The following is a 144,179-nucleotide window of genomic DNA, read 5'->3' on the forward strand; positions in this document are numbered from 1 at the left end:
AGCTGATCGGGAGGGAATGTGGATTTTGCAGTATCCTTCCCCTGGCACGCCCGCCAAGCCACACCATGCCCACCGAGCCATGCCCACAGAACTGGTAGTAAAAAAAAAAAAAATTGAATCCCACCACTGATTAATTCAGCAACCAAATTAAACAAACAAGTAAAACAGGAAAATTATTCTTAGCCCAGTAGGTTTTTTAAAATTAAATATACCTTTCAAGATTTGTTGCTAAGAATAACGATTAGAGAGAAATATCTATATACCTCTAAGCATGCAAGGTAAATTGGTCATCTCCATGGTTGACCCTGTAAGAGAACTAAATTTAAACTAGAAGGTTAGTTTATTCTTCTCCAGAGCTCAACAGCTAGTTGATTGGAATGTCTACTATCATATATTACAAAGAAAAGAATGGCTTGATCATGGAAAAGATAAAAAAATTAATAACAGGGTTTTGTACTGTATGGTGAGCATTGGTGCATGTTTCCTAAACTGGCTGTTTTATCTGTGTTGAAAAATTCATTGTTTTATTTATTTTTGTTTTATTTATGTCATCAAGCATGAATTAGATAACAGTTATAAGTATGAACATGATTATGAATACAAGGGAATATTAGGACAGGGACTGCACGCCCCTTAAAAACCTCTTAGGAATGGGGTGAGGTCCATCCTAGACAGTCTAAGGTTAAAGTTTGGAGGTTTAGGGAAGAAACCATAGTCTCAGTGGATTCTTCACAGTGCATTCCAGGCATTGACCACTGTTACTAAAGTTGTATTTTCTGCAATCGAGTTTGGAACGGTGTTTTTTGTTATTGTTGCAAACAAAAGTTGGGATCATTCCATAGAGCTCATGTTTTCACTGACTATTTTGGATGAAGAGTTTGTTTTCTTAGTCTAATCTAGTATTGCTCAATCTTGGCAACTTTTAAGAGATGTGGACTTAAACTCCTAGAATTTGCCAGGCAGCAAGCTGGGAGAAATCCAGAGTTCTGGAACAAGCTGGGAGAATTCCGGGAGTTGACGTCCACACTTTTTAAAATTGCCAAGGTTTAGAAAAACTGATCTAATCTATCATCTAAGCTCTAGTAAGAATAAAATAAGAAATGAGAGGACAGAATAACCCATATTGTCTTAATAGAATACTAGAATTGGAAGAGACCTTGGAGGTCTTCTAGTCTAACCTCCTATACCATTTCAGACAAATGGCTATTCAATCTTTTCTTTAAAATCTCCTGTGTTGGAGCACCCATAATATCTAGCGGCAATTTATTTCACTGATTAACTGTTCTAACTGTCAAAAAAATTCTCCTTAGTTCTAGGTCTTGTTGGTTTCCTGGCAAGAGGTTTGGTTATCTCTAATGTTTCACCCACTAGCATTATCTTCTTAGTACAATTATAATAATAACTTTTCATATTCCACTGAAAGAATTGGCAATAACCATACTGGCAGAGAATCGTGGGATTTAAATCCAACTTATCTGAACAGATCTAGGTTGAAAACGCTGCTCTATGTTACAATCACCCTTTGCATGCCTTTGATTATAGATAACACTTTTTCTGGCATAGTCTATATATATCTTAGCAGCTGGTGCATAGTAGTGAAGCGATACATTTATGGTGTAGGCATGAGTGCAAACTTAAGGTTTGCGATGAAAAAATGCGAATTTTCTGTTACGTTTTAAAAAGTACAGGTCAATAGCAAATTGAGGAGCAAAAAAAGGGGGGGCTCTACTTAAGGAAAACGCCTGTCTACTTTAAATTATAGTAGTGTAGTCTGAAATTCCAAGTTTCTTATAGGATGCAAACTTTTAATTAGAATATGCTTACTGGTAAAAAGAATTTACAGGAATGTGGTGGCTCAGGGGCTAAGACGCTGAGCTTGTCAATCAGAAAGGTCAGCAGTTCAGCGATTCGAATCCCTAGTAATGGAGTGAGCTCCCGTTACTTGTCCCAGCTTCTGCCAACAACCTAACATTTCGGAAGCATGTAAAAATGCAAGTAGAAAAACTGGAACCACCTTTGGTGGGAAGGTAACAGTGTTCCATTCGCCTTCAGCATTTAGTCATGCCGGCCACATGACCACAGAGACGTCTTCGGCTTTGAAATGGAGATGAGCCCCCTAGAGTCGGGAACGACTAGCACATATCTCCAAGGGGGACCTTTACCTTTTTAAGAGCTGAGAGGCGCAGTGGTTAAGGTGCAGTACTGCAGGCCACTTCAGCTGACTGTTATCTGCAGTTCAGCGGTTCAAATCTCACCGGCTCAAGGTTGACTCAGCCTTCCATCCTTTCAAGGTGGGTGAAATGAGGACCCGGATTGTTGTTGGGGGTAATATGCTGACTCTGTAAACCGCTTAGAGAGGGGCTGAAAGCCCTATGAAGCGGTATATAAGTCTAACTGCTATTGCTATTGCTAAATACAATTTATTAGTGGATTTAAATACATTCAACAATACTATCATCAATTAAGTTTAGTTTCTGGCTACTCTTTCTAAGAAAGCTTTTGTAAGTGTCTAGTTGTGCAACCATTTCAGGAATATTTGGGGCTTGAACGACTTTCGAAACAGGAAACGGGGAATGTCAGTTTTCAACAGACAGTCATACACATGTATGACAGTAACCAATTTGCTCCAGTTTAGACTCATCTAATTCAGCAATTAAGATTAGAAATAGCTGACAGATTGGGCTCCGGTCCCTCTCTGAACAGATGGTCTCCTCAGCATTTGGAGCTGCTGATAAATTAATAAAGGAGACTCTCAGGTTCTCTATATGGCCGATCAGCATCTCTTTCCTGTCACAAAAAAAAATTGGCAGAGGGGTTTGTCACCACAGGATTTCCTTGATGGTGGAGCATAGTATAGATTGGTTGTTCCGTTCCTTTTGCCAGGAGGCTGCAACAGTGTGATTTGAGCATTTGACAGCTAAGTTCACTGCTACCCTGGCAGGAACACATGCTGGGCAATTCTTTGGATACGTTTGGGCTCTCCAGTGTGTCTCCTGTTGTGTATCAAGTGTTACCATATTTTTCGCAGTATAAGATGCACCTTTCCCCCCCCCAAAAAAAAGAGTGTGAAAATCTGGGTGTGTCTTATACACTGAATACAGCATTTTTGGCCTACTGAAACCTCACCTCCTTCACAAAAATAGACGGGCATATCCTGTAGGAGGCCTGCAAAGTACTCCCAGGGCCGGGGAGGGCAAAAGCAAATGAAAAACAGGCCATTTTTTTGCTCATTTTTCCTCCCCCCCCCCTCCACAGCCCCCAGGAGTACTCTACAAGCCTCCTAAAGGATATGCATGCCCCTTTTGGGGGCAAAAATAGGGCCCATTTTCACGAAAAATGGGCCATTTTTTGCTCGTTTTTGACAAAGGAGCACTTAGCACGCCTCTCAAACTCTCTGCATGCCCCATTTTTCACAAAAAAATGAGGCATGCAGAGGGTTTGGGAGATCCGCAGAGTGCAAAAACTTTTTTAAAAATTTACCTCTTTAAAATCTTGGTGCGTCTTATACTCCAGTGTGTCTTATACTCCAAAAAATACAGTAATTGTCATAAAGCCTGCAGAGACGCAGAGGTAGTCCTTATAAACTGTCCTCCTCCCTCCCTCCCTCCCTCCCTCCCTCCCTCCCTCCCTCCCTCCCTCCCTCCCTCCCTCCCTCCCTCCCTTCCTTCCTTCCTTCCCTCCCTCCCTCCCTCCCTCCTTCCTTCCCTCCTTCCTCAAATGTTGCATGCATATTTTAATTCTGTTTTGCTACGGTCCTTTTTCTTGTCTTTCCTTACGATGAGAACAAAAGTGCAGGGAAGAGGAGGAGAGGTATGAATTTTGGTGTTTCCAGTTCGCAGCTTCCTAGGGCCAATATTCCTCGGTTCATAGAAAGTGAGGGGTTGAATTTCAGTGTTTCAGTTAAATTTCTTTGGAGATTCTCAATCATTTAGGTCATGGCTATCCCAAAGGTGTTCCTTCAAAAGGCAACTGGACTTTTGTTTTTTTCCTTGAATATGCCAAAGGTGCTTTTTCAGGAGGCAACTGGACTTTCTTGTTTTTTGTTTGAAGACGTTTCGCTTCTCATCCAAGAAGCTTTTTCAGCTCTGACTGGATGGTGAGGAATGGAAGCATTTATCTTCCTTGCAGACAGCTGGTCATTTGCATCCTTTTAGAGAGCAGTTGAAGTACTTATCTGTCACCTGAGTCACCTGAGAAAAAGCACCTTTGGGACACCATAACCTGGACGACTAAGAATCTCTACAGACTTTGCCTTGAAGAAGCTTCTTCAGTTCTGACTGAGTGGTGGATGATGGAAGAATTTATATTCCTTGCAATTATCTGGTCATTGGAACTCTCTTGAGAGTCCTTGAGGCCACTTGTGTTCCAATGCGTCAGATGCTTAGCTGCCAATGTTCATGGAAAGTGAGGGTTTGAATCCACCACCACCACCACAGTAAGTCATCTCTGCAGTTCATTAAAGACCCCCCCCCCTCTGAAGATGCAACAGCAGAAAATGTAACCGCTTCATCAATTTCATGAAACAAAGTTTCTGAGTTTTGATAACAGGCTACGTTAGGCTGAGAAGGGTGAGATTGTGGTTGTAGGAGGCCAATAATTCCTGCTTCTTGTTATGTGAATCTGGCCATGCCATCAAACACTAATATTGTGGATTATCTCTGTGTGTGTGTGTGTGTTTCTGTCTGTCTGTCTATATCTGTATCTATATCTGTATCTATATATCTGTGTATCTATCTATCTTATCTATCTATCTATCTTATCTATCTATCTATCTATCTATCTATCTATCTATCTATCTATCTATCTATCTATCTATCTATCAATCTATCATCTATCTATCATCTATCTATCATCTATCTATCATCTATCTATCTATCATCTATCTCTCTATCTCTACTACCTACCTATCTATCTACCTATCTATCTATCATCTATCATCTATCTATCTCTACTACCTACCGATCTATCTATCTATCTATCTATCTATCTATCTATCTATCTATCTATCTATCTATCTATCTATCTATCTATCTATCTATCTATCTATCTATCATCTATCTATCATCTATCTATCTCTATCTCTACTACCTACCTACCTACCTACCTACCTACCTACCTACCTACCTACCTACCTATCTATCTATCTACACACACACACACACACACACACACACACACACACACACACACAAATATTAAATATATAGTGTTCCATTATCCCAGTGCTGTATTTTTGGTTTTAGGTTACGATCATAGGAAAGGCTTCCAAAAAAAAAAAAAAAAAAACTTCATGCGTTGAGCACTTTTTAAAGTTCTGATCTCACTTAATCTGATGCCTGTCCCATTAATTTCAACATCTTCTGTGGGAAAGAGGCTGGGAAAGAATGAACTCTACTTGACTTCACAGCATCTAAAGCCCAAGGAATTAAGTACAACACCCTGCCTGGATTGCTGGAGGCTTAAAACTATGACTTTGGTTGGTCTTTAGTCAAGTCCCAACCGGTTGAAATGGTTTGGAAAACCGCTTAATTCCTCAGCTAGGCATCCCTCCCCCAAAAAACTTTCCTTCATGGAAAAATATGCTTTAATCAGAATCCAGATCAGGCCTTCAAATCTTTCCCATTCCTTCCCCCGGGAACTCAAATCTGTCAGATCAAGTAAAAGAGGCCAAACTTAAGGTTTAAGCAGCTCTTTTTGGATAAAACTGCAGAATATGGATAAAGAGTTACAACCTCCTCCTGCGTCAAGCAGTTGGTCTAAAGCAGGCATCCTCAAACTATGGCCCACGGGCCAGATATGGCCCACCAATGCAAAGTATCTGGCAGGGGGTCTGGTGGGATGAAAAGCAGCTGCTAGCTTGTAAAGTAGTGCTTTAAAAGCCTTTAAAAGTCTTTAAAAACGGTTTAAAAACAGCCTTGCCGATGCTTTCCACAGCATTGTGATCCAGAGCCGGTGGGTGAGTAGGAGAAGGGGTGGTGCCAGCTTGCAAAGCAACAAGACTCTAAAGCAATGTTTCTTCAACTTTCTCTTCCCCCCTTTCCAGATTTCTAAAAATTATGGAGGATCCCCAATAAAAGCTTTTCTGATCTTGGCACTGTTGGAAGAAATGTCCTTCTGGGTTCAGTTCCAAGTGGGAAGAAAGACTCTGGAGAACTGCTTGGAAAGATGGTTTTAATGATGGACAGGACCACATGTTTTTTGGGGGGTCCTTGACAAGAAAAAGCACTTGGGTGGGAGAGAGAGAGGGATGTATACCTTCCCACCTTGGAGCTTCCTGTTCCTGTGTAAGAAATGTATTCTGATTGGTTGTCAGACTTCTATGGGGCCATCCATGCAGGGGTAACTTTGTAGTGTCTTGAGTCCCAAGCTAGGTTGAATCTTGCTAGGTGATGTAACCTCCCCAGGTGCCACGTGATGAGTTCTGCTGCTAGATGGGTAGAGGGCTAATCCTACCTTTGTTGTATCTTGGGTGAGGGCATTTGCTTATGAATAGACCTAGCTCTCTCTTTATCTCTTAAGTGCTGACTTCTGCTGTGGGCTATTGAGGAGGATGGGGAATATTAAGAGCGAGTCTGCTTCCTGCCTAGAAAACACCATGTTTCTCCATTTCTCATGCAGGGAAATATAATATTCTGTCTTTTAAATATTTATTAGAATATTTCATTCTTCTAAGAGAGGGGTGGGTGCTAACTTCCTACAACATAATACCGTTACTGGGTTCCTTGGCACTCTCTGAGCTGGGTCATTTCCTTGCAAACCTTTCATTGATAAACTCAGTTATGGCAATGGAAATACTGCAAGAAAACAACCAAGCTCAGAGAGCACCAAGAATCCCACAGTTTAACTCTGAGTTACAAATATTCTCTTCTATTGCAAATTATTGTCTGAGTCCTTACTCGGAGATTCCCAACCTTCTTCACCAGTAGACATATCTATAATTTTCTGATTGCCAATAAGGGAAAGGGATAGCCTTTTCCCAAAATGACAGCTATACTGGGAATACTCAGATTGGGTATAGATGTTAGAGTGGCCAGTGAAATAGTCAAATAAGTTTCTATAGCATAGTTTTGGTAACTGCAACCGTGTAAGTTAGAGTTAGAATTCTTTATTAGCCAAGTGTGATTGGGCACACAAGGAATTTGTCTTTGGTGCATATCAGAGGTGGGTTCCTACCAGTTCGCACCAGTTCGGTAGAACTGGTTCGTCAAATCTACCGAACCGGTTAAAAGAGGTTCCATCAGAAAGCAGGCCACACTTACAGAAGAGGTTCCAAAATTTTTTGAAACCCACCACTGACACACACACGCACACACACAGACTCACACAGAGAGAGAAAGAGAAAGAAAGGAAGAAAGAAATAAAAAAAGAAAAAAGTGAGAGAGAGATGAAAGGAAAAAGGGACAGAGAGACACAAGGAAGGAAAGAGAGAGAGAAAACACATGACCAGCAAGCCACTCCCACAAAGGAGGCCACACCCACAGAGTAGGTTTGAAATTTTTTTGAAACCCACCACTGGTGCATATGTTCTCCACGTACATAAAAAGACATGATACATTCATCAAGAATCATAAGGTACAACACTTAATGATAGTCATAGGGTACAAATAAGCAATCAGGAACAGTATCAATATAAATCATAAGGTTACAAGCAACAAAGTTACAGTCCTGCAGTCATAAGTGGGAGGAGGTGGGTGATAGGAATGATGAAGAGATTAATAGTAATAGTAATGCATACTTAATAAATAGTGGTGAGGGAATTATTTGTTGAGTGATGGCGTTTGGGGAAAAAAACTGTTCTTGTGTCTAATTGTCTTGGTATGCAGTGCTCCATAGCGTCGATTCGAGGGTAGGAATTGAAACAATTTATGTCCAGGAAGTGAGGGGGGGGGGTCTGTAGATATTTTCACAGCCCTCTAAGTTGCAAATAACATACATTGCAGAGCCACAACCTACTAGATGAATGTACAGCTACTTTCCAATGAGAGGGAACTCTTCCTTGGTTAGAAATGCACAACATGGAAAAAATAGGCAACAGGCTTAACATCTGTTTTAATTGATCTTGTTTTACAGCACTTTGGAACTGAAATGGAAGTAGATTGTCTTGACAGCAGCCAAGAAATGAGTAGCAGATGAGTTTTCTTTAGGGGTGTTGTCTTGATATCTGTATGGCTGGAAAACCTTTGATGAGGGTCAAAAATGGGGGGATTCAAACATCTAGCATCCATTAGGTAAAGGTTCCCATCGCACGTATGTGCTAGTTGTTCTTGACACTAGGGGGCGGTGCTCATCTCCATTTAAAAGCTGAAGAGCCAGCAATGTCCGAAAACATCCCGGTGGTCATGTGGCCGGCATGACTAAATGCCGAAGGTGCACGGAACGCTGTTACCTTCCCACCAAAGATGGTCTCTATTTTTCTACTTGCATTTTTTAAATGCTTTCAAACTGCTAGGTTGGCAGAAGCTGGGACAAGTAACTGGAGCTCACTCCATTATGCGGCGCTAGGGATTCGAACCGCCGAACTGCCGACCTTTCTGATCGACAAGCTCAGCATCTTAGCCACTGAGCCACGGCGTCCCTTAATGTAGAAGAAAGTTCGGTTGAGATGTTGATAAAACTACGGATCAGTGTGAGAGAATCCACAATTAAAAGGGAATCCTGTCTGCCTGGAACTTAGTTCTTGAAATGTAGAATTTGAACAGAGATACTTGAGAGCTTTGGGGAGGAAAAGAAATAAAAAAGCTGAAGTTGATTGTAATCATGATAAGTGGATTCCCTATCCAAAGAATTGAGTGCTTCTCATTGTGACGGGGCGTTTGGAAGCTAGCAAGGAGGGGAGGCGGAAAAAAAATCTCTGCTTAGAAATTTCTTCCGTGGGAAAAAAAAAACGACCCTGAAGTTTCCAATTATCCTGTGGGCTTACTCACACAACCCCCAAAATCATGAGGTTGGCTTTAAAAAGAGATTAAAATAATCCCTTTCTAGAAAATTCTGCTTCCAGGCCTTGAAGGTTATTGTAGGATTATGTAATCAAACTTTTTTCCCCCTCTCAGCCTTCAAGAGCTTTACATTTCTCAACCTTGGCTACTTGAAGATGTTTGGACTTCAACTTCCAGAATTCCCCAGCCAGCTGGTTGGCTGGCTGGGGAATTCTGGGAGTTGAAGTCCAGACATCTTCAAGTGGCCAAGGTTGAGAAACACTGTGCTAGAGCAAGGTTTGATGGTTTTATTTTTTTTTTAAAAAAGAACTCTGAATTCCCCTTCACCTCCTTCCCCATTTAATTAGTAGGGAAAGTAAGTGAATACCATCGCTGGTCCTCAAGTCAGAGACAGAGTTCCAAAACACAGGTAGTCCTCAACTTACAACATTTTGCTTTGAAGTGACCATTCAAAGTCACAACGGTGCTGAAAAAAGTGGCTTAGGATTCTTTTTCACACTCAGGACTGTTGCAGCATCCCCATGGCCATGTGATCAAAATTTGGGTGTTTGGCAACTGATTCATCTTTATGATGGCTGCAGTGTTCTGGGGTCGTGTGATCCCGTTTTGCGACCTTCTGACAAAGCAAAGTCAAGGGGGAGGCCACATTCACTTAGCAGATGTGTTACTAGCTTAACAACTGCTGTGATTCACTTAACAAATGTGGCAGGAAATGTTGTAGAATGGGGCGGAATTCATTTAACAACTGTCTTCGCTTAGCAATAAAAATGTTGGGCTCACTTGTGGTCATAAATCGAGGACTAACTATATTAGCTATTCTTTCTGTCTTTAAAGTTAGACTCCCAGCAAACATGTGACACTCATTCCACTGTTAGAAAATGTGCTTAGAAAATTATTTTTTCCCCTTTATTTTACCCGAATGTATTCCTACTTCTTTACAGAAGTTTCTGTGATGTGAAATATGTATTTCGAGAAAGTACTTCTGTACTAAAAACATTTGAATGACTCATGCATACTCCATTCTTGCTGGAAGTATGTGCAGTGATGTAGTTCCCTTCCCAGTTTTAATATTTTACAGGGTGAAAGTATTTAATTATAAATTTTTGAAAAGCTGAAAAATGTGTCATTGTTTTGGCTCAGTTTTTCTTCCACCCGGTCTGTCTGAGAATTACTTTCTTAAATGGCTAGGTCTGACTTCTGGCATGCAGTGATGGAGGAAGGAAAGTGGAAAATAGAAATAAAATTCCAAGGGAAATTGAATTGTCAAGGGTCTCATCCCAAATTTTGCTTGGTGGATGAAAGAATAAATATATAAATGAATGGAGTTTTTTTAAATGGAGTTTTTATAGATAAAAAGGAGAGAGAGAGAGAGAACTTATTTCAGCAAATCAAAGTCAATTTAATATAACTTCCAAAATCAACATAGAAGAGATCCAGTTTGGTGTAATGGTGAAGGTATTGGACTACAAAACCAAGATACCATGAACTCTTTTAGGCATGAAGGCTAACAGAGTGATTTTGGGCCAGCCATTCTTTTTAATTCCTAAATTACTTCATCTCAAAATTTTTAAGCTTGTAAATTGAGGACTATCTGTATTTACCTATGGGAACTGTCTTCCAGAGGTGGGTTCCTACCAGTTCGCACCTATTCGGTAGAACCGATTCGTCAAATCTACCGAACCGGTTAGAAGAGGTTCCACCAGTGGACCCGGAAAGCAGGCCACACCTACAGAAGAGGTTCCAAAATTTTTTGAAACCTACCACTGGTCCTTGGATATGATTATTCTACACTATCATGCTCATATTTATAAAACTCAGTGCCTCTGTGAAAGGTAAGGATGACTACTGCGTTTGTGGTGCAATCAGAACATTGTGTGTGTTGCAGTTGTTTTAACGCAAACCAAAGATGCCTTTTAAAAAACAAGTTTACATCCTATTCTTATGCATGCCAGTCCTGTGTGTGAGGTCATTTAAGGTGGTTCTGACAAGTGTCGTCAGCATCTTCATATCCGGTCATATGGGCAGCAAGCCACTCCCATCTGGTCACATGGGCGGCAAGCCACTCCCACAAAGGAGGCCACACCCACAGAGTAGGTTCGAACAATTTTTGAAACCCACCACTGCTATCTTCCCTAAGATCCAATCAAATCTATGTCCAAAAAATAAAAATAAATAAAATAAAAACTAAAATAATAAAATAAATAGTAAGATAAGATTAAAAAAAATATGAGAGATAAATGGCAGTGAAGCAAAAACACCATTGACTAATTCACCCCAGTGTACCAGACTGTATCACCATGCTAAGCCTACGGGAAGGGTCAAAGACATCATAAGTTTCAAATCTCTTTGTGCCCACAGGAGAACTAAGTCCAGCTCATCTTGAATGTCTTTCTTATCTCCCGCTCATTTCCCTTGACTTTTAGTTGGTCAGGTTCTTGCAGAGAGCTTAAGATTGCTATAAAACTTTATACTCATTTGAACTGTCTGACTCTCCCGATTTTCCCGTACTTGACACCCAGACTCTTAAAATTTTTGTCCTCTTTCCTCTGGGATTTGATAAATTGCAGAATTTCTGTTGTGGATTAGACCAGAATAGTAACATGTCACACAGTTGTATTTCCCTAAGTTTGGACATTGCCCTCAAACAGCATCTATTTCTGATCCTTGTGTGTGGTTCTGCGTATATTCTGGATACAGCGTGTGCTTTTGCTGACTTCTCTTGGTATTTTCTCACTTTTATTTCATGCAGCCATGCTAAAAATACAATCATGGAAAGTATACGGAATTAGCGTGTGGAATGAGTAACATTAAATGAGAAAGTGTGGAAAACAGAAGCTGCCAAAAGCTGAGGGTTGTAGTTTGAACAGCTGATGCCAAAATGGATCATTTCTTATTCTTTCTAAGAACAAGACAGATAAATCTGTGAGGGTTTGGTACATAGTAAAAAAGAAAAAGAAATATTTTAGCTTCCAACAAGCACCAAAATGTGGGGGCATATCAGAAATGAAGACAAAGTGAGGCTAACAAACAGGTGGGGTAGGATAGAAGCCAATTTTGATTATATTTAAGTGTTGTTTTAGATTTGATCAAGTGGTATCAAGATGGGAACTTGCTGCATATTTGATATTTCTACCTTATGTCACATTAAAACAGTTGCAAATTGGAAGCAATTTTCAAAAGGGTTTTAGAGACGGTACTCAAGGTGTTTTGAATCTCATACTGCATACCACACAGGAAATTCAAGTCATATCTTATTTCCTCATTTGTGTGGGGTTTTTTAAAGATTTTTTGGTGTTTTTATTAGAATTCATAATGATTGTGGTTTTATGTTTTTTTCCCCATTGGTTTTAGTTTTGTTGCATATTACCCGGAATGACTTTTGGTGAGATGGACAGATATATAAGAGGGAGGGAGGGAGGGAGGGAGGGAGGGATAGATAGATAGATAGATAGATAGATAGATAGATAGATAGATAGATAGATAGATAGATAGATAGATAGATAGATAAATAGACAGACAGACAGACACACACACACACACATCATTCCCCCCCCCAAAAAATGTTACAATTCTATAAAAACAATGCATACTATTAATGTAGAATAGGTCCCTGTCTCCAATTAGGAAATACTAATTGATTTTCACATAAAAATATTTCTTATTTTGTATATTTTCCCATTCAAAATGACTCATATTTAAAAGTCTTGATTCTAGTCACAAACATCTGTATATTTTTCTAACCAAATTAGAGCCGAGGTGGCGCAGTGGTTAAATGCAGCACTGCAGGCTACTTCAGCTGAAAAAAAAATCCCACTACTGGTTCAATTGTAATCTTGGGTTGGACCGATGAAATTACTGCTCTATATGCGAAACATCAAAGTGAATGCACTGTGTATTAATTAAAACAAATACTTTCAAGGAAAACTTCCTGCTTAGAGAAAAAGGAAATTTAGGGCCTTTTGATTCTAATGAGTTCTACAGAAGACAACTTTTAGCATCGCTGAAATATTTGTGTTCACTCTTCCTTAAAAGAGGAATATTCAGAATTATGGTGATTTTCTACACGTTAAACTTTTTTTTCTATTTCAAGAGACTTGGTCAGGTGGGTATGAAATAAAATAAAAAAAAAGCTTCCTAAAGAAAGAAATATCACATTAACTTACTGTTTAGAAACTACGGCACTTTTGAAAAGCAACAATGGCTCCCAGTAGTGAAAATCTCAGGGGGAGGTGGTATTTAATCTTTAAGTAAAGTGCGCTTCATCGCCTTCGCAATGTAAAGCTTTTGAATTCTTTTGTTCTAGCCGGGAAATGATTTGCTGGTGTGCCTGGAATAGTCAAAACAAACTTTCCAATAAAGATAGTTGGCCAAACCTAGAATGAATAGTGCTAGCCAAAATAGTGTTATCGTAGTCTACAGCAAACAGGGCAATATAATGGGTTCCACCACAAAACCGCGGACGACAAAATCGCGGTCAACGAAAGTGCGCATTTGACATCATCACAGCGTGACGAAAACATCGCGCTGTGATCGAAAAATGTAAAAATAAAGCGAAAACCCCCAAACCTAACCCTAAACCTAACCCTAAACCTAACCCTAAACCTAACTGTTAACCTAACGCTAAAGCTAACGCTAACCCTTAACCTAACGCTAAACGTAACCCTAACGCTCTAAACCTAACCCTAACCCTTAACCTAACCCTTACCTTTATGTGAATCGGCTTGCTTTAATTTTATTTTTATTTCAATTTTTAATTTTTTTTGTCGCGCTTTGATGACGTCAAATGCGCGCTTTCGTCGATCGCGCTTTTGTGGACCGCGGTTTTGACGGGTCACGATATAATGTGCTGTTCTTCTTATATTGGAGGAATAGTTTTATATATGTATATAATGAAAGTGTAATGTGAATGCATGTCTTTCATCCCAGTGCTCTATATCCCAAAAACAATGAAATATAAGAATAACAGAGTTGGAAGGGAACTTAGAGGTCTTCTAGCCCAACCCTCTGCTCAATTAAGAAACCTTATAGCCATGACGGCGAACCTATGGCACATATGCCCGAAGTGGCACACATAGCCATGTCACCTGGCACGTGTGGCATCGCCTGTTCCTCTTCCAGGTTTCTAGCACGCATGCGCACGTGACGATCAGCTGGCCTTTATCCGTGTGGCAATGCCAGAAAATGGAATTGCTGGTTTTTCCATTTTCCAGCATGAGCAGGCGTGCTGGCCAGCTGATCAGTGCATGTACATGCGCGGCAGTAACAGGAAGACTTGCTGGCCAGTGCACATGCACGCTCCGGAAACTGGAAATACATTTTCTGGCACATGCATGCCCCCTGGGCAGCTCATCTTCCTGGTTGCGGCCCAGATGAGCACATACATGGGCATGCTCAAAGTGCTCCCTTTTTTGGCACTTGGTGCCCGTGTGCATGCACCAGTGGTGGGATTCAAGTTTTTTTTACTACCGGTTTTGTGGGCATGGCAGGGGAAGGATACTGCAAAATCCTCATTCCCTCCCAATCAGCTGGGACTCGGGAGGCAGAGAATAGATGGGGGCGCGGCCAGTCAGAGGTGGTATTTATCAGTTCTCCGAAATACTCAAAATTTCTGCTACTGGTTCTCCAGAACAGGTCAGAACCTGCTGAATCCCACCTCTGCCGTGCCTGCTCTGTTTTTGGGACTCAGTGCCCAACAGGTTTGCCATCATTGCCCTATAGCATTTTAGACAAATGGCTGTCCAATCTCAAGAAACCTTTGAGTAATAATATATGAACATGCACAATATTCACCAATGCAAGGGTTATTTTCAGAACTATTGTTCTTGCTTATGAGTTCCTCTTGGCATTCGAAAGGCTGAACCTATAAGAGCCTTCAAAGGCTTAAGAATTTCCTTAAAAATTCCAATTTGGCCTTTTTGAGATGTGCTGGTACTGCCAACATCCAGGCTTGGCAGGAATTCTAGAAACTGCAGATCCAACACACTGTATGTCTAACATACACAATTCATCTTCATTAATCCATCTACAAGTGAATAATAATAATGTGGTTGAAAGGCTTGCTGGGACAAACATTTCCTTTTTTTCCACCTTATCTTTAGAGATACAAGAATGCTGTAAGGTTTCTCAATGTTGAACGTCTTCTGTATGATGATGATGATAATGATGATGAGGAATTATGATAATGATTATGTGCCATCAAATTGTGGTGCTACATAAATTGTCTGTGTTTATTGTATCAATAAAGGATAATATTTGTAGCTCGGGGTTGAAATGTGGGGTCCTTGGTGCTCTCTGAGCTTGATTGTTTTCTTGCAGATGTTTCATTACCCCAACTAGGGTAATGCCATGGTGGCACAATGATTAGATTGCAGTATTGCAGGCTAACTCACTGCTCACTGCCAGGAGTTCAATTCTGACCAAATCAAGGTTGACTCAGCCTTCCATCCTTGGGAGCAGAGGTGGTGTTCAGCAGGTTCTGACTAGTTCTGGGAAACTAGTAGCAGAAATTTTAAGTAATTCAGACAACCAGTAAATTCCACCTCTGACTGGCCCTGCACCCATCTATTCTCTGCCTCCTGAGTCCCAGCTGATCGGGAGGGAATGGGGATTTTGCAGTAACCTTCCCCTGGAGTGGGGAGGGAATGGGGATTTTACAGTATCCTTCCCCTGGAGTGGGGAGGGAATGGGGATTTTATAGTATCCTTCCTCTGGAGTGGGGAGGGAATGGGGATTTTACAGTAACCTTCCCCTGGAGTGGGGAGGAAATGGAGATTTTACAGTATCCTTTCCTTGGAATGGAGAGGGAATGGAGATTTTACAGTATCCTTCCCCTGGAGTGGGCTGGGAATGGGGATTTTGCAGTATCCTTCCCCTGGAGTGGGCTGGGAATGGGGATTTTGCAGTATCCTTCCCCTAGAGTGGGGAGGGAATGGGGATTTTACAGTATCCTTCCCCTGGAGTGGGGAGGGAATGGGGATTTTACAGTAACCTTCCCCTGGAGTGGGGAGGGAATGGGGATTTTGCAGTATCCTTCCCCTAGAGTGGGGAGGGAATGGGGATTTTACAGTATCCTTCCCCTAGAGTGGGGAGGGAATGGGGATTTTACAGTAACCTTCCCCTGGAGTGGGGAGGAAATGGAGATTTTACAGTATCCTTTCCTTGGAATGGAGAGGGAATGGAGATTTTACAGTATCCTTCCCCTGGAGTGGGCTGGGAATGAGGATTTTACAGTAACTTTCCCCTGCCAGATCCACCAAGCCATGCCCACAGAACCGGTAGTAAAAAATTTTGAATCCCACCACTGCTTGTGAGGTCAGTAAAATGAGGAACCAGGTTGTTGGGGGCAATATGCTGACTTTCTAAACTGGATGGCGAATTCTGGGAGTCGAGGTCCAGATGCCTTAATTTTTCTACAGTTGAGAAACATTGCCTTAATACAGTGTTTCTCAACCCCAGCAGCCTTAGATCTCCACCCATCTTAAAAGTTGCCAAGTTTGAGGAAAAATTGCCTTAGTAGTTTCAGCTGAATTGGTTCCCTCAGTTCCAGTTAAATTTCTATTGCTATATTTCTGAACAACTCTGAAAAGTAGAAGTTCCACTTCCTTTTTTTTTTGATTTTTTGATTTGCATATTTGTAATAAAAATATCCTCTTTTAAAGTGAAAGGAAATGGCCTTTTTAGCAGTTGGTCAATGTCACAGGACCTGGATTGAAAATTGGTGAAAGGTGAGCAGGGTGGGGGTATTTCCACATTTTCCATTGATTCAACAACTTTTACAGTACATCTTACACTAATTAATAGCAATAGCAATAGCAGTAGACTTATATACCGCTTCATAGGCCTTTCAGGCCTCTCTAAGCGGTTTACAGAGAGTCAGCATATTGCCCCCAACAATCTGGGTCCTCATTTTACCCACCTTGGAAGGATGGAAGGCTGAGTCAACCCTGAGCCGGTGAGATTTGAACCGCTGACCTGCTGATCTAGCAGTAGCCTGCAGTGCTGCATTTAACCACTGCGCCACCTTGGCTCTTAGTTAGAGACTAAATTAGTTAATTAGACTAGTTAATTAGACTAAATAAAATCCACATATATTTTTTTTGCCTACGAATGAAAAGAAGTCCTGATGAGCTTTTCATAATGTATATTTACCACATGAAGCATCTAATCTACTAATACTACTCTATAAAGCCTTAGTAAGACCACAGCTAGAATACTGCATCCGCTTTTGGTCACCACACTAAAAAAGATGTTGAGACTCTAGAAAGAGTGCAGAGAAGAGCAACCAGGGTGGTTAGGGGACTGGAGGCTAAAACATATGATGAACAGTTGCAGGAACTGGGCCTGGTTAGTCTAGTGAAGAGAAGGACCAGGGGAGACATGAGAACAGTCTTCTAATATTTGAGGAGCTGCCACAGAGAGGAGGGGGTCAAGCTATTGTCCAAGCCACCTGAAGGCAAACAAGGAAAAATGGATGGAAACTGAACAAGGAGAGATTCAACGTGGAATTAAGAAGAAATTTTCTGACAGGGAGAACAATCTAACCCATGGAACAGAAGTTGCGTTCGGGAGTTGTGGGAGCTTCATCACTGGAAGCTTTCAAGACGAGATTGGACTGCCATCTGTCAGAAATGGTGTATGGTTGGTCTCCTGCTTGGATGGGGGAGGGGCTGGACTGGTTGACCTACAATGTCCCTCCCAACTCTGGAATTATGTATGTTTAAATTTCCCCATCATGTAAACCCATGAAACTGGGCTATGCACAAATGGGGGAAAGGAGGGTCAAATGATGACTGTGCCACGTGATTCAAGCTCCTCCCCTTTTGTATGTGTTTGTGTTGTAATTCAGAAAGAGCAGACTTGTGTAGAATGGACAACAGTGCTTTCATTATTTCCATAAAAGCATCATATCCCAGAGAGGACTCAAAATTGTTTTGGGAGAAATGATATGGAATCCACATTAATTCTGTCCTTCTCTACATCAGTCATTATATCAGATTTCTACACAAACCAGGGAAGGAGGGGGAAAGAGAGCCTGCTTTAAAAAATCCACTAATTAATGCTAATATACTTCTAAAGTTTTTCTTCCCAAAATGCTTTAAAAAGAAAGAAAGGGAAAGAGAAAAAGAAAGAAAGAAAAAGGAAAGTGCACAGCTGTATAATGAAACTGAAGTGATGGAATTGTCTTCCCAACTCTTACTCTTACCTGTCTATTCTTGCATTCTATAAAGCTCACTCCCAGGACATCTTATAAAATAGATCAGGAATCTCTCCCCCCCCCCCCAAGTTAGGTTACTATTTTAAAAACAGAAATACCAACATTCACCTCCAAAGATTAAAGGCAGCACAGGGATAATCCTAATGGAATGAGGAAGTGGAAATATAGAATTCAAATATTTGGCTTCTCTATATTCAGTGGAAAGTTGGGGTTAGGTCAGTAAGTTTAAATTCATTTTAATAGCTTCGTGCTCCTGTTTTGCTTCTCAGTTCAGCGTTGCAAAATTCCTTGTGAGCTCCAACTGTTGTTGGGGGCAATATGCAAATAACGCTTCTATCTTGTAAACTGCCCAGAAAGTGCTTATGGGGTGGTATATAAGGCTAAATGCTATTGCTATCTAGTTCTACTCATCCAGAAATAAAAAGGGAATTTAAACCCAGGAGAACTGCAACAGGTTGAGAAGAGAAGGAAATCCAGCTGTGATTCTAAAACTGTCTTACTGGCATGATTTTGGATAGAATCATGTCTCTCTCTAGCTTTAATATCTCTAATTATTTCTTTGCCTTTGATTTTTGGGAAGTATAACTCTACATAAACATCCATTGAGCTTGAGCTTTTCTATAGTATTGCAGACGTCTGAAAATTGACCTCCTTCTCAAAAAACCCTTTTTTTCTGCGTAAACAAATGTCTAGGTCATATTTGCAAACCCTCTTTTACTCATTAAGCAGTAAATAAACTCAAGATTAGACAGGGCAAAGTTTAAAGCATGTTGAGCAGTTGCAAAATGAGGAAGCAACAGTTACTGGAAACCTGAAACACACTTTCTTCTAGAAGTCCAATGGACCAAAAGTGCCAGTCTTGTTTTGTTTGTTTATCATAATTAATTAATTATGGGACACGGCGGCTCAGTAGCTAAGACGCTGAGCTTGTCAATCAGAAAGGTCGGCAGTTCAGCTGTTAGAATCCCTAGCACCGTGTAATGGAGTGAGCTCCCGTTCCTTGTTCCAGCTTCTGCCAAACTAGCAGTTCGAAAGCATGTAAAAATGTAGAAAATGTAGAAAAATAGGGACCACCTTTGGTGAGCAGGTAACAGCGTTCCATGCGCCTTTGGCATTGAGTCATGCCAGTCATAAGACCATGTAGACGTCTTCGGACAATGCTGGCTCTTCGGCTTTGAAATGCAGATGAGCATTGCCCCCTAGAGTCAGGAATGACTAGCACATATGTGCGAGGGGAACCTTTACCTATCATAATTAATTATTTTATCATCTCCCTCAACAGAGGGACTGTGTTTGCTTCTATGCATATCTCAGTTCTGTTGCTTCCTCATTTTGCAACTGCTCATTGGTTTTGCCTGCTAAAAACTTGCGTGGACTTCCATTAGAGCTTTTATCTGGTTACCAGCAGCGATAAGGAATTCCGAGCTGGTGAGTGGATTGCTAGGCCTATTGGGTGTACAAACCAGACTCTCTGTTCTATGCTGAGCATAGAAATCTGGTTTCCAAAAAGATAAAACAGAATGGGTCGATCCCTTATCTCTCTGTGCCAGGGAAAATTAGCTGCCTTTTTTTCTCCTTGATGAATCCCTTTGGGGTGGCGTATTAAAAAGACTGACTTGTTTTAGACTTAACAAAAAGAGAAACTATGCTCCCCCCCCATGCTTATACATTACCCCAGTACCAGTTCTGCACAAAAAGGGTTAGAATTGATAAGGAAATATCAAAAGATGAGCAGGGTTTTCTTGGAGGCAAGTTTATTTACGATCTCGACCCTCAGCATCTCTCGAGTCATTCTTACTATTCCTAGCATTTCCTTCCAACCTACTTTTAATGACTGCCGATATATTTTCCTGAGGGGTCCTTGATGCACTCTGAGCCTGGTTGTTTTGTTGCAGATATTTTTTACTACCCAAACTAGGCAACATATTCAGTGCATTGATGATGTTACCTGGTTAGGATAATGAAACATCTGCAAGAAAACAAGCTCAGAGAACACCAAAAACCTCTTATTTCAACTCTGATCTACCACATATTTTCCCTTACTGATATTTATTTTAAATTCTGCCAACCGTTTTCTCTCCTCCAAACCACCTCTTCACTTTTCTTGTCCAATTTTCTGTTGTGTTCTTCAAATATTCTCTTTTTTAATATGTCCAGTCTGGCTTTGTTGAGCCGAAGTTGCCCGGCGTCTTTGGCAATTTCTTTCGGCTTTTAAGAAGCTAAATAACCAAGACATCTCAGCTGTGAAATATGACCTTTTAGGTTCAGAAGCAAAACATCCTCCCCAAAACTATCCAGATGGAAGGCTAGGTGGCTCAGTGGTTAGACGCTGAGCTTGTCGATCAGAAAGGTCGGCAGTTTGGCGGTTCGAATCCCTAGTATAGGTCTCCTGTGTGAGCAGGGGGCTGGACTAGATGACCTCCAAGGTCCCTTCCAATTCTGTTACTGTTAATTCTGTTAATCTTGTTGTCTTAACAATCTACTTTACAATCCTGGGATTTCCTACCTACTACTAACCATATCCAACTCTGCTTGGCTTTTCAAAATCAGACCAAGTTGGCTGAACAGTGTAGTGATTGTACTTCAATTTCTCATCCATTGATACATAACACACACCAATGTAACAGCCAGTCTCCTACTCTTAATATCACCAAACGCAAACCACTCATCTGGGGTTTATGTGAGCATCTTTAACCCATTAAAAATGAAAGCAGAAGAATATGGAAGAGAGAAAATGGTGATGTGGACCTAGATCATATTGAAAAACCACCCACTTTGTTTTCTTACTTTCAGAAAGTTTTGATCAACTTAAGAATGATATCATTCACCAAAATGATGTCGTAAAACCCATAGTGACTCAACTTAGGACCAAAATTCTAGGCTCAATTGCGGCTGTAAGTCGAGGAGTGTCTGTATTACTTCCATCGACAAAATGACAATTTTCTTCCATTTGTTTGTTTTATTTGTTTCTTACACAACTGTTACATCCATCTGTGTTTATTGGAACCTTCCTGATAGATCCTTGTCAAAATCAGTTGGCTGACATATATCCTTAATTGCCATCTCTCTCTCTCTCTCCCTCCCTCCCTGTCCCTCTCCCTTCCCCATTATTTCTTAGTTATGGCAACACTTCTCTTTTTGTTCCATTAATAACCATGCATCTCATGTTACATGTTTATTTCTACTAGCAACAAGATCTTGAATTGCAAATTGCAAATAATAAGGAAGCCACAGAAGTCCTACAAATGAGTCTGTTAGGCTCCTGTAATAACCTTCCAAACTCTGGGAGATAGTGGAAGACAGCAGGGTGGGGGTGGGGGGAATGCCTGGCATCTTATGGTCCATGGTGTTGCGAACAATCAGACATGACTGCAGTCAACGCAAATCCTAGGCTGGATTAACAGAGGGATAGACTGAAGATCATGGGAAGTGTTAATACCACTTTACAATACCTTGGTGCACTTGGAATATTGGATCCAGTTTTTGTTGCCATAATGTAAAAAAGATGTTGAGACACTAGACAGAGTACAGAGAAGAACAACTAAGATGATTAAGGGACTGAAGTAGCCTGCAGTACTGCACTCTAACCACTGTGCCACCTCGGTGATTGATTGATAGATAGATAGATAGATAGATAGATAGATAGATGATAGATAGATAGATAGATAGATAGATAGATAGATAGATAGATAGATAGATAGATAGATGATAGCTAGATAGATACAGACAGACAGAAGGATGGAAGGATAGAAGGATGGATGGATGGAGAAAGAGAGGTACGTGTGCGCATACACACACACACATACACAAAATTTCTGGACTGTTCATCTCCCTCAAAGAGGGATATAGTTGCCAAGATTGGACACCCCTCCTCTAAAGTATGCATTGGACCATTGGTTGAACTAACTCCTTTTTGTAGCATTGTTGTTCCATTATCGTGGGTTGTCTTCTTAGTTTAGAGTTTGTCTTCTCTGTGCTGGGTTCTGATCCCTTGCTCTGTAACATGGTTTTCATTAAGGGCAGCAGGTCAAATGCCTTCTAAATGCTTCCAGTTTTTGATTCTGATCTTCTGTTCCACAAGGCTGGCAAAAAAAACACACAAAAAACCCAGAAACCGCCACACAATTCTGTATATGATTAATGGATTTTGCCTGGAGAGAGGATAATGGCCTATTCATACCTTCTACTTCGATGCTATGCCAAGGTTCTCTGCTGCGTTGTTTGGTATTGGATTGATGGATAATCATTACATTCAGCCATGTCTCATGCTCACCTGTGATATGATATCGCATGAATCACACTGTTTATTTTTAACGTGTGGAAAAAGTTCCAGCTTTTGTGTGCTTAGTTTATTCAAGGACTATGTTTTATAAACCTTTTCTTTTATCTGCATGGGAAAAAACACATTCATATCTCAGTGTGGGCCAACCTTGTTGAGATATATTTCTTTTTCATTTGACCTTCACACAAGGCGACGTTGGTCAGCTTGATTTGCATCATTTCAATTGGAAGCCAGGCTTTGCACTGAATGCACAAATGTACAGTTGCACAATGGAAAGAGAGAGAATGGCTTCCCAGTTCATTATCTGGGCTTTAGTTGGGTTTTAACTGGGCATTGCATTGAGGCAGCATTAAAAACACTGATTGTGACTGCTGGCAGAACCAGGATGAAGATGGTGCAATTGCCCTGAGCCTCTTTCTTCTTAGATTAACAGAGTTGGAAGGACCTTACAGGTCATCTAGTCCACCCCCCCACCCTGCCCAAGCAGGAGACCTTACACAATTTCCAATGAATGGCAGTCCAATCTCTTCTTGAAAGCTTCCAGTGATGAAGCTCCCACAACTTCTGAAGGCAACTTCTGCTCCATTGGTTGATCTCATTGTCAGAAAATTTCTCCTTATTTCCAGGTTGAATCTCTCCTTGTTCAGTTTCCATCCATTATTCCTTGTCTGGCCTTCAGGTGCTCTGCGAGACCGTCTTCTGCCACATACCTCCCTTAGAACCAATAAAATCGCACAGGATGGGCCTTCTCGGGGTGCCTTCAGCGGGACAATGCTGGCTGGCGACACCTAGGAGTAGGGCCTTCTCTGTTGCCGCTCCGGCCCTATGGAATGAGCTGCCCCCAGAGATCCGGGCCCTACCTACTCTCATGGCCTTCTGCAAAGCTATTAAAACCTGGCTTTTCTGGCAATGGCCTGGGGCTGTTGACCTCTTGATTGAGATCCGGACCCTCTCTGATTGGGTGTATGTTGTGCTTTTTCTTAACTTTGTTGTGTCTCATTGTTTTAATTCTTTTTTTAATAATTTTCATTTCTGTAAGCCGCCCGGAGTCCTTCGGGATTGGGAGGCCTAGAAATTCAATAAATGAAATGAAAATACTTTGACTTCCTTCTCTCCTCAAATATTCTGTGAACAGCTTTGAATGTCTCTGATCAAGCTATCTCCAAGACCATCTATGAGGATTTTGGGCGGGCGTGTGTGTGTGTATGTCACTGTACTCGGAAGGTTGAAAATTCAATCCTCGGCAGCAGCAGATGTTCCTCTATCAAGGCTCAAAGAGAACATATGCGCTGTGAACACTGAATAGGTATCAGGAAGGGCGTCCGGACAATAAATGCTCAGCTCCACTCAGTCGCCCCAACTCCACCCTGCATCATAAAAAGAAAAAAAATACCATTGTATTTGTACACAGAATTGTACTGGTGTTCCATGTCTTATCAATTTTATGCAATTTTATGCATTTAAAAAATAAATAAGAGTTACCAAGAAGAAATCCTATACCAATTGTACTAGTAAAATCAACTGAATGGATGAATACTTTAAAGTGTTTTGGGTACTGAATGCTGAAGATGTAGAATCAAACATTGTTTTGCTGTGTAATCAACTGGAAATGTGAAAGAGTGATTAATTCTACAGTCTTCCTGTCCTGGTAGCACAGTTATGCTTCATGATACCTATGCCCCCTTTCATTGTCGTTGTGTTAATGGCTTTGTTAGAAAGAGAAGAAATAAATTGAAATATGTGTATAGGCGCCATAAAATTCCCCTGGGAACATTGTGGGCGGCTTAAGTGATTACCTGAAGAAATAAATTGGTCAGAAATGTTGTTCCCCTGTGGAATTTGTGTTCCTTCTTCCCTAGACCAACATGTTGTGTGTATCACAGGGCTATAATAGTTTTTTCCTACACTTGAAAGGACCTGCTTCGCTATTTCTGCCTGTATTAAGTTGATAACTTGGGAAACTAGACATAGCTTAATTACCAGCCATAAATGCCACTCCTTTTTTGGGAAGGATCTGGAGTCTGGATTCTGGACTATACTATTAGTATTAGTATTGTTACACTATTTCATGGGGCTGCGCCTAAAAAGTGTTCGGTGTTTTAAAAAAAGAGCTCTACCGATGGGAAAGCAATTCAATCCAATCAGAATAGAGCTGGAAGGGACCTTGGAGGTCTTATAATCCAGCCCCCTGCTTAAGCAGGAGATGCTATATCCTTTCAGACAAGTGACTTTCCAGTCTCTTCTTAAAACCCTCCAGTGATTGAAACATCGACAACTTCTGAAGGCAAGTTAATTGTCCGCACTGTTATGAAGTTTCTCCTTAATTCCAATGAAAAGTGCAGATTGGTTTTTGTTAGCCATTAGATTTGGCTCTTCCCAAAGATTTTTTTTTAATATAAATTTTTATTTTCATTACACAGACAACACATACACACAACAATAAAAAAAAAGCATCATCACATAGAGCATGTCGTTTGGTTACAGGCGTTTTAACATCCATATTCTCAAATAACATTTACCATCACAGATTTTTCATCTAGTATAACTAAATACCTCACTTTCATTGTACAGTATATGTTCAATTACAATTAGTATTATTTTTTTCCCAATAAATCATAATTCCCTTACATTCTTGATTGTCTATTTGCTAACAGTATACCTTTATATAATCCCCATGTGAAAGAAAGAAAAAAAAATTTTTTTTTTACCAACCATTTATATTTATATATCACTATTTTCAATTATGCATAATTCCACCAACCATCCAGGTATGCTTATGTTCATTGTTATCCTTGTACCTCATACATTCAAACAGAAATCTTATTCCTTCATTTTTCAACAAAATATTCTAAATAGTCGCTACATATATATACCAATTTTCAATTATTCCCTTATTAAAATTATTTATCAACAACAAGATATCATTGTAATATGTTCTTAAGGTTATACATTATATCACCAATCCTCTATCAAGTATACATAAAATCATTGTTATCCTTATCCTCTTCCCAAAGATTTTGATCAGACATCAATCAATCAATCAGAATAGAGCTGGAAGGGACCTTGGAGGTCTTCTAGCCCAACCCTCTTCTCAAGCAGGAGACCTTATATTATTTCAGACTAGTGACTGTCCAGTATCTTCTTAAAAACCTCCACTGATGAAGCACCCAAAACCTCTGAAGGCAAGCAGTTCCACTGGTTAACTGTTCTCATTACTAGGAAATTTATCTTTAATTCCAGGTTGCTTCTCTCCTTGATTAGTTTCCATCCATTGTTTCTTGTCTTGCCTTCTGGTGCTATAGAAAATAGGTTGAGCCCTTCCATTGAAATGAGGGGTCCTTGGTGCTCCCTCAGCTTGGTTGTTTCCTTGCAGGCGTTTCATTACCAAACTAGGTAACATCATCAGTGTTACGATGGATTGGCTCTCATTTTAGATACTAGTGGCTTGCTCTGTCAGTGTTGGTAGGAGTCGTCTTGGGGGTTCCTTGATTAAACTGTTCTTTACTGTTAGCATGTTTATACAAGTTGAACGCCACGCCTTTCTAGCACTGATGATATTGACTAGTGTGGTAATGAAACATCTGCAAGAAAACAACCAAGCTCAGATAGCATCAAGGACCCCACAGTTACAGTATTGCTCCGTAATTCAAGGATTTTTAACCTGCTTTTACCTTCAAAGGAGCTGAAGGGTAGCAGAAGAAATTGTTTCATTCAGATTGGTGTGTGCGCAAAATTGGAATGACAGAGATGCCCCCACCGAAGAGGAGGTAATAAAGAAAATTTTGGTCTGTGCAGAAATGGACAGACTAACACTAGAAATCAAAAATAAAGACGAGGCAGAATATTATGAAATTTGGAACAAAATGTATCAATGGTTGGAGATGAGGAAAAGGAGTCAGAACAGAATATACTGAGGATTTGCAAAATTGGAACTGGATAATACATAGACAAATATATAATGGAGGACAAGGGATATGTTTATAAGATCAAAGTAGCTATGTATGATAAGTAGAAACTGTATCTGTTATGTTAAAATATGTAATGACAAAGCCAGAAAGGTCGCTCTATGTCCAATGTTTTAATGTTTGTTTAATAAAAATTTATTTTAAAAAATGAAAAAAGGAAGATATTGCTTCATTCTCATTATACCATTAATGAAAACCATTTCAAACAATAAAACTTGAAACATAATTGTTTCTCTGCATATTTTCTTGTTATCATTTCCCATGGGTTTCAATACAGTTTGAAACCAATTATTCCTTATTATGCATCGCCAGAGATTTTTCTTACCTGGGAAAGGATAAATGTGTCTCTCATTTTCCACCTGTCATTTCTGTGAATGGGTCAAATTTGGTTCATTGAAATTCAGATTTTAAAAAATAAACACAAGTTTGTATAAATAATTATGTATTTTGGACACGTTTCTTTAATCATAAGCATACATGTTCTCAATGTAACTTAAGATGCAATATTTAAATAATTTCTTGTACTGTAAAGTATTTTGTACATTGTTCATGAATATATGCATGTTTGTACAAGCTTCCCCAGAGGACTTTTTTAAAAAAAAGAAGACTTGCATTGCAGCATTTGGAAAATTGTGAATACCGACTGTTACCAAACTCTAGTTTCACGTATTCATATGATAAGCTGAAATTAGATCAACGTATTCTCAAGGGTAGCCTTCATGAGAAGACTTGAGTGGAATGGAATAAAGAATAGAAAGAATGGAATGGAATAGAATAGAATAAAGAATGGAATGGAATAGGATAGAACAGAGATCTTCAAACTTGGCAACTTTAAGACTATTGGACTTCAACTCCCAGAATTCCCCAGCCAGCGGCTAGAGAATTCTTAGAATTGAAGTCCACAAGTCTTAAAGTTGCCAAGTTTGGGGACCCTGGAATAGAATAAAGAATGGAATGGAATGGAATAAAGAATGGAATGGAACGGAATATAGAATGGAATGGAATGGAATAAAGAATGGAATGGAACAGAATAAAGAATGGAATAGAATAAAGAATGGAATGGAGTGGAATAAAGAATGGAATGGAATAGAATAAAGAATGGACTGGAACAGAATAAAGAATGGAATAAAATAAAGAATGGAATGGAATGGAATAAAGAATGGAATAGAATAAAGAATGGAGTGGAGTGGAATAAAGAATGGAATAGATAGAGTCATAGCAATAGGAGTTAGACTTGTATACCGCTTCATAGGGCTTTCAGCCCTCTCTAAGCAGTTTACAGAGTCAGCATATGGCCCCCACAGTCTGGGTCCTCATTTCACCCACCTCGGAAGGATGGAAGGCTGAGTCAACCTTTGAGCCGGTGAGATTAGAACCGCTGAACTGCAGATAACAGTCAGCTGAAGTGGCCTGCAGTACTGCACCCTAACCACTGCGCCACCTCGGAGTCATGGGGTTGAAAGCATCCTTGGAGATCTTCTAGTCCAACCTCTTGCCCAAGACAGGAGACTTTTGTTTTGGTCCTCTGCTCCAAAGTCTCTCTGAGCAACCAATTACCTTATCCCTTTTAGTCCTTTCCAACTCCAATCTCTGCCTGCTATAACGATGCGTTAATTTATGGTATCCAGCCAATAGAAATATTTGCTAAAGCAACCACAACTCAATCAACCATGAAATAATGACATTGTTCTTGCCTTTTGTTAGATTTATAATCTGCCTTTGCTGTAAGCAGCTCAAACCTGTTTACAAGAGGCTCATGCATCATTTTATCCCAATTAACCTTGTGAAGGTAGGTAGATTGGGCTAAGAGATAATGACTAGCCCAGATTCGTTCAACCTGATCGGAAATCAGATGAAGGGGCCTGATAGCAGCCTTTCTGACTAATGCATTTTATTTAAAGCCACATGTTTTTGTGAGCTGCAACTTGTGCCACCAGAAACCTAGACGTGGATAAAGTGGTTTGAGAAATGAATTGCTGTACGTGTAAATTCATGTCTTTCATAACATTTATTAGTCTGAAAAGGTTCTATCAGATCCCTTCTGTTGTTGTTTTTTTGGCTACCAGTGGTATCCTACACTGTCCATCTTAACTAATACACCACACTGGGAATGTATGATGGACTTGTGGAAGGAACTAATGTTTTTTGTGCTACTTCTAGATGCACAGAAACCTTAGCAAGGCTTAACAAAACTGGCCACCGTTGGGTTGTTCCTATTGCCTTAAATGACCGAAGTATGTATAAACTCATAATGTGCTTAGGATAGATGCAGTTCAAATTCAGCAATACTAAAAATGGTTATGGCTAAAGTCCGAGAGAGAAAGGCATCAGGAGGTGCATGTCAGGAATTATTGGTTCTGGGAATGCACACGAGCATCCCTATAGTACCTTCGTCCAAAACTTCCTTCTCAGACTGTAAAATTAAGCCTACAGGGCAAGGAAATTAAATGCCAGATATGCATAAATTAAGCAAAGGCAACCTGCAGCATGGATTTCTTATTATGCCTGAAAAAGAGCAGCCGTAACCTTAGATTAAGGGATGCGGTGGCTCAGTGGCTAAGACTTGTCGATCAGAAAGGTCGTCAGTTTGGCGGTTCGAATACCTAGCACCGCATGACGGAGTGAGCTCCCGTTCGTTTGTCCCAGCTTCTGCCAACCTAGCAGTTCAAAAGCACATAAAAAATGCAAGTAGAAAAATAGGAACCGCCTTTGGTAGGAAGATAACATCGTTCCATGCGTCTTTGGCGTTTATTCATGCCAGCCACATGACCATGGAGACGTCTTCAGACAACGCTGGCTATGTGGCTTTGAAACGGAGATGAGCACTGCCCCTTAGAGTTGGGAAAGACCAGCACATATGTGCAAGGGGAACTTTTATTTTTACCTAACTTTTAGCACAAGGGCTCTGCTTTGTAATTTTTGAGGTCCCATCTGCCTCTTTGGCTGTATGAGGGGAGAGGGGACGACAAGCCTCCAAGTTCAGACTGAATTACTTCCAATTTCAGGAAACTAAATGTTGTTGTTGGAAAAAGACCAAGAGCAAGTCTATCCTAGTAAACATCAGAGCACATGCTAGGGATTACATTAGGGTGAGAAGAGCGGCAAAATGTAGTATTTTTCTTTGCTCATATTGTGCAGCTGTGATTATGTCATCTATACCTGCTGAGGAGAGATGGGTCACGAGAACAACGACAGAGTAGATGGGAAGAATATTATCGGGATATAGTGGATGTAGTTGTTCAGATTTGATTGGGCAAATCTTGATGAATCAGTCAAGCCATGAGTTGTCTGGTTACATGGGAAATCAATGGCAATAGCATATAGATTTATGTTGTGGCTCGGCTGGAGCCTTTGGAGCTACTATCAGACTCTGACAGCGAGGGGCCCTATGAGTCACGCTTGGAAGAGGCAGAGGGCCCTGAACAGGGTTCTGACTCTGAGCAGGGCTCAGAGAGACTAGTTGGTCCCCAGGTAATGCCTGAGCCTTGGATCAGTGAGAGAGACTGACACAGAAACCTCCTGTGAGTTGTTTTGGGATGCACGCAGGAGAAGGGCTGACTGAGGTAAGAAGCAATTGAGGACTCACAGGAGATGATAACGAGCAGCTGTGGCTCGTTAGGATCTCCTCCTGTGGATAAAAGACTGATGGTGCCACGCCCTAGTTGCAGAAGTCAACGTTCTGTTTCTGTTCTAGTCAAGTTCTGAGTCAGTTGTCAAGTGTCTGAATTTGGATCGTATGATCATGGGAATGCTGCAACGGTCGTAAGTGTGAAAAATGGTCATGTCATTTTTCAGTGCCATTGTAACATCGAACGGTCACTCAATGCATGATTGTAAATCAAGGACTACCTCTACATAGATGCCTTTCGATTACTAAGTCCCTGTACTAAATATAAAGCTACCCAAGAAAAAATCAAACATGGAATTCCACAAGTATTCCTAGTTTGCAGCAAGGATTAGCAGCTGGGAAACAGCTGAGCTTCTGCATTAAGAAAACCACTCACACATTTTCTGAAGGGAAAACTTTTCATCAACAGGAGAGAATTCCTAATAACCTGAAGGAAGACAGGTTGGAGTTAAGCTGTTGTTGTTTGTTAGTGGCGAAGTCATGTCCTACCCATTGTGACTCCATGGACAACGTTCCTCCAGGCCTTCCTGTCCTCTACAATCCTCTGGAGTCCATTTAAGCTTACGTCTACTGCTTTGGTGACTCCATTCAGCCCCCTCATTCTCTGCTGTCCCCTTCTTCTTTTGCCCTCTATCGTTCCGAGCATTAGGCTCTTCTCCAGTGAGTCCTTCCTTCTCATTAGGTGGCCAAAGTCTTTGAGTTTCCTCTTCAGGATCTGGCCTTCTAAAGAGCAGTCAGGGTTGATCTCCTCTAGGACTGACCGCTTTGATCTCCTTGCAGTCCAAGGGACTTGTAGGAGTCTTCTCCAGCACCAGAGTTCAAAGGCCTCCATGTTTTGGTGCTCAGCCTTCCTTATGGCCCAACTTTCACAGCCACACATTGCAACATTACAAGATATTTTTCCTCATTTTTTTTTCAAAAATAGTTTTCTCATAAACTGAGCCCTGCAAAGAAAGAATTGTAAGGCACTGTAGACATAAAGTCCAATTTTAGCACAAACTCTTCAAATCACACAAGATTGGGCTTGATTGTTAGATCACCGAGGCTCATACAGTATGTGATGTCTTTTTGTTTCAGTCTTAGCTTGCAGAAGCCAACGCCTTGTGCATTGAAAGCTGAGGTTTTGCTGCTGTCCCAGGAATACCAAATTTCTTGCTTCTGTCCTCTCTCCACCCCATCCTCTATAATTGCTTCCGTTTATCAGTGCAAAACACTTTTCTCCCCTCCAGGTAAGCAATATGTGACCGAGAATGATATTTGCTAGCTTGTCTTTCTGGAGAAAATGCAGTTGCAAATATAGGTCTGCCCACCAAAAGCTTGGAATATTGTTGTTGTTAATTGTGAAGTTGTGTCCGACCCATCGTGACCCCATGGACAGTGTTCCTCCAGGCCTTCCTGTCCTCTACCATCCTCTGGAGTCCATTAAGCTCACGCCTACTGTTTCAGTGACTCCATCCAGCCACCTCATTCTCTGTCGTCCCCTTATTCTTTTGCCCTCCATTGTTCCCAGCATGAGGCTCTTCTCCAGTGAGTCCTTCCTTCTCATTAGGTGGCCAAACTACTTGAGTTTCATCTTCAGGACCTGGCCTTCTAAAGAGCAGTCAGGGTTGATCTCCTCTAGGACTGACCGGTTGGATCGCCTTGCAGTCCAAGGGACTCGCAGGAGTCTTCTCCAGCACCAGAGTTCAAATACTTACTTACTTTCTTATACTTACTTACGGTAAGTATCAAGACTCACAAGTCCAGAATCTACCCACGTTGGCATGGATGCAAATGGATGTCCATGCCAATGCAGCCCCACCCTTTTTTATCCTAGGTTTTAAAAAAATCAGTTTTTCTCCATTTTTCATCTCACTAACATGGATATTCTTTCTGGAGAACAGCGATTCAGTTTTTCCTGACACTTGATGATTCTATAGATCAGGTCTCTCCTTCTCTTCTGATCTTGCACTTCTTTTTTGAGTTGTCCTATGCTCTGGCCAGAGTCAGTTTTGATGGTATCCACCTATCGTGTTCTGTGGCAGCCCGGTTTCCTTTTACCGCTAACCCTTCCCAACATAATTGTTATTCCCCTATATGACATGGCCAAAATAAGTGAGATGGGGTTTTTAGTCTTTCCAATCATGTCTGTTAGCAACTTGTTGTCATAATAATTTTTTAAAAATGCAGTGAAAATCCTGCTGTTAATGTCCATACAATAGCTCATCTGCAAATCAGCAGTTGGCCACTAGGTGGCAGGAGAGAACAATCTTTTCTATCTCTCTTTGCTGCCATCTAGTGTCTGGAAGAGAGGCCGTTAGGTGTAATAGTGAGGGCATGAGGCTAGAAACCAAGAGACTATATGTTAAGATTAAGATTTAGTTTATTTGTATGCCGCCCTTCTCCGGGAGGGACTCAGGGCAGCGAACAACTCATGTTCTAGCTGAATTAATTCTCCCGGATCATCATCATCATCACCACCATCATCTTTTAACGATTCCATAATCCCTTGCGGGGTGGAGTTGGGGCAACTGAATGGAGCTAGCAGAGTGTTTTTATGGCCAGATGCCTTTCCTGTCGCCAATGTGGAGTTTTGTTCACCTGATATATTCTCATCGTGCCCAGAGAGAGAAATATCTGCCTCTATCTAGGGTTGAACACACAGCCTCCTGACTGTGAGGCGAGAGCCCTACCTCTAGGCCACCACACCACCAGTGACTTCTCCCAGATGACATGGCCAAAATAAGTGAGACACAGTTTTGCTAATTCACCTTCCAGGAGCATGTCTGGTATTTATACACTGCAGTGTTTGCTTGTTAGTCACCTTTGCTGTCCAAGGAATACACAGGCGCCTTTCTCCAGCATACTGCAAAACAGGAGCGAGCAATTAATTTCCCCGAGAGACCCCGGAGAAACTGGAATTGTTGGGGCTGCGAAGGTGCATAGGCACGCACACATATACATGAATTGGAGAGGGAAAAATTGCAGCCGCCATCAAAATAAAAGCAATCCAGGCAGGGACAACCAAAGGGATGGGCCCATAAAATGCCCAGGTACGAGCAGTTTATGAGACACAAGTTTTGCTAAGGTGGCGCAGTGGTTAAATGCAGCACTGCAGGCTACTGCTAGATCAGCAGTTCAGCGGTTCAAATCTCACCGGCTCAGGGTTGACTCAGCCTTCCATCCTTCCGAGATGGGTAAAATGAGGACCCAGATTGTTGGGGGCAATATGCTGACTCTCTGTAAACCGCTTAGAGAGGGCTGAAAGCCCTATGAAGCGGTATATAAGTCTACTGCTATTTGCCCTTCTCTTAACTGAGTGATCCTGCCTGGTGGGAACAATGTTGACAGTTTCTGAAATCACTTTCTTACCTTCCTTTTTTTTAAAAAAAAAAACTGAAATTGCTTTTGTTTCTCTCTGTCTCGTAAGTCAGAAATTCCTGTCTCCCTTTTTGGTGGGATTGCTAAATTTTGCTTCTCGGGCCACTCTGAAAAAGAATTGGGGGGGACATCAGCCAGCTGTGCTTAACAGAACCTTTCGGAGTGCAATCAAGATCACAGTGGGGGAAGTCAGATAGGTGGTCGCCTTATCCTTTGTTTTCTGCGCACTATAAATTATATTGGGGGGGCCTGTTGTTCTAATAGCAGTAGATCTCCATAAACAATTTTAAGCCACAGGTTGGGGAAAAGGGGAGAGCAGGGAAGGATGTAGTTGTGACTTCATCAACTAGATGAGGCTGTTTGCTTTCACAGCTTAATCCTCTGCTATTTCTGCTTCCTGCTTTATACAGCCTTTAAGGCTGAATGTGTAATCTTCCTGGAGTCAAACTTTCTACGCTTTACGCCTTTACCCAGCTGAACAAAAGTTAGCAAGAGCTTCGTATGATGATTGACAGTTGAAGGAGTATTGTGTGTGGAGTGGCAGCAACGCTTTTTAGTGGTGCTGGATTTATCGGCCTGCTTTTGCTTGAAATAAAATCCTTTAATTGTATGCGTGTGTGTGTGTGTATGTATGATAACGTCTCCTTTTGAGAAATGAGACATATATCCTGAGGGAAGATAACCACTTATTCCCCCCCCCCCCCGGCCGCCTAATTTGTTGATATACTATAAAGCAGAATGATGATGATGGTCGTATTTCATTATTCTACAAATGTTCCTGGGTTGAAAAAGCCAGTTGGATAATACTATTTCCCGTACCAGTAGTCCTCAACTTGCAAACATTTATTTAGCAACCATTCAAAGTCACAGCTGCACTAAATCACATTTGGAATACTGCATCCAGTTTTGGTCCTCATTATGTAAAAAAAAAAAAATGGTGTTGAGACTCCAGAAAGAGTGCAGAGAAGAGCAACAAAGATGTTTAGGGGCTAAAACCTATAAAGAGTGATTGTTGGAATTGGGAATGTCTAGTTTAATAGAAAATAATGGCTAGGGTGTATATGATAGCAGTGTTCCAATATTTAAGGGGTTGCCACGAAGAAGAGGGAGTCTTCTCCAAAGCACCTGAAGGCCAGACAAGGAATAATGGGTGGAAACTAATCAAGGAGGGAAGCAACCAAGAACTAAGGGGAAATTTCCTGACAGTTAGAACAATCAATCAGTGGAACAACTTGCCTCCAGAAGTTGTGGGTGCTCCATCGCTGGAGTTTTTAAGAAGAGATTGGACAACTATTTATCTGAAATGATATAGAGTTTCCTGTCTAAGTAGGGGGTTGGACTTAAACTAACTTTAAGTAAATTGTAACATTCCTTGTTCATTCATTCATAAGCTAACTGAAATTTCTTAGTCCCGTATTTATTTTGAATATAATCAGTCCATCTTCTCCATTGCAACTTGTATTTCTCATCTGAGTGGTCCTTCAAGTATGCTGATATTTTGGCCATCTCTGCTAAGTTTATTACTTTTAACGTCCATTCTTGAATAGTAGGCAATTCTTCCTTCTTCCAGTACTGCGCCACCAACAATCTTGCTGCCGTTATTAAGTTCAAAATCAAGTTAGTCTCTATAGCTGTACAGTCTGTAATTATACCTAACAAGAATAACTGAGGAGCGAACTTTATCCTCTTTTTAAGAATATTTTGAATAATCCACCATATTTTTATCCAAAATGCTTTGACTTTTTTACAAGTCCACCATATATGATAATACGTAGCATCAGCACAATCACATCTCCAGCATTTAGATTGTAAATTCGGGTACATACGCGCTAACTTTTTGGGGCATCCCAGACCCATTTTCTATGCCCTTTCACCCCACATCCTGCTTTTAAATACCTCAAGAAATGTATAGGAGTTTCTTTACTGCTTCTTCCAAAGCAGTATTATTTTATTTTTATTTTTAACCAGCAACAGCTTCATCTCTCACAACGTGACCTATCTTGCTCTTCATTAAATTACTTCTGATTGAAGTATCTCAGAATCTTCCAAATGCCTTTTAGGCCATTACTCTTATTAAAGTGCTTATTTTAGGAACGTCAGCCTAAATTCCCCAGAATCTGCACAAAGCTGTCTGGATGACCCATCCTAATTTTCATTATTTTATTTAAAAGATTAAAAATAAAGGAAAGGGGAAACGGGAAGTAACAGCTATGTCTGGGGTGGAAACATTTAACCCTGCACTCCGTTAAATTTAATTTATCTCATGGCCCCAAAGGACTGAGATCAAAAGATAATGCCCTGAATCGCTGCAAAACAGCTTACACCATAAGCTTTGCCGTCTGAATCTGGAAAACAGTTTTTAAATGCTTCTTCTGTATGCAGGTTTGTATTTTCCCAGGTAGAAATTTGAAGCTAAATATACATGTTTTAGCTGTGATTTTTCTCACTTCATCTCCCTCCAGTAGCACCGTAAAAAAAAACAACACATTCATCTTTCTACCTACAAAAAAACCCTTTTTCCATTTCAATTTCTCTGTGACAATTAGCAAACCCTGCATGTTGCAAAACATTCTGGGAATTGATCCAGAGCTCGACCTTAGTTCACAAAAGGTATCCTCACCATGGATTAAAACCAGTGATTCTCGCTCTTGGCAACTTGAAGATGCCTGGACTTCAACGTTAGCAATAGCAATAGCAGTTAGACTTATATACCGCTTCATAGAGCTTTCAGCCCTCTCTAAGCGGTTTACAGAGTCAGCATATTGCCCCCAACAATCCGGGTTCTCATTTTACCCACCTCGGAAGGATGGAAGGCTGAGTCAACCTTGAGCCAGTGAGATTTGAACCGCCGAACTGCTGAACTGCAGTCAGCTGAAGTAGCCTGCAGTGCTGCACTCTAACCACTGCGCCACCTTGGCTCTTAGTTCAGAATTCTCCAGCCAGCAGATGTCTGGATTTCAACTCCCAGAATTCTGACTGGGGGAATTCTGGGAATTGAAGTCCAGTCATCTTCAAGGGTGAAAAACAATTGGATTAGACTACATTCCTCCGTTTAATTTCAAAACCACTAGGTAGGCCTCAATTCAGGGCTATCGTAACTCGTGGGTCTGATGGGCACATGCCTGTGGGCCCCGCAAACATAGGGGCCCCATACTAATCTGTGCATGTTGTTAAGTGAATCGTGCAATCGTTAAGCAGATCTTGCTTCCCCCATTGTCGGAAGTCAGATAGCAATAGCAGTTAGACATATATACCGCTTCATAGGGCTTTCAGCCCTCTCTAAGCGGTTTACAGAGTCAGCATATCGCCCCCACAATCTGGGTCCTCATTTCACCCACCTCGGAAGGATGGAAGGCTGAGTCAACCCTGAGCCGGTGAGATTTGAACTGCCGAACTGCAGATAGCAGTCAGCTGAAGTGGCCTGCAGTACTGCACTCTACCAACTGCGCCACCTCGGCTGGGGAGGTTATAAATGATCACATGACACCACCATCCCTGGGGACAGTGCAGCCGTCATATATACATGCCAGTTGCCAAGTGCTTGAATTTTGATCACATGACCACGGAGATGCTCTTTGAACCGTCACTAAACAAATGGCCGTAAGCCAAGGACTCACTGTATTGTTGCTGAAGCTGCCCAGGTATTCAGATAGTTTCCTCTTTTTCCCACACGCCTCTCCACTCACCCAGTTTGCTGCCTTAAATCTTGAAGCAATGCCAAAAAGATAAGCATCAAGTGTTGGAGATAAAAAGTCCACTTAATGGAACGCCATTGCAAAATTTTATTCATTTATTAGTTTGTCAATCATGTACAGGATAGCAGGTGTAAATATAAACATGGACACGAACGAAAGAAATGAATACAAATAAATGGGGACAGTAGGACAGGGACGGATGGACTCCCGAAGTCAACATTTGCGCAAGATTTCCAGTGCCATTGCGTAAGGGACGGTACGCTGGTGCGCTTATGCACGCCCCCTTTACGGACCTCTTAGGAATGGGGTGAGGTCCAAGGAATCTGGGGGGGGGGGTTGAGGCTGTAACAACGGAGTCAGGTAGAGCATTCCAGGCATTGACCACTCTGTTGCTGAAGTCGTATTTTCACAACTGCGCCGAGGTGGCGCGGTGGTTAGAGTGCTGTACTGCAGCCACTTCAGCTGACTGTTATCTGCAGTTCGGCGATTCAAATCTCACCGGCTCAAGGTTGACTCAGCCTTCCATCCTTCCGAGGTGGGTGAAATGAGGACCCAGACTGTGGGGGCGATATGCTGACTCTGTAAACCGCTTAGAGAGGGCTGAAAGCTCTATGAAGCGGCATATAAGTCTAACTGCTATTGCTATTATTTCTGCAATCGAGTTTGAATTTGTATGGATTGCTTGCCCGCGTGTTATTGTGGTTGGAGCTGAAGTAGTTGTAGGAATTTGCAGCATACAATTTTGTGTACTATGCTTAGGTCCCAACCGCAGGTGGCACAGTTCCAGATCATCCAAGCCCAAAATCTCAAGCCTGATGGCATAAGGGATGCTGTTGTGAGCAGAAGAGTAGAGCAATGAAATAGCTCTGAAATAAAATTCTCCCAGTTTGCAAACAAAGCGTGCCACCACCACAAGCTTGAGTCCCAAGCTTGGTTGACTCTTGCTGGGTGATGATGCAATGAAAGGGCTTTGGGATTCCTACAATGCCTCTGCCTGAAGGAGGCAGATCTTTGTTATATAGAATAGACTGGCCGAGGCCTTAATGACCCATTGATAAAATGGGGGCGAGGGGGCGAGTTTCTGCCTCCCTTTTAGGGGAAATATTCTGCCCTTCTGACATTTCCTAAAATATTTCATTTTTCTAGGAGAGGGGTGGGTGCTAATTTCCTACAGTGACTAGGCATGGATCAGTATATCTTTTGTTTCTCTAATTCTCTTCATATTGATTCCGTAAAATCCTTTTTTTTTGTCATATGCCTCTGGTTGGAGACTTTGGTCTGAAATCTGAAATGCCGCTTGGCTCCTGGCTGACCACAGGTGCCACCACAAAACCCCAGAGGAAGATTTTTAGAACTGAAACGTGAGAAGCGACATCTTTTTCTCATAAACCTTAGGAGGGAGAGAAGAACGAAAGAGGGAGCCCAGTTTTCCAGGCGAGGCCAATATCCAGTTGACTTTATTAAGAACAGTTGAATTAAGATTGCTATCTCTCTGGAAATGAAAAAAAAAATTGGCTTCATTATATAAACTTTGTCATAACTTTGTTATTTCACTGTTCATATTTTCCCCGTGAATTGAAGCAGTCACGATAGATACATGCTGAAGTCTCAGGCCTTTCTAAGATAGAAGGTTTTTTTTTTACGAAGATGCTGGATAACGATTTGTCTGAAGTGATGTAGGGTTTCCTGCCTAAGCCGGGGGGTTGGACTAGAAGACCTCCAAGGTCCCTTCCAACTCTGTTATTCTATTCTATCCTGTTCCTGTTCTCTTCTATTCCATTCCATTCTAGAGGTAGAGACCATTGTTGGAAGCAATGATCCTTTCTGAACAAGATCCTGACTTTTGTGGGATCTATCAACTTTCTGTCCCGAGAGCTGGATCGTAAATATGCATTAAATTAAATTGTGTGATTCACCTAACTGCAGTAATTTTCTTAACCACCCTGCCAAAAATGGTTTCAGAATTGGGAGTGACTCACTTAAAAACTGCTTTGCTTAGCAATGGAAATTCTCATTCCCGATGGCGGTCGTAGGCTGAGGACCTGCCGTTAGTTTTAAATTGGTTTTTATCAGTATATCAAATAAACAATGATAGAATCTTTTCAAGGTTTCCTTTCAGATGGCCTTTTGAGAGGCTTGGCTGTTTATCCTCCGCAAACTATGTTTCCTTGGCAATTAACCCACTGAAGCTGGCCTTTCCCAGGAACAAAAACTCTTGTTAAACCGAAAGATAGACCTTCCCTCACACTGCCTGTTCTTAGCCGTAGATAAGCTCATTAAATTTACTTATGGATTTGCCAGAGACAATGAATACACTCTTTCATGGCGAAGGATCGGCCTGCAGTGCTTCTGCCAGTGAAAATGGGCTCCCGAGCTCCGTTTTCGGCTCCCACGTTCTCCCGCAACTCTCTGCCAAAGAAAATGGAGCTCGGGAGGGCCGCACGCGGCCCTCCCAGGCTCCATTTTCATTGGCAGAGGGTTGTAGGAGGACATGACAGTCGAAAACGGAGCTCAGGAGCCTGTTTTTGCTGGCAGAGGACTTGGTCCACCACAGGACTTCAAGTGACTTCAAGCAGGAGGAAAATATAGCTAGGATAGATTAGCGAAGGTAAGGGAGTAAGAAATGATATCAAATTATATTTGGGTCTGCGGAAATACCATCCCAAGGAAATACAAATCGAGGGCGGAAAGAGACACCTACAATAATAGCAAAGAAAGAGAGAAAGGAGGAGAACAGGAAAGGAAGATGGGGGAAAGAAGAAAGAGGCGAGGAGAGGAGGATGGAAGGGAGAGGAAGAGAAGGAGAGAGGGTAGGAAGGGGAAGAGGAGGAGCGGGAGAAAGGCAAGGGAAGAAGGAAGGGGAAGGAGAGGAAGAAAGTAGAGAAGGGAGGGAGAAAAGAAAGGGAAAGTTAGGTGCTGTTAAAACAGGAAGAAAGGATGGTAAATCAAGCAACCCAAATTGTATATTATAACCTATTAAATGAAATAACAAATGTATAAGGATGATAAATGTATAGAAGAATAACAACTACTTAAAATGCTATGTAAGAGAATAAAAAATAAAAAAAACTTTTCTGCAAAAGGAGTGACTTCAAGGTGGCCACGCCCCCTGGCCACGCCCCCTGAGGTCAAACACAACCCTGGTGGTCATTGGCTGCCCTGCGGCGCAACCAAGCTGCATTTACAGCCATTGGCAGTACCGTCAATCACATGGCTGCATTTTATGACGGCATGGCTGAAAACCGGCCATTATAGGTAGTCCTTGACTTAGAACTCTTTGTTTAGTGACCATTTGAAGTTAGGACGACCCTGAAAAAAGTGATTTAGCACCGGTTTCCACCCTTATGACCGTTGCAACATCCCCTTGATCACATGATCAAAATTCAGACATGAGGCAACCGGCTCATGTTTATGACGGTTGCAGTTTCCCCGGGGGTCACATGATCAATTTTTGTAACCCTTTGACAAGCAAAGTCATTGTGTGTGTGGGGGGGGGTGTTCAGATTCACTTAACAACCATGTGGCTAACTTAACAACTGCAGTGATTCACTTAACAATATCAGTTGTAAAATGGGGCAAACTCAACAATTGTCTTGTTTATAGCCACGGAGATTTTGCCCCATGGGGAAGCTGAGTCGGTCGTAAGTGTGAGCACTGTTTCCAGTGCCATTGCAATGTCAAAAGGTCACTAAATGGACTGTGTTCCAATATCTCAGGAGTTGCCACAAAGAAGAGGGAGTCAAACTATTCTCCAAGGCACCTGAGAGTAGAACAAGAAGCAATGGGTGGAAACTAATCAAGGAGGGAAGCAAGTTAGAACTCGGGAGGAATTTCCTGACAGTTAGAACAATCAATCAGTGGAACAGAAGTTGCCTTCAGAAGTTGTGAATGCTCCAACACTGGAAGTCTTTAAGAAGACATTGGATAGCCATTTGTCTGAAACGGTATAGGGTTTCCTGCCTAGGCAGGGGGTTGGACTAGAAGACCTTCAAGGTCCCTTCCAACTCTGCTATTATATTATTGTATTGTATTGTATTGTATTGTTGTAAGTCAAAGACAATCTGCACTGGAATCCCTTTCTGATTTTCTTACAACTTCTTAATTATGGCAACTCTTAGTTTGAGAGCTCTTTGTTAATTAAAAATGTTAGTCCAAAAATGTTACATTCCTCCTGTCTTTAATCATTTCTAGTAAGATTAATTTTTTAGAAGCTTACTCCTGCGCTAAATCCTTTCCTCTGATCATGATGATTACATAAACAATTTTTAAGTTACTAATTTGTCAAGGTGTCATAGGTCTGTCTCTTCTTTTGATGGAGATATTAAAACGTGGGATGGCTTGACAGTTTCTCCTCGCTATTCCTTTCTCATCAGCAACTGGAAACGTAACACCGGCTTGTATTTAAATAGGACACTGTGTTTAATTAATATCCTGATTAATTTTTGATGAGTAATTGCTTTCTAATTATGTGCCGGGCTTATTCTCTCTCTACAGTATCACTCCAAGGTGAGGTGATGGATCATCTCATCAAAACTGAGGTAGCGCTGAATTGATTAGAATCTAATTCATGGTGTATTTCTTAGCCTGGGCAAAAACAAAAATAATATCCAACAAAATGAAACTTAATATGGAGAAAAGGAAGGTTTTACAACTGGAAAGGAAAAACGAAAAGTACAAGTACAGATTAGGCGAAATCTGGCTCAATAACAGCAACTGTGAAATGGACCTTGGAGTCCTAGTGGACGATCCCTTAAACCTGAGCCAGCAGCGTGCAGCAGCAGTCAAAAAAGCTAATAAAATCCTGGATTGTATAAACAAGAGGCATAGAATCAAAATCACGCGAAGTATTAGCACCGCTTTACAAAGCCTTAGTAAGGATCACATCAGGGATACTGCTGTTGTGGCCCGCCAGTGGTCAGTGGAGCTGGCAGCAGATTCGGACAGTGAGGACGCTGGGGAGGAACATGGATCATTTGCATTTGAGTAGATTGAAGTAGGGGGTTGCTAAGCGGTGTAGTGGCCTAGAAGTGGAACTCTCGCCTCTCAATCAGATCGGCTGTGAGTTCGATCCTAGGTAGTAGCAGATATTTCTCTCCCTCTGAACACAATGAGTAATTGTCTGCTGTGAACTCTGTGTAGGCATCAGGGAGGGCATCCTGCCAGTAAACGCTCAGCTCCAATTGATTGTCCTGACCCTATCCCGAAGAAAGGGATTGAAGGTTTGTTAAAAGAAAAAAAGTAGGTGGTTACTAGGGAATGATTGTATGTGAGAAAAGCATACTGTATTTTTCGGTGCATAAGACACAACTTTTTCCCTCAAAAAAGAGGGTGAAAATCCGGGTGCGTCTTATACACTGAAAACAGCATTTTTGGCCTCCCGAAACCCCGCCTCCTTCACCAAAATGGCCGTGCATAGCCTTTAGGAGGCTTCCAGAGTGCTCCTGGGGGCTGGGGAGGGCAAAAGCAAGTGAAAAACGGGCCATTTTTTGCTCATTTCCCCCTCACCCCAGCCCCCAAGCCTCCTAAAGGCTATGCATGCTCTTTTTTGATGAAAAACCAGCCTGTTTTTGTGAAAAACGGGCCATTTTTGAGAGGTCTGCAGAGTGCAAAAACTTTTTTTAAAAATGTGCCTCTTCAAAATCTCAGTGCATCTTATACGCCGGTGCATCTTATACTCCGAAAAATACGGTACTTAGCACACAAGATGGATTTATTCAATGGCCTTCTACCATGTTCCCCTGGCTACCACATCGTCATTGAGCAGGAGATGAAAATCCAAGAAAACCCTCCATTTGTGTGCCAGTTTTGCCTGGGGAAGTGTGACCCTATTGAAAACCAGGATGATAAATTTCTGTGAGCGGAAATTATTTGAAACCAAAGCCACGATCAGGCAGAAGGGGTTTTAGGGTGAAATACAGATACCCTGACTTCCAAATTGCTTTCCCCAGGGAAAATCCAAAACGATATCAGCTCAATTAAGTTAATATATTTCACTGTTTATGCCTTTCTGGAAGTGTTTACAAAAAATCAGCCGATGAACGTTGGTTTATCTCATGTTTTCAAACTTCTCCCAGGGAAAATTAAATTCTTTTGTGTGTTTCTGCATAATTAGAGAGATCTTTCCCCAAAGCATTTTCCATGAAGATTAAAAGGAGAGAAGGAAGAAAAGGCAAAATGAAATATATTTTTTCATAACGTGATACGGGCAGCGATATAAATTTAATAAATAAATAACAAATGGATGAAATGAATGCTCTTGAAAGCACATCGCTTGTTGTTGTTGTTGTTGTTTTGCTGTTTGTATGTTAGCTGAGGTCTTAACTATTCCGAAAGACAGAGAATCCAGTAATTTAGAAAATGAAGCGTTATTCTTGTTCAGTGGAAAACATCTGGGCAATAAAATATTGCAAATTAGTGTATCAGGGATTTAAAACTATGTGATTGAGAATAGATGTTCAACTGAGTATTATTCCTATCATGGCTTATTTAGCAATATTAATACACAAAGGAAAGGATTATTATATTGACTTAAGCTTCTGGTAAACCATGTTGGGAAATTCTGTAGCTTGTGAACAGAACACGTCAGCCCCATCAACAAATGTTTAACCTTCTCTCTCTCTCTCTCTCTCTCTCTCTCTGACTTTTTCCCCTCTTTCTCTCTCTTTCCTCTCTTCCTTGCTATCTTTTTGTCTTTTTGTTTCTTTCCTCTCTCTCTCTTTCTCTTTCTCTCCCTCCTCTCCCCTCTCTTTCTATTTTTTTGACTTTCCTCTCTCTCTTTTCCTTTTCTCTCTCTTTCCTCTCTCTCCCTTTCTATCTTTTTCTTTCTTTCCTTTTTCTTTCTTTCCCTCTCTCCTCTCTTTGTATCTTTTTGACTCTTTTTGTTTCTTTCCTTTCTCTTTCTCTCTCTCTCTCCTCTCTTTCTAACTTTTTGACTCTTTTTGTTTCTTTCCTTTCTCTCTTTCTCTCTCTCTCTTTTTCTATCTTTTTGACTCTTTGTTTCTTTCTTTTTTCTCTCCCTCTCCTTTCCTCTCTATCTTTTTGACTCTTTCCTCTCTCTCTTTTTCTCTCTTTCCTCTCTCTCTTTCTATCTTTTGTCTTTTTGTTTCTTTCCCTCTCTCTCACGCTTGACTGTGTGTGTGTGAGAGAGAGTGTGTGTGTGAGAGAGAGAAGGCAGAGAGGCAGAGAGAGACAGAGAGAAACAGGGAGGCAGAGAGAGACAGAGACAGGGAGACAGACAGAAAGACAGAGAGAGATAGACAGAGAGATACAGACAGACACACACACACACACACACACACACACAGAGAGAGAGAGAGAGAGAGAGAGAGAGAATGAATCTAGGAATTTCCATTGAAAACTTGGCTGTTCTCAGAGATCCTGGGGCAAGGTGGACATTGAGCCCCTATTAGATGCGATGGGTTGTGTGAGAATAATTTGGGGTTCCAACTTGAACCATTTGCATTCATTGCACAAGAATGAATAAAAATAAGATCCAGACAGCTGTGAAGAACGAATAAATATTTCTCCCTAAAAGCAAAGGATGTGCTTTTAGGGGCAGCTGCAGAGAAATGGCGTATAGTCACAGACTTTTATAGGGGGTGTTTACCCTGGTGTAGAAGTGTCTTATGTGATGATTCGAGAGTGACACTTGTGTGTGTTTGTGTCTAGGTGCGTCATCTATGCTGTTTATTCCTGTGAACATGGAGTTCTGCTGGGAGACCTAATTTAATTAACTCTACTTGTGTTTACAGACCTTCCCCTTTGATATGTGGATTAGATTGGGAGAACCTATTTGGGGGTTTGAGGAAGTTGGAGTTAAAACTCTCCCCCCCCAAATTTGCTATTTGTACTTGGTTAACTTAGTTTCAGCTTGACCGTCAATTATCTAGTGGAGACCCTGAATCTCACTCCATTGTGGATTCGGTTAATGTTTAAGGGCAGATGGAGACAGTATAAAGAATAAAATGTATCTTGACACGAAAAGTTCTCGCAGTTGATAAAGACAGTTCGTGTCTTTTCTTTTGGCTAATCTAAGCTGGAGTCCCTTGGCTTCGTCTGTGTGTTCAACCACTGAAATAAATGTCCTCTATACCAGAGCAGGTACCAGCACACAAGAAAAACAACGATGCAACGCCACACCAAAGCAAATGTTGACAAAAAAAGGGTGATTGAAGACTTCGGTTTTGTGCTAATTGTTTGCTTTACGCGCTTTCATTTCAATAGGCAATAAAATGCAAAGTGCAGAGGCTCCTGGTTTGCGGGCTTTCGACATACATCAAACTGACAACCTCTCTAGTTTTGAGCAAGATCAAACAGTAAATTCAGGGTGTCCTTACCAGCATTTACACACCATTCTGGGGAGTTTATCTTGTAATGTCAATTATTGACTTTTTTTGAAAAGAGAGATTATTTATTGGATAGGTGTGCCTTGGAGGAGTAGCATTTCAGCCACAATTCAACTCCTCAGCCATAAAGAGAAACCATTAACATTTGTCAAAATAAATAGATGTCTTTTGTTTAGCATCCTGTCTGCCTGCCTTTTTTCCTTCCTTCTTTCCTTTCTTCTTTCCTTCCTTCCTTCCTTTTCCCTTTCTCTTTCTTTTCCTTCTCATTCTTTCTCTTTTTTCTCTTTTTCTTTCTTTCTTCCTTTTTCTCTTCCTTTTTCTCTCTTTCTTTCTCCCCTCCCTCCCTCCTCTCCCTTTCTTTCTTTCTCTTTCTCTCCCTCTCTTTCTCTCTTTTTCTTTCTTTTTTTCTCTCTCTACTTTTTACCCTCCCTCCCGTCCTTCTCTCTTTTTTTCTTTGTCTTTCTTTCTCTTCCTCTTTTATTTTCTTTGTCTTTCTTTCTCTTCCTCTTTTATTTTCTTTGTCTTTCTTTCTCTTTTTCTTTCTTTTTTTCTCTCTCTTTCTTTTTCCCTCCCTCCCTCCCTCCCCCCTTTCTTTTTCTCTTTTCTCTTTTCTTTTTCTTTCTCTCACTCTTTCTTTCTCTCCTTCTCCCCTCCCCTGTTTTATTGTGAGCCGCCCGGAGTCCTTCGGGAGTGGGCGGCATACAAAACCAATAAACGATAAACAAAACTTCTCTCCTTATCTTTCTCTCTTTTTTTTCTCCCCTCCCTCCCTCCCTCCCTTCCCTTCAGGGGCTGAAGTCCACAAGTCTCACAGTTGCCAAGGTGGACTCCTCCTCCCACTTACGATAAATATAGGGGGGGAAATACCTACCAGGAACTTGGTAAAGAATAACCTGAAAAAGAGAGAAAGAGAGGGAGAGAAAGAGAAAGAAAGAAAGAGAGGAGGGAGGGGAGAAAGAAAGAGAGAAAAAGAAAGAAAAAGAGAAAAAGGAAGGAAGAAAGAAAGAAAAAGAGAAAAAAGAGAAAGAATGAGAAGGAAAAGAAAGAGAAAGAAAGGGAAAAGGAAGGAAGGAAAGAAGAAAGGAAAGAAGGAAGGAAAAAAGGCAGGCAGACAGGATGCATAGACAGGTGATTCTCAATTTACAACAATTTGTTTAGTGACAGTTCAAAGATACAGCGGCACTGAAAAAAGTGGCATATGACCAGTTTTGGATTTTTTAAAAGTTGCTCAGGTTGGAGAGCCCTGCTTTAAACCACCCCCAAAACCACTGCCTCTTTGCATTTGACGATCTACAAAAGGGCCTTGCACTTAAGCTGAATGACTTGGGTCAGGGGTCCCCCAACCAGCCCACGGCATGCCTGTAACCAGGCCACACGAACAAGGATGCAGGCAGAGTGCAAAATTGCCCCCACCCTTAACAGAAAAACTTGTCTCCGTGGTTCCAGTAGCTGATTCCTGAAAGGTTGTGGGGGTCTCTGCCTTGGGCTGCCTTTTGCAAAAATTAAAAATATAAGCCTTTCTCGCCGGGAGCTGCACTTAGAGGTTTATCTGTGTCTTCAGAGTAATCCTTCCATTCCCCACTGTCCAGTCAAAGCTGAAGAAGTTTCCTGGATGAGATGCAAAATGCCTTCAAAAGCAATAGCAATAGCAATAGCAGTAGACTTATATACCGCTTCATAGGCCTTTCAGGCCTCTCTAAGCGGTTTACAGAGAGTCAGCATATTGCCCCCAACAATCTGGGTCCTCATTTTACCCACCTCGGAAGGATGGAAGGCTGAGTCAACCCTGAGCCGGTGAGATTTGAACCGCTGACCTGCTGATCTAGCAGTAGCCTGCAGTGCTGCATTTAACCACTGCGCCACCTTGGCTCAAGGTGGAAGGAAGGAAGTCCAGTTGCCTCCTGAAAAAAGCACCTTTGGGAGAACCCTTGTGGCAAGGTTATAATGACTGAAGCCAAACAAGTCATAGCTCAAACCAGATTTATAGTTGAAAGGTAGAGTTTTACAAGTTTCAGTGAAACTATTACCATGGTTCAGTAGATGAAAGTTTGAACTGTAATTGTGATGGGTTCCGTGAATGGGATAGAGAGGACCTTGTGGCAAAGGATGGGGCATGTTGAGGTAGGGAAAGAGAGCACAGGTTTTGGAATCCCTCCAAAGATACCCCAGATTTAGCGCCCTAAGTGGAGTACTACTCTCTACCTATAAAAGAGGGCAAGAATAATCTTCAAGACATGACTATGGAGTTTCCAGCGATGCAGAGAAGTAGATGAACAACAAACGGCATGTTCTTATGCAGGGGACTCCAAACGTGGCAACTTTTATGTTGGCTGAGGAATTCTGGAAGCTGGATTGGATTGGATTTATTACATTTATATGCCACCCTTTTCCCCGAAGGGGACTCAGGGCGGCTCACAATTCAAGTCAGGGAAAGGGGGTACAGACAGGGGATAAAAAAGACAAACATAACAATACACAATTTAAAAGCACACAACAGCCATACCATTCGAGGAGGGGGGCAAAAGCTCTTTAGCCCCAGGCCTGTCGGAACAGCCAGGTTTTAAGGGCTTTGCGGAAGGCCTGGAGGGTGGTGAGGGTTCGAATCTCCATGGGGAGGTCGTTCCAGAGGGTCGGAGCAGCCACAGAGAAGGCTCTCCTGAAGCCCTCCAGGCTTAAAGTTGCTCAGGTTGGAGACCCCTGCCTTAAACCACCCCAAAAACCGCTGCCTCTTGCATTTGATTATTTACAAAAGGGCCTTGCACTTAAGCTGGAATGGTCTAGGTCAGGAGTCCCCAACCCACCCACCCAGTCCGTGAACCAGCCCACAGCATGCCTGTAACCAGGCCACACAAACAAGGATGCAGGCAGTTTGCAAAGCCACCCACCCACCCCTTAATAGAAAAACCTCTCTCCATGGAACCGGTTGCTAATGCCCGAAAGGTTGGGGGTCTCTCTGCCTTGGGCTGCCTTTTGCAAAAAGTAAAAATATAAGCCTTTCTCGCTGGGAGCTGCGCGCTATACTTGAAAAGGGCCAGGCCGAGAACAGCTGTGCCCTATATAAATCAACGGCTGCTAATTCCAACCTCAACTGGTTCATGCAGAGAGGCGCCTGACCTGTTTAATCACTGACCAGGATCTTGGAAACAGAAACATTCTGGCAAAGAGGCTGATGGTTCCCAGCTGGTTCTCTCTTTGTCTCCAGAGGAGAAAGGGGCTTGAGAGGAATACAGGGCTCCCTCCCTTCACAGGTTCAACGCACAGGTTGCCTCCACCTGGTTTCACTGACCGGTGTAAAATTTCAGATGATCCATCCAGTTACACCACTGCAAGCATTTAAGCCTTTTTTTAAAAAAAAAAATCACTGAAGCCAATGAATCAGCTGATCAGAGGATAGGGATAGGATAGGATAGGATAGGGATGGGATAGGATTAGAATGGGATGAGAAAGGATAGGATTAGATTGGGATGGGATTAGGGTGGGGTAGAATAGGATGGAATGGGATAGGATAAATTAGGATTAGGGTGGGATAGGATTGCATTAGATTGGGGTGGGATAGGATTAGGGTGGGATGGGATAGGATTAGGACGGGATAAGATTGGGATGGGATAGGATAGGATTGGGATGGGATGGGATAGGATTAGGGTGGGATAGGATAGGATTAGGAAGGGATTGGATTAGATTGGGATAGGATTAGGATGGGATAGGATTAGATTGCGATGGGATAGGATGTTAGGATTAGGGTGGGATAGGATTGCATTAGATTGGGATGGGATTAGGATGGGATGGGATAGGATTAGGGTGGGATGCGATAGGATGTTAGGATTAGGTGGGATAGGATTGCATTAGATTGGGATAGGATTGGGATGGGATGGGATGGGATAGGATTAGATTGCAATGGGATAGGATGTTAGGATTAGAGTGGGATAGGATTGCATTAGATTGGGATGGGATAGGATTGGGATAGGATAGGATTAGGATGGGTTGGGATAGGATAGGATTAGGGTGGGATGGGATAGGATAGGATTGGGATGGGATAGGATAAATTACGATTGGGTGGGATAGGATTGCATTAGATTGGGATGGGATAGGATTAGATTGGGATGGGATAGGATTAGGGTGGGCTGGGATGATAGAATAGGATAGGGTAGTTGAAAGGGATCTGATCCAACCCTCCTGCTCAGGCAGGAAACCCTATACTATTTCCAACAAAAGGTTGTCCTATCCTTAAAAACATCCGGGGTGGGTGGGGGTTGGGGGTTGGACTAGACGGCCTACCAAGGTTCCTTCCAACTCTGTTAATCGGTTAAACACACCTTCAGTAGCCCTGTTAAAACAGTTCAGCTAAACGTTAGAAGACAGAAGGCTATGAGTTTTACCCTAAACGTCCCTCCTTACTATAAAAACATTCCCAAGCAACCCGCTACCAGGGTCTCCTCCCTCCCTTTAATAGCCAGGCATTCCTAAGCCAGAGGAATTGGTGCACCAGGCTTCCCTGCTTAACAAAACCGTCCCACTCCAAAGACGACATAATAGCCTTTTGCTCTGGGACTTTGGAATTCAAACAGGCAAGCGCCTGCCCCCTCACACCCCAGGACCTCATACAGGCAACCCTCCACTTACGACCGTAATCAAACCCAAAATTTATGTTGCTCAGTGAGACGTTTCTTCAGTGGACGACCTTTATTGCCACAGTTGCTAAGTGAATCACGGCAGTGGTTCAGTTAGGAACGTGGTAGTTAATGGCTTCCCCATTTGACTTTGCACGTCGGATGACTCCGAGACACAGCAAAGAGTTGCCAAGCATCTGAATTGTGTTCACATGTCCGTGGGAAGTGAGTAACCTTGAATAGGGAAAGTTTAGGGCATACACAGGTAACCCTCCACTTAGAACAATTTGCTTAGCAACCGTTCAAAGACTTATGGCCATTTTTTCACACTTAACGGCCATTGCAGCCTCCCCGTGGTCACATGATCAAAATTCAGCCGCCTGGCAACCAACTCATATTTATGACGGCTGTAGCCTCCCGGGGTCGTGTGACACCCCCCCCCCCTTTCGCCACCTTCTGACAAGCAAATTCAAAGGGGAAAGCCAGATCCACTTAACAACCGTGTGACTCATTGAACAATTGCAGTGACTCTCCTCTAACAACTGTGACAGGGAAGGTGGTAAAACGAGGCCAAGCTCACATATAATAAGTGTTTCACTCAGCAACATACATTTGGGGCTCAGTTAGTGGTCATAACATGAGGGGTACATGTACATTGATTTGATTTCATTTGATTTATTGCATTTCTATGCCGCCCTATTCCCAGAGGGACTCAGGGCGGCTCACAAACCAAGTAAGGGGGGGGGGATACAAACAGGAGGAAAAACAACGGACAAACAACCACAACAATTTCAAAACACTCAACAACCACACAATTCGAGCGGGGGCGGGGAACTCATCAGCCCCAGGCCTGTCGGAACAACTAGGTTTTAAGGGCTTTGCGGAAAGCCTGAAGGATGGTGAGGGTCTGAATCTCCACGGGGAGCTCGTTCCAGAGGGCCGGAGCAGCCACAGAGAAGGCCCTCCTCCGGGTGGTAGCCAATTGAGAGCCGAGGTGGCGCAGTGGGTAGAGTGCAGTACTGCAGGCCACTTCAGCTGACTGCTAGTTCAGCAGTTCGGCAGTTCAAATCTCACCGGCTCAGGGTTGACTCAGCCTTCCATCCTTCCGAGGTGGGTGAAATGAGGACCCGGATTGTTGTTGGGGGCAATATGCTGACTCTGTAAACCGCTTAGAGAGGGCTGAAAGCCTTATGAAGCAGTATATAAGTCTAACTGCTATTGCTATTGCTACATTACAACCCCAACATTCTGAATAATCAAGGAGAGAAGCAACTTAGAACTAAGGAGACATTTCCGGACAGTGAGAGCAATTAATCAGTGGAACAGAAGTTGTGAATGCCCCAACACTGGAAGTCTTTAAGAAGACGTTGGATAGCCATTTGTCTGAAACAAATAGGGTTTCCTGCCTAGGCAGGGGGTTGGACTAGAAGACCTCCAAGGTCCCTTCCAACTCTGCTATTCTACTCTACTCTACGCTATCCGATCACATTCTGGATCATGGGGACTGGCATTATGACTGTTGTAAAAGTGGTCATTCAAATGAAATCAGATCAGGTGGTGCTTTGACTTTGAACTGTAGTTGTGGGCTTCATTGAGGTCCGAAGCCAGGAAGATTTGTTTTCAGATCTGACTCACCCAGAATTTTACATGGCATAAACAACTTTATCAACAGACTTTTTCCTGCAAGCTTTGGAGTTTGCCTTTCTTTGAAAGTTCCCTCAAACTGAAACTGAAGGGGAATAGTAATAAGGATACAAACTTGTTGGCTTTAGTAGAAACATTTGTTTTCTGTAACATATATTATGCCTTGTATTTGTAAAGTATCTGGCAAATGTCGGATCCTTGTCATTTGAACTCTTATTAATCTGCAATCTATGGGCGTAGGACTTTTCCCTGGAATGGAGCTGTAAAGAGCTGTAAAATTGCCACCTTTGGTATGTCCCTTTTCTGCCTAAGAACCTGTCTCATTTTTGATCTGTGCCCTTCACAACAGGGGGCCAAATGGCCAATCCTGGGAACAGAGGAAAGAGATAATGCTGATAATAAGGCTAGTGAGGAGTATTGTAAAGCCAGGAGGTTATCCTCTGATGTCTCTAACTGTATAAAAAGGAGCTACACCTTCTCTGAAGGGGAGTTCTTCCCTGCATATCCTTGCGTGGTATGTTGGGAACAATTGACCACCATGTCTTTAAACTTTGATCAAAGATTAAGCTGATTGTTATTCAAGTCTCCGTTTAAGCCTCCTGTTTGGCTCATTGGGACTTGGATGTTTTCTCATACTTCTATGGGTCTCAACGTATTCTCAAACTTTACATTTGGCTCCCCAACATGAATGGAACTCGGAGGCCCCGTTTTCCTTCAAGGTAGTCTCAAACCCTACAAAACCTTTAGATCAGCTTTTAATAGATCCATACTGTTGGGAAAGTCACTGCTGGATCTCTTTTGTGTCCCTCCCTAGATTTAAATCTCTCTCTCTCTCTCTCTCTCTCTCTCTCTCTCTCTCTCTCTCTCTCTCTCTCTCTCTCCTCTCCCCCTCCTCCCTCCCTCCCTCCCTCCTTCCTTTTCTCTTCCTCTATCTCTCTCCTCTCTTTCCTCCCCCTCACTCCTCTCTCCTATCTCTCTCTCCTTCTCTCTCCTTTTCTCTCCTCTCTCCTCTTTCTCTCTCCTCTCTATCTCTCTCCCTCCCTCTTCTCTCCTTTTCTCTTCCTCTCTCTCTCTCCTCTCCCTTCTCTCTTTTCCTCATTCTGTCTCCTATCTCCCCTCTTCTCTCTCCTCTCTCTCCTCTTTCTTCCTCCCCCTCTCTCTCCTCCTCTTTCTCTCTCCTCTCTCCTCTCTCCTTCTCTCTCTCCCTCCCTCCCTCCTTTTCTCTTCCTCTCTCTCTCTCTCCTCTCTCTCCCCTTCTTTCTCCTCTCTCTCTCTCCTCCTCTTTCTCTCTCCTCTCTCCTCTCTCCTTCTCTCTCTCCCTCCCTCCCTCCTTTTCTCTTCCTCTCTCTCTCTCTCTTCTCTCTCCCCTTCTTTCTCCTCTCTCTTCCTCACTCTCTCTCTCCTTCTCTCTCCTATCTCTCTCTCCTCTCTCCTTTTCTCTCCCCTCTCCTCTTCCTCTCTCCTCTCTCTTTCTCCCTCCCTCCTCTCTCTCCTTTTCTCTTCCTCTCTCTCTCCTCTCCCTCCTCTCTTTTCCTCATTCTGTCTCCTCTCTCCCCTCTTCTCTTTCCTCTCTCTCCTCTCTCTTCCTCCCTCTCTCTATCCACTTCTCTCTCCTCCGCTTTCTCTCTCCTCCGCTTTCTCTCTCCTCTCTCTCTCTCTCACTCTCTCTCTCTCTCTGTGCTGTTGTTAGCTTATTAGAGTGATAGATCTGTGTGTTTTTTCTTCCTAATAGGGCTGATTTTGATTCTGCAAAGAGGCCAAAATAATTAATCCACCCCCACTCTCTATCCTTCTCAATTAAATCCTTCAATAAAAATAAATGTTATTGCTTAATTGCTCTTCCTGCATCTCCTGTCCTTTGGCTCTTGGGGAATATCCTTATCTCAGGCGTCCAATTCTCCCTCTGTAATTTGAACTGTGCAGACCTGGAGTCCCCTGCTTTCCCAATAGGGCTAATTTACATCCAGCCTGGGAGGGTGGGGTCTCGCCGAGACAGGCAACAAAAGTCGTTCCCACTGTCACTCACTCCGGGGCTTCAAATGTGCCACTCCGTTTGATGTGCAGCTGGGAAAGAATTTACTGCTGGATGTAAACTTGGACTCCCGGAGGGGTGAAGGCGACGGCTGAAGAACTTAAAAGTAGAAAGCCAACGTCAAGGGGTGTGTGAGACCCTTACTCAACAACCCCTGTAAGTAGAGGTGAAATTCCCAATTGTCAGTTTTACAGCTGGGGGGAAGAATCTAAAACTATAATCCAAGGTGTGTTTCCTCCTCTTCCTCCTCCTCCTCCTCCTCCTCCTCCTCCTCCTCCTCCTCCTCCTCCTCCTCCTCCTCCTCCTCCTCCTCCTCCTCCTCCTCCTCCTCCTCCTCCTCCTCCTCTTTCTTCCCCAAATGGGGTAAGACTCATTTCTTGGTGCATCTTAGATAAATACGTATGTTTTCCCCCCCACTCTTAATAGTTCCTTATTACGTAAGACAATGAATGTGTCTTTATGTGTGATGGGAAATCTTCAGCTTAATGGGTATCCGTTGGCTAAATACGCCCATTTTTCTTTCCCTTTTATTATCGATAGACAGATAATTTTTCTATCATTCTCGGGAGTCGCATTTGGGCTCATTGGGAAACACTGCATAAATAAGTGAACTTATCAGACGGAGGTGATTTTCAGGGCAGAAAGATTGCCAACATTATCAAAGGAACATTTGTTAATTGCTTTTTGTCTCACAGGGCTGTTTGTGGAAGAATTTGAAAGTACTGTAGAGGTAGTCCTCAACTTACAACCGCAATTGAGCTCCAAATTTCTGGAGCTAAGTGAGACAGTTGTTAAGTGACATAGTAGAAAATATTTGTAGCTGGGGTTTCAGATTTTGGCAGTGGTTTCCCTCTCCAACCTTGTTTCAATTTAGTTTGTAAACGTTTCGTTACCAGTCGAGGTAACGTCATTAGCAGGACGTACTTATCCTATTCTCCTTAGCTTATAAATGTCTTGTGTGCCAGTTTGACCAGTTGGTCGTAGGAGCTGGGTTGTTCGTTTGGAGCTGTATTCGTTCAGTGGGTTTTGCCCCATTTTACGACTTTCCTTGCCACGTTGCTTCAGTGAATCCCTGCCTTTGTTAAATGAGTAACACGGTTGTTCAGCGAATCTATCTTCCCCTTGGACATTGCTTCTTGGAAGGTGTCAAAAAGAGGGTCCCGTGACCCCGGGACACTACGACCCTCGTAAATATGAACCCGTTGCCAAGCCTCTGAATGTATATCTCACGACGGTTGTAACGTTGAACCGTCACTAAGTGAACTGAATCGGGGACTACGTGTAAAAATCTCCCATGGATGTCGGTACACACAGTCTTCCTCGCCAGCTCTTTATATATTTATATTTATCTCTATCTCTATCTCTATCTCTATCTCTATCTCTCTATATCTATCTATCTATCTATCTATCTATCTATCTATCTATCTATCTATCTATCTATCTATCTATCTATCTATCTATCTCTGTATCTGTATCTGTATCTGTATCTATCATCTATCTATCTATCTATCTATCTATCTATCTATCTATCTATCTATCTATCTATCTATCTATCTCTCTTTCTCTCTCTCTCTCTCTCTCTGTCTATCTATCTATCTATCTATCTCTATCTCTCTATCATCTATCTATCTATCTTTCTATCTATCTATCTATCTCTGTCTATCTATCTATCTATCATCTATCATCTATCTTCTATCTATCTATCTATCTATCTATCTATCATCTATCTATCTTCTATCTATCTATCTATCTATCTATCTATCTTCTATCTATCTATCTATCTATCTTCTATCTATCTATCTATCAATCAATCTATCTATCTATCTATCTATCTATCTATCTCTGTATCTGTATCTGTATCTGTATCTATCATCTATCTATCTATCTATCTATCTATCTATCTATCTATCTATCTATCTCTCTTTCTCTCTCTCTCTCTCTCTCTCTGTCTATCTATCTATCTATCTATCTCTATCTCTCTATCATCTATCTATCTATCTTTCTATCTATCTATCTATCTCTGTCTATCTATCTATCTATCATCTATCATCTATCTTCTATCTATCTATCTATCTATCTATCTATCTATCTATCTATCTATCTATCTATCTATCTATCTATCTATCTATCTATCATCTATCTATCTTCTATCTATCTATCTATCTATCTATCTTCTATCTATCTATCTATCTATCTATCTTCTATCTATCTATCTATCAATCTATCTATCTATCTATCTATCTATCTATCTATCTATCTATCTCTGTATCTGTATCTGTATCTGTATCTATCATCTATCTATCTATCTATCTATCTATCTATCTATCTATCTATCTATCATCTATCATCTATCTATCTTCTATCTATCTATCTATCTATCTATCTATCTATCTATCTATCTATCTATCTATCTATCTTCTATCTATCTATCTATCTTCTATCTATCTATCTATCTATCTATCTATCTATCTATCTATCTATCTATCTCTGTATCTGTATCTGTATCTGTATCTGTATCTGTATCTATCATCTATCATCTATCTATCTCTCTCTCTCTCTCTCTCTCTCTCTCTCTCTCTCTCTCTCTGTCTATCTATCTATCTATCTATCTATCTCTATCTCTATCATCTATCTATCTATCTTTCTATCTTCTATCTATCTCTGTCTACCTATCTATCTCTCATCTATCTATCTTCTATCTATCTATCTATCTATCTATCTATCTATCTATCTATCTATCTATCTATCATCTATCATCTATCATCTATCTATCTTCTATCTATCTATCTATCTATCTATCTATCTATCTATCTATCTATCTATCATCTATCTTCTATCTATCTATCTATCTATCTATCTATCTATCTATCTATCATCTATCTATCTTCTATCTATCTATCTATCTATCTATCTATCTATCTATCATCTATCATCTATCTATCTTCTATCTATCTATCTATCTATCTATCTATCTATCTATCTATCTATCTATCTATCTATCTATCTATCTATCTATCTACCTACCTACCTACCTACCTACCTACCTCCCTACCTACCTACCTACCTACCTACCTACCTACCTACCTACCTACCTACCTACCTACCTACCTACCTACCTACCTACCTACCTACCTACCTACCTACCTACATACATACATACATACATACATATATATATATATATATATATATATATATATATATACATACATATATTTCATTTCAAATGATTATGCCAGGTTACAAATAAGAAAAATATTAGTTGGGAAAGTTACTAGAGGAAGGGGAAAAAATGGAGGGAAAATTTGGAATACGCCTAATAATATAGAGTTAAAATTATAAGAGGAGGCAAAAATAGGGACGCTTAATGATATATAAGTATGTAACAGTATTATGAGGATGGTGTGAAATTTGAATCCGTCTTGCACTGCATCCAAAAAAGAGGTTGTTACTGGAGGGGGGAGGGAGGAAGAGGAAAGAAATGGAATTCGTATAAAGGTATACCTTTAAAAGAAAAACTAGCAATATGGGAAATATTTTTTTTCTTTGGGAATATAATCATTAATGCCACTGATAATAAATGGGGTTTGCTAAAAGGCGGAAATACCCCACGTAAAATAGAGAATGGAAGGGCGATAAAGAGAGAGAAAGGAGACAGGAGAGAGGGAAGTAGAAGGGAGGGAGAGAGTAGGAGAGAGGGAAGGTGTAGAAAGAGGGGAGATGAGAGGGAGAGAGCAAGGGGAAGCAGAGAAGAGAGAGGGGGGGCAGAAGGAAAGAAGAGGTAGAAGAGAGGGAGAGGAGAAGAGTTGAAGATGAAATAGACTATAATATGGTGCATGGAAAGCAGAAGAGCAAATAAAAATTGAAGAGGCTTAATGGCAAGAGGAATTGATATATTACTAAATATTCAAAACATGTTTGTTAAGATGTAATGGTATACTTTGGATTATATTATATGTATGTTAAAAAATTAAAAAAAACTTTTGTCTATCTATCTATCTATCTATCTATCTATCTATCTATCTATCTATCTATCTATCTATCTATCTATATTGTTTTTGGTCTCATACATACATTTACAGGTATACATTCTCATAATTCTTATATCTTAACCCTTTTAAACATTCATTTTTCCATCTAAAAAATTAAGATATATTATCGAGATTGCCTTGCCTACCATCCCTATTTTGCACCTATTTTATTTTACCACCAACCTGTTTCTCTTTCCTTTTCTCCCTCCCTCCCTCCTTTCTCTCCTTTCTTCTTCCCTCCTTTCCCTTTCTTTCTTCCCCTTCCTCTCCCCTACTCCTCTCTCCCTCTTCCCCTTCCTACCCTCTCTCCTCCTCTTCCTATCCTTCCCGGTCTTCCTCTCCTTTCCCCTTCCTTCTTTCCCTCTCTTTTCCTCTCTTCTCGCCAACTCTGAATAACGCAAGAGGAAAGTTGTACGCTTGCATGCTGTTTCTCCCCCCCCCTCCCGCGCCCTGTTCTGCTGTTGGCATCTATGCCGCACGATAGCTGATTAACTCACAGGCCCAGGCAATGGCAGAATTCCCCCATTGTTTCCTGCACCCCGCTCCTTCACATCTGCCTTCCTATCCATGCCCCCTTTGTGTGCCAAAAGGAGTTGGCACCTGCGGCTCCGACAGGCTTGGCCAGGGGCATCTCCCTATCCTTTTCAGTTGCCAAACAGATACCCATCCTTGGCAAGAGACCTGGTGCCAGGATTGCTCCTCTTCTCAGCGAGGCTTAAACATAAGACTTTCCAGCCGCCAATAAACCACCCGGTCCATCGTTGGCCAGAAGAGGGTTTTAAATGCTTTTCTTTTTTTTTGACGCAGGCAGGCCTTTGGAGGGCCGAGAACTTGAGAAGATGAGGAGCTTAAAGACAGAACAAAAGGGGGAAGATCAAGGGAGCAGAGAAAAATAGACGTGTCTGGGTATTTTCTCCCGGAACTCTCTTTTTTTTTTTAAAGTAGGCAACCACATTGACAAAGGACTGGGGAGAATAGTATATTTAATACCAGTATTGTGAAGAAGATTGTTCCTGTATCTTGTGAGGGCTTTCCACCCCGCACCCCCCCAGTTCTATTCAATTTGATGAAAGGGAATATGCTTCCAAAAGAGAAATTCTTAAAGCTGCGGTGTCAAGTTCTTTACTTTGGAATGAGGTGTGGGACAACGTTCTTTCTTCGCATTGCACGATTCCCTCTCTGGCACTTAATGAAGCTCTGTTACAGTGTTGTGGTCCGCCAGCATAGCTGGCAGCAGAATCGGACAGTGAGGAGGTTGGGAAGGAACATGGGCCAGTCCTGGAGTCTGGGGAAGGCTTGGACATGGGTTCTGAGTCAGAGGCAGAGAGGGGGATGTTGTGGCCCAGCAGGAGCTGTTGGAGCTGCCACCAGACTCCGACAGCGAGGGGCCCTATGAGTCGGCTCTGGAGGATGTGGAGGACCCCGGACAGGGTGCCAACTCCGAGCAGGGCGCAAAGAGGCTGGTTGGCCACCAGGAGGCGCCTGAGCCTTGGACCAGTGGGGAGGAGACAAGGGAGTGTGATCCCGACGTCGTGCATTGGAGCAGTGGGGAGGAGCAAAGGGAGTTGTTCCTGGATGCCCGGCAACGAAGAGCTAATAGGCATAAGGAGCAGTTACGCAGTTACAGGAGATGATTACACTCAGCTGGTGGTAATTAGGCTCCTCTCAAGACTATAAAAGGAATGATTGTGCACATGCCCCTTTGCAGGAGTCAACGTATTCCCTAAAGTTGGAGAACTCTCGTGGCTAGCTTGGCAGGCTAGATTGCTGCCAAGGTTAGTCTGTGCTGGATTGCTGCCAACGTCTGGACTGTGCTGGCTTGCTGCCAAGGTCCTGTCTCTGTGTTAATAAATCCTTGCAGTATCTTTGTCTCAGGGTGCTTTGGTGTAGGACGGGGGGGGGTCAAAACAGGGGACCAAGGCCATCTGGGAGTTATGTGCTGCCTTCCAGAGCCTCCGGAGTCTGACAACAGTGAGGCAGAAGAACAGTGGGAGCCTGTTCCCAGTGCGCGCATTCACAGAGCTTCCAGAAGGCAAGAGCAATTAAGACAAAAAGGGCGACTCAGGAGTGAGGGTTGGAGATGATCGCCCCCCCTCCTATAAGACATAAAAGAGAAGCAAACGGGACTTGAGCCTTTGAAGGAAGCAATGAGTTCAGCTGGTCTGTTCAAGCTCTAAGAAGTTCTTTTTGACTCTGTGCTAAGTTTGGCCTTGCAAAACTAATTGGCAAGTAGATCTCTGGCAACCTTTCAAGGGAGATAAAGGTGGGTGCTTATCAACGTTCTTCTGAAAGATTGTGGCAACTCCAGCAGACATCTGTCAGAATCTTCAGAGACTGTTTGTGAAGCTTTGCAGGCTGTGACTGACCATAATTCGAAGCCATATAAATAAAAGAGGGTTTCTGGAGATTAATATTATGATTTATGCTTTCTTGGGAAGCTAGGTCGGAACAAACAGAATAACAGAGTTGGAAGGGACCCTAGAGGTCTTCTAGTTCAACCCCCGGCTCAAGCAGAAGACCCAATACCATTCTGGACAAATAGCTGTCCAGTCTCTTTTTTTAACTTCTGGAGACAAGCTGTTCTACTGGTTAATTGTGCTCACTGTTAGGAAATTTGTCCTTAATTCAAGGTTGCTTCTCTCCTTGTTTATTTTCCATCCATTCTTTCTTATTTTGCCTTTTTGGTGCTTTAGAGCAGTGTTTCTCAACCTTGGCAACTTGAAGATGTCCGGACTTCAACTCCCAGAATTCCCCAGCCAGCATTCGCTGGCTGGGGAATTCTGGGAGTTGAAGTCCGGACATCTTCAAGTTGCTAAGGTTGAGAAACACTGCTTTAGAGAATAGGTTTCTATAGCTTTCTGTACTTTCATTTCACCCCATAAAAAGGCCACAGGAAGGAACTTTTTCAGATGGGCAGCAGGAAAAACAACACCAGCAATCATCATCAGGGTAGGAGTTGAAACAATTTATCTCCAGGATGTGAGGGGTCTGTAAATATTTTCACGGCCCTCTTTTTGACTCCTGCAGTGTGCAGGTCCTCAGTGGAAGGCAGATTGGTAGCCGTTGTTTTTTCCTGCAGTTCTGATTATCCTCTGAAGTCTGTGTCTCTCCTGTTGGGTTGCAGAGCCAAACCAGACAGTTATAGGGGTGCAGTTGACAGACTCAATGATTATTGAATGGGTAGGAATTCAGAAGGAGTAATTCTGGAAAAATTGCAAGCTCACCTTGATGCCAGATGATTTCAAGCTGCCTGCGATGTCCAAGAGATAGAGAGGCAAGGTGGTGCAGTGGTTAAATGCAGCACTGCAGGCTACTGCTAGATCAGCAGTTCAGCGGTTCAAATCTCACCGGCTCAGGGTTGACTCAGCCTTCCATCCTTCCGAGGTGGGTAAAATGAGGACCCAGATTGTTGGGGGCAATATGCTGACTCTCTGTAAACCGCTTAGAGAGGGCTGAAAGCCCTATGAAGCGGTATATAAGTCTACTGCTATTGCTATTGCTATCTTGGCTTGTGTCTTCAAAACCAAGGCTGTGTAGTGTCAGTTGGGGCTAAGGCCCTCCCCAATTGTTACACAAGCCAGATACACCATAATAGGGGCACCCTGGGTCAGGGTAGACCCTACCATTAGCTATGCAGGGACCCCCTCAGCAGCAGATACCAAGAAAAACCAAAGGTAGCAGCAAAATAATGGAGAATCCTATGTTTTCTACCTGGGCTTCCCTGGGCTTCCTTGTTCCCATCAGGTGAATAGAATAGAATAGAATAGAATTTTATTATTTGTATGCCGCCCTTCTCCGGGAGGACTCAGGGCGGCGAACAATTCAAAAGGGGGAAAAGGGGAACATAAAAACGAAATACAAATAATAAAAATAGGCAACAGTCGCACAACCATACATGTCAAGAGGGAACTCATCACCCGCAGGCCTGTCGGCAAAGCCAGGTTTTGACGGCTTTTCGGAAGGCCTGGAGAGAGGTGAGGGTCCGAATCCCTGCGGGGAGTTCATTCCAGAGGGCATTTCAGCATATTCTCTTACTGCCAACGGTTGAAATTAGATGCAGCTTAGCTTCCGTATATGGGACAGGTGAAGTGTCTGCTTGACCTTTCAGTAATAAGATGTCTTCAGCGAGCTTTAATAAAGCCACTGCAGCCCTTCAGAAGGACCAAGGTTCTTTCTTGGAGCAATACGGTCTAGATCTGTGATCCAGAGGTGGCATGCAAAGCCCTCTCTGTGGGCATGCACACCATCGCCAGCTGCTGTTCTGGTTTCCGGCACACATGCTGGTCTTCACAGGCATTGGAGTGCCAGAAAAAGGGGCCAAAAATGGCCAAAAAACCCATTTTTGAGCCATTTTCAAGGGCGATAAAGGTGGGTGCTTATCGTACTCCTGAAAGATTGTGGCAACTCCAGCAGACATCTGTCCGAATCTTCACAGACTTTGTGAAGCCTTGCAGGCTGTGAATGACCATAATTCGAAGCCATATAAATAAAAGAGGGTTTCTGGGGACTAATATTATGATTTATGCTTTCTCAAGAAGCCTAGGTCAGAACAAACAGAATAAAAGAGCTGGAAGTGACCCTAGAGGTCATCTAGTTCAACCCCTGGCTCAAGCAGAAGACCCAATACCATTCTGGACAAATAGCTGTCCAGTCTCTTTTTTTTTAACTTCTGGAGACAAGTCTGAAAATGGCACAAAAAACGCCCTGAAGCAGACTTGAAAAATGGCCTGAAAATGCCCCCCAAATGCCCACAAAACAGGCATGCACACACCAGCCAGTTGGTCTTTGGGTTTCCGGTCCTCCGGTGCATACGAAGACCAGCTGGCCAGCATGCATGCACATGCCAGAAACCTGAAAACCATTTGTGCATGCCGGCCAGCTGGTTGTCGCGTTTCCTGCGCTCTGGTGCGCCACATGCACATGCATGCACAGGTGTTCAGATTTTGGCACTCTGTACCGAAAAGGTCCGCCATCATTATCAGCAGCAAGAGGAACACAACTGTCAAGCAGGCCAGGGAAATCAGGGGATTCAGGCCGTTCAAATGAGTTTAAATATTTATTGCAAACTGAAGCTCTCTATGAGAATCCAACCAACTAACAGTCAAGAGAAAAGAGCGGGAGATAAGAAAGGCATTCAAGGCAGGCAGGGACTCCTGACTTAGGACTTGTTTGACCTCTCCCTCTGGCTCAGCCTGGTCATCTCCTACAGCAACACAATTAGCAGAAGATCTTAAATTTAGAGGAAACTCACACACACACACACATCAACAAAGGAAAAGGAAAGAAGATATGTTGGTTTCCATTGCAGCTAGTCCTCAACTTATAACAGTTAGCAATAGCAATAGCAGTTAGACTTATATACTGCTTCATAGGGCTTTCAGCCCTCTCTAAGCGGTTTACAGAGTCAGCATATTGCCCCCAACAACAATCCGGGTCCTCATTTTACCCACCTCGGAAGGATGGAAGGCTGAGTCAACCCTGAGCCAGTGAGATTTGAACCGCCGAACTGCAGAACTAGCAGTCAGCTGAAGTAGCCTGCAGTGCTGCATTTAACCACTGCACCACCTCGGCTCTTCTTCTTTCTTATTCAGTTCATTTAGTGACCATTACAACGGCTACAACGGCAGTGAAAAAAGTGACTTATCACCGTTTTCCGGAGTCACCACCTTTGCAGCATCCCCACTTCCCATGTGATCAAAATTCAGGTGCTTGGCAACTGGTTCATACTTAACAACTGTTGCTGTGTCCTGAGATTGTGTGATCCCCTTTTGTGAACTTCTGAGAAGCAAATGTCAATGGGGAAGCCAGATTCACTTAACAACCTGGTTGGTAACTGATCAACTGCAGTGATTCACTTAACAACCGAGGCAAGGAAGGTCATAAAATGGGGCAAAGCTCACTTATCCAATGTCTCACTTAACAACAGGTGACTTTTGGGATCAATTGTGATTGTAGGTTGAGGGCTACCTGTACGATATTCTCAGCAAATCTAAGATAACTTTCCCATAACTTTGAAATACAAGATTATTTAGGGGGAGAGGGAGAAAATTTGATTTAAAAAAATCCAAGCTAATCTTTCCTTCAGTGCTGAATGGGTGGTATATGATGCACGCGTGATCACAAACTTGGAATCGAATTGGTTTCTCTTCTCTCCTGCAGCAGATCCGTGAAGATCTGAAGCTCTCAAGGATGGGCCTGCTTCTCTGCTGCTGAGGACGGAAGAAGGAAAAACCAAGGGGAAGAAGTGGAGACCTACAGTGACAGGAAGAAAAGCCATCATCAGTCTCTACCCAGGATTTAGAAAACCAGCCAAGTGAAGAGAGTTGCCAAGGTAAATGAATCTCTTTGAGCCTCTCACAGTGCAAAGTTGGCTCCGGGTTTGGTCATTGTGTGTCTTTCCCAGAATTGCACCTGAGAAGAGGTGGAGCATAAAAGGAGCTCTTCTACCGCAGGTGGAGTTTGCAAAATGCAAGACAATAGCAATAGCAGTTAGACTTATATATCGCTTCATAGGGCTTTCAGCCCTCTCTAAGCGGTTTACAGAGTCAGCCTCGTGCCCCCAACAACAATCTGGGTCCTCATTTTACCCACCTCGGAAGGATGGAAGGCTGAGTCATCCTTGAGCCGGTGAGATTTGAACAGCCGAACTGCAGAACTAGCAGTCAGCTGAAGTAGCCTGCAGTACTGCACTCCAACCACTGCACCACTTCGGCTCTATCGGGCTTTTGTGGCACCAGATGGAAAACCGAAGGCGAGGCCTGGCCCCAATAGGGAGGAATGAAAACAATCCCAGAAAGGAAAAACTCCTACATATGAATTATTATTTTTTTGAATTTTAAGCACACTGGAACAAATGCAGCCGATACAAGAGAATATTTGTAGCTCTGGGTTGAACTGGGGGGGTCCTTGGTGTCAGGGGTGAAATTCAGCAGGTTCTGGAGAACCGGTAGCAGAAATTTTGAATAGTTCAGAGAACCGGCAAATACCACCTCTGGCTGGCCCAATAGTGGGGTGGGAATGGGGATTTTGCAGTATCCTTCCCCCAGGAGTGGGGAGGGAATGTGGCTTTTGCAGTATCCTTCCCTCGGGAGTGGGGAGGGAATGGGGATTTTGCAATATCCTTCTCTCAGGAGTGGGGAGGGAATGGGGATTTTGCAGTATCCTTTCCTCGGGAGTGGGGAGGGAATGGGGATTTTGCAATATCCTTCTCTCAGGAGTGGGGAGGGAATGTGGCTTTTGCAGTATCCTTCCCTCGGGAGTGGGGAGGGAATGGGGATTTGGCAGTATCCTTCCCTCAGGAGTGGGGAGGGAATGTGGCCTTTGCAGTATCCTTCCCTCAGGAGTGGGGAGGGAATGGGGATTTGGCAGTATCCTTCCCCCAGGAGTGGGGAGGGAATGGGGATTTTGCAGTATCCTTCCCTCAGGAGTGGGGAGGGAATGGGGATTTGGCAGTATCCTTCCCTCAGGAGTGGGGAGGGAATGTGGCTTTTGCAGTATCCTTCCCCCAGGAGTGGGGAGGGAATGGGGATTTTGCAGTATCCTTCCCCCGGGAGTGGGGAGGGAATGGGGATTTTGCAGTATCCTTCCCTCGGGAGTGGGGAGGGAATGTGGCTTTTGCAGTATCCTTCCCTCGGGAGTGGGGAGGGAATGGGGATTTTGCAGTATCCTTCCCTCAGGAGTGGGGAGGGAATGGGGATTTTGCATTATCCTTCCCTCAGGAGTGGGGAGGGAATGGGGATTTTGCAGTATCCTTCCCCCAGGAGTGGGGAGGGAATAGGGATTTTGCAGTATCCTTCCCTCAGGAGTGGGGAGGGAATGGGGATTTTGCAGTATCCTTCCCTCAGGAGTGGGCAGGGAATGGGGATTTTGCAGTATCCTTCCCCCAGGAGTGGGGAGGGAATGGGGATTTTGCAGTATCCTTCCCTCAGGAGTGGGGAGGGAATGGGGATTTTGCAGTATCCTTCCCCCAGGAGTGGGGAGGGAATGGACATTTTGCAATATCCTTCCCTTAGGAATGGGGATTTTGCAATATCCTTCCCTCAGGAGTGGGGAGGGAATGGGGATTTTGCAGTATTCTTTCCCCAGCACCAAGGACCCCACAAACACAAACAGAATATGGAATAGTATTATTAGCAGAAGCAACAGGAAGACTGTTGGATCTTCTGTCCTTTTGATTATGCCACCCAATTTTCTGTAGTTGTCCCCTTTTCGGTCAATCTGGCAAACCTATTGCAAGTTCATTGGATTGTTTTATGCCTCTTCCCTCTAGGTTTCCCAGTTTTTACTCAAAGGCTTTTCCAGCTGGCCTCTTCTAGGTGTGTTGGGAGTGTTTAATTCCATGGCTCCCAGCAAATTGGGCTGATGCCAGGTTGTAGGAGGTGAGTTAATAGCCTTGCTTTCTGGAATTGGCTGCCTAGGTGGAGTCTGAACATTTTTATCTGACACTTCGGAAAGCCATCAGGGGCTAAGTTACTTTTGTTGTTGCTGCTTCTGTTGTTTTAATGGTGTGGAAAAATCTGTTCTGTGCTACATTTTAATTAAAGTCTTTCTCTACTGAACTCTGCACACCTGTGGGGAGGGGAAATTCTTTGAAATTTCGTGTCGGCTGGGACGGAGGAGGAAATAAAAAAGGGAGATTGAACACTTCAATAGTTCAGAGTTTCAAAGAAGCTGCCTGTTGGGGTCCGCCGATGGCCTGCGGAGCTGGCAGCAGAATCGGATAGTGAGGAGGGTTGGGGAGGAACATGCGCCAGTCCTGGAGTCTGGGGAAGGATCGGACGAGGGCTCTGTGTCGGAGGCAGAGAGGGGGCCAGAGCCAAAGAATGGAGTGGAGTGGAATAAAGAATGGAATAGATAGAGTCATAGCAATAGCAGTTAGACTTATATACCGCTTCATAGGACTTTCAGCCCTCTCTAAGCAGTTTACAGGGTCAGCATATGGCCCCCACAGTCTGGGTCCTCATTTCACCCACTTCGGAACGATGGAAGGCTGAGTCAACCTTGAGCCAGTGAGATTTGAACTGCTGAACTGCAGCTAGCAGTCAGCTGAAGTAGCCTGCAGTTCTGCACTCTAACCACTGTGCTACCTCGGCTCTCCAAGTTAGGACTAATAAGTCTCTTTATTAAGTTGTAAGATTTTTGAATGCAGTTCAGAATCTGATAAATCCAGTGAAATGCTGAACACAAGGCTACTGGTAATCAGCTTTTATTTCTAGCTAGAAAGCAAAACTGGGCAACCTACCTTAACAGCAGGCAGAGAGAAAAGCAGGCACAGGGGCAAAAAAAAAACCTTTTTTGTCAAACTTCTCATAGTCTTACACAGCTTGCACTGACCGTCATAGTGGTAGAAACATTATTTCATACCACACAGACATGATTTTCTCAGCACTCTGAAAAAAAGGACCTTAGAAGGGGAAAGAAATACATTTTCTGGCATATAATCAGAGCTTTGTTAGAGGTTAGCATTATTATCTCTCGCCAGGTTGCTGAGAATACACCTTTTAAGTTACCACAAACAAATAGAATCCACATTTTGCATTTCGCAAGAAGTTACTTGAGCTACTTGGCAATTTGTCTAGAGGCCTTATGTCTGCAGTTGGCACATTAGATTACAATGGAACTCCTCTAAACAACAATTAACAAAAGCTGAATTAGGTAACACTGTGTATGTTCTAATCCTTTCAAGTTATGAATAGGTTAGTAATCCCATGACAACTTCTCTGTGGAGCTTTTCCAGAGTGATGCAAAGCAGAGGTGATATTCAGCCGGTTCTGACAAGTTCTGGAAAACCGGTAGCGGAAATTTTGAGTACTTCGGAGAATCAGTAAATACCACCTCTGACTGGCCCCACCCCTATCTATTCTCTGTCTCTCGAGTCCCAGCTGATCGGGAGACAATGGGGACTTTGCAGTATCCTTCCCCTAGAGTGGGAAGGGAATGGAGATTTACAGTATCCTTCCCCTGGAGTGGTGAGGGAATGGGGATTTTACAGTATCCTTCCCCTGGAGTGGGGAGGGAATGGAGATTTTACAGTATCTTTCACCTGGAGTGGGGAGGGAATAGGGATTTTGCAGTATCCTTCCCCTGGAGTGGGGAGGGAATGGAGATTTTACAGTATCCTTTCCCTGGAGTGGGGAGGGAATGGAGATTTACAGTATCCTTCCCCTAGAATGAAGAGGGAATGGGGATTTTACAGTAAACTTCCCCTGGAGTGGGGAGGGAATGGAGATTTTACAGTATCCTTCCCCTGGAGTGGGGAGGGAATGGAGATTTTACAGTATCCTTCCCCTAGAGTGGGGAGGGAATGGAGAATTTACAGAATCCTTCCCTGGAGTGGGAAGGTAATGGATATCTTACAGTATCCTTCCCCTGCCACGCCATGCCCACAGCACCAGTAGTAAAAAAATATTTGAATCCCACCACTGATGCAAAGGATTGTGAAGGAGGAATCCTGTCCTTCAGAGCTACTTTTTCCCCCTGTCTCTTGGAGAAATTGGAAGAAATTATCCACCTGAAATTTCTGGGCTGAAACTGTGGGGGGGGGAATTGGGTGCTCAGCTGCAGCTGAAACCGAATTATGGACAATGGGTGAGGGTCTTAGAAGCTGGGGCGGGATCATAGAAGAAGCCCACTGCATGTATTGAGATGATCTCCATCTCCAAAATTAAAACCATAATTCTTACAGTGAAATAAACGCATGTAGTTTGGGAGAGGGACGTGGTGTTCTGTTTCCCTGCAGTCCGATTCACGGGATAAGAAACATATTCCTTCTCCTTTAATTCCATTTTAGCCACAAACATTGGCCCTATGTGCAAATCCTTAGTCTGCTGAACAGATGCTAGGAACAGAAAGGGCCTTGTCGTGTTGTGCGTGTGGATTGTGGTTTTGTTGTTTCCTCTCTTGTCTCCAGGATCAGAGTATTAATGTTTGTGATGGTTAATGTTTGAGTATAAAGTTTACAGCATCTTCAGTCGGAAAGTGGAATTTAATAGAACTCGGTAAAAGGAAAAAAGGTGTCCATGCAGATTTCACTCGGCTAGTTGTGGCGTATTCCAAGGAATGGTGCTCATCTCCATTTTGAGACCACTGAGATGGCGCTGTCTGAATTTCCACAATCATGTGACCAGCATAGAGTGCTGCTATCTTCCCACCAAAGTTGTACCTATTTATCTACTCGCATTTGCATGCTTTTGGATTGCTAGATTGTCAGGAGCGAGGATGGGAGCTCACCCTGTCACGTGGCGCTCGGGTCTCAAACCTGGGCTGTGGGTTTTCCCACGGGGGGGGGGAGAAGCACAGTGTGCCAGGAGAAGTCTCTATGTCAAGGGGAGGGTTTTCCAGTTGTCTCCACAATTGATAATACTTTTGGTTATGACAGGTAGAGGAAAAAGTACGCCGCGCTAGGAGGAGACTCTATGGTGGGGGAACTGAATTTCCGTCCCAAATGGCTCTTTGAGTGTTTAAGTTTGCCCCCCCCCCTGCTCTAGAGGAATCTTCGCTCCTTCTGCCAGCGATTCCCCTGGAACCGGGACAAGGGTGGGAAAGTAGGGTTCCCCTTTGGGAAGTGATGAACTCTGAAAAGTAGGTCTGGTTGGCCAGTTGGGATGTCCTAGACCCATGATGGTGAACCTATGGCACGCGTGCCAGAGGTGGCATGCAGAGCTCTCTATGCTGGCATGCCCGCCGTCGCCCCAGTTCAGCTCTCCGTGGCGTTTCCTTCATGAGCTTCTGGTTTCCTTGCAAATGACGAAACAGAATCTCACGAAAGGAAAAGATCTTACATTGCTGCGTGCTGATGTTGGCCCGCTGGTCTTTGGGTCTCTGCTGCGCATGCTCACATGTTTGCGCATGCATCTGTACATGTCAGTCCATGTGCACATTTGTACATGTTGACACATGTGCATGTTAGTGCATGCATTCGCATACCTTTCAGTTTGAACATACGCACGCACGCAATTTGGGCACTCAGTGTCTAAAAGGTTCTCCATCACTGTCCTAGACAGATGGAAACGTTCATTTTTTTGCCACTCCAAAGAACTGGAGTGTTTATTCTCCCTTCCAGTTTTAAGGCTGGAATTCTTCCCAGTATGGTGCCACCAAGGCAACATGCCCTCAAAATGAGAGTATAACCAAAGTTTGCCATGATTCCTGAGAGCTCTTGTTCTAATGCTTTGGCCCCCGTCCCTTTGTCTCGTGGATGCCAAAGAAAGCGGGGAGCAGGCTGCCTGTGGCATTGAGGCTGGCTGATTAGGGACCAGCAGCCTGGCACGCAGATGGCCTTCGGTTGAAGATGCGCCAACTTGGGTGGTGGAAGAGAGCGGGGTTTAGGAAAAGCTCAGCGCCTTTTAAGCTGAGGAAAGGCTGGGTGCCAAGCTCTGCTTTGGAGGTCCTTGGGTAAAGGCCAGGTCTTAGTGTAGATTCTCTCTTGCCAACTCAAGCTGGCACGGCACAAAAATTGCACTTACAGCCACAGATGAAAAGGACAGATGAACAAGAGATGAACCAAACTCCATTGATGGGTCAAGCTGACCCTACCTGTGCAGGGCAGCCATAACCTCTCGTGAATGCCATCTAACTTCCTTTTCAAGGATACGTTTTTAAGGAGACGTCGGTTATGAAAATGATGCCATGTGAGTGGCATGCTGAGATATCAGTTAGAAATGGCATTAGGTAGAATTAAATAGTATGCCCTTTCTGCACCAATTCAGGAAGCTCAAACTGTCCAAGGACCTGTTGATTCTGTTCTAGAGAGGAATTCTTGTGTCTCTCATCTGCACCTCTATAACTGTCTGGTTTGGCTCTGCAACCCAACAAGACAGACAGAGACTTCAGAGGATAATCAGAACTGCAGGAAAAACAATTGCTACCAATCTGCCTTCCATTGAGGACCTGCACACTGCAGGAGTCAAAAAGAGGGCCGTGAAAATATTTACAGACCCCTCGCATCCTAGACATGAAATGTTTCAGCTCCTATTCTCAAAACGAAGCTATAGGGCACTGCACACCAAGACAACTAGACACAAGAACAGTTTTTTTCCCCCGAATGCCATCACTCTGCTAAACAAATAATTCCCTCACCACTGTCAAACCATTCACTAAGGCTGAATTACTACTACTATTAGTCTTCTCATTGTTCCTATCACCCATCTCCTCCCACTTAGGACTGCAGGACTGTAACTTTGTTACTTGCATCCATAGGATTTATATTGATATTGATCGTTTCCTAATTGCTTATTTGTACCCTATGGCTATCATTAAGTGTTGTGCCTTATGATTCTTGACGAATGTATCTTATCTTTTTATGTACACTAAGAGCATATGCGCCAAAGACAAAATTCCTTGTGTGTCCAAACACACTTGGCCAATAAAGAATTCCATTCTATTGTATTATCCTCTCCCTTCTGTTTTAGATGATAATTAATTACTGCTCAGAAATGAACACTGTTCATTTCCAGCCATTAAAAAAACAGTGTTCATTTCTGAGCAGTAACTAAAGCGTTTGAAGATGCTATCCACAAGTATTTCAGATAAATAAACCCTTCATTCTTTATGGAGAGATTGGCTATCCTATATCAACCTCCTGCAAGGGGGAATTTTCCAGAGATGATAGAAGTGCAATTCCTAGATAGCATGGCTGGGGATAATTCAAAAATATATTGTTATGATAACAAAGCTGGTCTTTTCTTGATTTCTGATCAATTACCATAGTTCAGAGATTGAAAGGCAGTGGAATTGACAGACTAAAGGCTTGTTTCTCAAGCTGCTTTCAAATGGGTGGAATTCAACTCCCAGAATCCCTTAGCCAGAAAATTGGCCAATTCCCAGATTAATTTTTTTTAAAAAAAACAACAGAGTTGGAAGGGACCTTGGAGGTTTTCTGCTCCAACCTCTGCTCTGTTCTGACGTGCGCTTCCCCAACAGCACGAAGCAGAGTCCTTGTCCTGATAAACCCCTTTTATTTCATTTACACTGAATTCATCTCCAGCAAAGTCCTGACCCACAGCCTCTCACGATAGCTCACAATCACCAACCTTTATCAGGCTTGGAGAGTGGCCAGGCCGATATATTTCAGACATTGCAATACTTGGCAAGAATGCAGGAATGAACTAATTGTCTCCTGCAAAGACCCCTCCCCTTTCGCCCCTCTTTTATTTCATCTGGGAGGGGCCATTCACCGTCCACTTGTGGCCTTACTCCCAAGTCAACCCTTGTTCCTTAGCTGTTCCTTTCGTCTGGCAACTCTGCACATGCACACACTGGGAACAGGCTCCAGCTGTTCTTCTGCCTCACTGATGTCTGACTCCGAAGGCAGTTGATAACTGTCAGATGGCTCTGGCCTCTTCTCTGCCTCTGATGCAGAGCCCTCATCAGAGCCTTCCCCAGACTCCAGGACTGGTCCATGTTCCTCCCCAACCTCCTCACCGTCTGAATCTGCTGCCAGTTCTGCTGGCTGCTGGTCGGCCACAACTTGCTCAAACAGGACACTCTATACTATTTCAGACAAATGGTTGTCCAACATCTTCTTAAAGACTTCCAGTGTTGGGGCATTCACAACTTCTGGAGGCAACTTCTGTTCCACTGATTAATTGTTCTAATGGTCAGGAAATTTCTCCTCAGTTCTAAGTTGCTTCTCTCCTTGATTAATTTCCACCCATTGCTTCTTGTCCTGCCCTCAGGTGCTTTGGAGAATAGCTCAACTCCCTCTTCTTTGTGGCAACCCCTGAGATATTGGAAGACTGCTATCATGTCACCCCTAATCCTTCTTTTCATCATACACATATCCAATTCCAACAACCATTCTTTATATGTTTTAGCCCCCAGTCCCCTAATCATTTTTGCTAAAGTCAGATTGTAATCCAGGGCTATGAAGATAATACTTAAAGCAAATGTGGTTGTTTCAAAAGACCACTAAATGTGGGTCTCAAAAGAGATCTGGCACCATTCCTGTGCACGTCAGAAGCCAGCGTGAAACCCAAACCATGTTTGGCAAAATACTGGTCAGACATTCCCCAGCGGGTTGCCCCCAGACAAACCAGAAGCATAAGTCCTCTTGCAGATCAAGCCAACATGGTCTGGAAGATAATGTCCAGCACCTGGAGCCCAATCCTTAGCAGCCACCAATGGCCAGTAGGAGTTGGGCAGTCCCAAAAACCCAACGGGATTAGCCCAACCTTCTCAGAGACTATTCACATTGAGTCGCCATCATTGGAACAGCGAGCCTTGTGTTAGGATGTGATGCAGTGTTAAAACTGAAACAGCTAAGGAGGAATATTGTTATGCTATGAAGGCATGTTTTCTAGGGGACAAAAATTAGAAAAACACCTTCAGGTCACAGTTAAATCAGGTGTGAAGAGCACCCTAAGCATTGACATGAGCCAAATCTGTTTGTTAATGATTATATAATGAAACTGCCTTAAACCGAATGAAATTCGTGATACATTTAGCTCAGTGTTTTATATTGTTGGCCTTGTGATAGTTTTAGCATAGAAAGACATGGGAAGGCTGAATTGACAGGTTTGGAGAAAATGCCATGTACTATAGTTTGGCAAGGTAGCAAGACTGTTTCCTTGATTTTTTTTTAAAAAAAATAGGTTTGTTTAGAGCTGTTTCGGCTTTCTGACAACTGACAACAAAAGTGCATATAGTCAAGACTATGGTTTTCCCAGTTACAATATATGGCTGTGAAAGTTGGACCATAAGAAAGGCTGAGCGCCAAAGAATGGAGGCCTTTGAACTCTGGTGCTGGAGAAGATGCCTGCGAGTGCCTTGGACTGCAAGGCGATCCAACCGGTCGGTCCTAGAGGAGATCAACCCTGACTGCTCTTTAGAAGGCCAGATCCTGAAGAGGAAACTCCAAGACTTTGGCCACCTAATGAGAAGGAAGGACTCTCTGGAGAAGAGCCTAATGCTGGGAAAGATTGACGGCAAAAGAAGAAGGGGATGACAGAGAATGAGGGGACTGAATGGAGTCACTGAAGCAGTAGATGTGAGCTTAAATGGACTCCAGAGGATGGTAGAGGACAGGAAGGCTTGGAGGAACGTTGTCCATGAGGTCACCATGGGTCGGACACGATTTCACAACTAACAACAACAACAGAGCTGTTTGGTTTAAATCCCCAACTGGAGATTTCCTGCTTCCTGGTTCTAAGCCTATTAGGAAGTTTAAAAATCGGAAAAATGGGATTTGTGGCTTTATTTCAAGGTCAGCAAAGTTTAGTGCTTCTAACTCTAAGCAGATTTCCTTTTGATGAATGAGACTTTGCTAGTTCCTGACCCAGTGCATTGTTACAGACTCATGTTACTCAACTTACAAAACTTTAAGAGTTGTGGACTTCAACTCTCACAAATTCCCATGCTGGCTGAGGAATTCTGGGAGTTGAAGTCCACCTCGCTTCAAGTTCCCAAGTATGAGAAACACTGTGGTAGACCAAAATAATAATAATAATTTAAAGAACGACACAGAAGAAGTGATTTCTTCTTCTTTACACCAATCAGATAGCTCAACGTGCCATCATTTCTGTTGAAATAGAGCTGTAAGTCTCCATAAGAACTGGTTAGACTCACCTATTTAAAGTAGCCTGAAAAATTGAAAAAAACAAATGAACGGAAGGAAACTGATCATTTTAAAAAAATATTTAAGTTGCAAAAGCTCAAAATATCATGGAAACCACTTCCTCCCTCCCTCCCTCTCTCTCTCTCCCTCCTTCTCCCTCCCTTCTCCTCTCCCTCTCTCCCTCCTCCTCTCCCTCCCTCCCTCTCTCCCTCCTCTCTCTCCCTCCCTCCTCTCTCTCTCTCCTTCACTCTCTCCCTTCCTCCTCTCTCTCTCCCTTCTTCTCTTCCTCCCTTCTTCTCTCTCTCTCCCTCCTTCTCTCTCTCTCCCTCCTTCTCTCTCTCCCTCCTTCTCTCTCTCTCCCTCCCTCTCTCTTCCTCCCTCCTTCTCTCCCCCCTCTCCCTCCTTCTCTCTCTCTCCCTCCTTCTCTCTCTCTCCCTCCTTCTCTCTCTCTCTCCCTTCTTCTCTCTCCCTCCTTCTCTCTCTCTCTCCCTTCTTCTCTCTCCCTCCTTCTCTCTCTCTCTCTCCCTCCCTCCTTCTCTCTCTCCCTCCCTCTCTCCCCCCTCTCATCTAAATTAGTTTAAGGACTGGGAATAGCAGATTCAAAAGTGACAGTGACCTGGCCAAAACCATACCATAAAAAATGCAAATAAAGGAGAAATGTTTGAATAGCTTCGCACCTCATCTACAGACGAGAGAAAACAAATATCACAACCCCACAATGACAGCTTCTGTTGGTGGGTAGATTATGGCTTCTCTTCCACCATAGCAAGGCCACAAAAAAAGAAGGGAGGGAAGGGACTATAAACCCCTTTAACTTGACAGGCAATTATTCTGTGAATTTCATAAGTTGCCAGTTCGGTCCCACGTTAACAATAGGCTGAGCTGGCCATCATGCAGGATAGATGTGTGGTCAGGGTAAACCCTTGTTGGCACCTTTCATTTTTAAATGCTGGATTTAGGCTTACATTCTCTTAACACCCACCCCCCCCCACCCCCGTGTCTCCTCTTTCATCATCAGCAAACGTGCATAAATTGTAATCCTTCCACTGGGAATGGATAGAATGGAGGCTGTGCCTTTTCATGTTTACTTAATCAGACCACGAGCCAGAGGACATCTTGATAAGCTTTTGTGCAACCTGTTTGAACAGGAATGTCACAGGGATCACGATCTTTTATCTTTCCAGATCAACAGCCCTAAACCCTTCCAAATCCAAGGTAAAGCTGAGGACGTGTAACTCTTGATCTCGTCATGGGGCCGAGGATGACGCAAATCCAAAATATCAGAAAGCTTTAGAAGCAAATAAGGTGAGAGCTCACACAGAGAGAGAGAGAGAGAGAGAGAGAGAGAGAGAGAGAGAGAGAGAGAGAGAGAGAGAGATCTGGAAAACTTTTTGAGGCCCCCTCTTAGCCCTGAAATACCTTCCCCAGCTATTTATAATGCTGCTTTCCTTAGTAAACACCCTCAAAGTGGCTTCTAGCCAAATTATTGCCAGGCGTGAAATAATATTACAGTAGGCCTGAGGGTTAAGTTAGTTAGTTTATTGTCATTGCACCTCGTACAATGAAATTAAATGCCACATTCAGTTTACATTGTAACTAGAAAAATAAAGCAAACACACCCACACCCACACACCCCCTTCACATTCTATACAATTGAATTTAAAACTCCTGATATTGCATTAATATTGGACTAGACAGTAGAATTCAGTATACAGTAGTTACTGCTCTGGGCAGAGGTGGAATTCAGCAGGTTCTGACCGGTTCTGGAGAACCGGTAGCAGAAATTTTGAGTAGTTCGGAGAACCGGTAAATACCACCTCTGATTGGCCCCGATCCCCATCTATTCTCTGCCTCCTGAGTCCCAGCTGATATGGGAGGGAATGGGGATTTTGCAGTAACCTTCCCCTGGAGTGGGGAGGAAATGAAGAGTTTACAATATCCTTCCTAGTGGTGGGATCCAGCCAGTTTGCACCACTTCGGGAGAACCAGTTGTTAACTTTCTGAGCAGTTTGGTGAACTGGTTTTTGGAAGAAATCATTAGGGCAGAGAACCAGTTGCTAAATTATTTGAATCCCACTACTGATCCTTCCACTGGAGTGGGGTGGGAATGGAGATTTTATAGTGTCCTTCCCCTGCCACACCCATAAAGCCACGCCCACAGAACCGGTAGTAAAAAAAAATTGAATCCCACCATTGACTCTGAGATAGAAGCTGTTTTTCAGCCTGTTTGTCTGCCAGATGGTAATAGTTTTTTAAAAAAAGGGTGCCCGGGATGAGATGGGTCTTTAAGAATGTTTTGAATTTTCTTAATTCAATGGAAACTAACCAGCTATAAGGTTGCTGGTTGTGTTTTTTGCATCCTAGGCTCATACATTTTCTAAGTGTCTTCAGGACAGGCAAGTTGTGAAGATGCCCACTGCATCTTCACAACTTGCGTAATCTGTCTGTCTGTCTGTCTGTCTGTCTCTCTCTCTCTCCCCCCCTCTCTCTTTCTCTCCTTCTTTATCCTCTCTCTCCCTCTCCCTCCCTCCCTCCCTCCCTCTCGCCCTCCCTCCCTCTCTCTCGCCATACAAATGGATTTATCTAAGAATCCAAGCAAACAGTTTCTCCAAAGGCCTTGTCCCCTATCTTCCACCATTTAATCATAGCCTTCTGCTTTAAAAAATAAAATTAAAAACCAAAGTAGAAAAAGACCGCTTCTTTTTCTAAAGGCCAAATGAACACACAGCAGAAAGAAACAACAATTGAAACGCGAAAAGAATCCGCTTTGCTTCCCAGTGTGCGAAATGTAAGGAAGCAAATGCTGACATTTGAGAACCTTCTGCAAATAAAATTTTCCACTGTTAAGTATATGTGCTAAATTTCAGCCAAATTCTTTTCTTGACAAAGGGATCTGTTCTATAAACACTGTCCTTTTTTAAAAAGACTTCAGCAAAAGGTTACCCTCTATTTTGGTAAGCCTTCCATTCAAAACAAAACAGAAAGGGATGTTTTTTTAGAAATGAAATTAATCTCGTTTTAAAGAGGTTTTAAGCTTTGTGGTCGCATTATTGATGTGCATATGGCCTGTTCAAACGGAGATCCCTGCTCAGCCATGACTACTCAGTTAGTTGCACTGCCTGGGGTTGAGACTCAAACAAAGGGAGAAGTAAAACATGTTGAATTTATGGAGATTTTCCTTAAGAGAAACCTTACAAGATTTCGGAATCAACGTTGTAGGTCACCATACCATAAGAAAGACGTGGAGACTCTAAAACAGTGTTTCTCAACCTTGGCAACTTGAAGATGTCTGGACTTCAACTCCCAGAATTCCCCAGCCAGCATTCGCTTCTCGCTTAACAACAGAAATGTTGGGCTAATGAAACATCTGCAAGGAAACAACCTCGCTCAGAGGCCATCAAGGACTCCACAGCTCAACAATGAGCTACAAATAGCCTCTTCTGGGAAGTGTTTTATTGACTCTGTCCAATCGTTGATGGGTTCCCATTGCCTATGCCCAATAATTGCACAGGGTGCTGGCACTAGAACAGTGATGGCGAACCTATGACACGCGTGTCAGTGCTGACACGCGTAGCCATTTGGGGTGACATGCACAGGATTTCATGCGATTCATCCTCGGCTCCTGCACGGCCGCCGAGGATGAAAGAATCTGTGCTAGAGGAACGGGGGGGGGACGTGTGATCTCCCCCGCCCACACTCACTTACTGTATCGCCGCCGCCCCTTTCTGAGCGCAGGGGCTGCTGGTAAGGCGTGCGTGCCATGCGCACACACGTCATCAGCGCTGCGAGGGAGGACCCGCAGGAGAGGAGCGCAGGAACAGTGCGCGCCTCTCTCCAGTCAGGCCGGCACAGAGAGTCTACTCCTGGGACTGTCGGTTACGACCGCACCACAGCAGGGAACAGCGGAGTGCCAACGGGAACTGTGAGCGCCATTATACATTTTTGTAGTTTAAACTATAAATTGCGCAAAATTATGTTTTTGTCGAAGTGACACACAACGCGAGTTATGCTCAATTTTTTGCCGATTTTTGACACACCACGCCAAAAAGGTTGCCCATCACTGCACTAGAACCATTTTTCTCCCATGAAGTAACTTTATCCGTTTGCTTGTCATCCTTGTCAACATCCTGACAAGCCAGGTGTGTGTGCAAAGCAATTATTTCCCTAAAGCGAGGCGCTACTCCTACATATCAAACAGACTCCTTTCAGCAACAGGTGAAACAACGTCTTTCAAAGATGGGCACATGGGTGTGGTTTAACCAAAGAACTTGCCCCAAGTTCACGAGTAAAACATGAGCTGTTATGTGATTCAATTGTATTCATGCCACGTCCATTAAAGGTTGAGTATCTGTAGGCACAGAACGCATCGTTCTCAGGTGATGTTGGCTTTAGAAAAGACTGTCGGAGGGAGATTTGAATAAGTTTCCTTGAGCTGCGAGAGGAATGTCAAGATCTAATTGATTTTTCCCCTTCTCCTAAGAAGAAAACTCCCTTCTAAGTCAATTAACAACGCACTTCTTGTTAATTCTATTCTATTTGTCCAGTTGGCAAACTCCATGGTTTGAGCGGTGTATGCTTGTATTTGCCAAACCCTAACTCTTGTTATGTACTGCCACGTAGTAGGTTCTGTTTGTTGACACTACATTGGAAAAAGGTTTCTGAGGATACCATCCCTTATTGCACAAAAGGGCAGTTGTGTTCATAGGATGTAACCAAGAGAACAGAGAGAGTTGGATTATCTTAAAGTTCTCACCAAGTTGAACTCATGTTGTGTCCTGCCAGCGGCCAGCCGAACTGGCAGCAGATTCGGACAGTGAGGAGGTTGGGGAGGAACATGGGCAAGTCCTGGAGTCTGGGAAAGGCTCTGATGAGGGCTCTGTATCAAAGGCAGAGAAGGGGGCCAGAGCCGTATGCCAGTTATCAGCTGCCTTCAGAGTCAGACATCAGTGAGGCTGAAGAATAGCAGGAGCCTGTTCCCAGTGTGTGCATGCACAGAGTTGCCAGACAAAGGGAACAGCTAAGGAACCAGGGATCGACTTGGGAGTAAGGCCACAGGTGGATGATGACTGGCCCCTCCTAGAAGAAATAAAAGAGGAGCGAAAGGGGAGTGGAGTTTGCAGGAGACAATTAGTTCGCTTAATTGGTTCGTGACTCTCCGAGACTCCTTGCCAAGTTTTGCAGATATCAGCCTGGCAGCTCTCCAAGCCAGATAAGGTCTGTAACTTTAAATCCTCCCTTGAAAGACTTCGTTAGATATGAATGAGTAGAATTCACAATCAATTAATAAAAGGGGTTTTTGCCGGGACAAGGAATTTGCTTCATGCTCTTGGGAAGCCTCAGTCAGAACAACTCAGTGCTATTTGACTTAACAAATATACTGTACCTGTGTCACTCTTGGCAAAAATATCAAGGTTGACTCAGCCTTCCACCCTTCTGAAGTGGGTAAAATGAGGACCCGTATTGTTGGGGGCAACAGGCTGACTCTGCAAACCGTTTAGAAAGGGCTATAAAGCACTGTGAAGCGGTACATAAGTCCAAGCGCTATTGCTAATATACTGTAGGTCACACTTTTTTTATTGAAATTGTCTGTGGTTTCCTGTTGAAGAACTAACCACATTTTATTTACTTTTATTGATTTATCTAATTCAGTGTTTCTCAACCTTGGTAACTTGAAGATGTCCCGACTTCAACTCCCAGAATTCCCCAGCCAGCGAATGCTGGCTGGGGAATTCTGGGAGTTGAAGTCCGGACATCTTCAAGTTACCAAGGTTGAGAAACACTGATCTAATTTATAGATCCTGCTTAACTTCCTTCCTAAACCTTCAAACTTGTCTTTGAACTTGCTGAACTTTTTTTCTTCGTTTTTTAGATTAACCAATTTCACTTAGGTGATGCTACTCACTGAGACTGGGCTATTTTAAAGATCAATTCATTTATTACAGGCAACCCACAACTTATGACCATAAGTTGGGACTGGAATTTCAGTCACTATGGTCATTAAGAAGGTCGTCGTGTGACTTGACCCCCCCCCCAATTTTTGCAACCATTTTTTACCATGACTTGTTAATGATTCATGCAGCCATTAAGCAGATGACTGACTTTCCCAATTGATATTATCTGGCCGAAGCTGGCTGGGAAAAAATATCACAAATTGCTATCGTGTGATTGCAAGACATTGCAGCCACGGTAAAAGCACTTGCCAAGGGCCCAAACTGAGATCGTGTTACTGTGGGAGTGGTGCAACGGTCATGACTTCAAATGTGAGGTATACGTCACATTTTCCAACACCGGTTGTAAGTTGAGGACCACCTATGTGCCATTAAAGATAACCTCTTATGTGGATTGGATCAGCAGCGGTTGATTCTCCAGGTTTTGCTGTATGAAGATCAGACGCAACAGCTATAAGCATTTTTATCAGTTGAGCCTAGAGTAGAGAAGAGAAGAGTGGAATAGAAATAGAAATAGAAAGGGACCTTAGAGGCCTTCTAGTCCAGTTCCCTGCTCAAGAAGGAGAACCTTTATCAGAGCCCTCTCTGGCCTGTTGTCACCAGCTGCTCTTCTGGTTTTAAAAACAGGCCATTTTGGAGCCTTTTTTGGGCTGTTTTCAGGCTGAAAAAGGGCCTGAAACTGGAAATGGGCCAAAAATGGCCTGAAAACTGTCATCAGCCCAAAACCACCCTGAAAATGGCTAAAAATGGCCTGAAAATGGCCAAAAACGGCCTGAAAATGTCCCGAAAAATGCCCAATAAACCAGCCAGCTGGTCTTCGAGTTTCCAGCACTCCAGTGCGTGCAAATGCACACACATGCACACTTGTTCCAATTTGGGCACTTGGTGCCGAAAAGGTTCACCATCACTGACCTATATTATTTGAAATAAGGGACTGTCTAGACCTGGGGTGCCAAACTCAATTTCATGGAAGGCTATATCAAGGTTGTGTTTGACCTTTGGGGGAGGGCGTGTCCAAGGGGGCATGGCCAGCATGATGTCACTCATGTCGGGGGGGCACCTGTGGTGGCCTAAGCACTCTGCCAGTGAAAACAGGCTCCCGAGTTCCGTTTTCAGCTGGGACAGCCTCCTGCAACCCTCTGCCAGTGAAAACAGGCTCCCGAGTTCCGTTTTCGGCTGGGACAGCCTCCTGCAACCCTCTGCCAGTGAAAACAAGCTCCCGAGTTCCGTTTTCGGCTGGGACAGCCTTCTGCAACCCTCTGCCAGTGAAAACAAGCTCCCGAGTTCCGTTTTTGGCTGGGACAGCCTCCTGCAACCCTCTGCCAGCGAAAACAGAGCTCGGAAGGCCCCTCACGTGACCCTCACAAGCTCCTTTTCACTGGCAGAGGCACTGAAGGCCGTTCTTTTGCTGTTTCTAGGGTGGCCCCATGGCCCAGATCTAAGGACCCCGTGGGCCGCTGAGCTTGTCGATCAGAAGGTCGACACTCTGGTGGTTTTACACTCCTGGTCTCGACTCTTCCTAAAAACATCCAATGATGGAAAGGCCCTGATTTCTGGAGGCAAGTTGTTCTGCTGGTTAATTGTCCTCACCTGAAACCGCCACTTTTACCCACATAAGTGACAAAGTCAAAGCCGAACCAAGGGACCTGGATGGGGGTGCAAAGGTGAGAGAGAGGAGAGGGGGGGTGCAGACCAAGCAAGCAAGCTGAACAGGTCATCCTGCTGTGTTTTATGGCTCGCCCTCCTTCCAAGCTTTTGCTGGTGATTTGTGATGAAGGCCAAGCCATCTCACAGGGGTGACATTTTTCACATCTTTCAGAAATCGTTTTACTCTCCACTGATGAAATTCCTTGGAACCTTCCATTTGTCATGCTAAGGCTCAAGTTTACTTTGTGGCATGGACAATCTTTCTTTTTTTTTTTTTAATGTCCTGGATTAATCACACAAACTTTGTGAAACACGCAGGCAAATACTCAAGAGAAGCAGAACAAGCCCAGTGTGATGTGTTCCTGAATTACACTTTTAAGCACAATAACTGGGCCACTTTTAAACATTTCATTTCAGATTTCCCTTTGGGTTTGTTTGCTTTTTGTTGTTGTTATATAATGTAACAAAAATAATAATTAATAAAATTATTATTATTATTTTGAATAATAATTAAGAATGGTGAGCAAGATGCACCTTAAAATGAAAAGCTCAATTTTTTAAAAAAATGACTGGCATGTTTCCCCTCATTTTTTTTAAAAAACAGAATAACAGAGCTGGAAGGGACCTTGGAGGTCTTCTAATGCAACCACCTGCTCTGGCAGGAAACCCTAGACCAGTGTTTCTCAACCTTGGCGACTTTAAGTCCTGTGGACTTCAACTCCCAGAATTCCCCAGCCAGCACAGCTGGCTGGGGAATTCTGGGAGTTGAAGTCCACAGGACTTAAAGTTGCCAAGGTTGAGAAACACTGCCCTAGACCAATGATTTTCAAAATACATTTTGGGCTGCCCCAAAACTCATTTTCTAGAAATTGGTATCACTTCATCTTTTGTGGTCTTTTTTCTTTCTTTCTGCAGAGCTAGTGGATCTGTGTTGCAAATATCCAGGTGACCATTAAATGGCTAACAGAATTAGGAATTTTTAGGAATTTTCCATACCAGTTTCTGGACATCCAACATCTAGATTTGGGCACCTGGATCTGGTCACTATAACTTGCAAAATTTGGCTGTATTTTAAACAAAGCAGAATGAGATCACGGATGGGAGGGAGAACCAGGAAATCCTGGATGTCTATTACAAGAGAGTTATATAAGGATTTTATATATATATAAAGTGTATATCCTGTTACATAAGGAAGTTACAACGTAGATGGGGGAATAGTGCCATTTTTTTAAAAAATGTCCTGAGTTAAGCAAACAAACCTTGGCAAAGTTGCAGGCAACACAATGAAAAATTTTGAGTACAATACTTTGAATGAAGAATGGGCCACTTTTAAAACTATTTTTTTAAAGATTTTTCTTTGAGTTTTTGTTGTTGTTTTAAATATTAGAATAATGGTGATCAAGATAGGATAGATAGATAGATAGATAGATGATAGATAGATAGATAGATAGATAGATAGATAGATAGATAGATAGATAGATAGATAGATAGATAGATGATAGATAGATAGATGATAGATAGATAGATAGATAGATAGATAGATAGATAGATAGATAGATAGATAGATAGAATAGATGCATAGATAGATAGAGATAGATGATAGATAGATAGATAGATAGATAGATAGATAGATAGATAGATAGATAGATGATAGATTGATAGATGATAGATAGATAGATAGATGATAGATAGATAGATAGATAGATAGATAGATAGATAGATAGATAGATAGATAGATAGATAGATAGATAGATAGATAGATAGATAGATAGATAGATAGATGATAGATAGATAGAGATGGATGGATGGATGGATGGATGGATGGATGGATAGATAGATAGATAGATAGATAGATAGATAGATAGATAGATAGATAGATAGATAGATAGATGATAGATTGATAGATGATAGATAGATAGATGATAGATAGATAGATAGATAGAATAGATGCATAGATAGATAGAGATAGAAGATAGATAGATAGATAGATAGATAGATAGATAGATAGATAGATAGATAGATAGATAGATGATAGATAGATAGATAGATGATAGATAGATAGATAGATGATAGATAGATAGATAGATAGATAGATAGATAGATAGATAGATAGAATAGATAGATATAGATGCATAGATAGATAGATAGAGATAGATGATAGATAGTTAGATAGATAGATAGATAGATAGATAGATAGATAGATAGATAGATAGATAGATAGATAGATGATAGATAGATAGATAGATAGATAGATAGATAGATGCATAGATAGATAGAGATAGAAGATAGATAGATAGATAGATAGATAGATAGATAGATAGATGATAGATAGATAGATGATAGATAGATAGATAGATGATAGATAGATAGATAGATAGATAGATAGATAGACAGATAGATAGATAGATAGAATAGATAGATATAGATGCATAGATAGATAGATAGAGATAGATGATAGATAGTTAGATAGATAGATAGATAGATAGATAGATAGATAGATAGATAGATAGATAGATAGATAGATAGAGAGAGAGAGAGAGATAGATGATAGATAGATAGATAGATAGATAGATAGATAGATAGATAGATAGATAGATAAATAGATAGATATAGATAGATAACTTCACAGTGCTTTATAGCCTCCTCTGAGTGGTTTACAGAGTCAGCATCTTGCCCCCAGCAATCTGGGTCTTCATTTTACTGAAGAAGGCTGAGTCAACCTTGAGCTGGTGAGAGTCGAACTGCTGGCAGTTGGCAATCAGCAGAATTAGCCTGCAATACTGTATTCTCTGAGTCACCACGGTTGCACTAGAAAAGACAAGTTTTTTTTTAAATGTATTATATCAGAAAGTTACAACCTGGAGGAAGAAGACAAAATAATACCAAATCAACATCAGTAACAACAACAAAAAGTACGAAAACATTTCTGTATCTGTTGATCAGAAAATTACCTGGCGGTATCTATAAAGCCAATAAAGATTCAGAGGAACATCGCCTACATTACAAAACTGTTGTGGCCCGGCAGGAGCCATTGGAGCTGCCGCCAGACTCCGACAGCGAGGGGTCTTATGAGTCGGCCCTGGAGGAGGTGGAGGACCCTGGACAGGGTGCCGACTCCGAGCAGGGCAAGGAGAGACTGGTCGGCCACCAGGTGGCGATGGAGTCTTGGATCAGAGGGAGTGTTCAGGAAAACATTTGGGAGTTGTTTCAGGATGCACGCAGATGAAGGGCTACTCGACGGAAGGAACGGCTGCGTAATTGTAGGAGATGATTGTGCTTAGCTGATGCTGATTAAGATCCTCTCCTGAGTATAAAAGAGACTGTTTGTGCCACGCCCTGTTTTCAGGAATCAACGTTCTCGTTCACGTTCACGAATTAACAGAAACCAACTTGGAGAAGTGGATTTCTGTGAGAAGCCGGTTTGCAGGGCTGCGTCGGAGTGTAGGACTTTTTGCCAGAGTGATTATCTCCTTGTTTATTTTGGGCTTGCAGCCAACGAGAGCCTGGACTGATTAAAACATTCTTTCGTACGTCTGTTTTGGCTTTCGTTCCTGATGGAGAAGGGGGGGTCAGAACACAAAACTATTTGTTTTCATATTGAAATTGCCATAGTGGGCCGTGTTATTGTTACTGTTTTATTGTGAAATAATGTTTTATGATGCCCTAAGCCATTGAAATCACTTTCTGTTATAAACCTACTCAGTTGTTCCAGTCTGCAGAGATGCCTTTATTGTTGCATCAGAAGATATCCTTGACCTCTTGATTTTCATTTAGTAGCAGTGAAGCTACTGAATGTGAATTGATTTCCTTATGGACTTCGGACACACACATCTACAAAGGATGAGAAACATCGCTCCATGATTTTCTAGTTGCCACATTAAAGACGAGGAGCATAAATCACTGCCCCATAAAGCTTAACTCACAAGATTCTTTTTTCTGCTCTGTATTCAAAATGGACTGTGATTAATATATACATATACGCTGTTTTCCCAAAAATAAGCCCTCCCCTGAAAATAAGCCCTCCCCTGAAATATTTAAGCACATGCGCAGCCAGTTCCTGCAATTTCCGGGGAGGGGGGCATGTGCCCCGCATGCACCTGCCATCCACGTGGAATGGCCTTGCGGAGGCTGCTCCCCCAAACACTAGTTACTGCGCCCCTTCTCTTAGTGGCAGCCGCCAAAAGAGCAACAGGCCCAGCGACGCTAAGGCTGGCAAGAGTGTGCCATAAACGGAGACAGAACTTCCAGTCCTCTCCGGATCAGCAGATCCACAGGCCTTGGGCCGAGGTTAAAGGGCCTCCTGCACCTCAACCATAATAAGACCTCCCTGAAAATAAGGCCAAGCACTTATTTTGGGGGGGTCAAAAGAAAATAATAAGACCTTGTCTTATTTTGGGGGGAACGCAGTATGTATATATGTGTATGTCAAGCACCAGAGAAATCAAGCGATTCAGGCACTTCAAATGAATATAACAATTTATTGCGCGCTTAAGCTCTGTACAAAAATCTGAGCTACTAATGGTCAAGGGAAATGAGCCGGAATTAAAAAGGCATTTAAGTGGATTGAACATAGATCACTTGGGGGTATGCAGGGACTCATGACTTATGACATGTTTGATTCCTCCCTCGGACTCAGTCTGGTCATCTCTACAATGAGTGTGTGTATGTATATATGCTCTCTCTCTCTCTCTCTCTAGCAATAGCAATAGCAGTTAGACTTATATACCGCTTCATAGGGCTTTCAGCCCTCTCTAAGCGGTTTACAGAGTCAGCATATCACCCCCACAGTCTGGGTCCTCATTTCACCCACCTCGGAAGGATGGAAGGCTGAGTCAACCTTGAGCCGGTGAGATTTGAACCACTGAACTGCAGATAACAGTCAGCTGAAGTGGCCTGCAGTACTGCACCCTAACCACTGCGCCACCTTGGCTCTCTGTTGTGTATATATAGCTAGTCCTTAACTTACGACCACACTTGAGCCCAATTTTTTTGCTGCTAAGCGAAACATTTGCTAAGTGAATGTTCCCCATTTTTATGACCTACAGCAATTGCTAAATTTGTTAAGTGAATCAGGCGTACTTGTTCACTTTTCTTGTCAGAAGGTCGCAAAAGCGGATCACCTGACCCTGGGACATTACAACCGTCATAAATATGAGTCAGTTTCCAAGCATCCGCATTTTGATCCCCTGATCATGAGGTTGCTGCAGTGGTCGTAAATGTGAAATATGGCCATAAGTCACTCTTCAGTGCCATTAAAGCTTATATGACTCTGTGTGTCTGTGTGTGAGAGAGAGGGGGGGCATCAGAATCTCATTTTATTGGGTGCCACTGTGTACACAGAAAAAAATTATCTTCTCAATCACAAACTTTGCAGTATAATGATTGATAAGATTATCTTATCAATCACAAACTTTGCAGTAACAAAAAATGTAACTGATTCAATGCTGGGGGCAAAGGAATGAAAAGGAATTTGTTCACATGTGTGTGTTAAATTCAATAGAGCTAAACCCCTGCGTATTTAATACTTTCCTCCTCCTACCATGTTAAAAGTGCAAAATTGACAGCGAATTTTGGACAACCCCAAAGATAGGAAGGCAGGGCCCACCCAGAGGCTTAACTGAACCAACCTTAAAGCGGGGAGGAATGTGTTAAACGAAGCAACTTAAAAGCAGTTTGCGTGGGGGACAAATTTAAGGTTTGTCTGTTGTACACAGCCGGTGAAGATTAGCTGTGCTTTTTCGCCTACTTTTAATTCAGTGACATGAGCTTTTATTATGAACCGCTAATAAAAATAAAACAGATGTCAACAGAGGATTAATGAAAGACTCCATAAAATGCTTGGAAAGCTAGACTTCAGATTGCACAACTGGACTTTGGTTAGCCAAAATCACAATAAACATTCAGTCATTCATAACAGTTGCCTGTCATTCAGCTAGCCAGAGATCAGGGTCGTTGTGTCACTACTGCAAGTGTTTATATAACATTCTTGCAATTCAGGAAGGACCGGTTGGGAAAAAGAGAAGAATAACAGGGTTAGAAGCAACCTTGGAGGTCTCCTAGTCCAACCCCCTGCTCAAGCATGAGACCCTGTACCATTTCAGACAAAGAGCTGTCCAATCTCTTCCTAGAGTTTAATTTGCATACATTTAAAACAAGAATTAGAACATAAATGTTGGGACTATATATTAAAAGGCACAGCAAACGTTTTGTGTTTCCTGGTGGAAAAGGAAGTCCTATCAGATTATTGCAACTACCTAGTCCTGATGAGTTCTAATCAATGATTTTACAGAAGGATGGGTGGGTAGGTAGGTAGGTAGGTAGGTAGGTAGGTAGGTAGGTAGGTAGGTAGGGAGAGAGAGAGAGAGAGAGAGAGAGAGAGAGAGAGAGAGAGAGAGAGAGAGAGAGATGATATGATGATAGATAGATGATAGATAGATAGATAGATAGATAGATAGATAGATAGATAGATAGATAGATAAAATATGGTGATAGATAGACAGACATGGGTGATGGATGGATGGATGGATGGATGGATTGGATAGATAGGATAGGCACAGACAGACAGACATGGTTGAGAGAAGCTTTTCATATATATATGAAAAGACCCGAATACAACAAGACTAGTGTGTGTGTGTGTTGTATTTGTGCTGATAAATAAAGGGAGACTAGTATAGATCTATTTCAAGCTATTTAGCTCTCTCATCAGCTAGCCATACCCTTACTGGGATTAGAACCTGTGCTGTATTACATTTTAGGCAGATGTCTAAGATATTTGGGCATACCAGGGGTTGTGACACTAAATACATATATATACATACGCACATATACATATACATACACACACACACACACACAAACATATTATGTAAGAGTCTTTTTCTCACCTGAGTTTGCTAATAAAATCTTCTCAAAATGAATACAATACTTTCGTTTTGATTCAATTTACAGAAGGAGAGGCCAGCCGCTGTTCAAGAAGGGAAGAAGGAAAACAAAATGAAAAGACGTGTTTTCGCCCTACCTGCTTGCAGACGAAGAGCAGAGAACGTTAGCTTTCTTCTCATCGCTCCAGAAGACCTTCTCGAGGGCCGTTCCTTGGAGTAAAACGGCCTGTTCGTGGCTAAACAAAAGATTTTGCAATTCCTTTTTTTTTTTTAAATTCCCACCTCTTTGGACCCCTTGTGGCCTGCCAAAATGATGGTCCCTCTCAACAAGAGCCTGAAAATGTTCACCCTTGCCTTACTGTTCATCATCACCATCACATCCTTCCTACTCAACTACACCAACAACGTGGTGTCTACTTCTTGGGATCCCAAGCAAATCGCGTACCAGTTCTCGGAGCGGGTTAGAAAACTGCTGAAATATTCCCGGCGGCCCTGCAGTTGTGACACCTGCATTTTGGAAGAGAGCTCAGCCTGGTTCGAAGAAAGGTTCAACGTAACTATTCAACCCTTTTTAACCAACCAAAATGCCTTTCTGTCCCAGGATAACTACAGCTGGTGGCTGGTGAGTAGGAAGGAGAGGAGGGAGAAGGGGGGGTGGAAATTGAGCTCCTCGGGCCCAGGGATGGACTATAGGTCATCCTCGAATTAACCACAGTTTTTTAGTGACTGTTCAAAGTTACAACAGCCATGGGGGGAAAAAAGAAGTCACTTATGTCCAGTTTTCACATTGGGCACGGTAGGGGTACTTGGTGGTCACGTGATCAAAATTTGGGCATTTGGCAACCGGCATGTATGTATGACAAGTTGCAGGTAATATGATCACGGTTTGTAACCTTCCCAGCTGGCCTCCGACAAAGTCAGTGGGGGGAGCGAGATTCACTTAACAACCGCATGCTTCACTTAACAACTATGTTTGTTTACTAAAACAACTGTGTAGCATTAAAAAGGATGTAAAAGGAGGCACGACTCGCTTAACAAGTATCTCGCTTAGCATTGGAAATTTTCAATCGGGGTCGTACGTCGAGGACTATCCTGTAAACTATCCCACAGCATTAGGATGGAAAAAACACTTCAATCCTTGTCCAATATTTTAATCATTAGCACATCGGTGCTGGAAACTGGTTTCTGGTTTCTGTTCATATACAAGTGTTGATTGTTGGCAAGGAGGGGGTGTGGATTTTTAGCTTTTTGATTATCTCTCTGGAATGATAATGCAGTTTGTTTGTTTTTTAATCTCTGTGTTCCTGTGAATGGCTGATTTGTCTACATTAACACCAAGATTAGCAATCAAGTAAATAATTGTAAGCCGCCTTTAGTCATTTGATTGAGCTGGGCAGCCCTACATGAATGAATGAATGAATGAATGAATGAATGAATGAATGAATGAATGAATGAATGAATGAATGAATTAATGAATTAATGAATTAATGAATTAATGAATTAATGAATGTGTTGTGACCCACTAGCGGCCAGCAGAGCTAATGGCAGACTCAGACAAAGAGGAGGTTGGGGAGGAACATGGGCCAATCCTGGAGTCTGGGGAAGGCTCTGATGAGGGCACTGCATCAGAGGCAGAGATGGGGCCAGGGTCATATGCCAGTTATCAGCTGCCTTCGGAGTCAGATATCAGTGGGGCAGAAGAACAGCTGGAGCCTGTTCCCGATGTGCACATGCGCAGAGCTGCCAGCAGAAGGGAACAGTTAAGGAACAAGGGCCGACTCGGGAGTAAAGGCACAGGTGGACAGTGAATGGCCCATCCCATAATGAATGAAGAGGAGCGAAAGGGAAGAGCAGGTTGCAGGAGACAATTAGTTCATTTAATTAGTGTGAAGATTTGTTTGTGACTCTCAGAGACTCCTTGCCAAGTATTTTCTTGTATAGCATTCCATTTGGAAGATATCAGCCTGGCTCTTCTCCAAGCCTGATAAGATCTGGGGCTGTAAATTCACCCTTGAAAGACTGTTTGCTGGGACTTTGCTGGATGTGAATGAGAGGAATTCACATTAGCTTAATAAAAAGGGTTTTTTGTCAGGACAAGGAGTCCGCTCCGTGATTTGGTGACGCCTAGGTCAGAACAGAATGAATGAATGAATGAATAGTATCCCAATCAAGGAACTACCAGCTCAGACAAACAATCAAACAGTATTGAAGGAGCCATCAAGAACACTCCCACCAACAATGAGAGGACAAACCATTTGTGCATAAACAAAGAGCAAACCACACTCCCTTCTAGCATTGATATGGTTATCTGGTTGGGTCATGAAATGTCTGTAAGGAAGCCCCCAAGCTCAGAGAGCACTAAGAACTCCACATGTTGAATCCTAAGGTACAGGTTTTTTTTTCAAGCCTCCGGGAGGGCAAAAACTGCCTCCCCCAGCTCCGGAGGCCCTCCACAGGCTGGAAACAGGCCCATTTCCTGACTTCTGGGACTTCCAGGTGGCCTGTTTCTCACCCTCCCAGAGCCTCTGAACAAGCCCTGCACTTACCTGGCATGATGAATGGGCTGCATGAAGACTCCTGGGAGGGGAGGGATGGGCAGGGCCAGCCAGTCCTTCCACTTACCGGTTCGCCGAACCAGATGCAAAATTAGCATCCAGTTCACCCGAACTGGTCCGAAGCGGCTGAATCCTACTCCTGGGTGTATGCCTTTGTATTGTCCCAAAAGAGATGGCTTGTATGGTGATACCTAATATCTGAATTAAACTGTCCTTGAAAAGTTTCTGGCAGGCAGAACTCTCAAATGTTCAGGGACGCTTGTTAAATTGATCCGGATAGCAAAAAGCTTCCCAACCCCCTCAAAGGATCGATAACATCGAAGGCAGCAACTAAGACTTTATGGCCTTTGGTTTGGCCGGATGATTCAGTTCTGATTTTCAATTATAATTGGGTTTGGTGGGGGCAGAACACCCAATAACGTCCGAAAACATGTTTGCTTGTAATAAATCATTGGAAGAAACTGAGAAAGCAAAGAGGGAAATACGAGCCAGAACTTGGCACACTGCACATTCAAGAAAAATTGCTGGTTTTATTCTATCCTATTTGAACGTGTGATGTTAAAATATATTTAATAATCTCTGGCTTCCTGTATATACCACGGTGGCTGAAAGTCTGTAGAAATTCTCAGTCATCCATCCAGGTCATGGTTGTCCCAGGGGGCAGCTGGTTTTTCTTTGAAGACCTGTCCCTTCTCATCCAAGAAGCTTCTTCAGCTCCGCCTGGATGGTGGGGAATGGGAGAATCTATATTCCTTGCAGACAGCTGGTGTTCTGCATCCTTTTAGAGGGTCGTTGAAGCACTTAGAGGTTTATCTGTGTCTTCTGGGTCACCTGAGTGATGATAATGGTTCCTGTAGTCTGCAATTTTTCCTCTGCAAATCCTTTCCTCCTCCCACATCATTCAAAGGGCGTCCATCCCAAATTTTATAGCTAAAAGCCTGTGCACCACCAAGTGCTTCAATGACCCTCTAAAAGGATGCAAATGACCAGCTGTCTGCAAGGAATATAAATCCTTCCATTTCCCCACTGTCCTGTCAAAGCTGAAGAAGTTTTCCGGATGAGATGCGAAATGTCTTCAAAAGAAAGAACAAGGAAGTCCAGATGCCTCCTGAAAAAGCACCTTTGGGACAACCCTTGTGGCAAGGTTCATAATGATCTAAGCCAAACAAGTCATAGCTCAAACCAGATTTATAGTTGAAAGGTAGAGTTTTACAAGTTTCAGTGAAACTATTAACATGGTTCAGTAGATGAAAGTTTGAACTGTAATTGTGATGGGTTCCGTGAATGGGATAGAGAGGACCTTGTGACAAAGGATGGGACATGTTGAGGTAGGGAAAGAGAGCACAGGTTTTGGAATCCCTCCAAGGATACCCCAGATGTAGCACCGTAAGTGGAGTACTACTCTCTACCTATAAAAGAGGGCAAGAATAATCTTCAAGACATGACTATGGAGTTTCCAGTGATGCAGAGAGGTAGATGACCAACAAATGGCATGTTCTTATGCAGGGGACTCCAAACTTGGCAACCTTAAGACATGTAGGCTGAGGAATTCTGGGAGTTGAAGTCCTCAAGTTGGTAATGGTGAACCTATGGCCAGAGGTGGCACGCATGGCCCTCTCTGTGGGCACGCGCACCATTGCCAGTTGCTCTTCTGGTTTCCAGTGCGTGCCAACCAGCTGGTCTTCGCATATACCAGAGCCCTGGAAACCCAAAGACTAGCTGGCTGGTGTGCATGCATGCACGAAGACCATGTGTGCCGGAAAGCAAAAGACCAGGTGGTTAATCCACACATGTGCACCATTTGAGTTTCCAGGGCTCCAGCATACATGTGCTCCAGCTTGGGCACATGTTGCCAAAAAGGATCACCATCAAATCCTAAAGTTGTCAACTGGCCTTACAGATCATATGAGCATGGCTCATCTAAATCAGAAGCCTTTAGGAAGAGTTTAGACTTTGTCACTTGATGTCTTCTGTGTTTTCAAACTGTTCCTCCAAATCTTCCCTCTACAGAAACTCCAGGGAGAGAGAAGTCCCAAGCCCATGAATGAGGTCATCCAGGAACTCTTCAGCTTCATTCCAGGAGACTGGGAGCACTTCCTGGACAGGAGCAGTTCGCGGTGTCGGAGGTGCGCTGTTATAGGAAATTCGGGGAATCTTCGGCAGTCACAGTATGGCCAAGAGATTGATGCTCACGACCTTGTGTTTAGGTAAGTAGTAAGATGAGGGGTTATCTCTGTGATGACTAACATTTTAGGCTGCATAAACAGAGGGATAGAATCAAGATCACGTGAAGTGTTAATACCACTTTATAATGTCTTGGTAAGGCCACACTTGGAATCCTGCATTCAGTTTTGGTCGCCACGATGTAGAAAAGATGTGGAGACTCTAGAAAGAGTGCAGAGAAGAGCAACAAAGATGATTAGGGGACTGGAGGCTAAAACATATGAAGAATGGTTGCAGGAACTGGGTATGTCAAGTTTAATGAAAAGTGGGACTAGGGGAGACATGATAGCAGTGTTCCAATATCTCAGGGGCTGCCACAAAGAAGAGGGAGTCAAACTATTCTCCAAGGCACCTGAGGGTAGAACAAGAAGCAATGGGTGGAAACTAATCAAGGAGAGAAGCAACTTAGAACTGAGGAGGAATTTCCTGACAGTTAGAACAATTAATCAGTGGAACAGAAGTTGCCTCTAGAAGTTGTGAATGCCCCAAATACTGGAAGTCTTTAAGAAGATGTTGAATAGACATTTGTCTGAAACGGTGTAGGGTTTCCTGCCTAGGCAGGGGGTTGGACTAGAAGACCTCCAAGGTCCCTTCCAACTCTGCTATTGTATTGTATTGTGTTTTTGTAATCGTGTGCCAACACATGTGCATGCACCCATAACTCAATGTGCGCATGACCCACACACACATGCACCCTTCCCCCGCACACGCATGAGCGACCTCTCGCTCCCCCTGCATACGTGCACAACCCCCCACATGCACCTACCCCAGTGCATGTACACATGATCCCCACACATGAGCCTGTGACACCCTCCCAAGCCCCATGCATACTTGAGCACCTCCTGCATGTGCCCCATCCCCCACGCATGCATGGCAGGGACCCAAAAACCAACTGGCTGGTGGGAAGTGCATACATATGCAAAGTGGAGATGAGCTGGGGCGGTGGCTTGTGTGCCCGCAGAGAAGGCTCTGCATGCCACCTGTGGCACACGTGTCATAGGTTCAGCATTACAGGCTTATCTTCTTTGCACACGGCAGCCATCCTTTTCCGGAAGCAGAAGAGGCCATGGTAGAAAGGAGTCCAACTGGGCCCCCATCTCTTTCCTATTCTTTTCCATAACAATCCTTTTTTTGTGTGTGTGCTCATGCCCTGCCAGGCATGGACAGATGGGTTCACTGACAAAAGCGCGCCGCCGAAACCGCGGAAAGAAAACCACGAGTTCGAAATCGCGCCGACGAATGAGCGCAGAAGCGCGCCGACAACAGCACACCGACAGAAGCGTGCTCTAAACCTAACCCTAAACCTAACCCTAAACCTAACCCTAACCCTAACCCTGAACCTAACCCTAACCCTAACCCTAACCCTTACCCTTACCCTAATCCTTACCTTAACCGTAATCGCGCTTCTGTCGGCGCTCTTTTGTCGGCGCGCCTTTGTGGGCGTGCTGTCAATGTCGCGGTTTTATCACCGCGATTTTGTCGGCGCGCTGTTGTCGGGCGCGCATTTGTTGGGTCACAGGCCCCATGGTGCCCAAAAAACAGCTTAATCAAGATCATGTGAAGTATTAGTACCACTTTAGAAAACCCTAGTAAACCACACCTGGAATACTGCAACCAATTTTGGTCACCATAGTAAAAAAAAAAAAAGAGATTCGACAATCACTTATCTGAAATGGTATAGGTTCTCCTGCTTGAACAAGGGGCTGGACTAGAAGACCTCCAAGGTCCCTTTCAACTCTATTCTGATTAATTAATTAAAATCTCCAAGGTCCCTGGCAGCTCTTTTCTGTTCTAACATAACACAATTGTTGCCAGTTCTTTTAAGCCATGGGAGCCATCCGTCTGTGCTGATTTTTTTTTAAAGTCTCATGGATACCTTTGAACTACTCCAAAATTTCAAAAAAAAAAAAAAGGTGAGCAAAGATCTCCCAAGTTTAGCCTTGCTCAGGTAGATTTGCACAGGCTGGTAAGTGTGGTATGCGGTAAGAAAATATTCTAGTCAAACAGCAAATTGAGCTCTTTCCATATCATTTGCCTAATCCCCAATGAACAATGTTCATTCTTCTCACCGAACCTCCTGCACAAGGAAGTCTGTCTTGCCTCTTGTTCTCCTTTTACTTGAACCAAGGTATGGCTGCTTGCAGGAAATGATGTTGTTTAACCACAGCTTCAGATAAGAGTCACATCCTTGCCTTTCAGAGCAAGAGGGTTGCACAGACAGGTTGTCCTTGACGTACAATCATTTGTTTAGTGACTGTTCAAAGTGACAAGGGCATTGGAAAAAAAAGGGACTTTTGACTGTTGTCCATAATTATCACCTTTGGAAAGCATCCTCCTGATTTTATTTATTTACAGAAAACTAGCTGATCACCAAAGCGTTGCCCGGGTATATATAGACGTCGAAGGATTTGTCTGACAGGGAGCCATTGAGAGGGGACTTTCTTCCCCCTACTCCCATGCCCATCATCCCTGCCCTCTCCCTTCCCCCTCCCATGCACTCCTCTTTCTCGACTTGCCCAAAGTGTCCTGGTACTTTGCCCCAAATACATCAGGCGTGTATTTGATCGACTGGAGGGCACATGTCACAGCTGGCTGTCCAGAGGAAGCTGTGAAGGAACTGACATCACAAACAATCGCCACTTTAAGACGCCGTACTCGCTCTCCTTAACGGCCCAGGTGTTCCAGAGTTATGCTGGAACACACATACACACAGCGACACACACAGACATGCACACACACCAGGGGTATCTCCCCCCCCCCAGTATTTGTTTCCAGAGGGTAAGTCACCTCTGTACCAAGTTTGGTTGGAATTGCTCAAGGCACTTCAGAGTTATGCTGGAACATACATACCAACCATATTTTTCGCATTATAAGACGCACCGGAGTATAAGATGCACCAAGGTTTTGCAATTTTTTTAAAAAAAGATTTTACAATCTGCAAACCTCCCAAAAATGGCCCTTTTGTTTTCCAAAAAAAGAGGAGGCTTGTAGAGTGCTCGGGGGTGGGACAAACAAAAAACAGACTGTTTTTTGCAAAAACGGGCCCGTTTTGTGCCAAAAAAAAGGGCATGGGTAGCCTTTAGGAAGCTTATAGAGTGCTCCTGGGGGCTGGGTGAGGGGCAAAATTGAGCAAAAAATGCCCTGTTTTTTGCTCATTTCTGCCCTCCCCAGCCCCCAGGAGCTCTCTGAAAGCCTCCTACAAGCTATGCATGGCCATTTTGGTGAAGGGGGCGGGGTTTTGGGAGGCAAAAAATGCTGTATTCAGTGTATAAGATGCACCCAGATTTTAAGCCTCTTTTTTAAGAGAAAAAGGTCCGTCTTATACTCCGAAAAATACGGTATGTACATACATACATACATCCATAAGAGCCAAGGTGGCGCAGTGGTTAAATGCAGCACTGCAGGCTACTGCTAGATCAGCAGGTCAGCGGTTCAAATCTCACCGGCTCAGGGTTGACTCAGCCTTCCATCCTTCCGAGGTGGGTAAAATGAGGACCCAGATTGTTGGGGGCAATATGCTGACTCTCTGTAAACCGCTTAGAGAGGCCTGAAAGGCCTATGAAGCGGTATATAAGTCTAACTGCTATTGCTATATTGCTATTGCTATATTACATACATACATGCCAAACTGCAGTCAGGTGAAGTAGCCTGCACTACTGCACTCTAACCACTGCACCATCTCAGCTCTTCTATGGGGCAAAATTCACTGAACAACTGTCTTAGCAACCAGAAACTTTGGTCTTAAGTCGAGGGCTACCTCTATAGCCCAAATATGAACGTTCCTCTTCTCGTTGACTAATCCTTCTCCTCATTCCTCTCCTTTTTATTTTCTCCTCTTTCTGCCTGAAGAATGAACAAAGCCCCAACGAAGGGCTTCGAGTCGGACGTCGGCAGCAAGACAACTCATCACTTTGTCTACCCGGAAAGCTATCGAGAACTAGGGGAGACGGTCAGCATGATTCTCATCCCCTTCAAAGTCTTGGACCTGCGTTGGGTCATCAGCGCCCTCACAAATGGCACCATCAATCAGTAAGTAGATCTGAGGAACAAGAAGACTTGGCCAGTCCAAGAACTTGATTCTTCTTCACGTTGAGTTTTTCTTCCCCTTCAGGCACTTCATACGTAAGATGGCAATACTAAAAAAAAAAAAATGGGGGGAAAAAGGGAAAGAAAATCGATGGAAAGCTGAAGTAGGGAATTCTAAAGATTGGGGAAATGAATATGCAGTGCAGGAGGTCCTTGATTTACAGTAATTTGTTTAGTGTCCATTGAAATTTACAATGGAAAAAATTAGCACTTCACCAGTGATGGGTTTCAAAAAAAATTTGAACCTACTATGTGGGTGTGGCCTCCTTTGTGGGAGTGGCTTGCTGGTCATGTGACCTGGTGGAAGTGGCTTGCCAGCCATGTGTTCTCTCTCTCTCTCTCTCTCTCTCTCTCTCTCTCTCTCTCTCTCTCTCTCTCTCTCCTTCCTTTTGTGTCTCTGTCCCTTTTTCCTTTTTTCTTTCATCTCTCTCTCACTTTTTCTTTCTTTTTTCTTTTTTCTTTTTTCTTTTTTCTTTCTTCCTTTCTTCCTTTTTTTCTCTTTCTCTCTCTGTGTGAGTCTCTCTCTCTTTCTCTCTCTCTCTCTCTCTCTCTCTCTCTCTCTGTGTGTGTGTGTGTGTGTGTCAGTGGTGGGTTTCAAAAAAAATTTGGAACCTCTTCTGTAGGTGTGGCCTGCTTTCCGGGTCCACTGGTGGAACCTCTTCTAACCGGTTCGGTAGATTTGACAAACCGGTTCTACCGAATAGGTGCGAACTGGTAGGAACCCACCTCTGCACTTCACATTGCTTTTACAGCCCTCTCTAAGCCCTACCAGTGTGCTTTTCTGTCGAGAGAGTTCGCTTCCCATTTTCCAATTTAAAAAAAATTAATCAAAAACTTAATCCCTATTTTCTGGCTTCATTGTTTAATGTCTCCAAGAATTCCTCCTTCAGTCTGACTTTATTATTTTGTGCTCTCTTTTTTGGAGAGCTGGGAATATGTCCAGAAAGTTTGCCCGGTCTTGGTTACTTTGTCTGAATTTTTTTGAACGTTGTTTCACCAGATGATGTCTTAGGGATTCCAACTCAAATGACGTTTCATTAAGCATAATCTTTGCATTCATTAAACCTCGGCTTCAGAATGACTTTCTCTTCAAATTCAAACATCTCCTCCATCACCATAGTGGAGCAGCAGATGTGAACCAATTTAATTTCATTTTATGTTCAATTCATGTACCATCGTTCTAGATCAAACCTCCCAGGGTAGCCCATGTCACAACTGAAAACAGATGTGGTGGCTTAAACAATATTCATAATTGGAAAAATATAAGCCACCTTCTAAATGAGCTTATAGGGCATTTAGAAAACAATATGTTCAGAGGAGACAGCATCATGTTACTTCATCCTCATCAACCTAGAATTCTCCAGCTTTCCTGAGATGGACAATCACGTGTGTTCCAGCTACCTACAAGCCTAGTTAACCAGAAGATGACCTGGTAGATTTAAGAGAAGAAGAAAAGGCCAGTTAGTGTCGTTCACTAACTAATGTCCTTCTAGTGTCCTTCAACAAAATCCTACTTACAGAAGACAATCTTGCTACCCTTGGCCTCCAAAGTAAAACAAGTTACTATAGTTATGATAAATGGAAGAGCTCAGACTAACTAGATCTTGTGGAAGTTGGATTTGTTACCGTGCATTGATGATAACCCAAAAAGTACTGACTTATATACAGTAGCTGAAAAATGTAGGTGTCTCTTCAGCCTTCTTTTGAGAGCCAGCATACTCATCACCAAATCTTCCAAGGAATATCCCAAGCAGATAGCCAAATCTCAAAGTTGGAAGATGCTGGATTATTCCAATGCATCTCATTGGCCCAGTGTTCTGATGGTAGACAATTGGATACCCTAAGCCATCAAAAGAAAACCCATATCTTCTGCATATGGGTGCCTAGATAGCTTCTGTACCTGGACTTTTGTTTAGAATGGAATGGAATGGAATAGAATAGAATAGAATAAAATAGAATTGGAAGGGACCTTGGAGGTCTCCTAGTCCTATCCCCAATTTAGGCAGGAAACTCTACACCACTTCAGACAAATGGTTATCCAATCTCTTCTTAAAAACTTCCAGTGTTAGAGCGTTCACAACTTCTGGAGGCAAGTTATTCCACTGATTAATTGTTTTCTTGCAGACATTTCATCATGCTAGCACTGATGATGTTACCTAGTTTGGTAATGAAACGTCTGCAAGAAAACCACCAAACGTAGAGAGCACCCAAGGACCCTGCCTGTCATGCTATCTAAGCAAAAGTTCAACCCTGAGCTACAAATATTCTGTTCTAACAGTATGACAGGCGCTTGTTGTTGTTGTTAGTTGCGATGTCATGTCCAACTCTTTGCGACCCCATGGACAATGTTCCTCCAGTCCCATTTGTCTTCTAGCAACCTCTGGAGTGCATTTAAGCTCACACCGACTGCTTCGGTGACTCCATCCAGCCACCTCAGTCTCTGCCGTCCCCTTCTTCTTTTGCCCTCCATCTTTCCCAGCATTGGGCTCTTCTCCAGTGAGACCTTCCTTCTCATTAGGGTCCACAGTGTTTGAGTTTCCTCTTCAGGATCTGGCCTTCTAAAGAGCAGTCAGGATTGATCTCCTCTAAGACTGACCGGTTTGATCGCCTTGCAATCCAAGGGACTCACAGGAATCTTCTCCAGCATCATAGTTCAGCTAGCCAATGTCGACTGTCGACCCCCCCGGGGGAGGGCCTTCTCTGTGGCTGCTCCAGCCCTCTGGAACGATCTCCCCGTGGAGATTCGGACCCTCACCACCCTGCAGTCTTTCCGCAAAGCCGTCAAGACCTGGCTGTTCCGGCAGGCCTGGGACTGATGAGTTCCCAGCCCCACTTGAATTGTTGTGATTGTTGTGGACCTTTTAATCTGTTTCTTGTATCTTGTTTTTTGTCTTGTTCATTTTTTTGGATCTCCCCCTTCCCCACTTGTTTGTTAGCCGCCCTGAGTCCCTCGGGAATAGGGCAGCATACAAGTATAATAAACAACATAAACAACAACAGTTCAAAGGCCTCAATTCTTTGGCACTCAGCCTTCCTTATGCTCCAACTTTCACAGCCATACATTGCAACTGGGAAAACCATAACCAAGTGCTTGTTAAACACACCTTGAAGATTTTTCAAAGGTTTCTACTCTAATGACCACTGCTGCCTTTTCGACTTTTCAAAAATCAGAAGTTGAACTGAGAAAGCAAAACATTTTCAAGGGAATAATACTGGTCAGCCTTCTCTTATTGTTCTGTCCTTGGTCAGAGGACACTGTTAATAATATCTAACCAAATTAAATGAAGAAAATTCCCCTTTCAAGCTATCTTATATGAATAGTCATTCCCATGGTCTTCATAAGTTCTGCGTTGCATGAAAATATTTTTTTTTCTTGTGATTTCCCTTGAATATCTTCCACTCTCCGTAATGCTAAGAAGCTAAGCTAGGACAGCCGTTAGCTTAATGTCAACACTGGGAAATAAATGTTTAACAGATTTGATATTAAAACCACACAATCTTGATGGGAACAATGGAATCACAGCAGTTCTTCCTTGTTGTCCAGGAAACACTTTTGTATCATGCACAACATGATATTAATATGTATTGGAGTTTGTATTTCATCTACTCAACAAAAGGGCATTTCAGGGCAAGGATCTCATGATCTAAATTTTCTAAGAGAAGATTTATTTATTTTTCTTTGTGAGTGTCAGCGTTTGTTGCAGAAATCAAATCCAGAAAGCACACACAGGTAACTAAGGATTCCTTAGCTTCTCTTTATATACAATATAGCACATAAGTAAATATACAATACCAACAAGTGGTTCTTCAGTTTCAAATCAGAGCAGCAGACCAGTTTAGTTCTCAGCACAGACTCAGAGCAACATAGGTAAGCCACGCCCAGGCTCCAAGCCATCTGGTATGGCTCTCAGTCACCAAATAATTCCCATTGGATGACCTTGTTACCATGTCTCTGACAGTCATGAATTCTCTGACTGTAATATCCAAAAACTGTGTTTTCGAGACAGTGTGAAACTCATGTGTTTCAATTTGTGTAAAAGATTTCACAAGCTGCAAAGTTTTCAAAGTTTGCAAAGTCCGTATCTCCTGACCAAACAAGGAAATATCATGTCCTCGCCTCCCATTGCTTGTTCTTGTATTATATATTCAAAATCCATTGACAAACCACCTTTAGCCATTTTTTTCCTATTACTCTCTTTGTCTATTGTTTATTTATTTATTTCCAACGTTAAAATACAGAGTAAAAGAGGAATAAAGAATTATAATACAAAAACAGATACAAACCAAAAAAGTGTCTAAAAGAAAATATGAAGCATACAGAGAAAAAGTCTCCTCCAGTTGAACATTGACACATTTATTTCCACAACAAGAATTAATCCCCCTCTTGTAGAACAAGTCACCAATCGATAAATGCCTACCTCTATATTTATATAATCGCTATATATACCCTAGAAAAAAATTGCAATTGTAGGAAACGGTTCCACCACAAAACCGCGCTCGACTAAAACTGCGTCCGACTAAACCGCGTAGCTGACGTCATCAACTGGGCGACAACAGCGCGGAGACAGAAGCACGCTGTAAACCCTAAACCTAAAATTAACCCCTAAACCTAAACCTAACCCCCCTAAACCTAACCCTAAACCTAACCCTTAACCTAACCCTAACCCTAAACCTAACCCTAACCCTTAACCTAACCCTAAACCTAACCCTAAAGCTAACCCTTACCTTAAGTTGAATCAGCTTGCTTTCAAAGCGCTATTTAAAGCGCCCTTCTTTCTCCGCGCTGGCTGTTGTCGCCCTGTTGATGACATCAGCGATGCGGTTTAATCGGGCGCGGTTTAGTCGAGCGCAGTTTTGACGGGTCACGGTAGAAAACTATTATCAGTCAAGCAATTTGACTTAGATCGCAAGTATCTACTAAGTGAGTAAGTAAGTAAGTAAGTAAGTAAGTAAGTAAGTAAGTAAGTATCTACTAGGAAAAAAAACAAGCAATCCCAACCCAAAAAATTGCCAATTGTTCCTAAATTAATCTTAAAAATTGCTTAGACTACATTGTTTATATCGGTTCCGCCACAGATATTTTAGACATTCATGCAGTAAATTGTTGCTTGAAATCGAAACAAATCTCTCTTTTTATCACAGCTTATGAGAAGGCTCAGAACTCACATATTTTCCTGGGCCTTTTTAGTGTTACTGTCTGCAACTTTTGTGTTTATGTATGTTAGGTTTATTGCTACTTTTATAGCTGTTTTATGGTATCTTGTAATCTAGCCAAAATCACTAAGGGAATGTGTGTGCAGAGGATAACTTTTCTTTCTCTCTTTTTTATATATGTTTTATTTGCAGTTTTCTTTTAACAACCAATATATTTTTGGACAGAGTGATGACTGGGTCAATACATTTTTACACAACCCTAACAATGATATTATAGTTACATTATCAGTGTTCCAAATATCATCCAGAATTAAATCAGAGTCCAAGGCATAGCTTTCCTCAAAGTTCCAATTTATTAAGAGAGACATCTTGGCACATCTGTGGGAAACCCGAATGTGAAAGCTTCCTGGGATTCCCACCCAGTTGAAAGTTCATGATCTTGTCCGCACACCCACAAATCCATCACATGGTTCAATCTTCATCTGCCACGCTGGCATTTCCACCCATCTAGTTCCTGTCAGGTGCAGATGGGCGGAGACAAAGAATGACCTTGGGCTTCTAGAAAGGAATGTTTTATTTTGACAACAACACATTCTACTCCTTACTATTCCTCCTCCCAATTACCCACTAATGAAACAGCATAGTAAAATAAGAGAGGGAGTGTGGCAGGCCAAAGATCCTAAAAGGAATATGACTGCAGTCCTGACATACATATACATAGCTTTGTCTTCCAACTTCTAACTTAATAAACTCATTATAGGTACAACAAAAATTTTTATATATCAATTAAATAGTACTATTTTCCCAATTTATACTCCCCCCCCCCAACTTATTGAGGTGGTCTAGAGAGGGAGCTCTCACCTCATAATCAGGAGACTGTGAGTTCGATCCTAGGTAGAGGCAGATATTTCTCTCACTCTAGGCACAATGAGAATATATCTGCTGAACAAAACTCTGCATTGGTGACTGGAAGGGCATCCGGCCAGTTAACACTCTGCTAGCTTGATGTTTGATTGCCTAATTTTGCCTAGTAGGCGTATGTTTATATTCCTTGTAGAATAAACCATTATTTAAAAGCTACAGCTCTGTAGCTTACTGTATTTTGCTCCTGGGTTGTCTGAAAATAATCACACTTTACGCACTCTGACACTTCAACTCCCAGAATTCCCCGGCCAGCATGGTGTTGAATCCCAGACATCTTGGGGTTGAAGTCAAAATATCTTGACGTCGCCAAGGTTGAGCAACACTGCATTTGAGGCTGTATACTAGTATCTCCCATACTTCACCGTCCAAATTGGCCACGTTTCCTTGGCTGGATGGAGGGGAGGGTATCCCTCTTCCTCAATTTTGAGCCCCCTGTGTACGGAAGCTGCAGGGGCTGAAAAAGTGGTGTGTTGTAAGTTGGCCCCAAGATCGAAGAACTGTAAATCACTTTAAGAAAAGAACCCAAGGCAAAATAAGCTTCCAGGAATGGGATGAATGGCAAACTGGAATGGCCAAGATTTCATTTCAAAAACAAGGAAAGGATTAGTTGCCTTTTAAAGAAAGGATTAGCTTCCTTTTAAAGGAGAGCAGCGCAGATATGGGAGAGCTACAGCTAAGCCAGAATGGAAAGGACACATCTGTGAAAGGGAACACATAATGAATTCGCCGGCTGGGAATTATAGGCGTTGTAGTTGAAGGGGTTGGAGATAGAAACTGCAGGTAGATGCATACAGGTATAAACAACCAATCCGTGCTCACCCTAAGATTTTGTTCCTCTTGTGTGTAGTTGTTGGGTGGTTGGGAGTCAAATTCACTGTAGAGATAAGTCCTCAACTTAAGGTCAAGGTTCTTCTTGCACATGTATGTGTTAGTCGTTTCCAACTCTAGGGGGCAGTGCTCATCTCTGTTTCGAAAGCCGAAGAGCCAGCACTCTCCAAAGACGTCTCCATGGTCATGTGGCTGGCATGACTAAATGCCGAAAGCGCATGGAACACTGTTACCTTCTTGAATTATTACATGCTTTCAAACTGCTAGGTTGGCAGAAGCAGGGACAAGTAACGGGAGCTCACTCTGTTAAATGGCGCTAGGAATCAAACCGCCAAACTGCCGACCTTTCTGATCAACAAGCTCAGTGTCTTAGCCACTGAGCCACCGCATCCTTAGTCCTCAACTTATGACCATTCGGTTTAAGCAACCCCCACTCTCTGAGGCCCACCATGCTCCACATAATGACTGCAACAGGAGAGCTGGAATTACATGGCTGCCTTGCTTAAAAACATCAACCACTTCACTTAATGACTATAATTCTGGGCTCAGTTTTGACGATAGGCCGAGGGCTACCTGCATTTTTCAAATTCATGTTCTACCTTTGATTTGGTTCCCTATTTGTAGGCAGCCTTGTTGCAGTACTAAATTTAGAATTAACCGTGCTTTTTTTATTCCAAAGTATGACGTTGTGAGCTTTTGTCTGATTAGACTATATTTCTTTTTCTTTTCTTTTTGACAGCACATATATTCCTGTTCCTCGTAAGATCAAAGCCGACAAAGACAAGGTGAGTTATGGCTACAGTCAATCCAGGACTTTTTTTCTCTCTCTATGGGGAAAGAGCAAAGCCAGATAACCATCTACTGCAATGCGCTCTACATGGGGCAGCCCTTGAAGAGCATTCAGAGACTTCAACTTGTCCAGAATGCGGCCACGCGAGCGATTGTGGGTGTACCTCGATACACCCACATTACACCTATCCTCCGTGAGCTGCACTGGCTTCCAATCGGTCTCCGGATACGCTTCAAGGTGCTAGTTATTACTTATAAAGCCCTTCATGGTATTGGACCTGGGTACTTGAGAGACCGCCTGCTGCCAATTGTCTCCCAAAGACCCATTAGATCGCACAGGGTCGGCCTCCTCCGGGTTCCATCCACCAGCCAATGCCATCTGGCTACGACCCAGGGGAGGGCCTTCTCTGTTGCAGCTCCGGCCCTTTGGAACGAACTCCCCGTGGAGATTCGGACCCTCACCTCTCTCCCTGCTTTCCGAAAAGCCGTTAAAACCTGGCTGTGTCGGCAGGCCTGGGGTTGATGAGCTCCCTTCCCCTCTCGACAGGTGTGGTTGTTGGTCATTTTAAATGTCTGTTTTTGTACTTGTATGTTCCCCTTCCCGTTTAAGTTGTTCGCCGCCCTGAGTCCCTTTTAGAGAATAGGGCGGCATATAAATAAAATAAAACTTAAACTTAAACTTAAATCTAAACCAGAGATGGGGAACGATGGTCCCTTTAGGACTTCTGGACCTCAACTCCCAGGAGTCCACAATTCATAAAAGGGGCCCATCGTTCCCCATCCCTGATCTAAACCATGATTCAGAAGATGATGCGTTTCCTTTATTCCATATCCACATTCCAGGCATTTGGTCCCATTTCCACATTTCAGTTAAATGTGGTGCTTCCAGTTTTGTTCAAACCACAATTAGTGATTAAATCTGGGTCATTCCCTCCAAGCTAAATTGTTTCTTGCGGAGATAGGCCTCACCATACAACCATGAACTGAGCCCAGGCCAATCATTAAGCAGGTCATCCCACAACAGACCGGATTTGACTACTTTTTGTGGCGGTCATTAAAAATGAATGCCAAAGTTGTTAAATGAACACATTGTCCACAATGGGCTGCTGTTGTTGTTTTTGCCGGAAACCGGAAGTGAACAACAGTTTCCCGGTGGTGGGGGATTGGGGGGGGGTGGACGACACACATACATTTTGGTCATGTGACCACAAAAAACTGCAAATGGCTGCAAATGTGGGTTTCCAAGCACCGAAAGTGGGGCACAGTGGCCAGAATTTCAAATCTGAAGTGTAAATACCTTTCTTGAACCTGTAACCTTGTTAAGGTAATGATGATTTAATAGCTTCTGTAAGGCTGTAAACCGAGATGATGAAATGAGAATGAGTCAGTAGGGTTACTGCCACTTTAAGAAGCTATCTATATAAGAGAGGCCATGTGAAGATGTCTCTCTCTCCCCATGTGTGCTTCCGAGTTGTAGTTGAAGATTGATTGATTGCCTGGTTTTGTCTAGTACCTGTATGTATGTATGCATGTATGTATGTGTGTGTGTGTATGTATGCATGCATGCATGTATATGCCTTGTAGATAAACCACTGTTTGAAAGACAAAGCCTCTGTGTACTGTATTTTACTCCTGGGTTATCTCAAAATAGTAGTCACACTGTGCACACTCTGACAAGTATCTTCTGATCTGATGCAACAACTGTACAGTGGATAACACAACACAATGAAACAGACTTTTAAAAAAGAGGAAAATCCTTGTTCCTCTGCACACCCAGACACTTTGTTCATACAAAGGAGAGCTGCCTGGAAACTCATTTGCTTCAAAATCTAAGAAAGATAAAGGTGATGTGTTTGGCAGAAGAAGACCAGGTTAGTAAATAAAACATGTTTTGAATTACACAGAAGCCCTCGCTGTGTAACTTTTGCTTGTTGCCGTTTAATAGGTTCAGATATTCAAACAAGCTTCAGCGTAACAGATACATAACAGGATGTCCTTGGCTGCATACATTAAACCACAAATTGGTCTGTCTTTCTTCATATATATATATATATATATATATATATTTAATCGAGCCTAAGAGGCAATACAGCACAGGCTTGATTCCCAGTAAGGGTATGGCTAGCTGATGAGAGCTAAATAGCTTGAAATAGATCTATACTAGTCTCCCTTTATTTATTTATCAGCACACATATAACATACATACATACATACATACATACATACATACATACATACATACATACATATATATATAGTTTTTCTTAGCACCATACATACTTCCTGCACAGTGTATTGACTGGGTCAATATCCTTTTTACACAACACTAACAATAATCATACAATTAAATATACGTCGTCCTAATCTTCCAAAGGAGATGCAAGCAATTGTTTTAGTTTTGCATGGCTTCTGTCTACAGACGACAAACAAATAAAGGAGATTTCAAAGTATTTCTAGCAGGACTACCAGATTGTGGAACAGCTTTCTTCCCTTGGCCCTCGGTCTGGTAAACTCCTAGGATTCCTTTTCCCCACCATGTACATAGAGACATCCGAACGAGACTGTGGGGTTTCTCCATGCATTAGAACCATGATGGCTAACTTATGGCATGCATGCCAAAGGGGGTACGGAGCGACCTCTCTGATGGCATGTGAGCCCTCGCCCCAGTTCAGTTCTGGCACACATCTACACGTGCCTCCCGCTGGCCACCTGGTCTTCAGGTCTCTGCCACACATGCGTGTGGGAGAGGTGCGTGCATGTGTGGGTGTGTAGGGCACACACCCATATGTGGGGCAGGACGTATGCACATGCATGGGTAAGGGTATGTGCAGGGGAGCACTTCATGCACGGTCTCCGTCACACATACATGTGGGAGGGGCGCATGGGTGTGGGGGGGCAGACACCCATGTGCGGGGCCCGGGGGTATGCACATGCGGGGGTAAGGGTATGTGCAGGGAGAGCACTTCATGCACAGGTCTCTGTCATGTATGCATGTGGGAGGGGCGCATGTGGGAGGGATGTCCATGCATGGGTGTGTGGGGCACACACCCATGTGCGGGGCAGGGCGTATGCACATGCGGGGATAAGGGTATGTGCGGGGGGAGCACTTCATGCACAGAAGGACAGGCTACATGAAGACACACACATACATGTGTGGGGGTGCATGTGCAGGGGGCGCACACACATTGTATTTTGGGGGTTCAGGCGTGCACGCTTTGTGTACACTCTGCAGAAAAGATTAGCCATCCCTGCCATATAATATATGTGGGTATATGCATAATTTTGTATTATTTATTTTGTCATGTTTATGTCGTGTATATTGGAGGTGGAGGCCCTCTGAGAGCTGCATGCAATGAAATTTCATTTTAATGTATGCCGATTTGTGTACATTCAAAGTGATTATAAAGTTATTCTAAACTCTTAAGTCTAAAGGAAACTGCTTAGAAGGAACACAACCGGTCTTTCTTGGGTTCTGACAATTATTCTTCAATTATGTTTGCAGCCTATGATCTGAATGAGTTAAATCAGGCTGCAAGATACTTTTTTAATCACCCTGTGTCCTACTCCTAGTAATTCCCATAGGAAGCACACATTGCATTCATCTATAAAATGGATTGTAATAAAAAAGTATGCTGTCTCCTAAGGGGAAGGTTTAGGTTTGCGCAGCATGCAATTTCAGGGACCACCTTCCCAAATAAACGGTGGCATCTGAATGTTTCAAACCCGACATTAATTTTGAAGAAAATTACAGGACAGACTTTTATTAAAAAACTTTCCCCAATAGAGGCAGGGATGGAGCAGAGAATTCAATTGCCAAGAAAGTGTTGTTGTGGCGCCACCTATAGGCAGCAGAGAGAACAGCCCAGTTGCCCCTTAAAACAAACTTGGGTCAAACTGGAAAATGAGACGCTTCCAAATTTCAGTTCTCCCCTAATTTTATCCTTGAGAATAAGTCAGATTGAAAAATATCCTGGGAGTTATGATCGCAGGGTTCTTTTTTTCACGGGGATAAAATTATGGAAGACCTTATAGATACCATCCAGAACTTCCAGAATAGAAACCCCAAAAGCAGGGATATAAATACAATCAATCGGGGTTGGTTGTTTTTTTTTGAAGCAAGCTGGCATCCAGTACAGGGCTGATATCTAGCATCTCCATTCTTTCCAAAAATGTGTCTTGGGCCCTAGAAAGATTTTCCTTTTGGGCATTCTCAGAAAATTAGAAGTGAATTCTGCTTCTGATTCTTCACCCAAATGACAAAATAACCTGTTGAATGAATGTTGTTTGATCTTAACTATATATTGTATTTTTATGTTATTGTACGTCTTCCCCTCCCATAAGTTGTTAGCCGCCCTGAGTCCCCTCAGGGAAAAGGGCGGCCTATAAATAAACGCAACTATAAACTATAAACTATAAACCTGAAGAGGTGCCAAAGGAAAGATGTGGCAGGAAACAATTTAGAGAATGACAAAATTGTCAACTTGGAAAGAACCACAAGGATCAGCTAACCCAGCCCTCTCCCTCCCCCCTCCCCCTCTCATGGATAGATATTGTAGATAGATAGATAGATAGATAGATAGATAGATAGATAGATAGATAGATAGATAGATAGATAGATAGATAGATAGATAGATGATAGATAGATAGATAGATAGATAGATAGATAGATAGATAGATAGATAGATAGATAGATGATAGATAGATAGATATGGAGATAGATAGATATGGAGATAGATAGATAGATGAGAAAGAGAGAGATAGGCAGACATGGATGATGGACAGAACCAGGAGCAACCCACCTCTGATCTGTAGCTTCGAAGAACAGGAATCTAAACTCTCTCTTTTCGGCTTGTAAATGTATAGCTTTCAAGGGCAGCCCCTTGTAGGGGACACACTGCAGTAAACTAAACAATAATCCTAGCTGGCTATTCTGATGGCTAGTTTGGGTTTGGGCCATCGGTGGCATCGCCTTCCAAAACCATGACTGGATTCTCTGTGCTTGAAAATTATTGGTTTTTTTAATTATTATTATGTTTATCATTCCTAGCTGATTATGCTGATGGACAGCTTGGATTTTGGCCATCGGTGGCTTCCCCTGCCAAAACCGTGCCTGGATTTTCTGTGCTTATAAATTATTGGTTTCTTAGAAACTCGGCTCTGTTGTTATGCTAAAATCCGAGATAGGGAAAGCTACCTGAGCAAGACTTTTCATACTACAGTGTTATTTTTTCCCCCTTTCTTTTTCAACATCCTACACAATCTACTTCTAGCCCTTGATGATAGGATATGTAAAATAAATACTGTTTTTCAAATCTGGGCCGTACTTGTTTCAAAAAAAGCATTGTATTTAAATGTCCTGCAACGACAGGCTTTTATTTAAGATCCTCAAAGTGAAAGGCGTTTCTTCAGTGTTCAGTTGTTGTTTGCTGAGGATGTACAAGACCGTGACCCGACAAATGCGCGAACGTCAAAAGCGCGCCGACAAAACCGCGGCGCTAAAACCGCGATGTCAAAAGCACACCGACAACAGCGCACCGACAAAAGCGCGCCGACAGTTAAGGTAAGGTTTAGGGTTAGGGTTAGGTTTAGGGTTTGGTTTAGGGTTAGGGTTACAGCGCGCTTCTGTCGGCGCGCTGTTGTCGGCGCGCTTCAGCGCTCATTCGTCGGCGCGGTTTTGTCACCACGGTTTTGTCACCGCGGTTTAGTCAGGTGCGCTTTTGTCATTCGCGCATTTGTGGTGGAACCTACAAGACTTGCCAATTGGGAGAGTACATGTTGTACATTCCTAGAATTTGTTGCAGGTTTTTTTTCCCATGCTGAATTATTTCCGAAACTAAACTAACAAGATTATGTTCTTTCATTCTGTGCAGATCATGGTTTATCATCCTAGTTTTATGAAATATGTTTATGACAACTGGCTCCAACATCACGGGAGGTATCCCTCAACCGGCTTCCTGTCCATTATCTTTGCAATTCACCTCTGTGATGAGGTAGGTGCCCTATTAAAAGACTACCTTCAGAAAAAGTGGGGGATCCTGGTTTGCATGGTAACCTGAATGGACTTGATAACCCAACCATTGTTCACATTCAGGTTCTTAGTCTTTATATTTTGTGGATTTGTTCTGTAATTCTGTCTCCAACCTCCTATATTCCTCCTCTGTCTTCTTTTGTGTTTGTCTGTTCTGTTTATTCCTTTTTCCTGAATATGTCATTACCACTCCTCTAATATATGATTTGCTGGTGTCGCACACATTCTGCAGTGATCTATCCTCCTTTCTGTTTTCCTTAAAGGAAAACAAATATTTCTTTTTCCATATATTGCGGGAATTCCTTTTCATTTAGTAAGCTATGCTTTGATGTCCATCCCATTCTTTTTCTCTGTCCTTTCCAAATCGTTGTTATTGGATTAGGATCTGCCCACATATTCGTTTCTATATCAATCTTGTGTGTTTTAACAGTTAATCCTGTTGTCATCCAAATCACATCTATTCTTGACCACGACATGTGCCTGTTTGAATAGAACGTATATTGCTTTTCTTTTGGGTATCTCCTTCTCCAGACATCTTGTAAACTTAATTCATCTATCATTGTGAAGAATGTTTTGGGGAGACCAGTGGTGGGTTTCAAATTTTTTTCGAACCTACTGTGTGGGTGTGGCTTACTTTGTGGGAGTGGCTTGCCGGCCATGTGACCTGGTGGGAGTGGCTTGCCGGCCATGTGTTCTCTCTCTCTCTCTCTCTCTCTCTCTCTCTCTCTCTCTCTCTCTCTCCTTCCTTTTGTCTCTCTGTCCCTTTTTCCTTTTTCTCCTTTCATCTCTCTCTCACGTTTTCTTTCTTTTTTCTTTTTTTATTTCTTTCTTTCTTCCTTTCTCTTTCTCTTTCTCTCTCTGTGTGAGTCTGTCTGTCAGTCTGTCTGTGTGTGTGTGTGTGTGTGTGTGTGTGTGTGTCAGTGGTGGGTTTCAAAAATTTTTGGAACCTCTTCTGTAGGTGTGGCCTGCTTTCCAGCTCCACTGGTGGAACCTCTTCTAACCAGTTCGGTAGATTTGACGAACCGGTTCTACCAAACTGGTGCGAACTGGTAGGAACCCACCTCTGGGGGTGACCCAACCATTGTTCATGTTGACCCTTAAATATCCCGAAGAAGAAAAACATTGGAAACTTTGGGAAAAGTGCAAAGAAGAGCAACGGAGATGATTAAAGGCCTGGAGACTAAAACATATGAAGAACGGTTGCAGGAGTTTAGAGAAAAGAAGGACTAGGGGGAGACATGATAGCAGAGTTCCAGTATTTGAGAGACTGCCACAAAGAGGAGGGGGGTCAATTTATTTTTCAAAGCATCAGAAAACAAGACGAGAAACAATGAATGGAAACTGGCCAAGGAGAGAAGCAACTTGGAATTGAAGATAAACTTCCTAACAATGAGAACATTTAACCAGTGGAACTGCATGCTTCCACAAGTTGTGGATGCTTCATGTCTGGAAGTCCCAAAGGTGTAGAAATTTTAGGTGTCTCTTGAAAAAAAGCACCTTCAGAACAACTATGACTGAGAATCTTCATAGATGTTCATGACTGGAGGTTTTTAAGAAGAAACTGGACAGTCACTTTTCTGAAATGGTACAGGAGCTTCTGCTTGAGAAGGCTGGACTAGAAGACCTCCAAGGTCTCTTCTAGCTCTATTCTTTTTTTTTAACTGATTGAATTATTCTTTTTCCATAAGATTATCTACATTTATTTTACATAAGGATAAACAGTTTCTTTTTACATCCATATAAACATTAATGTTTAGAATTTTCTAGCCGTTTACGTATATTTTTCATGTTTTAATTTTATGTATTTTATAATTATTGCTAAAGATTTTAATTACAACAGTAAAAACAAATACAAACTAAGCTCAGAGAAAGGAAAAATAAAAAGAATATTCTGATTCATATTCAGAAAGAAAAATATTTTAAAACAATGTTTTTCCCACCCATCCTGTTCCCATTCCTGTTATCCTAATGAAGCTATTCCTTATTTTCCGTGAATTCATCTCAAGTTCTGGCTTTATTTCAGCACTTTGCACCATCGCCTTCTTTAGACAGTGAAAATTGTACTTCAACAACGCCTTGAGGGTAGTAGGTGGCTAACCTGCTACTAAATCATGTTTTTCTCTCCCGGGGAGCCTACGTAATTTTGGAAAACAATATCTTCGGTTGCAAAGGAGGGGGGGGGCTAACATTGTCTTGTGGTTGCCATGGTTACTTCAGCAATACCTGCAAAGGTATTAATAGAGGGATAGAATCAAGTTCACGTGAAGTTTAGTACCGCTCTACAGAGCCTTAGTTAAGAGCACATTTGGAATATTTACACCCAGTTCTGGTCCCCACAATATAAAAAAGATGTTGAGACTCTGGAAAGAGTGCAGATAACAGCCGCAAAGAGGATTAGGAGACTGGAGGCTAAAGGATTACAATCATGGGAACAGGATGTGTGGAAAAACATTTTTCAAAGTGTTCTGGGTATTTAAGGGTCCACTTGGACGGTGGTTAGGTCATCGGGTCAATGCAAGTTGCAGGAATTGGGGTATTGTCTAATGCAGGGGTGTCCAAACTTGGGAACTTTAAGACTTGTGGACTTCAACTCCCAGAATTCCCCAGCCGGCTGGGGAATTCTGGGAGTTGAAGTCCACAAGTCTTAAAGTTCCCAAGTTTGGACACCCCTGGTCTAATGAAAAGAAGGATTAGGGGAGACATGATAGCAATGTTCCAGTATTTGAGGGGCTCCCTCAATATTTGAGGGGCTCCTACAAAGATGAGAGGGTCAAACTACTTTCCAAAGCACCAGAAACAACGGATGGAAACTAACCATGCAGAGAAGCAACCTGGAACTAAGGAAAAATTCCCTAGCGGTTAGAGCAATCAACCAATGGAGCAGCTTGCCTTCAGATATTGTGGGTGTGCCATCAGTGGAGGCTTTCAAAAGGAAACTGCACAACCCATTTGTCTGAAATGATATACTTGAGCAGGGAATTGGACTAGAAGGCCTCCAAGGTCCCTTAAAACTCTATTATTGTATGCTCTAAGATTGATAGAAATATTAGATATAAGGAAAATGAAATCCACTTAAGAACCAAACCTTGCAGAGTTCTTTTCCCCCCCATTATCCATTCTTTCTCCATAGGTAAAAGTCAGAAGGCTGTGAGTTCAATCCAAGGTAGAGGCAGATAGTTCTCTCTCTCTGGGCACACTGAGAATTTATCTGCTGAATAAAACTCCGCATTGGCGACAGGGAAAGGCATCCAGCCAGTAAACACTCAGCTCTATTCAATTGCCCAGATTCCACCCTGCTAGGGATTATGGGGTTATTCAAAGGAGATGATGATGATGATTCTTTCTCCATAGGTGGATCTCTACGGCTTTGGGGCAGACAGTAAAGGCAACTGGCACCACTATTGGGAGAACAATCCTTCTGCGGGAGCCTTTCGTCAAACTGGCGTCCATGATGGGGACTTTGAAGCCAACGTGACGCAAATCCTTGCCTCCGCGGCCAAAGTACGTCTCTTCAAGGGCAGATGACCCTGGCTGTCGAACAAGCGGTGATCTCTTGACGAGAAGGAAAGGCAAATGTTTTCAAATAAATGGAGTCTCGGAGTGGGCGGTCTGTCAGGTCCCAGCCGAGAAAGCTTCGGAGAACTGCAAGCTGCAATTAGCAGGCAGCTTTTGAAAGGCCCCCTCAAATATGGCTTCGGAGTTTTGACAGCGTAGGGGAAAAAAACGCCCAATTTGGAAAGGAATGTCCTTATTCGAGACTCTCCTCTTTGTAACCAATGTTTTGATTCCTTTTCCGTTCGTCAGGATGACTCGGTTTTCAGCGTCTACAAAAAAAAGAAGAAGCAGGGGAGGCAGAAGAGATCAGGGATTTGCAAACACCCTCTTGATTTCAAAATTACCTCAGAAAAAAGCTTTATTCCAATCACGGTCTTTTTTTTTAAAGGATCCTGACAAGGCCAAAAACAACCCTCTCTGGTTCTTCCTGGGGGGTGTGGGGGGGATGTACACGTGGGTTACAGCCTGCAAGCAAAAGCTTGCCGTGCCATGTTGTTTCGTGTTTCTTTTTTGGCTATTGAAACGAAACACCCTGTTTCCGGGTAATATTATTACTATCGTTATTGAGTGTGGTTACAAGCCCAGGAGTAGGCCTCAAAGGAAATAATGCAAACGGAAGGTCAATATTTTTATTTACTTTCCTTTTTCTTTTTTTAAAATGGTTTGCCACAGCATGGCTCTCAATTCTCTTGCAAAGCAGATAAATGAATTAATGTTGCACTCAAACACACGCAAAGGACACGCACCAATGCAGTGCAAGATCTGGGCGCCGTAAATTTAGACAACTCCCCTTGAGGGCATCCAAGGTGATTTTTAAATTTCTGCATCGTTGGGAGTTTTGCAGCCCAGAACTTTGGCTTAACACACAAACACACAGACATAACACACCTGCCGTTGACATGTGCCTTTCGAAAACACCCATAATATAAAAGGAGTGTATTTGTTCTGTTGCCTCGGAGACTGAAAACTCAAGAATTCTACTTGTTCTATGAAAATAAGGGACAGAAAGTTTTAAAACCTGCTCGTTGCATCTTGTATGGCGCAGTGGTTAGAGCGCAGAACTGCAGGCTACTCCGGCAGACTGCGAGCTGCAGTTCAGCAGTTCAAATCTCACCAGCTCAAGGTTGACTCAGCCTTCCATCCTTCCAAGGTGGGTAAAATGAGGACCCGGATTGTTGGGGGCAACAGGCTAACTCTGTAAACCGCTTAGAGAGGGCTGTAAAAGCACTTTGAAGCGGTATATAAGTCTAAGTGCTGTTGCTACATATGGGTGTCTTTTGCCTTTTAGGGGGGGCAGAAGAAGGAAAGGAAAAGGAACCTTTTGGGGGGGAGGGTCTTATTTTCAAGAACAATTAGGAGAGGGGAAAATGAAAGATTTGTACTTCTATTTTTTACAGCTGTTGTAAATTTAAATATATATTTTAAAGTATCGAGAGTTAAAAATGCGGGAGGGGGGAGGGGAGGGATTGTCCCATCAGCATGAGAACAGCCAGCCATGGATCTGAGAAAAATGCAGTTTACCAGCAGAGTCTGTTCCATCCAAATTCCAGAAGGTCCATTTCGAGAGAGAGGAATTATTGCAAGAACTCCCATTAAAATCCATCAGAGCTCCGTTGACATATATAGGATCCTAACCACCAATAAAAGTCCAAATAACAAGAAGAATTCATCCACAGTCCACAGTTGCAAAAGCTACAGAACTTTTACAGAAAAGTTACAGGAGGAGGAATAATTCAATGCTCTAGAACCGTGATGGCAAACCTGTGGCATGCAGAGACCTCTGTGGGCACGCGAGCCATCGCCCCAGCTCAGCTGCACTGCGCATGTACGCACGCCTCCCCCCGGCCAGCTGATTTTTGGGTCTCTGCCATGCACGCGCGGGGGGCACATGCAGGAGATGTGCGTGCATGCATGGGGGGGTCAGGGGTTCATGTGCATATGTGCACACAGAGCATGGGCAGTGCAGTGCTCCCATCCCACTGTGGACTGTTTTTGGTTCCAGAAAGTTGCAGAATGACCTACTAGGCCCAAAATGGGATGCGGGAGGGGTCGCTCGTGCATGCGTGGGTGGGAGAGCAGGGTGGGTCATATGCACATGCACAGAGGGGCAGTCAGCGGAGGTGTCACACACGCATTGCATTTCGGCGCACGACACCAAAAAAGGTTAACTATCACTGCTCTAGAATGTGGAACTCAAACCTAAATAGATGGAGCCAACCAGCTCTTTGGATGGCCAATCCCAGAAGCCCATTGGGGGAGGCCCTGAAGAGATAACAGCATTGTGAAAATAGGAGATGGATGGATTATTATTATTACCTCATTTAGCTAGACACCCAACAATCTTCTTCTCTCACCTCTAGGACACAAACAACTTAGGATCAAGATGTGACTTTGCATGCCTTTTTCCTTGTGCATTGATCAATCTTTCCACCCCATGGAGCCCTGCTATTGGTTTTGGAATATTACGCACCATAGTGTAGCACAGGGGCCCCCCAAACCTGGCGACTTTAAGACTTGTGGACTTCAGCTCCCAGAATTCTCCAGCCAGCATAGCTATGCTGGCTGGAGAAATTCTGGGAGTTGAAGTCCACAAGTCTTAAAGTCGCCAAGTTTGAAGACCTCTGGTCTACTACTTCTAGTACCAAATTGAGGTCTAGAACATGGAACCGCTTCTTTTTACAAAAGCAGAAAAATAAAATTGAGATTGCAATGTAAACTTCCCTCCCTCCCTCCCTCCCTCCCTCCCTCCCAGAATTTCTTCACTGGTTGCAAGTCTGCTTATCTGGTTTGGAGGTTGTCTTCCTCCAAAGAAAACTGGCCCAAGCTATATTTTAAAATAGATTGTCCTGAGTACCGTAACGTTAAAGCCTTCATAAATTTTGTAGCACAGTTTTAAATCACGATTTCTTTAAATCATGTCCAAGAACGTTAAGTCCTCCTGAGACTGTATGGCTTCTGGAATGAAAATGAGCTTCTTTTTCTAGACTTTTCTAGACTCTGCAGGGGGTTTTCTCCCCCCCTTCTTTTAATGGTGACTTATTGATGTACAGGAAAAGGTGCTTCTACTTATCTCCATGAAGACTTGATGTGCCTCTTGAATTCTGCTGATCACACTTTGATAAAGGATTACAGCAGGCCAGGTAACGTCATCTTGCTCAGCTGGCACCCTTAAACTGTGTACCCCAAATGCTTCCATCAGGGGTTTTTGGGGGGAAGTTAACTTTTATGCTGTATTTTTCAACTACCAAACAGGAATAAAAGAATTGAGCTAAATGTTGTCAATAGTTTAAATGTGTTGAAGCATGTCTCCACAGTTTCCAACTGCAGGATTTGAGTTGTTCCGAAGGTTTATAAATCTATTTTATTTATCACTAGCCGATGACCTGGCATTGCCCGGGTATTTATTTATAAGGGGAAAATGTCTGGACCAACCATAATTTCTAGTGTTGGATTTTCCCTCTTACCAGAGGGAGCCCCCTTGTGAAGAACTGTGAAGCCATTACCATAGCAACTCCACTGTGTTGTACAGTAGAAACCATTTTACAGCAACACAATAGAAGCCTTTTTAAGGCACAACAGGATGTATCTTAACAGAACGCACACCATGAGCGGTTTTAGAGGTGACTTACCCCCACAATATTTGTTTCCAGAGACTAAGCCATCTGTGTACCAGGTTTGGTTGAAATTGCTCCAGGCATTCCAGAGTTATGCTGGAACACACACACACATGCACACACCAGAGGTGGGTTCCTACCAGTTTGCACCTGTTCGGTAGAACTGGTTTGTCAAATCTACCGAACCGGTTAGAAGAGGTGCCACCAGTGGACTCGGAAAGCAGGCCACACCTACAGAAGAGGTTCCAAAAATTTTTGAAACCCACCACTGGCACACACACACAACTGATAGATAGATAGATAGATAGATAGATAGATAGATAGATAGATAGATAGATAGATAGATAGATAGATGGATGGATGGATGGATGGATGGATGGATGGATGGATGGATGGATGGATGGATGGATGGATGGATGGATGGATGATAGGGTAGGTAGGTAGATAGATAGATAGATAGATAGACAGACAGACAGACAGACAGACAGACAGATAGATGATACATTGATTTGGGCTGACAGGAAGAGAACAAAATGACAGGTAATGCTATTGGGAGAATCTGGGAGAATTTTCTCTGAAGAATAGAGAATGGTTCACAGCAAACCACTCTTGACTGAAAGGTGTTGTGTTCCCAAATTGTATGTATATTTTAAGCAGTCTCGGGGGTATCTAAGACAACTCGCCACAGCCAACTTGCCACGCAACCAGAGTTACACTGATATCAAAGAAATGGTGGAATAGAATCATTAAAGAAAGGACGCAAAAGGAGGGACAGAATGAGACGGGTGTAACAAAAATTAAAGTAATTATTTGAATAGTTTTAAAATAATGGTTGAATTGTCCTGCAGCAAGTTCTTCCGTCATAAGTTGGCCATGGCAAGTTGTCCCACAGTGAGTTAGTTGTAGTGAGTTCTCCCATTCTGGCCTCAAGATAAATATCTTTAGACACGAGGATTAGAATCTTCCAAAAGAAAAGCAAGGTTTTTTTTAACCCATTGGTCCCATCCAGCAGCAAACATTGCTGCACTATCAATTTTATCTAGATTCGTGGCCAAAGAGATTTAATTCTGCCAAGCAAAAATCCAACTAGGGAACTTTTCCTTAGCATAAACATGCAGCAGCAAAGAATAGTCTCCTTGGTGGATTTTGTTTATTGTAGAATGAGATTTGGGTTGAAAAATTCAAAAGACATCCTCAAAAGCAGAGATGTCCATTTGCTTTTAATACTGGGTTGTGCTCATCCACATGTACTGTTTCTCAATTGGAGTTTTCAAATCAATGCAGGGATTTGAACCACAGATCCGAATTGGATCAAGAAGATGGATTAGAGCAGGGGGTCGGTCTCCAAACCTGGCAACTTTAAGACTTGTGGAGGAGTTGTATGAATTAAAATCCACAAGTCTGCAACTCTGGGAGTTGAAGTCCACAAGGCTGGCTGAGGAATTCTAGGAGTTGAACTCCATAAGTCTTAAAAGTTGCCAAAAATAGAGACCCCTGGATTAGAGCATTCTGCTTAATTACCATATCTTTTGGAGTATAAGATGCTCCGAAGTATAAGATGCACCTAGCTTTTGGGGAGGAAAACAAGAAAAAACAATCTGCCTCTGCCTCCCAGCAATTTACCTCCTTGAAGCAAACAGCAAACAGCCCGTTTCAGTTTCAGCACAGCCTGGTTAGCACAAACAGCTGATTGTTGGTTGGATCGGCCTTCCGATGATCAGCCGTTTCAGGCTGCAGGGATTGCCATAGCCTATTGCCGTCTCTCTGCACCCCATTTTTGGGCTCTGCATCCCATTTTCAGCCTCCGCATGGTCCATTTTCCATGGGCGGCGAGAATCAGAATGGACCGAAAATGGGGTGCACAGAGGCCAAAAATAGGATGAAGAGGCCAAAAATGGGGTGCACAGAGGCGGCAACAGGCAATGGCAATCCCTGCAGCCTGAAACAGCTGATCGTTGTGAGGCAGATCCAACCGACCATCAGCTGCTTGTGCTAATCAGGCTGTGCTGAAGCTGAAACTGAAACAGGCTGTTTGCTACTTGCTGCAAGGAAGCATAGGAGGCAGAGACCAAAGTGTGGGGGCTGGTGGGTGGGTGGGGCTACATTTGATGTATAAGACACGGCTAAATTTTCACCCTCTTTTTTGGGGAGGAAGTGCATCTTATACTCCAAAAAATACGGTAATTCATTTGTTGAGATGGGTGACTATATAAGTGGAATGAATGGATTAATTAATTCCCATATTAGATCTTTTTGGAGAACTGTGTCACTAATGCTGGCTGAAAGATTGTTCAATTTAATGAATGGGATCTAGAGATAAAAGAGACCGTCTACCAGATGCTACCAGAATGGTTGGTGAGGACAAAACTGTTAGGCGAATGGAAACAGAGCTTTGCAATCTAGCTTTAAGGCTTAATGTATTGTCCCAATCCAGCTGTTACATTTTACTTTGTGTCCATTTGAGCTGAACTTTCAATAAGATCAGGGCTGACATCAGGCCAGATGCTGGAGAGAGGTAAAAGGGAACACGTTTATAACCAGGGGTGGCTTTTTTATTTAATGTTCCTTTCCTTTCCTTGACAAAAGGGGGAACCAGCACCATCCCACACAGATGCGCATACGCACACACACGCATGTAGATGTTTGTTTGAGTGAAAGGTAGATAATTACCATGGAATCAGCAGGCTGGTTATCATAAGAACAGCTCTGTGTGACTATAATTAAACTAAAAAAAGGTTTAAAATGAACAGTATTCTGGATTTATCAACACGGAGCATAGAATAACAAGAATTGGAAGGGATCTTGGAGGTCTTCTAGTCCAACCCCCTGTTCGAGCAGGAGACCCTATACCATTTCAGACAAATTACGGTTTGCGGTTTATTAGGATTTGTATGCCGCTCACTCTCGAGAGACTCAGGGTGGCTTACAGATAAAAACGGGGAGGGGGGACATATAAAAATTAAAAAGAACAGACATTAAAATTGCACGACATTCATATAGCTTAGAATGGGGCTGGATAAATCAACAGCCCTAGGCCTGCCAGAACAGCCAGGTCTTAATCGCTTTGCGGAAGGCCGGAAGAGTAGTAAGGGTCCGGATCTCCACGGGGAGATCGTTCCATAGGGCCAGAGCAGCTACAGAGAAGGCCCTCCCCCGGGAAGTCGCCAGCCGACATTGACCAGCAGATGGAATCCGGAGGAGGCCTAATTGTTGTCCAGTCCCTTTTTGAAAGCCTCCAGTGATGCAGCCCCAGAACTTCTGAAGGCAAGTTGCTCCGTTGATTGATTGCTGTCACCATTAGGAAATTTCTTCTTAGTTCTAGGTTGGGGCCCTCCTTGGTTAGTTCCCATCAACACAGTTACCATATTTTTTGGAGTATAAGACGCACCAAGGTTTTGAAGAGGCATATTAAAAAAAAGGTTTTGCACTCTGCAGACCTCCGAAAAACGGCCCGTTTTTCACGAAAACAGGTCCGTTTTTTTTAAAGGGCACAAATAGCCTTTAAGAGGCTTATAGAGTGCTCCTGGGGGGAGGGGGGGCGAGTGAAAAACGGCCTGTTTTTCGCTCATTTCTGCTCTCCCCAGCCCCCAGGCACTCTGCAAGGCTCCTAAAGGCTATGCTCAGCCATTTTGGTGAAGGAGGCGGGGTTTTGGGGAGGCAAAAAATGCTGATTTCAGTGTATAAGACGCACCCAGATTTTCAGCCTCTTTGAGGGAAAATTGTGCGTCTTATACTCTGAAAAATGCACTAAGTCTCTATCAACCTAGTATGAATGCAGAGGGCAATAAGATTATTCTTGGGCCAAAACTGGTCATCCATTTCATACCAAACTAGACCTCTTTTTTAAAAAGTGTCTCCAAGTTACATATCAAGGTTAACGTGTTCTCATCATCTCCAGAAACCTAGTAAGTCTAGTAACACTTATTTTTACTAGCCAACTTTTTTTTAAGGCTTCATAAATGGCATCTCACCAAAGGCTTTTTAATAAAACTGGACAGTCAGAAAAGTTACTTTCTGGTATTTTATTTTATTTATTATTTATTAATATATATTTTATTCATTAAACATGAAACTCCGCCAACTGAACATTCAAAAATGCATCACAAATACCAGTGACTGGTGCTAATGGTTGATACGGTATGCTGCCAGCGTCCTAGGTTATCAACCAAGTACCTTCTTAAAATATAAGGTGTTCCGAGTAGCACAGTTTTTTTGCAGTTCTGCTGCTGTCATTGCAGAAAGCTGAATTTTTTTTTTGTTTTTTGCACATAATATTTTTATTTCCATTTCATTCTATACAATCACATGTTTACTGTGCATAACCGGGGCGTATAACATTGAATAATAAGCACAACCCTCACTTATATAGAAAATACCCCCTACAATACAAACCCAATATACCACCTTGACCCACCATACACCCTCTTTCAACCCCCTCCAACTTTCATTCTTCCTTCTTACATACCCCTCTACTACCTACTTCCCCTCCCCCTCTATCACTCCCTCTCTTAATCCATTCCCTCCCTTCCTTCTCCTCCTCCTCTCTCTCACCCTCTCCACCCCTCCTTCTTCTTTCACTCAGCTCCTCCCTTCGGTGTACTTCTATTGCCTTCCAATATATTCAGCTGAAATTTGTTGATGTATCTTGTAAAGTTCTTGGACATGGTGCCAAGTGCCCCGATGACAATGGGTATCACTGTTACATGCTTCATCCGTAGCCGTGTAGTTTCGATGGCCAGGTCATGATATTTCATTATTTTTTCTAGTTCTTTTTCTTCGACTCTGACATCTCCAGGAACAGTGATATCAATAAACTGTACACTTTGTCCCTCTACAACTGTGATATCTGGCGTGTTGGGCTCCAAATGATGATCCGTTTGTATTCGAAAGTCCCACAAGATCTTCACCTTCTCATTTTTGATAACTTTTTCCACTTTATGTTCCCATGACTTTCTGGATACAAACTCTTTTCCATCAGATGATTGAATACTGAATTTGCCAGTATCCTTGTAAAAAGTGTGAACGTTGTCAAATTATTTGTAGTATTAGTAGTATTAGTAGTATTAGTAGTATTAGTAGTACTAGTAGTACTAGTAGCACTAGTAGCACTAGTAGTATTAGTATTAGTATTTAGATAGACAGAAAAATAAAGATAAGATAAGATAAGATAAGAGAGATGAGAGAGAGAGATTTATCAGCACAAATGCAACAATACACACACACACAGACACACACACACACACACACACACACACACACACACATAATATGTGTATATATTTAAAGTCACAACCCCTGGTATGCCCAAATATGGGAGGAAGGTCACACTTCCATTCTCTGTCCTTCGGCTCGTCACAAGAGACCATCCAGACCGAAACCCAATATTTTTTACTGTTGCCTTTTTGTTACATTTGTTATATTTGTGCTGATAAATAAATAAAGGGAGACTAGTATAGATCTATTTCAAGCTATTTAGCTCTCAACAGCTAGCCATACCCTTGCTGGGAATCGAACCTGTGCTCTATTGCCTCTTAGGCAGATGTGTTAACCATTGAGCTAAGGGTATGGCTAGCTGATGAGAGCTAAATAGCTTGAAATAGATCTATACTAGTCTCCCTTTATTTATTTATCAGCACAAATATAACAGATAGATAGATAGATAGATAGATAGATAGATAGATAGATAGATAGATAATTGTTTTATTATTTGATTTATTTGTCTTATTTTTATTTTATTTTTTGTTTCATTATTTTTATTTTGTTTTATTATTATTTGTTTATTTTATTTTATGCCATTGTGGATGAACGGCGCTCTCGTCGTATGATCAAACAAAGCTCCCTTACTAATATCAACTCTACAAAAACCCAGCAATGCCTAAGAATGGCAAAACAGCCTCCTTGGGTCCAGAGGTTATTTAAACTCAAATCTTTTCTTTCCCCGGTTATCCAACCTACAAGGCCTCTTGCAGTCCCCGGAGAGGGACGTTCTTGTGGCAAAACAACAGATTTCTTGTTCTCTTGCTTTCCAAAGCTGCGTTCGGATACTCGGCGGTTGGGAGTCTTTCTGAATATACGATCCTGATTAACTGCGGCCGATCAATAAGGTTCCTTCTCTGTGCCTAATGCTTTTGAAAGCCCGGTGTTGGATCGATACTCCCCTGTTCTGCAAAGAGGAGGGAACGCCATGCCGCAGTGTCTGGTTTCATCTATCTGAACAATCGGCTGGTTGTAATTTGATTTTACTGATCGTTCGGTCAGCCTCTGCTACATTTCCTCCAGTTGGCCTTTTTTTTCCCTCCCCACTTACATTAATAATTCAAGAGACAAAGCTTTTTACAAGAGTGGAAAAATCTGATGCCCTCCAGATGCACTATATTGCCCTGCAGGCCCCTGTCTCCTGCCATTAGTACAGCTAAGAGTTTCCCCACCCAGTCATGTCCGACTCTAGGGGCCGATACTGAGAGCCAGAACTACCCAAAGACATTTTCCACGTGGCCAGCATGACTCTATATACACCAAGGGGCACAGAATGCTGTAACCTTCCCGCCGAAGTGGTACCTATTTATCTACTCGCATTTGCATGCTTTTGAACTGCTAGGTGGGCAGGAGCTGCAGCAAGGGATGGGAGCTCACCCCTGCCGTGCAGCGTTCGGGCCTTGAACCTGGGCTGTCAGCTGAAAAGCTCAGCTTAAATAAAAACTGCTGAGTCATCAGCCCTCAACTCCTGCCATGATAGCAGTGTTCCAACATCTCAGGGGATGCCACAAAGAAGAGGGAGTCAAGCTATTTTGAGTAGTTCGGAGAACCGGCAAATACCACTTCTGGCTGGCCTCGCCCCCCATCTATTCTCTGCCTCCTGAGTCCCAGCTGATCAGGAAGGAATGGGGTTTTTGCAATAAACTTCCCCTGGAGTGGGGAGGGAATGGAGATTTTACAGGATCCTTTCCCTGCCATGCGCACAAAGCCACGCCCACCAAGCCATGCCACATCCACAGAACCAGTAGTAAAAAATCTTGAATCCCACCATTGATCCAGTGTTCTAGCACTTTAAAGTGATGTTCAATTCCCAGGATTCCCTAGCCAGCAATGCTGGTGGATTCTGGGAGCTGAAGTCCACATGCCTTAAAATTGCCCAGATTGTCTTAGAGATTACTTAAAAGTTGAAGATAAGATGCTGGAAAATTGACCCTTAACTTCTCAAGAAATTCCCTGTTTTATTTTTATTTTTTAAGCAATAGAGACAGGTAAACTACTGGTTGCCAGAAGGATTGGCAAAGTGGCACCATGCAGATAGAAGTATTCCTGCTAACGTTAAGAACTGGATTCACACATCTCATTAAGTCCTAATGGTTTCGGGAGGGGCCTTGGTTGGTTGGTTGGTTGGTTGTGTATATTGTGGGGAATTGTAAGTTGAGGACTACCTACAATGGATGGACCAGATTCAGACTCACTCTATGCCACGCAAGCAATCTTGCATTATTTGAGCCCATCCCTCTTGGCTAACCTGCCCTCCCAGGTTGTGGTGGGGAAAACTGAAAGCTGAGAACATCATACCTTCACACTGCTGTCTCAGGTTTAAGTGATCGTCCAACTGGGACTTCTAGTTCTGCAGAGGGTAGTCCAAGCAATAAACATAGAAATGCCCTTTAAAAAGTAAACAGAGCTTTGGGTCAACGTTCCAAATATCATCCAGAATTAAATCGGAGTTCAAGGCATAGTTTTCATCAAAGTTCCAATTTAATAAGAGAGACACGTTGGTACAAACTGTGGAAACCCGAATCTGAAAACTTCCAGTTGAAAGTTCAAAACCTTGCCCCCACACCCACAAGTCCATCACATGGTCCAATCTTCATCTGCCATGCTGGCATTTCCAACCATCTAGTTCCGGTCAGGTGCAGAGACAAAGAATGACCTTGATTTCTAGAAATGACTTTTTTTTTTGTTTTGAAAACAACACATAGCATTATGAGTGGTCAAAGGCATTACATTTCTTGCAGAATTGCAAAGAATGTCCCCAACAGACATTAGTCCTCAAAGAGAAGGCGTGCTACATTAACAGGATAACAGAATAACAGGGTTGGAAGGGACTTAAGAGGTCTTCTAGTCCAATCACTCCCAAGCAGGACACTCCATCCCAGTGATGGCTAACCTTTTTTGGATCGCGGGCCAAAAGCTGAAGGAGCGCAAGGGGGTCATGAGTGGGCATGCCCACACTCATAATGCTATATGCGCGACCCCTGCGCGCATGCACGCACAATCCCCGCCCTCCCCCTGCTTTTGGCCTGTGATGGACCCGTTTTTCGCGCCCCCCCCAGGCTCCAGGGGCTTTCTAGGAGCCTCCAGAGGGCCAAAAACGGCCGAAAAAAGAAGGTCGAAGTCAGCTGGCTGACAGGGCGATCCCTCGCGTGCCCTAGCAAATGGCTCCGCGTGCCACAGGTTCACAATCACGGCTCCATCACATTTCAGAGAGGTGGTTCTTCACTATCGTCTTAAAAACCTCTATTGATGGAACGCCCACAACTTCTGAAATCCAGCCATTCCACTGATTAATTGTTCCAGGAAATTTCTCTGTTTGCTGGATGAGTTCCCATCCGTTGCTTCTTGCTCTGCCTTCGGGTGCTTTGGAGACTAGATTGACCCTGCCTTCTTTGTTGTCATAAGAGAAATTTCTTGTTGGATTGTGTTCTGCCTACCCTTTGTCCGGTAATGAACGCAGGAGCATTGCACGACTGGGTACCGTTAGAGCACATTCTCTAATATGGCCACTAGAGGGTGCTACACTCATACAATCTCTAACTGTCAAGTTTCAACCGCATTGTTTTACTCCTTATTTTAGGAGCTCCATTGACAGAGCTACACCAGGAACCAGGCAGAAACAAACTGATGGTGGTGCCCACTGAAGTTTTTTAAAAAAATACTGCCAGGAGGAGAGGGCAAGACAAAAAGAAAGAGCTGAATTCCCAGTTTGTATCTAGAGGCAAACTGGGTTGAATTTGATAAGAATGTGTAGATCTAAGCCAGGGGTCAGCAATCTGCAGCTCTGGAGCCGCATGTGGCTCTTTCATCCCTCTGCTGCGGCTCCCTGTCACCAGTCGGCGCCACAATTTTGAGAGGAGCTTCCGGTTGGTGGGGGGGAGAAGAAGCACAGTGCACCAGGAGAAAACTCTATGGCAAGGGGCGGGTTTTCCAGTCGGCTGCACAGTTGATAGGGCTTTCAGTTACGACAGGTAGAGAAAAAAAGGATGCCATACTAGGAAGAAACTTTATGGTGGGGGATCCGAACTTCCGGTCAGCTTCAGAATTGAACGGGGGGCTTCCGATTAGGACCTCTGCGGCTCCAAGTGTTTTCTTTTCTGTGGGAAACGGGTCCAAATGGCTCCTTTGAGTGTTTAAGGTTGCCGATTCCCTGATCTAGATTCTTTTTTTAAAAAAGATTTTTATTAACAAACATGTAAAATACACACACACACAAATTAGCTGTACACCACATTTACACAATACAATACGAACAGGAACTTCCTGTTCTTTATAATAGCAATTATCAATCGATACCGCTCACCTTATATTATTTCCCCTTCTATTGTATTTCATTTGGATTTCACCATTCTTGACCTCTTATTTTACTCATAACTATTGTTTTTTTTTATTATATTCCTTCATTGATTTTTGTTTCTTTCCTCCATCCACCTATACCACTTATCCCATATCTGGTAGAATTCTGATTCTTCTTTTCCCTGGATTTCTTTAGTTAGTTTGTCCATTTCGGCACAGTCCGTAACCTTTCTTATTATTTCATCTTCACTTGAGATTAATTTGTTTTTCCATTTCTGGGCAAAGGCAATCCTTGCCGCCGTAATTATATGTAGTATTAAATACTGGATTTCTTTTCTGTATTTCGCAGACGTTATTCCTAATTTAAAAAAACTTCAGGTTTCCATTCTATTTTAACCCCTGTTATTGCCTCCAGCCAATTTTTGATCCTTTTCCTGACCTAGGTTCTAATCCTGCCTTAGCCAAGGAACCTCACTGGCTCCCATTGAGTATCTTTCTCTCCCTTGTGGGACTCTTGTTGGGAAGAAGAGAGAAAGAAGGCATGCCTCATTTATCACTGGAAGCTTTCAAGAAGAGACTGAACTGACATCTGTCCAAAATGGTGTAAGGTCTCCTGCTTGGGTGAGGTGGGGGGTTGGGCTAGATGACCTACAAGGTCCCTCCCAACTCTCTTATACCGTTATTGATTAACTTGAGCTCCTGGATTCTGACTTTAGAACATAGAATCATAGGGATGGAAGGGACAATATGTTTGGGCTCACAAATTATTACTGTTGAAGCTGCTTTGGCGGTGTTTACATGAATGTACATGATTTTTGTGTACCATTGCTTGAAAGCTGCTCAATCTGAACAAGTTTAATGGAAAAAATTATCTTGATTTATTTTTTTATTTTGAAATGTAACTGAAGCAAGAAAAAACCAGGAAGGCTGAAAGAATAGCAATGTCCTGATCAGAAAGAAGCCATGTCCCATCCAGGTGAATTGCACCAATGTTTGTCTATGAACGACACTTCCCAGGTAAATTCTTTTGTGCTGTTGGAAGAAATATCCTTCTGGGTTCAGTTCAGTGGTGGGATTCAGCCAGTTCGCACCACTTCAGGAGAACCGGTTGTTAACTTTCTGAGAAGTTTGGTGAACTGGTTATTGGAAGAAGTCATTAGGGCAGAGAACCGGTTGTTAAATTATTTGAATCCCACCACTGGTTCAGTTCCAAGTTGGGAGAAAGACACTGGATTCATGGAAGTTGCTTGGAAAGAAGGTTTATTGAAGAACAGGGTCACATGGTTGAAGCCCTGGGAGAAAAAATGGGGAAGATGCTGAGAGTGTCCCCATTTTATGCCCTCTCTGGGCTTTTGAATTTGAGCTTGTATTCTGGTTGGTTGTCAAACTCCCATGGGGCCATGCAGGGGCAACTCCGTAGGCTGTCCTGAGTCCCAAGCTTGGTTGAGCCTTGCTGGGTGATGTAATCTTCCCAGATACCATGCGGTGAGATGGGTAGAGGGCTAATCCTACCTTTGTTGGATTGTGGGTGAGGGTATTTGCTTACGAATAGACATAACTATCTCTTAAGTGCTGGCATCTGCTGTGGGCTATTTGTGATTCAAAAGTTTTATTTCTTTTAAAACAAACATTTCATCATTCCTCAATCAGTAAGACATCGGAGTACATTTTTTTGTGTGTCAAAATAGTTCTAGTTTACCACCAAATTCTTGTCTAGCCTAATGTATACCCCTCCCTCCCTCCCCCCTCCCCCCAACCCCCAACCCCCCTCCTCCTCCCCCCCCCCGACTTCCCAGAACCCGTACACGGTATGGATTTTTAACAAACACAGTCTAAAATCTATTGAGAAAAAAGAAATAAAGAAATTAATGACATCTCTACATTGACCTTAGCTTCTTCTTGCTGAGCTAACTTTAAACAATTTAAATCATTTCTGATCTTAAGCATAGGCTAACTGGAATTTCTTGGTCCCGTATTTATTTTGTATATAGTCAATCCATTTTTTCCAGTCTCGTTTATATCTCTCATTTGAATGATCTTTAAGATATGCCGACGTCTGCTGTGGGCTATTGAGGAGGGTAGGGACTATTAAGAGTGAGTCTGCTTCCTGCCTAAAAAACCCCCCACGTTTCTCCATTTCTCATCCAGGAAAATATAATATTCTGCCTTTTTAATATTTCCTAGAATGTTTCATTTTTTTGAGGGGAGGGGTGGATGCTAACTTCCTACAGTGCTCAATAAAATAAGAACTATGGGGGGGGGACACAAAAAAAATTCTCTTTTCAGCCCTGCTTTTTGAGATAACAGCAAAAAAAAATGTAGTCAACCTTTCCAAAGCACCTGGAACAACAGGATACACTTTAAAAGAGGCAAATCCCTCCATTCTCTTCCTTCTTTTTCCTGTTGTCCCGCCTTCATTTCACCAGGATTGATTACAGTGTAGAAAGTTAGCATTCACTCCTCTCCTAGAAGAATGAAACATTTTAGGAAATGGTTTTTTTTTTTTAAAAAAAAAGGCAGAATATTATATTTCTCTGGATGAGAAAAGGAGAAACATGTTTTTTAGAGGTAGGAAGCTGATTCACTCTTAATAGCCACCACCTTCCTTAATAGCCCACAGCAGATGTCAGCACTTAAGAGATAGAGAGATAGATAGCTCTATTCATAAGCAAATTCCCTGCAGCAAGGACTGAACAAAGGTAGGGTTAGCCCTCAGCCACAATAGGAATTGCCCAACAAGCCCCTTCATTGCATCCCAAGCTTCAACCAAACTTCAACCAAACCTAGCTCAGACAAACTCCTAGGATTTGTACATGGCCCCATGGGAGGCTGAGAAAAACCAATAGAATACATGTTCTTGCACAGGAACAGGAAGCTCAAGTGCAAATCCCAAGAGAAGGTATAAATACCCCTCACTCTCAACTCCATTTGGTCAGTTGCCCAGAATTACACGTTCTTGGTGGTTCTGCTTCATCAATAAACGGAGCCTCTGTCCAATCAGCCTCCAGCCTCCCATTTTGTCTCCAGTGCCTTTCTCCCAGCTTGGAACTGGACCTGGATATTTCTCCCAACAATAGCATCCAGCAGAAGCAAGCAAAGTTATTCAGGCCAAAAAAAAATGGCAGGAGAAAAATCCCTTTGCCTTTTGTGGAGCATGACAACTGCCTGAAAATTCAGAGAAATATTCCACACATCCAGAAGTTAAGAAAGCAGCCTAAAACTGCCGTATTTTTCGGAGTATAAGATGCACCTTTTTCCCTCAAAAAAGAGAGTGAAAATCGGTGTGTCTTACACACCGAATACAACATTTTTGGCCTCCCAAAACCCCAACCCCTTTGCAAAAAAATGGGCGTGCATAGCCTTTAGGAGGCTTCCAGTGCCCCTGGGGACTGGGGAGGGCAAAAATGAGTGAAAAACGGGCCGATCCTGCTTGTTTTGCCCCGCTCCCAGCCCCCAGGGGCACTCTATAAGCAGGAGTGGGTTTCTGCCAGTTCTAACCTCTTCTATAGAAGAGGTTCCACAAATCTAGTATGCCGTTTAGAACCGGTTCCAGTTCCCTTCTCCCTCCCGTCCGCACCACACTTACCCCACCCACTGCTCGCTGATTGGCTGGCTCACCAAATGCCCTGCCCGCCTCTAAGAGTCCTATCTAAACCTTAAAGTCTTAAAGCTGTCAAGTTTGAACACCCCTGGGTTTTTTTCCCTAAAGGGTTAGGGGTGCAAGGGCCTTGTAACTTGACAGCTTTAAGACTTGCACACTTCAATGCCAGAGTTTCTGAGCCAACATTTTGGTTGCTAAGCAAGAACGTTGTTAAGTGAGTTTCACCACATTTTACAAGTTGGTGACGCCCACCCAGTCACATGACTCCCAAGCCACTCCCACTTGATCACATGACCTGCAAGCCACTCCTACCCAGTCTCATGACCGGCAAACCACTCAGAAGAGGTTCTAAAATTTTTTGAAACTCACCACTGTCTATAAGCCTCCTAAAGGCTATGCATGCCCCTTTTTTTTTTGACAAAAAACAGGCACGTTTTCACGAAAAAGAGGCCATTTTTGGGAGGTCTGCAGAGTGCAAAAACTTTTTTTTTAATTTGCCTCTTCAAAATCTTGCTGCATCTTATACTCCGGTGCATCTTATACTCCACAAAATACGGGTAACTGAAGGATTCATACAAATAGAGTGATTTGGACTAATATTGGACTGACATGACCAATATTGATATTACACATAGCAATGTTGACAGTTTGTTTAGTGACCAAAGTTACAACGGCACTGAGAAAAATGTGACTTACAACCGTTTTCCACAGTTACAACCATTTCAGCATTCCCCATGATCACGTGGTCAAAATTCGGCCACTTGGCGACTGGCTCATAGTTATGACGGTTGCAGTGCCCTGGGGGGGTCACGTGATCCACTTTTTGCAGCCTTCAACAAGTCCATGGAGAAGCCAGATTCACTTAACAACCGGGCTACTAACCAATTAATTGCAGTGATTCGCTTAAGAACTGTGCCAAGAAAGCTTCGCAAGATGGGGCAAAACTCACTTAGCAAATGTCTCGCTTAACCACAGGAACTTTGGAGTTTGGAGTAGTTTATTTATATGCCGCCCTTTTCCCTGGGGGGACTCAGGGCGGCTTACAATTCGAAAGGAGGGGAAAACAAACAGATTAACACATAAGACAGTACATCATTAAAAGCACAACATTCATACAATTCGGGTGGGTTACGGTCTTTAACCCCAGGCCTGACGGGATAGCCAGGTTTTGAGGGCTGTGCGGAAGGTCTGAAGGGTGGTGAGGGTACGAATCTCCACGGGGAGATCGTTCCATAGGGTCGGAGCTGCCACCGAGAAGGCTCTCCTCCGCGTGGTTGCCAGTCGACATTGACCGGCAGATGGAACTCGGAGGAGGCCTAATCTATGGGATCTAATTGGTCGAGTGAAGGTAATTGGCAGTAGGCAGTCTCTTTGGCCTCGATTGTGGTCATACGTCTGTCTGTATTGATTTACTCTGAACTCAGCTGCTAAATATCCCAAAGGTCCTTTTTGTGGGGAAGGCAACTGGACTGTCTTGGTTTATTTTCTTGGAAGACATTTCGCTTCTCATCCAAGAAGCTTCTTCAGCTCTGACAGGACGGTGCAGGATGGAAGTTGCGATTGTGGCCAACACGAGGAAAACACGGAGACGAAATGAATGCATTTGTTCAAATCCACCTCAAGAGAATATGTGATTGTCTCAGCCTGACACAGAAGAAACACAGACAGTTTTGCACGTGCTGTTTGTCAGCCGCGCTTGTTGAACTCCTGCCAGTCATTGATGATAGCAGTGAAGAGATGCAAGGAAAGGAATTCATCAACGCGGCTGCCTAGACGGGGCCTGGACTCTCCCATATCAGGCCGGAGATGAAAATTTGATGCTATTGCTCAGGATGCAATTTCTGCGGTCACCAAACCTGGAGACTAAACCGTATGAAGAACGGCTGCAGGTTTTGGATCTGGCTAGTCTAAAGAAAAGGAAATTGGGAGTGGCATGATAGCAGGATTTCGGTATTTGAGAGGCTGCCCCAAAGAAGTCAACTCATTCTCTCCAAAGCACCAGAAGGCAGGACAAGAAACAATGGATGGAAGCTGGTCAAGGAGAGAAGCAATCTGGAATTAAGGAGAAACTATCTTAACAGTGAGGACAATTAATCAGTGGAAGAGAAGTTGCTTTCAGATGTTCTGGGGGTTCATCACTGGAGGTTTTTAAGAAGAGTCTAGACAGTCACTTATCTGAAATGGTATAGGGCTTCCTGCCTGAGCAGGAGGTTGGACTGGAAGACCTCCAAGGTCCCTTCCAACTCTGTTGTTCTATTCTGTTCTGTTCTGTTCCGTTCCGTCCAGTCCCATCCTCATCCAATCCTATCCTATCGCATCCCACCCTTATCCTTTCCCATTCCATCCCATCCCATCCTAATCAAATCCTTTCCTATCCCATCCCACCCTTATCCTATCCCATCCCATCCTAATCAGATCCTATCCCATCCCAACCCATCCCATCCCATCCCATCCTAATCGAATCCTATCCTATCCCATCCCACCCTTATCCTATCCCATCCCATTCCATTCCACCCCATCCCATCCTAATCGAATCCTATCCCATCCCATCCCACCCTTATCCCATCCCATCCTATCAAATCCTATCCCATCCCACCCCAATTCTATCCCCATCCTAATCGAATCCTATCCCATCCCATCCCACCCTTAACCTATTCCATCCCATCCTAATCAAACCCCATCCCATCCTTATCCTATCCCATACCACCCTTATCCTATCCCATCCCATCCTAATCAAATCCTATCCCATCCCATCCCATCCTTATCCTATCCCATCCCATCCTAATTGAATCCTATCCCATCCCACCCTTATCCTATCCCATCCCATCCCATCCTAATCTAATCCTATCCCATCCCATCCCACCCTTATCCTATCCCATCCCATCCTAATCTAATCCTATCCCATCCCATCCTAATTGAATCCTATCCCATCCCATCCCACCCTTATTCTATCCCATCCCATCCCATCCTAATCAAATCCTATCCCATCCCACCCTTATCCTATCCCATCCCACCCTTATCCTATCCCATCCCATCCTAATCTAATCCTATCCCATCCCATCCCACTCTTATCCTATCCCATCCCATCCTAATCTAATCCTATCCCATCCCATCCTAATTGAATCCTATCCCATCCCATCCCACCCTTATCCTATCCCATCCCATCCCACCCTTATTCTATCCCATCCCATCCCATCCTAATCAAATCCTATCCCATCCCACCCTTATCCTATCCCATCCCACCCTTATCCTATCCCATCCCATCCTAATTGAATCCTATCCCATCCCATCCCACCCTTATCCTATCCCAACCCATCCTAATCTAATCCTATCCTATCCCATCTCATCCTATCCTATCCCATCCCATCCTACTCCACTCTACATTTGCCTTCATTTGAGAAGGTCATAACTTTGACATAAAGCGAGGAAAAACAGACCATGGGCCAGAAACGTTTCCTAATCTTGTTTCCATCTCAATTTGTTGTCTCGGTCCAGCACTAACAGTGGCTAAAGCAGAATTCACTTCCTATTCCCGTCCGCGGAGGGCAGTGGAGTTGCATTCTTCCCACACTTCCAACTCCGGGAGTCCTTTTGAAACACAAGATCTTGCGGTAAACTTTTGAACCCTCTTTTTTTTTTTTTTTTTTTTGGCTCCGTCCTGTGTTTTGGTCTCCATTTCAGATTAATCTTCTTACCGCTGCAGACTCTTGCGAAAGAGTTAATCAGTAACTCAGATGCTTATCGACTCTTCGGGGCCCTTTGCTACCTATCCTGAAAACCTGGTTGCTTTGTATCTTTTTTTTCCCCTTCTTCTTAATAAGTAACCAGAGAGAATAAATACACCTGTTCCCGCAGAGTATGTAGGCTTCTGTCCGTTTGCTAAAACTTCCTCTGCAGAAGGAATAAACTTCTTTCCCTACAAGGTGAAACGAAAAGGGGTGAAATCTTGGCTCCTCAACAGGGCCGGAATTAGATGAAAAGATTCATAGGCTATTCCAGTGTTTTTCAACCTTGGCAACTTGAAGATGTCCGGACTTCAACTCCCAGAATTCCCCAGCCAGCATTCGCTGGCTGGGGAATTCTGGGAGTTGAAGTCCGGACATCTTCAAGTTGCCAAGGTTGAAAAACACTGGGCTATTCCACTTAGGAGGCCCTTTCACCTCCCATTTTTAAGTTTGTAAATTACATGAGAGGCAATAAAATACATCATTACTGTGATATATATCAATATATATCAATATATATATAGCTGGCCTCCCAACGGAGGGCGGCTCTGCTCTGCGGCAAAGGCAGCGAGGCCAGCCGCCTCCCCTGCTGCGCTCAGCTGCCCGGCTTGTCCCCCTCGCCCCCTCACCTGCCTGGCCGCTGGTGGGCTCCGTGTTGACGGGGCGGCTACTGGGAGCGGCCGCGCCTCTCGCCCGACCACCGATGCCGGGAACGTGGGTGGGCTCCCCAACTGCCGCGGGGCTGGAACGATCTTAACCAATACATTTTTATGTTTGCTTATTAGTCATATGCGTAGAATTTTTCCTTATTTTCGGTTCAGTGTTTTAGTGTTTTACTGTTTTTAGAATAGTGTAATTTTAATTTTGCTAACAATTTGAATGTAGGCCCCCTCTTGATCTTGAGGCCCTAGGCTGAAGCCTAGTTAGCCTACAGGAAAATCCGGCCCTGCTCCTCAACCTTGAGGCTGTGCAAAGAAGTGAATTGTTTGTTTATCAGATTTTTATCCTGCCTTTATTACTTTATAAGTAACTCATGGCAGCGAATGTATCTAATACTCCTTTATCTTCCTATTCTTCCCACCACAACGATAACCCTGTGAGGTGCGGTGATCTAAGAGACAGAAGTTGGCTAGTTTTCATGCCTAAGGAGAGACTAGAATTCACCATCACCTGGTGATTAGGGCCCAGATTGTTGAGGACCCAGATTGTTGGGGGCAATATGCTGACTCTCTGTAAACCGCTTAGAGAGGCCTGAAAGGCCTATGAAGCGGTATATAAGTCTACTGCTATTGCTATTGATTAGCCCAAAGTCCACCCAACTGACTTCCATGTCTAAGGAAGGACTAGAACTCACCATCCCCTGGTGATTGGCCCAAAGATACCCAGCCAGCTTTCAAGCCTAAGGCTGGACTAGATCTCATTGTCACCTGGTCATTATCCCAAAGTCACCTACCTGGCTTTCATGCCTAAGGCAGGACTAGAACTCTCAGTCTCCTGTTTTTTATACACCAACACCTTCACCGCAGCATCAAACTGGCTCTCCATTAAACTGAATTAAAACTAAACTGAACATTAATTAACACCGTTAAGCCTTGGTTCTCAAAGAGATGAAGATGGTATTGACAGATTACCTTCTCCCCTGAGCGAAAGAAAATGCATTGTAACTTTAAAAAAAAAAGACTGAAAGGGATGGACATGTTTGCTTTAATGCAGATTTGCATAGATAATGTATGTGCTGTATCAGAGGTTCAAATTCAGAAAACATCCTAGCAGGAATACAGTCTATGCCAGGGATGTAAAACTCAAGGCCTTCTTCAGGACTTTGGATATGGGTACCTACTGTAGGAAGTTAGCACCCACCTTTCTCCTAGAAAAATGAAATATCCTGGGAAATATTGAAAAGGCAGAACATTATATTTCTCTGGGTCAGAAATGGAGAAATGTGTTTTTAGGCAGGAAGCAGACTCACTCTTAATAGCCTCCACCTTTGTCAATGGGCCATTAAAAGGCTTGAGCCGGTCTATTCTACATAACAAAGTTCTCCCCCTTCAGATCAATGGCAAAGAGATGGCATAAAACTGGGAACTTTCAGCATCCTGGTCTCTTTTTTTTCTTCATTCAACATCGGGAAGCATGTGATCCCCCTTTTCTGTTCAGGAATTCAAGCCATGTGATTCTGTTCAGGAGCTCAAACCATGTGGTCTTATCCACTATTAAAAACCATCTTTCCAAGCAGCCACCATGTTTCCAGTGTCTTTTCCCCCACTTGGAACCGAACCCAGAGGGACATTTCTTCCAACACTAGCAAGAACTTTCTCCCCAGCATTTCCAACCTGCAATAAACGCAGAGATAAGAACTTTGACAAATTCACCAGCTCAACGGGCTAAATACGCAACTGGAAAGATCACCTTGTAATTGCCAAGTTTGTTCATATCTCCTTCCAGGCACTTAAGGGACAACAGACAGACTAGCTCTGCAGGTCTCTCTTGGTGTTCCTCAACCAAACTACTCCCAGCGCTGATTTTTCTTACCTTATTCCAGTTTTTTCTCCTTGTTCGCTTGCTACTGTACTTATTAATAAGTATACACTTAACCGCTTCAGGATAGAGGTTTAACCAAAGCTATTTACAAGGACAATCAATAGTAGAATGGGCATGAAAAGAAAAACAGATTCCTAAAGTTAAGAGCAAAGGACACGGTGGCTCAGTGGCTAAGATGCTGAGTTTGTCGATCAGAAAAGTCGGCAGTGTGGCAGTTCGAATCCCAAGCGCCGCGTAATGGAGTGAGCTCCCATTACTTGTCCCAGCTTCTGCCAACCTAGCAGTTTGAAAGCACCTGAAAAATGCAAGTAGAAAAATAAGGACCACCATTGATGGAAAGATAAACAGTGTCTTGTGCGCCTTTGGTGTTTAGTCATGCCGGCCACACGACCACGGAGACTCTGTCAGCACCTCTCCATTAATTAATTAGGAAAGAAAGACCACGAGACTCCATGTGTGGAAATCAAGTGTACTTTTACTAATTAAGAATGATTAAAGGCATAGCGTAGCGAAGTCTGATTATTTAGGTGCGAAAGCGATTGATATATAGAATAGCCCATTCCCCACCCCTTGGCATCACAGTTACAGTCCAATCATAATTCTCCCAAGTGTCAGGTGTGAGATAACTTCAAAAGGCATCACGAAGATGGAATGTCGGTGCCGTTAGTCCTGGCGGGAATCTCCCACGCATGCGTAGTCCGATCAGCCGGTGAACTCCAGAACCTTCCTCCAGCACAATGAGTAACCCCTCCCAAATACCATGCCCTCCCTCCCCGTTTCATGGCAGCCGAAGCGATAGCAAAGCAGAGGCTGACAGACTCCTTCGGACAGCGCTGGCTCTTTGGCTTTGAAACGGAGATGAGCACCGCCCCCTAGAGTCAGGAACGACTAGCACATATGTGCGAGGGGAACCTTTACTTAAAGTTAAGAACAGGAAAGCAATTGAATCGACTGCTCAGAGAGGTGGTGGGTCCCTTCGCTGAAAGTGTTCAAGAATTTCAGGAATTATTTAATTTGGGTTACTGCAGTGGGTTCGACTCTGTGGCTCCTGCAGGAACAAGCTCAGAGCAAGACAAGGTAATTAGCAAGGTTGGCTTGGAAATCCAGAAGCTGCCGTCAGAGGAATCAGATACCTCCTTTGCAAGTCAGCCTCAAGTTACAACCACTTGCTTAATGACTGAAAAAGGTGACTTGCAACTGGTCCTCACACTTCACAACTGTTGCTGCAGTAAAAGAATAACAGAATTGGAAGGGACCTTGTAGGTCATCTATCCCAACCCCCTGCACCATTTCTGACAGAGGGCAGTCCGGTCTCTTCCTGAAAGACTACCTTTTCGCTGTCAGAAAATTTCTTCTTATTTCTAGATTGAATCTCTCCTTGAACGGTTTCCCTTCCATTATTTCTTCTCTGGCCTTCAGGTGCTTTGGGAAATAGGTTGACCCCCCCTCCTCCCTGTGGCAGCCCCTCAAATATTGAAACACTGCTACCCTCTCCTGCACCCAAAATTTGGGCGCATGGCAATTGATGGTGGCGATGTTTATGATGGTTGCAACGTTCTGGGATCATGTAATTTTAAACTGTTGTTTTATTTTTTTATATTCCCCCTCCCTTTTTATTGCAAGCCGCCCTGAGTCTTCCGAGAGTGGGCGGCATACAAAACTAATAAATAATAATCCCCATTTGCAACCTCCCCAGCCAACCTCTGACAAGCCAAGTCAACGGGGAAAGCTGGATTCACTCAATGACCTTATGATTCACTTAACAACTGCAGGGATTGGCTTAGCCTGTATACCATCTCTTTCATAGGAAATAGGCTGAAAACCAGCTTCTGTCCCAAGGCAGTAACTATATTGAATTCCATGGTATTGTTGTTTTAAGTTGCAAAGTCGTGTCCAACCCATCACGACCCCCATGGACAATGTTCTTCCAGGCCTTCCTGTCCTCTACCATCCACTGGAGTCCATTAAAGCTCACGCCTACTGCTTCGGTGACTCCCTCCAGCCACCGCATTCTCTGTCGTCCTCTTCTTCTTTTGCCCTCCGTCTTTCCCAGCATTAACCTCTTCTCCTTCCTTCTCATTAGGTGGCCAAAGTATTTGAGTTTCCTCTTCAGGATCTGGCCTTCCGAAAAGCAGTCAGGGTTGATCTCCTCTAGGACTGACCAGTTTGATCTCCTTGCAGTCCAAGGGACTCGCAGGAATCTTCTCCAGCACCAGAGTTCAAAGGCCTCCATTCTTTGGCTCTCAGCCTTTCTTATGCTCCAACTTTCACAGCCATAAATTGCAACTGGGAAAACCATAACCAGGTGCTTGTTAAACACACTTTGAAGATTTTTCAAAGGTTTCTACTCTAATGACCATTGCTGCCTTTTCAACTTTTCAAAAATCAGAAGTTGAACTGAGAAAGCTATCATAGATACCATAGTTCAAAGGCCTCAATTCTTTGGTGCTCAGCCTTTCTTATGGTGCAACTTTCACAGCCATCCATTGCAACTTCTATGGGGTATAGTGCAACATAAATGCAATATCGGTTTCAATTTAAATTATATAGCACATGAAGGATGTGTGTTTGTATTTTTACATTTATAGTTATGATGTAAATTGAAGATGGCATTTAATTTCATTGTACGAGTTGCAATGACAATAAAGTAAAGTAAAAAAAAAAGCATAATTCCAGTGCAGGTCAAACAAGAACAATAGATGTTCGGTCACTGTTTAAGGGAAAATTCCTAACTAGATCAGCAACTCGGGAAGAACCTGCCAAAAGCGGTCATCAAACCCATGTGTGCCTGGCCGTTTTCCCATCACATTTGGCAAAAACAAGCCCTCTTCTGAGAGGCTGCTTAAAGAAATAACCCTCGGAAAAGAATCCAGCTACCTAAACGGGAGTTTATTTCCCTATTTGTGAATCCGGATTGCAGGTCATCCCAACGCAGGAAGCAGACAGTTCTGACTTAAACGCTTTCCTGAAAATGTGTGTCTCCCCCCCTCCTTTTTTTAAAAAAAAATTTCAATCCACTCTTCCTGTAAACAAACGTCATCTGAGCCCTGGATATCACCCATGTCTGATCCCCGTTTCTGGAGGGTCAGAAAAGAACTCCTGCAAACGACAGCAACCCAAAAGATAAAAGGAAACAACATAGGCGGAACTGACTTCGTGCGACTTCCTCTTTCCAAAATAGATCGGATCTCAGCAGTAGTTGCTTCCTTTGAATCTCGATCCCCCCAGTGCTTCCTTTGAAGGGTGACTTGGCAGTCACAACCGCCAGGGGAGACCAACCTCTTTCTACATGGATTGCGCAAGAGATGCATCAATTAGAACAATTAATCAGTTGCCTCCAGACGTTGTGGGTGCTTGAACTTCTAAAACCATCCAAAGAACGTCCCATAGATCCACGGGCGTACCAGCAGTAGCAATAGCAATAGCAGTTAGACTTATATACTGCTTCATAGGGCTTTCAGCCCTCTCTAAGCGGTTTACAGAGTCAGCATATCGCCCCCACAGTCTGGGTCCTCATTTCACCCACCTCGGAAGGATGGAAGGCTGAGTCAACCCTGAGCCGGTGAGATTTGAACCGCTGAACTGCTGATCTAGCAGTAGCCTGCAGTGCTGCATTTAACCACTGCGCCACCTCGGCTCCGGTAGCCGGCAGCAGCTGACAGCGTACTGGTATGGTAGCCGCTTTGACCCACCCAGCCAAAAAAGTTAATACAATCCTTGATTGTATAAACAAAGGCATAGAATCAAAATCGCACGAAATATTATTATCACTTTATAAAGCCTTAGTAAGGCCACACCTGGAATAGGAAAAAGAAGGACTAGGGGTGACATGATAGCAGTATCCCAGTATTTGAGGAGTTGCCACAAAGAAGAGGGGGGTCAACCTATTTTCCAAGTCTGTTCTGAGCAATGGAAGGTTTTCAAGAAGAGGCTGGACAGCCACTTGTCAGAAATGATATAGGGTGTCCTGCTTGAGCAGGGGGTTGGACTAAATGACCTACAAGGTCCCACCCACTGCTGCTATTCTACGTAAGTTATTCTACTGCATCCTTCTCCGTGTTGGTGTTTTCCAGATATATTCTCTTTCAATCCCCAGAATTTGTAGTCACTGAAACCAATGGTGGCTGGGGATTCAGAATAACAGATTTGGAAGGGACCTTGGAGATCTTCTAGTCTAACCCCCTGCTCAAGGCAGGGAGTACTAAATCATTTCAGGCAAAATGGCTGTCCGATGACTTCTTGAAAACTTCCAGCGATGGAATTTCCGGTGGCAAGTCGCTCCACTGATTAGTTCTTCTTAGTATCAAGAAATTTCTCCTTCGTTCTATTCAACTGAAGTCCACCATATTTGGAAAAACCAACTTGGCTGTATTAAAAGACAATAAGAGGGGTCGAATTTAAGAAGGAATTAGGCTGATCTCTGAAAGAACAGCTGATCTATTTTTGGTGAACGGCTGCCAGGATTATTGGTCTGAAATGTCAAATACACAGGTTCTATTCCCTGTGATGTGACTGTTGTGTTACCTTTTTGGATATATAAAAAAAATCCCATAGCTTTGGTCATATGAGGACTTCTCATCCCTGATTTATGAGGTAAACAGCTATCTCAGTTTTTTTTCTTCCTTTTCATTTCAGAAATGAATCACAGTTAGGTAAGTATACATTTTTTAAAAAAAATATATTTTCTGAAAAGGTATATTTAGGACTGTCACCTTAAGGTATTATAGTTCAAGAGAATTAATTTCAGTCTCTACAGAATGCAATCAGGGATGAAAAAATCACTAAAATCCTCTCTCCATAATTCATCATCATTGTTATTCTCAAAAGAATGCAAAGTGAATGTTCTAGGCGTAGTTGTATGAAACAAGACAGAGTGGTTGGAACAATTAATCTGTGGGAGAAACAACTTGCCTCCAGAAATTGTGGGTGTGCTCCAATACTGAAGATTTGAAGAAGAGATTGGACAACGATTTGTCTGAAATGGTATAGGGCCTCCTGCCTGAACAGGGGGTTGGACTAGAAGACCTTCAAGGTCCCTTCCAACTCTGTAATTCTATTGTTCTGTTATGAATCTTTATCCATTTTGGCCACTTTAAGATGGGTAGAGTTCAAATTCCAGAAATCCTTTCACTTCCCACCATCTTAAAGTGGCCACGTTTGAGAAACTCTGCTACAGAAGATATGGTAGCTACGGTAGAATGTAAGTTTATTTACAACAAATTAAGTTTGTTCAAATACTTTGGCCACCTAATGAGAAGGAAAGATTGACTGGAGAAGAGCCTAATGCTGGGAAAGATGGAGGGCAAAAGAAGAAGAAGGGGACGACAGAGAATGAGGTGGCTGGATGGAGTCACTTAAGCAGCCAGTTAAATGGACTCCAGAGGATGGTAGAGGACAGGAAGTTCTAGAGGAACATTGTCCATAGGGTCACGATAGGTTGGACACAGGTTTACAACTAACAACAACAACTTGTTCATATTATCTTGGTTATACTACAACCCAACAAATCTGGATTCACACTATATGCCAATCCAAGCAAAACATATTGTGGCTTAATAATGGAGGTCAAAATATTATAACTATTCTGGATTTTCATTTATCTAGATCTTTCTTTGAACCAATTAACTAAATGAATATAGGAAGTCCTCAACTTACAAATGTTCATTTAACCATTCAAAGTTATGATGGCACTGAAAAAAGAGACTTATGACCAGTTTTCACACCTATAACTATTGCAGGATCTTTAAAGTCACGTGAGTGACATTTGGTTGTTTGGAAACCATGATGTATTTACGAAGGTTGCAGTATTTTATGGTCCCACATCTGTCATTTGTGACATACAATGCAATAGCAGAGTTGGAAGGGACCCTGGAGGTCTTCTAGTCCAACCCCCTGCCTAGGCAGGAAACCCTATACCATTTCAGACAAATGGCTATCCAACATCTTCTTAAAGACTTCCAGTGTTGGGGCATTCACAACTTCTGAAGGCAATTTCTGTTCGACTGATTCATTGTTCTAACTGTCAGGAAATTCCTCCTCTGTTCTAAGTCGCTTCCCTCCTTGATTAGTTTCCACCCATTGCTTCTTGTCCTACCCTCAGGTGCTTTGGAGAATAGTTTGACTCCTCTTCTTTGTGGCAACCCCTGAGATATTGGAACACTGCAATCATGTCTCCCCTGGTCCTTCTTTTCATTAAACTAGACATACCCAGTTCCCAAGTGGCTTCCAACAAGCGAG

At 43.0% G+C, this 144,179-nt stretch overlaps 1 protein-coding gene across 4 annotated transcripts; it reads left to right on the plus strand.

The window, feature by feature from the left end:
* The first annotated feature begins 64,002 nt into the window (after window positions 1–64,002).
* On the plus strand, window positions 64,003–118,182 carry ST3GAL1 (ST3 beta-galactoside alpha-2,3-sialyltransferase 1). Of its 4 annotated transcripts, none has more exons than XM_087706670.1 (8): window positions 64,003–64,070; window positions 75,476–75,596; window positions 88,835–89,389; window positions 93,333–93,529; window positions 97,395–97,574; window positions 105,277–105,322; window positions 111,197–111,316; window positions 114,706–118,182. In XM_087706670.1, exons 3-8 carry the CDS (start codon window positions 89,078–89,080, stop codon window positions 114,877–114,879), a joined length of 1,029 nt encoding a protein of 342 aa, XP_087562796.1. In that variant the 5' UTR covers window positions 64,003–64,070; window positions 75,476–75,596; window positions 88,835–89,077; the 3' UTR covers window positions 114,880–118,182. The 4 variants fall into 4 exon arrangements, with proteins under 4 accessions (XP_087562796.1, XP_087562798.1, XP_087562799.1 ...); XM_087706671.1 differs by lacking the exon at window positions 64,003–64,070 and adding an exon at window positions 66,016–66,117; XM_087706672.1 differs by lacking the exon at window positions 75,476–75,596.
* The last annotated feature ends 25,997 nt before the right edge of the window (window positions 118,183–144,179 follow it).

The sequence above is a fragment of the Thamnophis sirtalis genome, unplaced genomic scaffold, assembly GCF_051295495.1.
Source record: "Thamnophis sirtalis isolate CommonGarterSnake01/CBP01778 unplaced genomic scaffold, rThaSir2_p1.2 scaffold_2, whole genome shotgun sequence".
Lineage (NCBI taxonomy): Eukaryota > Metazoa > Chordata > Lepidosauria > Squamata > Natricidae > Thamnophis > Thamnophis sirtalis.

Bases quoted from the DNA above. Each gene is read 5' to 3' on its own strand.
- ST3GAL1 (XM_087706670.1), top strand. From the start codon at position 89,078: ATGATGGTCCCTCTCAACAAGAGCCTGAAAATGTTCACCCTTGCCTTA. The intron at 105,323-111,196 runs GTGAGTTATGGC...CATTCTGTGCAG, and splicing joins TCAAAGCCGACAAAGACAAG to ATCATGGTTTATCATCCTAG. The intron at 111,317-114,705 runs GTAGGTGCCCTA...CTTTCTCCATAG, and splicing joins CAATTCACCTCTGTGATGAG to GTGGATCTCTACGGCTTTGG.